Raw genomic sequence first — 140,092 nt, 5'->3', positions numbered from 1 at the left:
AAAAATTCCAATAGTTCTAGAGTGATGGAGAATTTGAACAGATTGAAACCGATCTAGATCAAAATGGGGCTTCCGCTCTCACGAAATAATTAAAACTATTTAGTTAGATTTGTCAATGCATTGCTCTAAGTGTTAAAATTCTGTTAATGCATAAAAACTTTTACACCTTCAAAGGAAAGGCAAGCCTTTCTAAGCTGTTTGTCGCCATATGTTTTTAGCTTATTAGCATATAAAGGTCTCACATTAATTATTGAATTTTAAATTTTAATTTGACACGGAGTTATTATATTTTAATTATTCGTGAGAGCGGTAGCCCCATTTTGATCTAGATCGGTTTCAATCTGTTCAAATTCTCCATCACTCTAGAACTATTGGAATTTTTTTGATCTAATTTTTAACTGGTACAACTTCAGATTGACTATTTCCTCTCAATTTATTAACTTGCCAGTACAGCATTTTACTATTATTCCGTCTGGCCTCATCTTTCAGATTTTCGGCAATTTCATTCATGGCCTCCACTTTACTTTTCCTTAATTCAGATTTATGCTTTCTCTGCTTTCTTTGCATTCTTCTTATTTTCATATAATCTATCACTCAAATAATCCTTGTACAGGCCCGTCCTCCTTTCTATCAGGCATACAGCATTTTCACTAATATTCCTAGTTGCGTTCCTAAGTTTCTTCTTTAAGACACTATCAGCGACTTCAAATGCTATTTTCCTAAAATTATTCCACAGATGTTTAACATGGTATCAATTCTTCTAGTCTTCAGCTTACAATAACCTAATCAATAAGGATAGCTGTCTTATCATCATATAAATATCATGTTAACTTATTGGCCATTGTATGACTAATTACTATATCACTTATAACAAGATTGGTATACCTAAAAAATTGCAGCAGTCTTAAATCATTATGCTTTCTTTTCCTGCACCAAATTTACCTGGGATAGCATACCATCTATCCCTATCCTCTCGAGCTGAGCGTTAGAATCTCTTAATGAGAACACCAGACTTCTAGCTGAGGCTATGTCTATTTGCTCCAGTAAATTCATGTAAACTAGAATTCCATCTATCTCTATTTCCAATGATCTGGTCACTAAAATCCCTTAATGAAAATATGATATTTTAAGAATGCGATTAAGCCGGCTCAGAGCCGCATAGCAAGAGGTACCTGGGACTTCCAGTTGAATGAAGGCTCTGTACAATCCTGGGCATATCTTGAGCACAACATGATTTTCTACTCTTAGCGATGCTCTTCTACCAACAAGTCAAAATCCTGCAAAGACAAGCTCAAGCCTATATTCTCAGAATTTTTATATATTAAGGCCTACATGTATTATGCAACTACGAGGTAACGGTACAAAACTTTGTTATTGCAATTTTTTTGTGATTTAGCCTATCTAGTTTTTAGCCTGTTGTAGTTGTTTTCCAAAAACGACAAAAACTTCGGAATCATCATGGAATTTAGCTTTAAAGCCTGTTTATAACCTAGTCTTAGGGGTTAGACACTTTGGGTTAAAGTCTTGTCAAGAATTCAGATCATTTAGGCTCAAAAACTAGAATTTAGCATATAACTTCAGCTCCAGCTGAATTTCTCTTGGAATTTAAATATTTTGAATTTCTACTAAAGCGTCATTTTAAATCCAATAAACTAGGAAGGAACTTTAATAATCATTGTTTTTTTTCAGATTTCCTGGATTGATTTTCTGTTTTTCTCGTCAACAGAATATTTCATCGCTGTATTTGGAAAAGAGCCCTTTGCTAAATACACCCATCAAAAGGCACTATTCAAGAAGATCAAAGAAATACCTCAAATAGCTACTTATCTCACTACCAGAAAGGAAACTATTTTATAAGAGCTTGATTATTTCTTTAAAATATGAATACAAACAATTTTGTTAACTAGATGATGTTAGCAGTTACCAGGTCAGTAGGAATACCATACATGAATGTATATATATATATATATATATATCTATATATATATATATATATATATATATATATATATATATATATATATATATATATATATATATATATATATCTATTTATATATATATATATATATATATATATATATATATATATATATATATATATATATATATATATATATATATATATATATATATATATATATATATATATATATGTATGCATAAATTAAAATTCAAAATTCAAAAATTAATGTGAGACGTTTATATACTAATAAGCTAAAAACATATGCCAGCAAACAGCTTAGAAAGGCTTGCCTTTCCTTTGAAGGTGTAAAAGTTTTTATGCATTAACAGAATTTTAACACTTAGAGCAATGCATTGACAAATCTAACTAAATAGTTTTGATTATTTGCTTTCACGGTTTAACATGGTTTTGCTAACAAAATTCGTTTACTGCCAAAAAAACTTAAAAGTTTTAAAATACACTAAAGGAAAAAATCTTAGAAAGTCTGGGTTTTCAGGTATGAAAAAACCAAAGATGGGCTCGGGAGGGGGAGAAATATGTTTGATTTGGTGTTCCCGGTACTTAAAGAGTGATATCTGACTTTTCCTTCTTGTTTTTCTTCTTTTTCCATAACATATTAATTTTGTTTTTATTTTTTCTAGTTCGAAGAACTAATAGATGCTAAAGTCTAAATTTACCATTTGTCACTTTAATCATAACTATATCAACAATAAATAATTTTCTTATTAGTAATATTTCCCTATATTAGAAGAAAATGTCCTTTTTTTATCATGGTGATTACTACGACTTGTAGTACATTTTCACTGCGATAAGTGAAAACACACCACTTTACAAGACATAAATTATGCTGGAGAGTTTTAAAATTATAAATATGTTCGGGATTTTTTTTTTTTACTATTTTGACACTGTTATTTGCACAATGAATGGCTTTTAGACTTCAAAGATTTGTTTAAAAAACTATTTTGACAGCAGAAGCTCCATTTTCAAACTATATAACAGTTTGTGGTAACGAACTTTAGTAAGGAGCGACCCGGCGCAATAGTAACCGAAATTCTAAAAAAAAGCAATATTAATACCAATAGGTACATCAAAAGAATTGCATTTTTATGCTGATTTGAAATACATATGTTTTATCAAGTTTAGTCTTACCCATCGAAAGTTACGAGCCAGAGAAAATTTGCCTTAATTTAGAAAATAGGAGAAAACACCCCCATAAAAACAAATCTCGTTGAATCTTAACGAAAATCAAATCATCAAATTCAGCGTATCAGAAAACCCTACTGTAGAAGTTTCAAGCTCCTATCCACAAAATGTGGAATTTTATAATTTTTGCCAGAAGACAGATCACGGATTCGTGTTTATTTTATTTTTTTCCCAGGGGTGATCGTATCGACCCGGTGGTCCTACAATATCGGGAGAGGGCTCATTATAACGGAAATTAAAAGTTATAGTGCCCTTCTTCAGTGACCAAAAATTGGAGCGCAACTAGGCCTCCTCCCCCACCCCCTTTTTTGCATCAAAATATTTTGATCAAAACTATGAAAAAGCCATTTAGCCAAAAAAAATTAATATGCAAATTTTGTTTTAATTATTTATGTGCGGTGAGCCAAAATCAAAACATACATTAATTCAAAAGCGTTCAGAAACTGAATATAAAAAAAACAAGTTTTTTAACTGCAAGTAAGGAGCAACACTAAAACTTAAAACGAAAAGAAATTATTCCGTATATGAAAGGGGTTCTCCTCTCCGCAACGCCTCTCTCTTTGCGTTAAAGGTCTTTATTGTTTTAAAAATTAGAGATGTGAGAAGAGTCAAACTTTAGCGTAAAGAGCGAGGTGTTGCGGAGCGGACAACCCCTTTCATATACCGAATAATTTTCGTTCGTTTTAAGCTTTAGTATTGCTCCTTATTTGCAGTATAAAATAACCTGCTTTTTTTATTTTTTCTACAAGAGAGAAGATAAAACAAGATTTATTCATAGTTACACTATAAGTATCCAGTAGCAATAATCCTTATGATGGCTGCTAGGTCTGTAACTGAGGGGGACTTGTAAGTCATTTAAGAACCAGAAAAAAAGAGGAATATAAAGAACATAAGATTTCTCACCAAAAAAAGCAAAAAAAATAAAATAAATTAAACAGAGACTCTAATCAATCCTACACAATAAGAGATTCGTCGTTACTGGTTTGAAATCTGACCTCGCGGAGTGAAAAAAAAGGAATATAAAGCACTTTGGAAAGAGGTAAGAACAGAGAAGCAAAATAAGATAAATTAAAATGGATTAAAGCAGTTAAGTTTACATGCCAAGTTCATGAATTTTATTATGTTGTTTTATTATGTTCATTACATAATAACTTTTGAAATGTAAAAGCCACTGTGTATTATTTGTAGCACTTTCGAATCAGTATCTCGATAATAGCTAATACTAAAAAAAGAAGCTAATACTGATACAATACCTTTTCCATTAACTAGTAAAAGTAATAATACTAGCACCAGTAATAATAAGGCTCCAGGTGCTGATAGTCTGATAAATGAGTTTCTTAAATATGGTGGCTCTGAGGTTAGAAATAAGCTACTGAAGATTATGAATATGATTTCTGAAAAAGGGGAAGTACCTAATGATTTTAGGAAAACCTTAATTAAACCCCTGTATAAGAAAGGTGACAAAGTGTAGGTAGTGTCTGTAGGTAGTAAATTACTTAGTAATGTGATACTTTTTTAGACTGGTAGATGCTGTAGACAAAGTTTTAAGGGAAGAACAGTGCGGTTTTAGAAAAGGTGGAGGATATGTGGACCAAGTTTTCACTCTTTGGTTAATAATTGAGTTGTCAAACACCTTTAGTCCTCAGTTTTATCAATTATGAGCAAGCTTTCAATTCTTTTGATAGAAGAGCGTTAGCAAAGGTCTTATCCTAATATGGTATACCAGAAAAATACACTAAAGTGATTTGCTCTATGTACGAGAATAGTACTGCTGCGGTTAAGGTAGGAAATGAGGTAAGCAACTGGCTTTGTATTAAATCAGGAGTTAAGCAGGGTTGTGTTCTATCCCCCTTTATATGGATCATTTTGATGGAATTTGTCTTAATGAGCACAGGAAAGGCAATTGGAGACCATGGAATCAAATGGGGAGGAAAAACGCTCCTGGACTTAGATTATGCTGATGATTTTAGCATATTAGATGAAATTATGAGCAAAATGAATGAGTTTTTAGAGGTTTTGCGAGTTCAGGGTGCTAGAATAGGTTTGAAAATTAATGTTAAGAAGACTAAGTCACTAAGGCTAGGAATAAGTGAAGATGAAAAGGTGACGTTGGGTAATGAAAAGATTGATCAGGTGGACAGCTTCACTTACCTTGGTCGTATTATTATTAAAGACGGTGGGAGCAGTGAATATGTTAAAAGCAGAACAGCTAAGGCTCAGGGTGTTTTTTCACAGTTAAAAAAAGTTTGGAAGAATAGGAAGATAAGTCTGCAAACCAAGATTAGAGTATTGGAAGCTATAGCGATGACAGTGGTCAAATATAGCTCTGAAGCATGGGCGCTTCGAAAAGCGGGCAAAAGCTTACTAGATGTTTTCCAGAGAAATTTCCTACGGACTGTGGGTACTTCAAAAAATAGGTTGTACGAAAAATGCGGTTCAATCCCGCTCTCTAGGGCTATAATGAAAGGAAGGTTGAGATGGCTAGGTCACGTTCTGCGGATGAAAGATAACAGATTGCCAAAAATTGACCTTTTTGGCCAACCGTCCGGGGCTATTGGGAAAGCAGGTCTTCCTCGTCTGGGTTGGGAGGATGTCATAAAAAAGGATTTAAAGGAAATGGGAACTTCCTGGGAGGTTGTAAAGAGGGAGGTCTTGAATGGATTAGGCTGGAGGAGGAACGTGCGCAGCTGTATTGGCCTCAGGCGGCTTGGTGCTGCAATGAGTTCTCAGTAGTAGTAGTAGTAGTAGTAGTAATAGTATTAGTAGTAGTAGTAGTAGTAGTAATAGTAGTAGTAGTAGTAGTAGTAGTAGTAGTAGTAGTACAAGAAAAACGACCTTCTGATATGAAAACTATTTTCAACCAACTTCTGGATTTCCAAAGCGCAATCAAAATAAAAAGAGTATAAAAACCGCGAGGTGTCCCTCATCCCTCATGACGGGAATCACCTCTGCTCAGCCAACTCGTAAGCCCAATGCAAATTTTCTTTCCAAACTTTCGAAACAAGATAAGTATTAGAATAAAAAAAACAGAACTTAAAAAACAGTTAAAAATCAATCATAGAATCAGGAACTCAGCTCAGAGACAACATGAAGGTAAATAACAATTATAATTAAAGTTTTTGATTAGACAATGTAAAGCAAAGCTTGTTTAGAAAACTTGAACAGCAAAGGGTGTTCTTTCTTTTGAATTTTAACTAAAAAAAACAGTATTACTTACTGTTTTTAAAGCTTTTAAAGCTTTTAAAGTTTTTTATTTATTTTTTTTTATTTTACATAATTACTATAAAAAATATTCAAAAATAAAATTACAACCAGCTGCAAGAAAGCCCTGGAGGGATTGTGATGGCAGCCGATTAAACAAAATTAGTAAACAATAAATCAACTTAACTTAAACAACAACTTAAATTCATTTCAACTATAATTAATAATATACTTGAAAATTTTTTAATTGTTTTAAAATTAATTAAAATTAATTTTTTTTTTTTTTTTTCAATTTTTTAAGCTTTTAATTGTTTTAAAAAGCAGAATTGTGGCAAAGAGTCAAACTTTAGCGTAAAGAGCGAGGGATTGCAGAGGGGACAACCCATTTCATATACGGAGTAATTTCTGTTCGTTTTAAGTTTTAATGTCGCTCCTTACTTTCAGTTAAAAAATGTTATGTAGTTTTATGTCAGTTATGTAATTTCTGAACGTTTTTGAATTAATACATGTTTGATTTTGGCTCTCCACACATAAATTATTAAAACGAACTTTGCATATTAATTTTTTTTTTGGCTAAATAGCTTTCTCTTAGTTTTGATCAGACGATTTTGAGAAATAAGGGAAGGGGAAAGAGGCCTAGTTGTCATGCAATTTTTCGGTTACATATAAAGGCAACTATAAATTTTAATTTTTAAAGAATTTTTTTATTTGTAAAAAATATAAGTAACTTAAGAATTAACTTACATAACAAACTTTTATATTCTTTAATTTTTATTATGTATAAGAGGGGGTTTGTACCCTCGTTAATACCTCTTTCTTTACACTAAATCGTAAGTTTTGTCCCAAATCTTTAAGAATGACCCCCGAATCAGAAAGGCCGTAGAATAAATAGTTGAAATTACTAAAAATACTATAGCATAAAGAGCGAGGTACTCCTCCTAAATACCTCGCTCTTTATGCTGAAGTATTTTTAGAATCCCTCATATGCGTAATAATCTCTGTTCGTTTTAAGTTTCAATGCTACTCTTTACTTTCAATTGAAAAAACTTTTCCATGTTTATTTTTTCATTATATTTTTATAGTAATTTTAGAAAATCCTGCGCCCTTTTCATTGAATTTCTGTTCCCCCATGACATATCTCTCCAAGGAAAGATCCTCCCACATAGCCCCCTCCCCTCAATCCCACCCCCAAAACCAAAAAAAATCCCCTGAAAACGACTGTACACTTCTCAATAACCATTATTATATGTAAACACTGGTCGAAGTTTGTAACTTGCAGCTCCTCCCCCAGGGACTGTGGGGGAGTAAGTCATTCCCAAAGACATAGTTATTATGGTTTTTGACTATGCGGAACAAAATGGCTATCGCAAAATTTTGATCTGTTGACTTTGGAGAAAAAATGAGCGTGGGAGGGGGCCTAGGTGCCCTCCAATTTCCCCAGGGGTCATCGTATCGACCAAGTGGTCCTAGAATGTCGCAAGATGGCTCATTCTAACGGAAATGAAAAGTTCTAGTGCCCTTTTTAAGTGACCAAAAAAATTGGAGGGCATCTAGGCCCCCTCCCACGCTCATTTTTTTCCCAAAGTCAACGGATCAAAATGTTGAGATAGCCATTATGTTCAGCATAGTCGAAAACCATAATAACTATGTCTTTGGGGATGATTTGCTCCCCCGCAATCCCTGGGGGAGGGGCTGCAAGTTACAAACTTTGACCAGTGTTTACATATAGTAATGGTTATTGGGAAGTGTATAGACGTTTTCAGGGGGATTTTATTTTGTTTGGGGGTGGGGCTGAGGAGAGGGGGCTATGTTGGAGGATCTTTCCTTGGAGGAATCTGTCATGGGGGAAGAAAAATTTAATGACAAGGGCGCAGGATTCTCTAGCATTACTATAAGAAAACAATGAAAAATTGAAAACGTTTTTTTTCAAATGAAAGGAAGAAGTAGCATTGAAACTTAAAACGAAGAGAGATTATTACGCATATGAGGGGTTCTAAAAATACTTTAGCATAAAGAGCGAGGTATTTAGGAGGAGATAAATACCTTGCTCTTTAAGCTAAAGTATTTTTAGTAATTTCAACTATTTAGTCTACGGCCTTTCTGATTCAGGGGTCATTCTTAAAGAATTGGGACAAAACTTACGATTTAGTGTAAAGAGCGAGGTATTAACGAGGGTACAAATCCCCTCGTATACATAATAAAAATATAAGGTTATGAAATTTTGTTACGTAAGTTAATTCTTAAGTTAGGTATATTTTTTACTAATAAAAACGTTCGTTAAAAATTAAAAGTTCTAGTTGCCTTTTTAAGTAACGGAAAAATTGGAGGGCAACTAGGCCTCCTTCTCCACCCCTTATTTCTCAAAATCGTCTGATCAAAACTAATAGAAAGCCATTTAGCCAAAAAAAGAATTAATATATAAATTTCATTTTAATAATTTATGTGCGGAGAGCCAAAACCAAACATGCATTAATTCAAAAACGTTCAGAAATTAAATAAAAAAAACTAATTTTTTTAGCTGAAAGTAAGGAGCGACATTAAAACTTAAAACGAACAGAAATTACTCCGTATATGAAATGAGTTGTCCCCTCCGCAATCCCTCGCTCTTTACGCTAAAGTTTGACTCTTTGCCACAATTCTACTTTTTAAAACAATTTAAAGCTTTAGCGTAAAGAGCGAGGGATTGCAGAGGGGACAACTCATTTCATATACGGAGTAATTTCTGTTCGTTTTAAGTTTTAATGTCGCTCCTTACTTTCAGCTAAAAAAATTAGTTTTTTTTTTATTTAATATATTTAAAATCAGCATGAAAATCTGATTCTTTTGATGTATATTTTAGCATCAAAATTCCGTTTTTTAGAGTTTCGCTTACTATTGAGCCGGGTCGCTCCTTACTACAGTTCGTTACCACGAACTGTTTGATCACTGTGGCATCATTTTCATCGTTGGGAGACGAGAGGGATGGGAAATTGGTTTCGTAAGACACCATTTTAGAAGACATAGTTTTTAACATCTGTTCACAGTTATTTACTTTCGCAGCTAATCTAGAAAATGCTACCGCTGGTATACAGGGGACTTCAGTAGGTACACGAATAACGTAGCAAGGAATATCCAAATCGTCATTATCACACTTACGTAGCAGATCGAGAATATTTCAACGGCACACTTAATTATCACTTCATCATCTATTCCGGATTCCTAATTAGACTATGAAATTTAGCACGGGCGAGTAAACCAGTTTCCTATCACCAACCGATCGCATGCTATCGCTGTCTGCATCAGACATACTCTAAATTTAATTATAGTACAAAAATAAGGTTAAATGACTTATCGTTTCGAGGGGTGAAAATCCGAGAAAATTGATTGTAGATTGTCTGAGAAAATCCAAAGTAAACCTTTCACACGATTTAAAAGGTAGATAAGGTTTGAGAGGTCCACAAAATAGGCTAGAAAGTCCTTTCGCCAGAAGAGGATATCCAATTTCTTCTATAAACCCATTTCGTCACAATCAAATCAGATAATAATATAATTTCAGGCATTGAGGTAATAATTTTGTAGCTGTTGAATAAATATATATATATATATAAAAATAAGTTGTATGTGTTATGTCTGTGGAGTGGCGTCATGTTTGTTTGTCGACTGACGTCATTATAAGGATTGAGCTGTATGCGTCATGAAGTTGTTTGTTGACTGACGTCATGTTTGTCAACTGATGAAATTACAGACCGGGACACCAGGACATAAATGACGACCGGGACACAGGGAATATAAATGACGACCGGGAGCCTCAAAGAGAAATTACAGACTGGGACACTGGGACACAAATCACGACCGGGACACAGCGAATATAAATGACGACCGGGACACAGGGACACAACTACAACGGGGAAGCCGGGGGCACAGGGAAGATATATAGATGACGACCGGGACACAGGGATTGTTCGAAGAGAAATTACAGACCAGGACACCGGGACACAAATGACGACCGGGACGCAGGGAATATAAATGACGACTGGGACACTCAAAGAGAAATTACAAACTGGGACACCAGGACACAAATGAAGACCGGGACACAGGGAATATAAATGACGACCGGGACACAGGGACACATCATTAGAATAATGAGGTATAGATCTGAATACGGATTGTTTTTCCCATGGACAATTATATGTTGCATGTTCAAGAGTCAGTAAACCTGACAATCTATTTATATGCACAGACAATGGAACAGCGAAGAATGTTGTATATTCGCAAATTTTACGTAGCTAAAAACATATATATATATATATATCTTTCTCTATTCACAGGTGGGACACAGGAACACAACTACAATGGCGCGTAACTAATATGGCGCGTAACGACTTACGCGCGCGGGGGGGGCTTGGGGGGCGCGAAGCGCCCCCACCAACTAGGTGTTGGGGTGGCGCGAAGCCCCACCCCAACAGCTAGTTCAATATACAATCCTTTATCCACTGGTTCAGATTCAGTCTAATTAATTCAGAAAATAATCCTTTTTTTTCACCACTGGGTAAAACTGAGATTAATCCTTTTCAAAGAGAAAATAAGTCTTAACAGATTGAAGACTAAGTTACGTAAAGTAAGTAAGTTACGTATATTTTTACTAATAAAAACGTTCGTTAAAAAATGAAAAGTTCTAGTTGCCTTTTTAATTACCCAAACATTGGAGGGCAACTAGGCCTCCTCCCCACCCCGTTTTTCTCGAAATCGTCCGATCAAAACTAAAAGAAAACCATTTAGCCAGAAAAAAAAATATGCAAATTTAATTTTAATTATTCATGTGCAGAGAGCCAAAATCAAACATGCATTAATTCAAAAACGTTCAGAAATTAAATTAAAAAAACAACTTTTTTTTAACTGAAAGTAAGGAGCGAAAAAATTACGCCGTGTATGAAAGGGGCTGTTCCCTCCTCAACGCCCCGCTTTTTACGCTAAAGTTGTTTACTGCTTTAAAAGTAGAATTGAAAGAAAGAGTCTAACTTTAGCGTAGAGTGGGGCGTTGAGGAGGGAACAGTCCCTTTCATACACGGAGTAATTTCTGTTCGTTTTAAGTTTTAATGTCGCTTTTTAAAATAAGGCAAATTTTCTCAGGCTCGTAACTTTTGATGGGTAAGACTAAACTTGATGACTAAAGACTAAAGTGAGACTAAACTTATATATTTAAAATCAGCATTAAAATGCGATTCTTTTGATGTAGCTATTGATATCAAAATTCCGTTTTTTAGAGTTTCGTTTACTAATGAGCCGGGTCACTCCTTGCTACAGTCCGTTACCACGAACTGCTTGATAGCCAAAGGTTTCTTCCAAATTAACAAAGCTTCACAAAAAAGAAAAATCATAATTTAGCAGCAATGTATATTGTCTTACACAATTCCAGAAAAATAGCTCTCTGCCTCGGGGTGATCGTAGGTTAGTGTCAAAGCAAAGTTTCGGAGAAACTGCCCCACCCCTGACTCCTCAGGGATTTACAATCTCCTGAAAGATATTAACTCGGAAAATTGTTTATTTTCGGTTTTATATCATTGATGCCTGAATTTAAAAAGTACGCTTGAGAAACACCGCGATGAGTAAGGTTCCAAAACAAAATCAAGACAGCTTCGAAGCATTGAGTCTTACCTAACAAATATTCAGTATTAAGGAAATAAACTCCTTTATACTGTGCATTGGTTCTTACATGGCTAAGAATAGTAAGCTGGAGACTAAATTTCAAAATAAAACTATACAACCTTTAAAGCGTCATTTCGGGTAATCTTAGACCATGTTTTCGTTCAACTTCTACAGGGAAATTTGACAACGCAATATTGTTAAGGATAACCATACGCAATTAAAAATTTCTAGGTGTGTTGGGAGCCAAATATGATATAGGAAAACTATCTAAGACATATCTTTAAAGTATCAAGACGACTTTTAAGAGTATTAAATAAAAAAAAAACAATTTTTTTTTTTAACTGCAAGTAAGGAGCGACATTAAAACTTAAAACGAACAGAAATTATTCTGTATATAAAAGAGGTTGTCCCCTCCTCGACGAATCGCTCTTTACGCTAAAGTTTGACTCTTCCTCACAAACCTACTTTTTAAAATAATAAAAAACTTTTATTGTTTTAAAAATTTGAACCCCCTTATATGCGTAATATCTTATGTTCGTTTTAAGTTTTAATGCTGCTCATTACTTGCAGTTGAAAAAAAAGTTATTTGTTTTCTCAATGTTTTTTTTAAATAATGCTAGAAAATCCTGCGTCCGCTTCATGGAAATTCTCTTCCCTCATGATAAATTCCTCCATGAAAAGATACATCTACGTAACCCTTACCCCTACCCCAACTCGAAAAAGCCCCCCTGAAAACGTCTGTACATTTCATAATAACCATTACTACATGTAAACAATGGTCAAAGTTTGTAACTTGCAACCCCTCCCCCGGGGACTGTGGGGAATTAAGTCGTCCCCAAGAAATAGTTATGGAGTTTTCGACTACGCTGAACAGAATGGCTATCTCAAAATTTTGATCCGGTGACTTTGGGAAAAAATGGGCAGTGGAGGGGGCCAAGGTACCCTCCAATTTTTTGGTCACTTAAAAAGGACCCCTAGAACTTTTAATTTCAGTTAAAATGAGCCCTCTCGCGAAATTCTAGGACCACTGGGTCGTTACGAGCACGCCTGGGAAAAAAATACAAATAAATAAACAAATAAACACGCATCCGTGATCTCTTCTGGTAAAAAACTCAAAATTCCAAATTTTTGTAGATAGGTACTTGAAACTTCTACAGTAGGATTCTCTGATACGCTGAACTTGATGGTGTGATTTTTGTTATGATTCTATGACTATTAGTGAATGTTTCCTCTTATTTTCTGAAATAAGGCAGATTTTCTGAGGCTCGTAATTTGTGATGTGTAAGACTAAAGTTGATGAAAATTATATATTTAAAATCAGAATTAAAATATGATTCTTTTGGTGTAACTGTTGATACCAAAATTCCATTTTTTAAAGTTTCGGTTACTATTGAGCCGGGTCGCTCCTTACTACAGTTCGTTACCACGAACTGTTTGATTATTGACATAAAAATAATACTAATAAATGAAAATAAGTAGAGAAAAGGCAACAGGAATAGGAATAATTAATGATAATTATCATTGAGTAACAACAGAGACCACGTGACATTGTTTCAACTTCTAAAAATTTTACTGTTATACACAGTTTCTCTCTTCTGAAGAGAGCTTTTTGTTATATGATTCATGGCTTTCTTTACTGTTCTCTGCGAAGAAAGGGAAATACGAATACGTGTGCAAAATAAGTTCAAGAAATGAGACTCGTTTGAAACAAACTACAAAAGTTTAACCATTATTAATAAAGATTTTGCGTATAACGTCGCTACTACATCTAAAGATCCAACTGACATTTTCACACATCTGAGATAATTATAAAAAACCGTTTGCTATGCTATCCTCAAACAGAAGATCATCAGAACAAAGGTCAGGATGGTGGAATCCTGAGGATAAGGAGGATCGAAGTGTGAGATCTGACCCCCCCCCTTTTGAATGCAGTTCAGCAAACAGTTTTTGGCAATAACTTCAAAAGTTTAAAAATGTCAAATGCGACTTTAAGATATAACGCCAACAGCATAACCAACAGACGTTTGGAAACAAATGGAAACCAAAAATAACTCGAAATTAAAACTAAAGAATGAATAGCAATATTAAGAGGAGTTCTTCCATTTCGACAGTCATATTATACATAGGGTTTCTCGATTAAATACATGCATAAAAAGAATTTTAAGGTTTTAACTTCCATTTTTAGTAATACAAAATTGATTTCAGTAATAAAAAAGAACACTAAGAAATTTCAGTCTTACAAAATTATTTAAAAAATCGGTTCTACAGGAAGATACAGCACTGCTTTTTTTATGGTTTTCCAGGAATAATGAGTGAAAATGCTGGTACATGAACCAAATAAATCCAACATATAAGAACTTATTTGTACCAAACCGCGACAATTAAAAAATCATATTCAAGTCATTCAGGTACAAGACCAACGTTTTTCAGCAATTGAGAAACAAAAATAAACAAAAACATAACAATACGTTACGATTAAAAATTACATGATAAAACATGATATTGAAGCTTCCAAACTGGTTTGCGCAAATTTCCACAGCAAGCCATTTCTACGGTTTTTATTTAGTCTTTTCTATTTTGCTGAAAGTGGGTATTGGTATGGATATCATTAAAGTATTTATCCATTGTAGTCTGACACTGTTAGGTAGAAGTAAGTCCACATTTCTCAGTTACTTGGCTCACGTTAAGAATGTTTATCAGAATGCACATCGTTTGAATAGGCCTACTTGTTAAGGGTCTGCTTCAATTTTGTTTTGATACATTTGCTTTTGTAACGTTGAGAATGTTTATTAAAAATGTATATCGTTTTAATAAGCCTACTTGTTGAGGACCTGGGATAACTCTGTTTTGTCATAAGCTATTCGCTTTCATAAATTTAACAGTTAAGTAGTCAAGAATATTAGGTTTCAAAATAAACACTTCTAAAATCAAGTGACTAAAATGTTCTAAGAATACAATGTTTTCTATGAATATATCGAATTTTCCCAGAATAAAGAATACGATATTTTCTATGAATATAAGGAATTTTCGATGAATAAAGAATACAATATTGTTTTTGAATAAAGAATACAATATTTTCTTTGAATAAATCGAATTCTATAAGAACAAAGGATACAATATTTTCTATGAATATATCGAATTTTCTAAAAATAAAGAATACGACATTTTCTATGAAAATATCGAATTTTCTATGAATGGAGAATACGATGTTTTCTTTGAATATATCAAATTTTCTAAGAATAAAGAATAGGATATTTTCTATGAATATATCGAACTTTCTAAGAATAAAGAATACGATATTTTCTATAAATATATCGAATTTTTTAAGAATAAAGAATACAATATTTTTTATAAATATATCTGATTTTCTAAGAATAAAGAATACAATATTTTCTATGAATATATCGAATTTTCTATGGATAAAGAATACGATATTTTTTAAGACTAAAACTGAATCCATGACTAGGTACTTGCAAAATCCCAAAAACTAAATTGTGTTTAATTGAAACATTAGCTTATTTCTGATGTCTAAGCAGCTTAGATGTTATTTTCCTCGTGATTATTTTCTTGATAGTGCTTTAATTTGTTTCTGTATCATTGCGTCTTTGTACCCCCCCCCCCCCCCCCAAAGTGCATTTAATGCTTGTACAGAAGATTGAAATAAATCGTTTTTATTATAATTTTGGTTTATGTCCAAATTTTCTGACTCACGGTGAATTTGTCACAACTGACTAACTTGTGGGACATTCGGAAATTTCTGTTGTCTAAGCAGCTTAGATGTTATTTTCCTCGTGATTATTTTCTTGATAGTGCTTTAATTTGTTTCTGTATCATTGCGTCTTTGTACACCCTCTCCCTCCCAAGTGCATTTAATGCTTGTACAGAAGATTGAAATAAATCGTTATTATTATAGTTTTGGTTTATGTCCAAATTTTCTGACTCACGGTGAATTTGTCACAATTGACTAACTTGTGGGAAATTCGGAAATTTCTGTTGTCTAAGCAGCTTAGATGCTATTTTCCTCGTGATTATTTTCTTGATAGTGCTTTAATTTGTTTCTGTATCATTGCGTCTTTGTACACCCTCCCCCCCCCCAAGTGCATTTAATGCTTGTACAGAAGATTGAAATAAATCGTTATTATTATAATTTTGGTTTATGTCAAAATTTTCTGACTCACGGTGAATTTGTCACAATTGACTAACTTGTGGGAAATTCGGAAATTTCTGTTGTCTAAGCAGCTTAGATGTTATTTTCCTCGTGATTATTTTCTTGATAGTGTTTTAATTTGTTTCTGTATCATTGCGTCTTTGTACACCCTCCCCCCCCCCAAGTGCATTTAATACTTGTACGGAAGATTGAAATAAATCGTTATTATTATAATTTTGGTTTATGTCCAAATTTTCCGACTCACGGTGAATTTGTCACAATTGACTAACTTGTGGGAAATTCGGAAATTTCTGTTGTCTAAGCAGCTTAGATGTTATTTTCCTCGTGATTATTTTCTTGATAGTGCTTTAATTTGTTTCTGTATCATTGCGTCTTTGTACACCCTCCCCCCCCCCCCCAAGTGCATATAATGCTTGTACAGAAGATCGAAATAAATCGTTATTATTATAATTTTGGTTTATGTCAAAATTTTATGACTCACGGTGAATTTGTCACAATTGATTAACTTGCGGGAAATTCGCTCAGGATCTAGACACAAGTAACGCCTCCTTTTCTCTATTTTTTAATAGGAATTCAACCGTAAAGAAGATAACCATTATTTGGCAGAGCTAGGTTTTAGAGCAGAATAGAAGTAGACCATGTTTCGCATGTTATAGGCTACATTAAAGATAAAAAAAGCAAAAATTATTTAATTTGCAAAACGCTTTGTTATTTTAATAACTGAGGAGTTTTACCCTATTTTTTAAGCTATTCCTTGACACCGTTTTTCTATTTTTGTTTTACAACTGAAGGAGATTGACTTGAAAAGAACATTTGATTTTTTGAGAATTTGCTACACAATTTGAAACCCAGCAGAAAGATGAAAACACAACTACGTGAAACCAAGATTAAGCAGAGCATATAAAAAAGCAAGAAACTTGAATGACATGACATGACGTTGACATCATTAAAAGGCAATTTCGAGGGGCCACGTCACCGTGAATATTCATTTTGTGTCCCAGAGGTGATCATGTCAAGATCTACAAAAGGAAAAATCTACAAATCGGAAAAGGCCTCATTTATGATACCATGCAAAGTTCTAAAAATACTAAATTGTTTCAATAAAAATTTTTCGTAAAAAAAACATTTTTCCGTCAAAAAAACTCATTTTTTACAATCATTAGAAAGCAATTTAGAGGGGCCACGACACAGCAAATCGCTTTGTAGAGAAGCGATGGTCGTAAAAACTATAAAAGGGAATCATTTGATTGGAAATTCCTGTGGAATTTTTTTTATGTTTTTTATTCGTTTTAAATTGAGCGTTAATAAACAAATATTACGAATACCCAGAACATATACGAAATCAATGAATGCAAGAAAGTATGCCAGTTATGATGAAGAAGTGATGAAAAGGGTTAAGGAAAACATAAAGAAAGAAGATATAACAACGAGAAAAGCTTCAGAGAAAAACAGGATTCCTTTAGGTACTCTTTCTCACCGAATGAACAAAAACCTCAAGAAAAAGGTGGGAAGACTGTATTGTATTCACAGGGATCAAGGAAAAAGCCACCGCCTCTCCTTTCGTTACATTAATACTACATTAAGATCGCTTCTCTACGAAGCAATTCCCGGTGTTGTGGCCCCTCTAAATTGCTTTCTAATGATGTCAAAAATGAGTTTTTTACGAAAACTTTTTATCAACACAATTTAGTATTTTTAGAACTTGGCATGATATCATAAATGAGGCCTTTTCCGATCTTCAGTAGATCTTGACACGATCACACCTCGAAAAAAAAAAAAAAAAAAATATGCGTGTCGACCTTGGACAGGGAAGATTTCGCAAAATATACCCTAGAAATGGGAAATGTATTTTCCCGAGAAATAACCTCAATAAATTCGAATTACCTGAGGATATAATTTCCAAAGGATATAAGTATTTGAAAATTATCTTGCAAATCAAACTTACAATGGAATAAGAGAATGCGACATTTTAAAACCGCTCAACAAAGAAGAAAGTAAAACTAATGCTAAATTTATCGGTCACCTCCCACGAGAATAAATTCCCTATAAAAGTTAGGATTCTGTGAAAGATAAATACATATTTAGATATTTCAGACAAAGAGGTAATTTCAATATTTCAGATGGTATTTGCAATGGCCTACGCCTGATTGTACTGAGTTACATTATAACATAATTAAAGCAAAAATATTTACTGGGGGAAAAGCAGGAAAAGAAGGTCAGACTAATTTACGATTTGAATGGAAGCAAGAAGGAATCACGTATATAAAGGCCTGACACGCACCAAGTATCAGGGAGCGAGCGAAGTTCGGTCTCCTGGTACTACAAACACACACACACACACACACACACACACATATATATATATATATATATATATATATATATATATATATATATATATATATATATACATATGAAATCTATGACAGAAAGCTATAAATTTGGATCGAGCTAAAAATGGACCAATAAATACACAAAATTGGAGATGTGTCTGCGCAACCTCATTACTCAGCTACCAAATTACCCAGCTTTATCAGAATTGAAACTTTATTTTCTTGAGGATTACAAAAGCTGCAAACATGAGATATGCGCAGAATAGCATAAGGAACCAGGAAGGCATATTACAGGTACAAATACGTAAAATACGAACACGTACGTAGAAAAAACAAAATATAAAAGAAAAACAAATATGTACGTAGAAACTTGTGCCAAATAATAATACATAAATTTGAGAAAATAACCAACTCGAAGACGAAGAAAAGATAAAAATTTATGCAAAGAATATTTTATCCCGAACCTTCTTTGTTGAACCAATTACAATTAGGTTCAAATAGAATAGTTTTAATTCACCAAACAGACAAATAAGAAATCGAGAGAAATGAAAAAAAAAATGTTAAATAAATAAGAAAAATCTTACTAGGAATGTAAACATTTTAAACTATTTTACTAAATAAGCGATATTAAGTATTACTGGACTCAGGGGAGGGGAAGGATCATTTATAATGAAACGTAACACCTCTATGACAGCTAGAAGAAAAGCCAAAAAAGGAAATGCATTCTCTTTCCATAAATATGTATATTTCAAACAATATACTTCGACTTAGCCCTATTAGTAATATCTAATATACAAAATCAAAGGAAAAAAATGTAAAACAATATTAAAATGCTATGCAATTAAAAACAAAAAAATGCTTACTAAAAGTAAAAAGACCAAATGAGTTTTTTAAATTACTTTTCAGAGAGTTTAGACCTCAAGCACAAGCGACATACATACAAAATTTCACCTAGACCGTCAAATTCACCAAATAAAACTTCAAATTATCTTCGTTAGGCAAGAAAGATTACTGTAATAAACGTTTCAACCATATGAAGTATTTAAGTATACTAAAGTATATAAATCAAATATATCGAGTATACATTTCGAGCTTACGAAAAATAAAGACAAATGTAAGAATTATAAGCATATAAAAATAAATCCCATACAATTAATTCTAAATTCAACCCATAAGAAAGGAGTGTCCAGGAAACCTTCGAAAGCTGGTCACGGAGATTTCAAAACATAAATTATAAAGTATATTTTTAAGAAATGAACAGACATGGGCTGACAAATAGATTAGATTAAAAATTGAGATAATGAAAAAGTTCAAAATGTACTTTTGTGATTTGTATATTTCCATTATTCTAGGGTTTGTTCTTACTATTTACAGTGACCAACTTTTTTTTATTTAATTGAATTTTTTTTATTTATTTAATTCTGTGGGATAAGACACACTTTCATAAGTCATCAGTTCCCCTTTCCACCTGTAAAATCTTTCATAAGCTCCCACAGATCTTTAAAAGATGGCGTTAGCAGAGGTTCAAGCATGGAATTCTAAGAGGTGACGCATCTACAAGGAAGTTCTGTAAGTAACCTTGAATTTCAATTTATAGTTGTTCACTATAGTGGAACCTTTTTTTTTTCTTAAAGTCTTTTTTTGCAAATAAAAATGCATTTAGAAAAATTTAATAGCACTGTTTTTTTTTTTTTTTGAAGAAATCCGCGGTCGAAGAACACAGAATTCTTATTGAAATTCAGGGCTACAATGTTCTATTGGTTACGACGTCCGGACTCTGGCTTCAACGCTTCAAAACTGATGATCTCACACTTGAGGATTTTAGAGAAAAAAGTTTGATGACAAAGAATTGAAGAAATCGCTTGATTTCGGCGCGTTAGATCCATGTGTTTATTTCGCTTTTTTATATAAAAAAAAGTGAGAAGTTATTTTAGTTGCTCTCATAGATTGTAAAATTAAGTGTTCCAGATTTATTTGATATTTTTGTTACCTTTAAAACTATAGATTACTATTCTTTGACATTGAAGATACATTCGTGAAAAAGCTGGGTAAAAAAAATATATAAAAGACACCATGTATTTAAAAAAAAAATATTACTTGTGGTAAATGTCTACAACCTATAACAGAAATAATGATAAAACTGGTAAAAATTTAACAAAAACTAAACTAACATAAACCAATGTGTATAATAATTTCAAGGGTATTGAAAAACATTCTTTTGCACCTCTGAAAATAGGATTTTTTTTCTTCTCTGTGAAAAGGTTAAAAAAAAAACGCTTATAATCCAATAAGTACTCAATTCCAAGGAGGAACGTATGCGTTGGTCAAACACTTTTTAAAGATAAAAGATGGAATCGGCTGTAAAATATTAATCTAGAACGATCTTCAAGGCTGATTTTTCTAAGCCAAAAATTATCTGAAATTACAAATTATCTCTTACAAGTTTGAAAAACAGCCAATTCAACCATAACTGAACAACACACTTCATAAATTAGTAGTATATAAAAGAACAAAAATGGCTAAGAGTAGACAACACAAAATCGTTACCATACAAAGAATACCAGAAAACGGCAAAACAAAAACAAAAAGAGGACAAGAACAGGAAAATACGGAAAAAAAACAAGCCGAATAACAGCTTTGTACATTCTTTGGTCCCTTTATATTATGTTTTTTTTATTATTATCTTTTTATTATATACTTTTTATCTTTCGTTATTCTTTTTAAATAAAAAAGAATTTTTTTTAAATATCTTTTTTTAAATAAAAAATAGAACAAGAACAGTGCAAAAACAGGAACAAAAAACGACACGTTCGAATAACACCTTTGAACATTTTTTTGTACCTTTACATTATCTTAAAATAAAAATATTTTTATTTATATTTTATTTATATATTATCTTTAAATAAAAATATTTTTGAATAATAAAAATAGATTTACAAACAAGAAGAAACATAGTTTACTTATCCCCCACTAAACATAGTTGAAAGCCCTAAGTTTCTTGTTGAAGGGAGGTTCCAGGTCATTATCTACAGCAATCATAGTAGTACATGTTCCTTTCTGTCTGTCTTAGAGTCCATATTTTTGCCAGTTACTGTAAATAATAGAAAGAACTCTCAACTGAAATAAACAAGCAGAAATATAAAATGCAAACGAATATGAAATGAAGTGTAAAATGTGAACTAGGTGAAATAAAAGTAAACCTAGGTAAAAATTGAACTTTAAAATCGGAATTTTGACCCTCTACATCAGGTACCTTATATATATTTTTGTAAAGATCATTCTAAAAGGGATCAACCAGACCAAGACACATATGGTATCGAATTTTCACAAAACTTGGCAGATTTATTTCTTCCATGAAAAGAAGCAGGTTTATTTAGAATATACCATTTTGGTAAGTCGCCTTAGAGAATCCCGACCCCCTCTAAGCTTAAAATTACCAACCTTTCTCTCCTTGAAACAAAAATTTATTGCTGGATCCATGCCTATATAAAATAACATACTTATCAATCCTAATAAAGATTAAATAAAAAAACAAGTTTTTTCAACTGAAAGCAATGAGTAGCATAAAAAATTAAAACGAACAGAAATTATTACGTATATGAGGAGGGTCTACCCCTCCTCGGGGTCCCACTTTTTACGCTAAACTGCGACTTTTAATTCCAATTATTTAAAAATGACTCCTGAATCACAAAGACGTTTCTTTAAAATAAAAACCTCTCTTAAAAGTTCGAAATAAAAACTTAAGCGTAAAGAGCATGGTAATGAAGAGAGGCTGATCCCTCTTATATGTAATGCTTCCTGTTCGTTTTAAGTTTTAATGCCACTCCTTACTTTCAGTAAAAAAGAAGTTTTTTTTAATTTGATTTCAGATCTTTTTTTAGATAAAGCTGGGAAAGCCAGTTCCCCCTCCGTGGAAAATTCCCTTCCGCAGGAAAAAAAATTTCTCAATAGAAAGATCGTCCCATGTACCCTCCAACCCTCCACCAGAAAAATGTTCCCTCAAAAACGTCTGTATACTTCCTAATAACCAATGCTATATGTAAACAATGGGCAAAGCTCATACCTTGCAGGCTTTCCTCCAGGCACTGAGGAGAGACAAATCATACCCAAAGACATATTTATAACATTCTTCGACTATGCTGAAAAAATGGCTATCTAAAAATTTCGATCTGGTGATTTTGGGGAAAAATAAGCGTGGGAGGGGGGCTAGCCGTCCTCCAATATTTTTGGTTACTAAAAAGGGCATTAGAACTTTTCATTTCCGGTCAAATGAGCCTCCCACGATCTTCTACGACCACTGGTTCAACACGATCACCCCCCGAAAACAACAAATAAACAAGCATCCGTGATCTTTCTTGTTACAAATTAAATAAAAAAAAACAAGTTTTTTTTAACTGAAAGTAAGGAGCGACATTAAAACTTAAAACGACCAGAAATTACTTTGTATATGAAAGAGGCTCCTTCCTCATCAACGCCCCGCTCTTTACGCTAAAGTTTGACTCTTTCTCTCAGTTCATCTTTTTAAAACAGTAAAAAACTTTAGCGTAAAGAGCGGGGCGTTGATGAGGAAGCAGCCTCTTTCATATACAAAGTAATTTCTGGTCGTTTTAAGTCTTAATGTCGCTCCTTACTTTCAGTTAAAAAAAACTTGTTTTGTTTATTTAATTTCTGGAGGTTTTTGAATCAATGCATGTTTTGATTTTGGCTCTCCGCAGAGGAATAATTAAAACATTTTTTTTTTTGGCTAAATGGCTTTCTCATAATTTTGATCGAATGATTTTGAGAAAAAAATGCGGGGGAGAAAGCCTAGTTGCCCTCCAATTTTTTAGTTAATTAAAAAGGCAACTAGAATTTTTAATTTTTTACGAATATTTTTATTAGTAAAAGATTTACGTAACTTATAAATTAGCTTACGTAAAGAACTTTTGTATTCTCATATTTTTATTACATATATGAGGGGGTTCGCCTCCTTGTCAGATCCTCGCTCTTTACACTAAAGCTTAAATTTTGTCTCAATTCATTAAGAATGACCCCAGAATCACAAAAGCCGTAGAATAAATAGTTGAAATTACTAAAAATACTTTAGCGTAAAGAGCGAGGTATTAGGAGGAGGTGAGCCCCTCAAATGGGTAACAATTTCTGTTTGTTTTAAGTTTTAATGCTGCTCCTTACTTCCAGCTGAAACAACTTTTTCATATTTATTTTTTTCATTGTTTTTTTTTAAATAATGCTAGTAAATACTGCGCTCCCTTCGTGGAGATTTTCTTCCCCCATGACAAACTATTGATGGAAAGTTCCCCCAGCATATCCCCCTCTTCTCAACCCCTCCCCAACCAAAAAAATCCTCCTGAAAACGCCTGTACACTTCCCAATAACCATTACTATATGTAAGCACTGGTCAAAGTTTGTAACTTGTTGCCCCTCCCATGGGGACTGTGGGGGAGTAAGTCGTCCTCAAAGACATAGTTATAACATTCTTCGACTATGCTGAAAAAATGGCTATCTAAAAATTTCGATCTGGTGATTTTGGGGAAAAATAAGCGTGGGAGGGGGGCTAGCCGTCCTCCAATATTTTTGGTTACTAAAAAGGGCATTAGAACTTTTCATTTCCGGTCAAATGAGCCTCCCACGATCTTCTACGACCACTGGTTCAACACGACCCCCCCCCCCCCCCCGAAAACAACAAATAAACAAGCATCCGTGATCTTTCTTGTTACAAATTAAATAAAAAAAAACAAGTTTTTTTTAACTGAAAGTAAGGAGCGACATTAAAACTTAAAACGACCAGAAATTACTTTGTATATGAAAGAGGCTCCTTCCTCATCAACGCCCCGCTCTTTACGCTAAAGTTTGACTCTTTCTCTCAGTTCATCTTTTTAAAACAGTAAAAAACTTTAGCGTAAAGAGCGGGGCGTTGATGAGGAAGCAGCCCCTTTCATATACAAAGTAATTTCTGGTCGTTTTAAGTCTTAATGTCGCTCCTTACTTTCAGTTAAAAAAACTTGTTTTGTTTATTTAATTTCTGGACGTTTTTGAATCAATGCATGTTTTGATTTTGGCTCTCCGCAGAGGAATAATTAAAACATTTTTTTTTTTGGCTAAATGGCTTTCTCATAATTTTGATCGAATGATTTTGAGAAAAAAAAGCGGGGGAGAAAGCCTAGTTGCCCTCCAATTTTTTGGTTAATTAAAAAGGCAGCTAGAATTTTTAATTTTTTACGAATATTTTTATTAGTAAAAGATTTACGTAACTTATAAATTAGCTTACGTAAAGAACTTTTGTATTCTCATATTTTTATTACATATATGAGGGGGTTCGCCTCCTTGTCAGATCCTCGCTCTTTACACTAAAGCTTAAATTTTGTCTCAATTCATTAAGAATGACCCCAGAATCACAAAAGCCGTAGAATAAATAGTTGAAATTACTAAAAAATACTTTAGCGTAAAGAGCGAGGTATTAGGAGGAGGTGAGCCCCTCAAATGGGTAACAATTTCTGTTTGTTTTAAGTTTTAATGCTGCTCCTTACTTCCAGCTGAAACAACTTTTTCATATTTATTTTTTTCATTGTTTTTTTTAAATAATGCTAGTAAATACTGCGCTCCCTTCGAGGAGATTTTCTTCCCCCATGACAAACTATTGATGGAAAGTTCCCCCAGCATATCCCCCTCTTCTCAACCCCTCCCCAACCAAAAAAATCCTCCTGAAAACGCCTGTACACTTCCCAATAACCATTACTATATGTAAGCACTGGTCAAAGTTTGTAACTTGTTGCCCCTCCCACGGGGACTGTGGGGGAGTAAGTCGTCCTCAAAGACATAGTTATAACATTCTTCGACTATGCTGAAAAAATGGCTATCTAAAAATTTCGATCTGGTGATTTTGGGGAAAAATAAGCGTGGGAGGGGGGCTAGCCGTCCTCCAATATTTTTGGTTACTAAAAAGGGCATTAGAACTTTTCATTCCCGGTCAAATGAGCCTCCCACGATCTTCTACGACCACTGGTTCAACGATGGGGGAGTAAGTCGTCCTCAAAGACATAGTTATAAGGTTTTTCGACTATGCTGAATAAAATGGCTATCTCAGAATTTTGATCCGTTGACTTTGGTAAAATAATTAGCGTGGGATGGGGCCTAGGTGCCCTCCAATTTTTTTGGTCACTTAAAAAGGGCACTAGAACTTTTCATTTCCGTTAGAATGAGCACTCTTGCAACATTCTAGGACAACTGGGTCGATACGATCACCCCTGGGAAAAAAAAAATAATAAAAAAAAAAATAAACACGCATCCGTGATCTGCCTTCTGGCAAAAAATACAAAATTCCACATTTTTGTAGATAGGAGCTTGAAACCTCTACAGGAGGGTTCTCTGATACGCTGAATCTGATGGTGTGATTTTCGTCAAGATTCTATGACTTCTAGGGGGCGTTTCCCCCTATTTTCTAAAATAACGCAACTTTTCTCAGGCTCGTAACTTTTGATGGGTAAGACTAAACTTGATGAAACTTATATATTGAAAATCAGCATTAAAATGCGATTCTTTTGATGTAGGTATTGGTATCAAAATTCCATTTTTTAGAGTTTTGGTTACTATTGAGCCGGGTCTTTCCTACACTAAGTTTCTGTGGTATGCTGAATCTGATGGTGCGATTTTCATTAATATTGCTCGATCTTCTGGGGGTGTTCCCCCCTTTTTCAAAAAATTGGTCAAATTTTCTCAGGCTCGTAACTTTTGATGGGTAACATTAAACTTGATAAATTTATTTTGAATTTAAATAAGTTGAACAAGCATCAACATTTGATTTTTTTTGCATCTATTGATATCCAGACTCTGTTTCTTAGAGTTTCCGTTACTATTGAACCACATCGCTTCTTATTCACAGTTCGTTATCACGATCTGTGAATGAAACCACTAGCAGATTTGTTTGAATAAATTTTGTCACGGTCACCTGCAATCGCAGAACATCTACAACATAAAATTTACACTGAACTGCACATAACAAGAAGGAATTTAATTTTTATAGAAAGAAATGTTCTTTGTTCACATTATATAAATAAATTGTGTCTTTGATTAAAATAATAAATTGTAAAGGCTAGATAGCCAGTGATAACTGTCAGAGATAGGAGATTAATATCTATCTACTCTCTTTAAACAAGCAGCTTGATATTTATTTAATTACATGTTTACAATTTTTTTCTTGGCACATAGGCACATTTTTTTTTGGCACATTGGAATTGTCTGGTCTGAAAAACGATAAAAGGTAACAAGTTTTAGTAAATTCGTTTAGAACCTTAATTTGGGGAGGGGAGATTATACGAGTGGCGTCATATTTATAGTCACGAGCATTTTTTTCCCAGAGCAGTCGGTTCCTTTTTAGTATCTATCATGCATGCTAACTTACACAAGATGGCAATCGACTCCGAAGAGCCGAAGAAAAGGGCATTGAGCAAGAAACAGCATAAATCGCAATAGATAGTAAACGCAAATATTGCACAAAGAAATCTGCAGTTAGAAGAAAAAGTAAAATTTCAATAGAATGAAGGAATATACTAGATTCGAGTGTGCAAGCCTTTGAAGGATAAACAGGAAGGAGAAATTGGTTATTAGTATCTATAAAAAGTGCAAAATTAGACAAGATGAAGAAGGATTTTGAGAAGCTAAAGATAAAGAAGTTTTTTTGGTATCTATGATGTAACACAAAATAACCTTTGAATTTTGAATGAATCCGGACAACTAAAGCAAAAGCCATGAAAAATGTCTGAGGTAATGATCAACGAAAATGAAGCACACCGAGATCTCTCGCTAGAAGACATGTGACAACAAGCTTCAAAACGAATCCAGATTAAACAATGTAAAAGAAATTGAGGTAAGCAGAAAAGAGACTAGGATAATCAAATCGAATCGTGAACGAAATCTGCGGTTACGAGAGAAGCAACAAGGAGAATCACAACGAGTCCCAGATGAAAACAAATCTCACAAAATGGGCGATTCTTCGATGAATTAACCGGAAGGAGAAGCTAAATTTACATCAAAATTTCTCATGTAAATTGAAATTGTTGATTCATGACTTAGAACTAAACAAAAACCGGATTATTTTAGCAATGCGTAATTAGATATCCTTTATCCAATATATACAATTTTGCCACGTGTTGAGTAACGGGGCCCTGGCGAAGTCTATGCTCCCGGTGCTCATAATTAATCCGTGTGGTAAAAATGACTGATAAATTATCCCTTTAAACCAAAAGAAACATTGATCTAAAAAGAACAAAAAAAGGTGAAGTAAAAAAACTTACCAAAAGCATGATAGAGGAAGAAATAGAGATTAAATTGAAAATATGATATTAACCCTAATATAACTAAATTTGGTAATTGTTTGCTACTTTCACTATCGTTTCCTACGTTTAGTTAATCATTTTGACTTATGAGTGGCTCATTAAATGTAATAAATGCAGTATAGTTTATAGAAGAAAATCGCAACTGTTCAGCCAAGACTGCACTCTGCATAACAAACTCGAATTATAGCCTCAAATCCATGCTTTGTCAATGAGCCAATATTTCATTCTTAACCAAACACGAACTTGTGAGCTAAATCTGATTTAAAAGTTTGTACTAACAGTTTATTTTTGGGAGTGATATACTACTACTACTACTACTACTACTACTAACTCACTGAAGCAGCAAGCCGCCTGAGGCCAACATAGCTACGCACGCTCCTCCTCCAACCGAATCTATTTGAAGCCTCCCTCTTTACACCCTCCCAGGAAGTTCCCATTTCCTTTAAACCTTTATTTATGACATCCTCCCAACCTAGACAAGGACGACCTGCTTTCCGTGTAGCCCCAGACGGTTGGCCAAAAAGGACAATCTTCGGTAATCTGTCATCCTTCATCCGTAGAACGTGGCCTAACCATCTCAACCCTTCTTTCATTATAGCCCTAGAAAGCGGGATTGAACCACATTTTTCGTACAACCTACTGTTTGAAATACGGTCAGTCAGCCGGGTACCCAGAACAATCCGTAGGCAATTTCTCTGGAAAAGATCTAGTAAATTTTCATCTGCTTTTCGGAGCGCCCATGCTTCAGAGCCATATTTGACCACTGTCATCACTGTAGCTTCCAATATTCTAATCCTGGTTTGCAGACTTATCTTTCTATTCTTCCAAACTTCTTTTAACTGTGAAAAAAAAAACCCTGAGCCTTAGCTATTCTACTTTTAACATCTTCACTGCTCCCACCGTCTTTACTAATAATACTACCAAGGTAATATGAAGCTCCCAACCTGATCAATCTTTTCGTAGCCTAATGTCACGATAATACTAATTGGACTGGTTTGACTGGATTTTATTCAATCTAGGTCGCATTGCAAAGTGAAATAGCTAACCGGTTTTGGCTCGCCCGGAGATTTACTGTTTACCTGTGCTTGATTACATGCTGCATTAAATCAATAAGGAAGTGGCTTTATTGCAATCATTATGGCAGTATCACAAAAGAACTTTGATGAAGCAGTGAAGATTTTAACGGAAAAACTTGATGCTGTAATCCGTTCTCAAAAAGACATCAACAAGTCCATTCAGTCCCTTACGGGGGAAATAGCTACGCTAAAAAAGGATGCCTCCGATCGAGATATAAAAATTGGGCAACTGGAAAAGGAGTTGGAGGATCAAAAATTAAGTTGTGATCAACTGGAGAATCAGGTACTGGAAAGTGATATCAAGGACCGCAAATTGAACTTATTAATTCATGGCATGCCTACTGAGCGGCCGTCTCAAACAGTTGAAGAAAATGTGAATTTTTTTTTATCTGTTACAATGGAGATAAGCGACCCCATTCAGATTACGAAGTGCAACCGCATGCTCGGTGGTTCCAATGCTTCGTCTCGTCTGTCAGGCCACGTTAACGTTACTAATCGAAGGCCTCGTCCGGCACCTGTATTTATCTCGGTTGTAAACGAACAGAACATTCAGAGGATTCTCAACTCAGTTCGTAAATTAAAGGGGAGCGGCATTCGTGTGTGCACCGATCTTCCCCCCACGCTAAACGCTACTCGAAATGAACTTCTTGCGAAAGCAAAGGACTTCCGTGAACCAGATTCCACAAAGTTTACGCGTGTTAAACAGAAGGGCTCGAAGCTTTGGCTTGAATCCAAATCCACGGCCTCGTCACCCTGGGAAAGAGTGATGGGCTAGTTTTTGCTGTCCCTTTGTGATTATTATTAGTATTGTGATAGAAATTTTGATTGATTTTCTTGCCACTTCTGTCACAGTGTTGTGTACATGTTGGATTCTACAACCTCGTTTTTTTGCGTATTATCTTTTTTTAAGTTTTCTAGTGTTAGTAGGTCTAGTGAAAAAAATCAGGTTTCGAGGTCTTGTTTGTTCTCTACCACTTTTTTACCCGATTTCCCTGATTAGTGGTGCGATGCCATTTCCATTTTTCCGTCGTGCCTGCCTGGGACATAAGGTAAACATGGAATTTATATATAACACATGAGTGGTGGGGAGTCTGGGGGAAGATTGGGGAGCCGCCTCGGTGATCAGCTTGATCTAAAAAATATTTATTATGATTTTCCCCCTTTTGCTAAAGGTGTTTATGATGATCATTTAGCTAGCCTTCCTGCTACTGATTTTTTATTTGAAGGGGATTTAGGAACACCTGTAATTGATGGGAACTTAAGATCAGCACTTTTTAACTGCAGAGGTTTGGCTAGTAGCAACGAGTTTGTTTCACAGTTACTTTGTAACCACAGGGTAAGTATCTTAGGCCTATGTGAAACGTTTTTAAGTAATGAAAATGCAGAATTCATGAATTGTGATGGATTTAAATTTATATCTAATAATAGGGAAAACAGACAGGGTGGCGGAGTTGGACTTTTTGTTCGGGATAATATTCCATTTGTTGTGAAGAAGCAACTATCTAAGCATGACCAAGAGATGACTTTTGAGAGCCTTTGCATTGAGTGTGTGATTGATGATAGGAAAGTTCTTGTTTGTGTTGTTTATCGATCACCATCGGCTTCGTTACAAGAGTTTTTGTGAATTTATGAATGCTTCATTGAAGATGTGACTAATTTGAATTCTGAGCAAGTTCTGGTAATGGGTGATTTTAATATTAATTTATTGTTAGCTCAGACAAATAGACCGGGAATTTCTAATCATTTGCATGAAAAATCGCTTGAGTTTCTGTGCATGAACCTATCAAAATCACTTTTACCATCATGCAGGTCTGCGACCCGGGTTACGGAAGATACGGCTACTCTCATTGATAATATTTTTTCTACTATCCCCGTTACTGTTCCGCATATTATATTTACAGATGTTTCTGACCATTGTGTGGTAGTTGCCGATGTTGGAATTAATCACAGACAAAAATTTTCAAAATTTAAACAAACTCGAAAAATTGATAAAGAGGGAATGGATAAATTGAGGAACCTTTTGTATTTAAATGAATGGACTGCAATTCTAGAATGTGAACGCCCTGAGATTTCTACGGCTCTGTTTTTAAAATATTTCCGTGAGTGCTTGTATGAAGTATGTCCATTGAGGCGCATTAAAATAAAAAAAATATACACTCCCTAAAAAACCATGGATCTCACGCGGGCTTCTACACTCTATTTCAATAAAAAATAAGCTATTTAAAATATCTATGTCATTCCCATCTACTAAAAATAAAGAAGAGTTTAAAAAGTATAAAAATGTCCTGACACAGTTAATTCGGAAAGCAAAAGCTAGATATTTTGAAAATCATTTGTAGAAGCTCGTGGGGGATCAAAAACACACTTGGAGACTTATTAACTCTCTGTTGGGAAGGTCTCAGAAATCTTCATTTCCGAATGAAATGTTACGTGATGATGGTACTTTTTCTTCCAATAAGCAGGAAATATTGAACTTGCTCAATGCTCATTTTGTAAGCATCGGTGAAAAAACAGCTAATGCATCTCATGTTTCTCCAAATAATAATAATAATGATTTATTTAAAGATCACATGCCCCCTCCCTCTGATAAAAGCATGTTCCTTTCCCCGGTCACTGCAACTGAACTAAAATACATCATATCTAAAATGAAGAACGGTTCATCTGAAGCCCTTGATGGATCTTCGACTAATTTGGTCAAAGAAATATTCCCAGTTATATCGCCGGTGTTATGCCACATTATTAATCTTATATTTGTAACTGGTGTCTATCCTTCAACATTTAAATCAGCAAGAATTGTGGCACTACATAAAGGTGATCAGCGGGTATAGTTGGGACTTCTTTAAGAATGGGACTTCTTCTTCTTTAAGAATGCTTAAAATCAACGTTGCATAAGTAAAGTGGCCGATTATAAAGCCCATATTTGCCGAGATGTCAACTACGGTTGATTTTTCTCCAAAAAATGTAAAATAAATAATTTTATTTATTCCCGAGGCTTCCTGCTAATTATCGTCCTATATCGATACTCTCTGCTGTTTCGAAGGTTGTAGAGCAGGCACTATATAACAGAATTTATTCTTTTTTTTGAGAAATTTGATTACATTTCTAAACTTCAGTTTAGATTTAGAAAAGAGTATTGCACTGATCATCCTATGGCTATTATTAAACAAAAAAAAACAACAAGTTTTTTAAAATGAAAGTAAGAAGCGACATTAAAACTTAAAACGAACAGAAATTACTCCGTATATGAAAGGGGCTTTTCGTCCTAAATGCCTCGCTCTTTACGCTAAAGTTTGACTCTTTCTCTTAACTAGACTTCTAAAAAATTTAAAAAACTTTAGCGTAAAGAGCGAGGCGTTGAGGACGAAAAGCCCCTTTCATATACGGAGTAATTTCTGTTCGTTTTAAGTTTTAATGTCACTCCTTACTTTCATTTTAAAAACTTGTTTTTTTTTGTTTAATTTCTGGATGTTTTTAAATTAATGCATTTTTTGATCTTGGCTCTCCGCGCATAAATAATTAAAACGAAATTTGCATATTAATACTTTTGGGCTAAATGGGCTTTTCATAGTTGTAATTGGAAGATTTTGAGAAAAAAGGAGCGAGAGAGGAGGCCTAGTTGCCCTCCAATTTTTTGATTACATAAAAAGGCAACTATAACTTTTAATTTTTTACTAACGTTTTCATAAGTAAAAAATATACGTAACTTACGAATTAACGTACGTAGCAAACTTCTATATTCGTATGTTTTATTGCGTATATAAGGGGGATCACCCCTCGTCGATACCTTACTCTTTACACTAAAGCTTAAATTTTGTCCCAATTCCTTAAGAATGACCCCTGAATCACAAAGGCCGTAGAATAAATAGTTGAAATTACTATAAATAATTTAGCGTAAAGAGCGAGGTATTACGAGGAGGTAAACCCCTCATATGCGTAGTAATTTCTGTTCGTTTTAAGTATTAATGCTGCTCCTCACTTTCAGTAGAGAAAACTTTTCATATTTATTTTTTCATTGTTTTTTTAAATAATGCTAGAAAATCCTGCGCCCCCTCCATTGAAAGTCTCTTCCCCCATGAGAAGGTCCTCCATGGAAAGATCCTCCCACGTAACCCCCCCTCAAATCTCCCCTAAACCAAAAAAAATCCCCCTGAAAACGTCTGTACACTTCCCAGTAACCATTACTATATGTAAACACAGGTCAAAGCTTGTAACTTGCAGCCCCTCCCACGGGGACTGCGGGGGAGTACGTCGTCCCCAAACACATAGTTATTAGGTTTTAAGACTATGGTGAATAAAATGGCTATCTCAGAATTTTGATCCGGTGACTTTGGGTAAAAAAAGAGCGTGGGAGGGGGACTAGGTGCCCTCCAATTTTTTTGGTCACTTAAAAATGGCACTAGAACTTTTAATTTCCGTTAGAATGAGCCCTTTCGCGACATTCTAGGACCACTCAGTCGATACGATCACCCCTGGAAAAAAACAACAAAAAAAACAATTAAACACGCATCCGTGATTTGTCTTCTGGCAAAAAATGCGAAATTCCACATTTTTGTCGATAAGGGTTTGAAACTTCTACAACAAGGTTCTCTGATACGCTGAATCTGATGGTGTGATTTTTGTTGAGATCGTATGACTTTTAGGGGGTATTTCCCCCTATTTTCTAAAATGAGGCAAATTTTCTCAGGCTCGTAACTTTTCACGGGTACGACTAATCTTGATGAAATTTATATATTTAAATCAGCATTAAAATGCGATTCTTTTGATGTAACTATTGGCATCAAAACTCCATTTTTTAAAGTTTTGGTTACTATTGAGCCGGGTCGCTCCTTACTACAGTTCGTTACCACGAACTGTTTGATTGTCCAACATATTAGTGGTTGTCTTGACCGTGGCGAAACGCCTGCAACTATAATTTAGACACACAGAAAGCTTTTGATTCTATTTCTCATCAAATTCTTTTGTATAAGCTTTCGAATGCTGGTATTCGTGGTAATTGCCTTAGGTTACTTGAATCGTATCTTCATGGGAGGCAGCAGATACTTATATACAATGATGCTAGATCTGATCAAACAGTTCGTGGTAACGAACTGTAGTAAGGAGCGACCCGGCCCAATAGTAACCAAAACTTAAAAAAATGGAATTTTGATACCAATAGCTACATCAAAAGAATCGCATCTTAATACTGATTTTAAATATATAAGTTTCACTAAGTTTAGTCTTAAAACACATCATAAAATCACATTATCATATTCAGCGTATCAGAGAACCCTACTGTAGAAGTTTCAAGCTCCTATCAACAAAAATGTGGAATTTTTTATTTTTTGCCAGAAGGCAGACCACGGATGCGTGTTTATTTGTTGTTTTTTTTCCAGGGGTGATCGTATCGACCCAGTTGTCCTAGAATGTTGCGAGAGGGATCATTCTAATAAAAATGAAAAGTTGTAGTGCCCTTTTTAAGTGACACAAAAATTGGAGGGCACCTAGGCCCCCCCCCACACTAATTATTTTCCCAAAGTCAACGGATCAAAATTCTGAGATAGCCATTTTATTCAGCGTAGTCGAAAAACCTTATAACTATGTCTTTGGGGACGACTTACTCCCCCACAGTCCCCGGGGGAGGGGCAACAAGTTACAAACTTTGACCAGTGCTTACATATAGTAATGTTTGTTGGGAAGTGTGCAGGCGTCTTCAGGAGGTTTTTTTTTTGGTTGTGGGGAGGGGTTGAGAAGAGGGGGATATGCTGGGGGAACTTTCAATCGAGAATTTGTCATGGGGGAAGAAAATTTCCATGAAGAGAGCGCAGGATTTACTAGCATTATTTAAAAAAACAATAAAAAAATAAATATGAAAAAGTTTTTTCAGCTGGAAGTAAGGAACAGCATTAAAACTTAAAACAAACAGAAATTATTACCCATACGAGCGGCTCACCTCCTCCTAATACCTCGCTCTTTACGCTGAAGTATTTTTAGTAATTTCAACTATTTATTCTACGGCTTTTGTGATTCAGGGGTCAATCTTCATGAATTGGGGCAAAATTTAAGCTTTAGTGTAAAGAGCGAGGTACTGACGAGGGGGCAAACCCCTCATATATGTAATAGAAACATGAGAATACAAAAGTTCTTTACGTAAGCTAATTTATAAGTTACATAAATCTTTTTCTAATAAAAAGATTCGTAAAAAATTAAAAGTTCTTGTTGCCTTTTTAATTAACCAAAAAATCGGACGGCAACTGGGCTTCCTCCCCCGTTTTTTTTTCTAAAAATCATTCGATCAAAATTATGAGAAAGCCATTTAGCCAAAAAAAAATATGCAATTCGTTTTAATTATTCCTCTGCGGAGAGCCAACTTCAAAACATACATTGATTCAAAAGCGTTCAGAAATTAAATAAAAAAACAGTTTTTATAACTGAAAGTAAGGAGCGACATTAAAACTTAAAACGAACAGAAATTACTTCGTATATGAAAGGGGCTGCTTCCTCATCAACGCCCCGCTCTTTACGCTAAAATTTTTTACTGTTTTAAAAAGAAAAATTGAAAGAAAGAGTCAAACTTTAGCGTAAAGAGCGGGGCGTTGATGAGGAAGCAGCCCCTTTCATATACGAAGTAATTTCTGTTCGTTTTTAGTTTTAACGTCGCTCCTTACTTTCAGTTAAAAAAAACTTGTTTTTTTATTTAATTCTTTACCGCATTCAGATAAGGTTGGTGTTCCCCAGGGATCCGTATTAGGACCTCTGCTTTTCCTAGTTTACATTAATGATTTGTGCTCAGCTACTGGAGTTTCTGCTATAGACACTCACTTTGTTGACGATACTACAGCAACCGTTTCTTGTAAATTTCGTGAAGAGCTAGTGGTCAATTTAACATCCACATATGATAGATTGCCTACTTGGCTCTCTGATAATAGACTACTTCTGAACAGAAAGACGAAGTTCATTGTTTACAGCAGAACGGGTCACAAGTTTCAAGATATAGAATCAGTTTCCCTTTCTGCGAATGAACCTGAGTCTGTTATTGAAAGGGTTGTATCGATAAGATATTTAGGAGTTGTGTTTGATGAGAATTTGTTATGGAAAGAGCAAATTAATCAGGTTAGAGCAAAGTCTGCCCGTGGAGTTGGTATAATGTGCAGACTGAAAAACCTTCTTCCATATTGCGCTCTTAAATCCCTTTACTTTTCCCTTGTGCAATCCCATTTTGATTGTGCATCCATTATTTTTTTGAACACTTTTAAAAGTAATGTTACCCCTTTAGAGATTATACAAAATAAAGCAGTTCATATCCTTAAGCCTTTTCTGCCATCGCCATCAAACTTCCCCTTAAAATCCACAACAGAGACCCTTTTTTCACTTCATAATATTCTTCCTGTTCGGCAAAGTATCCAATTTTTAAGTGTTATGTTTAAGATTAAGCTTGAACGAGAAAAGCTCCCCAGATATTTTGCATCGATGGGTCTTATTTCTTTTCCTTCATCTTCACAAGTTGAAACCCGTGGTAAATATAATCTGCGGACTCCTGAGGTAGTTACAAAGAGGTCGCGTTTTTGCCTGAGGTATTTGATTCCTCTACATTGGGAAAGATTGAAAAATGAGATTGATTTTAATGTAAGCATAGATGCTATTAGACGGAAGTTGAAAAGAGTGTTGATTGAAAGTTATAAATCTAAATAATATGAAAAAATGTTTTTTTTAAGGAGGTTTATTATTTTTTTAAGCATTGGGGTTCGACCATGAGGCCTCCAGATGTCTTATGACTCAATTGGTTTTAAGTTGTAAATTTAATTGTCTCAAAATGGTGCGCGGAGAATGGAAATGGTATTGTACGGCACGGGATTTGTCTTTTATTTATTTTTGCCAAGATTAGTTAAGAGAACTATTTATTTGTTGCTTAAAGGTAGCTCAATTGCATTCCAGCTATACTCTCAGCCTTGAGTTACCTAATATTTTGTATATATTGGTTATATAAAAAGAACCTTGAACGTTGAACCTGTTCATCTTCACTTATTCCTAGCCTTAGTGACTTAGTCTTCTTAACATTAATTTCCAAGCCTATTTTAGCACCCTGAACTCGCAAAACCTCTAAAACTTTATTCATTTTGCTCAAACTTTCATCTAATATGCTTAAATCATCAGCATAATCTAAGTCCAGGAGCGTTTTCCTCCCCATTTGATTCCGTAGTCTCCAATTGCCTTTCCTGTGCTCCTTAAGACGAAGTCCATCAAAATGATCTATTAAAAGGGGGATAGAACACAACCCTACTTAACTCCTGATTTAATACAAAACCAGTTGCTAACCTCATTTCCTACCTTAACCGCAGCGGTATTATTCTCGTACTTAGCACAAATCACTTTAATGTATTTTTCTGGTATACCATATAACGATAAGACCTTTGTTAACGCTCTTCTATCAACAGAATCGAAAGCTTGCTCATAATCGATAAAACTGAGGACCAAAGGTGTTTGACAACGAAGGGACTTCTCATTTATTAACCTAAGAGAAAACTTGGTCGACACATCCTCTACCTTTTCTAAAACCGCATTGTTCTTTCCTTAAAACTTTGTCTACAGCATCTCTCAGTCTAAAAAGTAACATATTACTCAGTAATTTGCTACCTACTGAGACCAGACTAATGCCTCGATAATTACGACACTCACTTTTGTCACCTTTCTTATATAGTGGTTTATTTAAGGTTTTCCTAAAATCACTGGGTACTTCCCCTTTTTCAAAAATCATGTTCATAATCTTCAGTAGCTTATTCCTAACCTCAGAGCCACCATATTTAAGAAACTCATTAATCATACTATCAGCATCTGGAGCCTTATTATTTTATAATCCTTTTAGTACTGTCGCCAATTCTTCCTCACTAAACAAAACTTCCTTCACATCCAAGGAATCACAAACTTTTTCATTTTCATCTATATATTTTCTGCAACTGTATCTGGGTTTAGCACATTTTCAAAATGTTCCACCCATCTTTCTTTAACTTTTTCCTTATCACTTATTGTGGCCCCATTTCTATCTTTAACTGGGACTAGTCCGGATTGGCTACTCCTTTTCAATTTATTAACATACCAGTATAATATTTTACTATTATGCCGTCTAGCCGCATCTTCCAGATCCTCAGCAATTTTCTCCATGGCCTCCACTTCACATCTCCTTAGTTCATATTTTAATGCTTTCTCCACTTTCCTTACATTCCTTTTGTTTTCATACGACGTATCACTCAAATAATTCTTATACAAACCCCTTCTACTCTCTATTAGCCCTAAAGCTTTTTCACTAATATTCCTAGTTGCAGTCTTAGCACTCTTCCCTAAGACAGCATCAGCAAGTTCACAAATTGTTCTTCTGAAATTATTCCATCCACCTTCCACATTGTCAAATTTTAAACTCTCAAGTTTAGTATTCAGCTGTTCCAGGAAATTTTTTCTCAAATTTTCATCCTGGAGTCTACCAACATCACAACTTTCCGGGAGGTAGTTACCCTTCCGAAATTTCAGCTTTAAATTAACCTTAGACACTACTAGATGGTGATCTTTACTTTTAACATCAATAACAGCACTCCTATACACCCTAGTATCTTGTATTGATCCTGCTAGTCTTCTGTTTACAATAACATAATCAATAAGGCTTGGTGTCTTACCATCACATGAATACCATGTCAACTTATGGGCCATTTTGTGACCAAACAGCGTATTGGTTATAACTAGGTTGTTATACCTACAAAATTGCAAAAGCCTATAGCCATTACTGTTTTCTTTTCCTACACCAAATTTACCTAGGCTAGGATACCATCTATCCATATTTCTACCAACCTGAGCATTAAAGTCTCCTAGCAAGAACACCATATTTCTACCTGGTACCCTGTCTATTTGCTCCTGTAACTGTACAGTAAAACCCAATTATTCACCTTTTTTATTGGGGCTGGGGTGACAGGGGCAGAGGCCCACATTCAAATACTTTATAGAAGGGGAGACCGGCTATAACTCAGACATTCAACTTTTTAGTGTCTTAATGATCCGTAAAAAATCTGAAAACACAACTGAAGAACTGTCATCTAGTAGCCCACATGTGAGTGAAGTTCGATCAAGATGACTGAAAGCTTTCTTCAGTAAGTTTGAAAAAGTAAGTTTCTTTGCTTATTTTGTAATTCTTTAGAGAATTTTCAGTACTTGGCCATTCATGAACGCCCGAAGGTAGCGAATCCATACAGGTTTCAGGTATAGTGTATTTATCAAGGTTTAAATGCTGCTAAGAGTTTGTAGGTTTACAAGGGCCATCTTCGAGAAAAGCAAAGAATCCGAAAATGTTGCAACCAAGGAGCACTGGGACATCTGGCACAGTCTCATTATGTCCCAGTTATGACAGGGTATATAGGTACGCCCCTAAAGGTCTCGTGTTGAAAAAAAAAATATGTCCGATATACTACCTAAAATTTTACGTGTTGATCAACTTATTTTTCCATTTTGATTTTATGCAGATTTACATAATTGAATAGACGTCCCAGTTTACCCCATCATTATAATGATGGAGGGTACCACAATGACTGTCTCTAAGATTTTGCCAGTTTAGAAAAAAGTAACAGCGCTAAAAATCGCTAAAATTACTCGAGAAACTAGAATGTTTAGGGTATCGGCTATCTTTTAAACGTTTAGATAGCTTCATCGGGGCACGAGGAATACCAAAAAGAAGATTAGTGATGGGCGGTCTCCCCTACTGAATCCCAAGCAACTAATCTAAAATATATATATATACATATGCATAAACACATATATAATAGAAAAGAACAGTAGAAATAAACTTACTTTGCGTTCAGATTCGGGTACTTCTGAAGAATACGAAGAACTTGCTCAGGCGGATTCAGGTTGAATTTTTGCGCTCGATTCCAACGGTCCCGACGGCTGATACCAGAGCACGGTCCAAATCTGTGGTTAAAATCAAATTCTAAAAGCACACGTTTCGCATCTTCTTCTGTTCTGAGTTTTGTAAAGGATGGAGCGGTGAAAGAAGGCGAGACAAATTCACCTGGAATACATACATCTTACAACAAGGTGTTTACGACAAGAATTTATTGTGAAGTATCATATGTACTCAGAAATACAAACTGGGGGGAGGCAAGGAGGCTATTTCCCCGACCTTTATATTTTGAAAAATACTTTATATGCAGTTTTTTTAAACTATAAAATTGCCCTCCATTCTAAATTTTGAAAAACAGCTTTTTTGCATCTTTACTAAAAATAAAGTTAAAATATTCCTATCCCTTCTCTATCTTTTCTTTAACTGGCACTACTGCATATATAATAAATGCCTAAAGAAGACGTTTTACAAAAGACTAGATTAACAACTTATAGTCATAAGCCAAGTTCGGACCAAAACAGTCAATTTGTAAGACAAAACTACAAACCGCCGAAGTACTCTATTGGTACTTCAGCTGGTGTGTTACATTGCGAGTAAATACCAAAGCTGTTGAATTAAAGAAAACGTAAGGTAAATGTCTTTAGTCCAACAATAGACCTCACCATAAATTCTCGATTTGGGCGTCGTGTCCAAGAAGAATCACAAATGTTTGTGAAATTGAGCAGGAAATATTTGGAAAATTGACGTTGGAGTTTTGAACTTCCTCTAGGCTAGAAATTCAATTTTCAACTTTCCCAATTTTTTTCACGGATACGTTTTTTCTTTTCTTTTTTTCTGTAAGGGTGGATTGTACCAAACTAATGGTCTCACGATATCCGGATAGCGGTCACTCGAGCAAAAACGTAAATTTCTAGTTATCTCTTTAGATAACTAGTTTTCCAACACGCTTTCACCCAAAATACATGTTTCAAAGAAAAGTTAAGAGCCACATCTAAACTTTAAAACAAGCAGAGATTAAGGTCTATAGTAAGAAAAACTTAGAACGAATAAATACTGCTATGAAAAAAACCAATAATTCCGAACACGAACAGAAATAAAAAAAAAACAATCAAATTGTACTGAAAATCACAAACACTGAATAGATGAAACCCGAATCAAACTTAAATTTGGACTAACATTGAAGCCAGACTTAAAACAAACAGAAACCATAGCAAATAGGAGTGGTGCTGTGACCCCATTAAACACTCTGAAGGCCAGAGCGTCATTTGCGCTTTACTGGGAATGACTAAAGTTTTGACTAAAGTTTGACTGTCTGTCCCAATCTTTTAATAATAAATCGTGAAACACAAGGACCGTTTAATTAGAATAGGAACCTTTTTTAAAAGTCCTAAAGACTTTAGCGTGTAGAGGGTATTGAGGAAGGGGCAGCCCATTTATATACGAAATAAGTTCTGTTCGTTTTGAGTTTTAATGTTGTTCTTTACTTTCAGTTGATTAAAAATTGCTTTTTCTTTATTTAATGTCAAAAAGAATCAAGATTATGCCATTCTATTTATATTTATGACAACCTTTTTAGCCATTTTTAATAACAGGTGTACTATAATAATAGATATATCTATTATACGATCCATGTTTGGATCGATTGTCGCTTGTCTTCTAATCGCAGACAATTTTAGCCTTTTCTTGGTGTCATGACGTCACCACAGGTCACAGATTCGATACAGCCACCCTAAGAAAAATTAGAGTTCTTTCTTAAAGAAGAAAGTCCGAAAAACTCCCTATTTATGTAACAAATACCTGCATCTTGAAGGAGTTTTTAAAAAATGTGTCGGGATCGGAATTCGAAGAAAGAAAACATATGGGTTGAAAATATCCACAATCTTCGGGGTTCCATAGGGCTGAGGGAAGTCTGGTCTCTATTACATTGCAGCCTTGAGTGAAGACACACATTAACCAACTATACCCCTCGACATGCTCTGCCGATTTCAACTTAATTCCCATAACCTTTCTTGATATATTGCAGATAAAAAAATTTGACAACCTTGATGCACATAATGGATTTTGATTTAGTTAAATTTTTCGATAAATATGCCCTGACAGTTTAAACATAATATCCTTAGCCGTTTCTGAAATATTACATTTCTGAGTTTTCTGGGAAGTTGCACCGATACCCTTTTAACAATCAGGATACGCATAGTTTATTTTCGTTTAGTTTTATATCCCCTGGATTTTCCCTGAAAGTTTCGACTTAGTAGCCTAATCCATTCCCGATATATTGTATCTAATTCCTTTTGACATCCTGGATACTGACAACCTGGATATAAACTCTTTTGATTTAGTTAAATAGGAGTGGTAGCAGTAGCAGTCGCAGGTAGTCACAGTCGCAGTTCCAAGTACTTATAATTGCTTCAGCCACAGCTGTAGTTCTAATTTGTTGCAGTAACTATCACAAGTAGTTACAGTCGCTAGTAATCATAGTCACAGATCTAAGCATTACCAATCAAAGTCGTAAGTAGTTGCACTTGCAGTTGTAAGTAGCTGCAGAAGTAAGTAATTGTTGCAGTCAAAGCCACAATTAGCCAAAATGGTAATTACAAGTGGTCAGAGTCGTAGTCACAGGCAATAGGATCCGAAATAGTAAGCTTCAGTTACAAGTAGTTACAAACGCAAGCAGTCACACATAAATAGTTACAGCAGCAGTAGCACTAGTAGTAGCAGCATAAATAGCAGTTGTAGGCGCTCTAAAAGATTCAATTTAAAACCCTTAGCCGTTTCTAATGTATTGCTGATGTGCTGTTTTGAAAACCCATGTGCATACAATACGTTTTGATTTTGTTCAACGTATACCCTAGCATCCCCTGACAGTTTCATTTGAATGCCCTTAGCCATTCAAGACACATTGTAGATACGTCCATTTAGCATCCATATCTGATGGAACATTCCCTATAAGCTTCAGCTCAATGCATTGACCTGTTTAAGATATTGCAAATGCTCCCTTATGATGAACTCGGATGGACATAGTGTCTTTTCATTCCGTTCAACATTCTCTGAAAGTTCCAACATAGCACCCCAGCTGTTACTGTGATGTTAAAATACACCCTTTTGATACTATGGATGGATGGTTTGATTTGGACGGATTTGATACTATGGATGGATGGTATGGATGGTCTCTTTTGATTTAGTTTTGCACCCCCTTAACAATCCCTGAAACTAAACGCAATAAACACTTCCGTTTGTAAGAAACTGTATCTATGCTATTTTGACAACCTGGATCCACTTAAACCCTTCTGACATAGTTTAGTAGCAGTAGCAGCAGTAGTAGTTGTAGCCCTGAAAAATTCAACTTAAAACCATCAGTCGCTCTTGAAATATTGCTGATACATCCTATTGACAACAAGCGTGTACACAGAGTCTTTTGATTTAGTTTTACATCAACATAAACTTTCAATGGAAATATCTATTTAAACCTTATTCCAGTCCTAAGATGGCAAGCCTATCCCATTTTGACAATCTGGATGCACTTCAACTATTTTGATTTAGATCAATAATAGCAGTGGTAGTAGTCGAAATAGCAACAAAAGTATTAATAAGTTTAGTAGCCACGAACGTTTTAGCTCGATATGCTAAAGCATTTCTGAGATATTTTCTGATATACCCCATTGATAACATTTATATACACAGGGTGTTTAAATTAAGTTTAATATCAGCCAAACACTGCCTTAAAAAATTTACCTTAATGCTCAAAGCCATTCCTCAGATATTTCTGGAACACCCTTTGGACAACCTTTCATGCACCTAGTGTTTTGATTTAGTTCAACACCACTTACATTATTCCCTGAAAGTTTGACCCAATATCCTTAGCATTGATAATAGTAGTAATTGTAATAGCAGAAGTAATATCGGGAGCATTGGGAGTAGTAATAGCGATAGTAGTGGTAGCATTGCTAGTAGAAACTATAATAGTATATTGACATTGTACCATTTTTGTTAGTTCTTCCTGCTAAAAGAGTTTTAAATAAATACTTTATGCCTTTTCTGGGATATCCATGTCTTTTTGATAGGCTGCATCCACATAGTAAGTTTTGATTTAGTCCCACATCCCCCTTAACAATCCCTGAAAGGTATGGCCTAAATGCTGTTAGCCTTAGTAATAGTGGTATTTATAGTAGCAGTAGAATTATTACTAGTGCTAACAACAATAGAAGTGGAAGCGCACACATAGTAATTTTTATTAGCTCAAGATCCCCCTCATCATACCCTTGAAGTTTCTGTTAAATACCCTCCTGAAATATTGCTGATATGCCCATTTGACAGTCTGCAATTTAATCCCGGTATTGGCGACTGCGGATGGGACATGACGTTATTAGTGCTGTAAATAACACTGCTTCTGCGCCACTCAAGTTTAGCTTTGTTTGTACAAATTTTAGACTTCGTCCTTCAGTTTAAGAGCAAATATTAAAATAAATCGTTATTCCTAGCCTTAATTAGTACACTAATCATGGTCTTTTGTTGCAATTAAATAAAAAAACAAAACAAGTTTTTTAAACTGAAAGTAAGGAGCGACATTAAAACTTAAAACGAACAGAAATTACCCCGTATGTGAAAGGGGCTGTTCCCTCTTCAACGCCCTTACTCTTTGCGCTAAAGTTTGACTCTTTCTCTCAACTTTACTTTTTAAAACAGTAAAAACTTTAGCGTAAAGAGCAGGGCGTTGAAGAGGGTACAGTCCCTTTCATATACGGGGTAATTTCTGTTCGTTTTAAGTTTTAATGTCGCTTATTGCTTTCAGTTAAAAAACTTTTTTTTTATTTCTGAACTTTTTTTAGTTAGTCCATGTTTTGATTTCAGCTCTCCGCAGATGAATAATTAAAGCGAAATTAGCATATTTATTTATTTGGCTAAATGGCTTTCCCATAGTTTTGATCGAATGATTTTGAGAAAAAAGAAGGGGGAGGAGGCCCAGTTGCCCTCAAATTATTTTGGTACTTAAAAAGACAACTAGAACTTTTAGTTTTTACGAACATTTTCATTAAAAAAGATATACGTAACTTAAGAATTAGCTTCCTTAACAAACTTCTTTATTCGTATGTTTTTATTACGTATATGAGAGGGTTCGTCCACTCGTCAATACCTCGCTCTTTGCGCTAAAGCTTAAATTTTGTCCCCTGAATCACAAACGCTGTAGAATAAATAGTTGAAATTACTACAAATACTTTAGCGTAAAGAGTGAGGTATTAGAGGAGGTAAACCCCTTATATGCGTAATATTTTCTATTCGTTTTAAGTTTTAATGCTACTCCTTACTCTCAGTTGAAAAACTTTTTCATATTTATTTTTTCATTGTTTTTTTAAATAATGCTAGAAAATGCTGCGCCCCTTTATGGAAATCTTCTTCCCCCATGACAAGTTCCTCCATGGAAAGTTTCCCCCACATAACCCCCTCTTCTCAACCCCCCTTCCAACAAAAAAATCCCCCTGAAAACGTCTGTACACTTCCCAATAACCATTACTATATGCAAACACTGGAAAAAATTTGTAACTTGCAGCCCTTCCCATGGGAACTGTGGGGGAGTAAGTCGTCCCCAAAGACATAGTTATTATGGTTTTCGACTATGTTGGATAAAATGACTATCTCATAATTTTTATCCGACGACTTTGGGAAAAAATGAGCGAGGGAGGGGGCCTAGGTGCCCTCCAATTTTTTTGGTCACTAAAAAAAGGTACTAGAACTTTTCATTTCTGTTCGAATGAGCCCTCTCGCAAAATTCTAGGACCACTGGGTCGATACAATCACCCCTGGAAAAAAAAAAAAAACATGCATCCATGATTTGTCTTCTGGCAAAAAATACAAGATTCCACATTTTTGTAAATAGGAGCTTGGAACTTATACAGTAAGGTTGTCTGATACGCTGAATGTGATGGTGTGATTGTCGTTAATATTCTACAACTTTTAGGGGGTGCTTCCCTCTATTTTCTAAAATAGGGCAAATTTTCTCAGGCTCGTAACTTTTGATGGGTAAGACTAAACTTGATGTAACTTATATATTTAAAATCAGCATTAAAATGAAATTCTTTTAATGTAACTATTGGTATCAAAATTCCGTTTTTTAGAGTTTTGGTTACTATTGAGCCGGGTCGCTCCTTACTACAGTTCATTACCACGAACTGTTTGAAAAGAAGATTATTATGAGAATTTATTCGTCTCACTTGATTGCAACGCCATCTATATTTTTTTTCCAATAGTTACGTCATCTACATTTATGAATCATTGGCATACTGGATACTAAGAAAACAACAAGAAGACTCTGCGGGCCTGGTTCTTAGAACTAAGAGTAGACGGCAAGGATGCAGAGTAAGACAACGAAACAAACGCTTGAACACTGCAGTATCTCAGAAGACTGATCTTGCATAAATGCATTAACAGACCAAGGACTCTAACTCAAGTTAACTGCAAACACAATGAGCGCTCATAAGCTAAATTTTAGGAGGGGAGCTTACCTAATCTAATCGGCACTTTCAATGCTGTAGAGTAAAAATTTCTCAAAATTTCTGAAATTTATTCAGCCAAATGAGGAGGTACAGGCGTCCCCTCCTACCCTCTTCCCTTATTGGCGCCGATGACTACATTTTAAAATCTCTTCGACTCTACAACCGTTGTATAGCACCCCAGTGCTTCCTTTAGATCATGCAAGCCCACCGACACTTAAATTAGAGTGCTTTTCAGCGAAAACGAAACTACCGGACATTTTCCTCTGCAACACCCTCTCACTGAACAACAAAATGGACGAACTTGAAGAAACTGGTCGTATTTGAGGCTATAAAAGTATTTTCAACACAAGGCGAGATCATGTTCTATAGCGCCGTGGTGGAGGTGTCGGTTTGTATATCTGACAAAGCATTCCCTACAAGTTATTAAGTGAGTCTACTGATTCCTGTCACGAAGTGGTTTGGGCCAAAATTCTTGTGACGAAAACTCTCCTGCCCCATCCTATTATCCCGACAGGGCAAAGAAAAGGAGAGATTTATTCAATATCTACATACTTTTACAGACAATGTTTGTCAATAGTATATAGCTCAAGTTTTTATTGTTTCCGGTGACTTCAATGAAACCAATAAGCAGTGCATGGCGAATTTGCTTAACCTGAAACAAGTAGTGAGTTTCCGACCCACCAAAGCGGGAGGAAACTGGAGCTAATTTTCACAAAACTTTCCAACCATTACCTACCACCACGTTCACTAGGCTCATGCAAAACTATGACCCATTTGTATCTCTGGGAGGCCAAAGCCAACTTTCCAGAAGCAAAGAAAACTAAAGTAACGATCCCACCTTTGAAAAGGGATAGTATTTGTTCCTTCGGACGCTAGATCGCCTTTGACTTCGACAAGACCTCCTCAATGACAGACACAAGCCTCAAAGTCGAGGCTCTGAACTCAGTTCTTCTTCAAAAACATCACAAGCATTTCCCTACAAAAAGAAAACTTCAAACGAGACGACGGCCAGTAGAATTGAAAGACTAAAACAACATGGATATTTCGCCTGTATCCAATTGTATCCAATTTGTAGAGTTTTATCTCTCTTGGTTGTTTATTGTCATGTCTGGCCAGTTCGGCTTAAGAACTTTCAAGCATTTCCCGTCTAAAACCATTTTAGTGGCGGTGATAAGTCTGTGATAGTGATTAACCAACAAATTTAAGCACTAATTAAGACCCGATGTCAACTTCATTCGAGTGGAGAAGTTGCATCAGCAAAGAAGTTGCAAAATCATATTGTGAAAATAAAAAGAGCCGCCAAGAACGTTTATTTTCGTGATAAAGTGACACTACAGCTGACTCCTAACCCCCATAAGTGGAAAACTCATCAATCGAAACCTGAAGCTACAGAAAAACTATGGGTCTTGAGTCAACTAAAGCAAGTTCGTTTTTCGGAGCGATATGTTCTATTTACCTGTCATTCACTGAAGATGATATTGAGAATCTCTCGTCCAGCATTCCAGATAAAAAAATTATAGAAATATCCAAATACACAGTTTTCGAACAGATTGAAAAGCTAAGAATCAACTATGCTTCGTATCTAGGTGAGTTGCCCGTCAAGATACTCATCGATTATGCAATATTTCTAGCTGCGAGGTGACGTCCATTATCAAGCAATACTTCAGAGAATAAAAGTTCCCAACAGCCTAGAAGAAACCTTACAGGCGATCTATTCCTAGGGTAAAATACCCCAAATCCTGTGATAAGCTCCAACCCACATCAATAACCACCAATTTACCCACAGTGACAGAGTCATTCATACACCGTGAACTTTTGTCACAAATAAACACTTGACTCGACCCTTACCAGTACGGGTACCTTGAAGGTAGCAGTACGACTCACTACTTAGTGCAGCTCTACCATCTAATTACTGAATGGCTACCATAGTTGATCTGCAAGCTACCATAGTTGATCTGCTTCTGGCCAACTATCGTAAGGCATTAGAAATAATACACCACATCACACCTGGAACGAATGGGCACTAGAGAGGTCATTCTACCACCATGTGCATAGCATCAACTACCTCAACGAAAGAACTGAAACACTGCAAAAAGAGCCTTAAGAATCCTTCAAGAAACAAAGTAGGCCTATGTCACTTACGAACCAACCCTCGCAGCTATACGACTCCCAGCGCTTAAAAAACGCAGGTATTATCTGATGGATAAGTTTGGCCACTCCGTACGTTTGGCCACTGCTCCCCTCGCCGTTGCAGTCGGCCGAAAAGAATGCCACAAGAACAAGTTTGAATCAAAGTTTCAAGAATTCATTCGTTCCTTTTTTTTACTATTGTGGTAAATCATACAAATTCTTAATATTTTGTAAAAGGTAGCGTAAATGCGTGACAGCATTAGCTATAACTGCGGTAGCCATTTTTATTAAATGATTCCTGATTAATTCAAAAACCCCTTCAACATTTCCAGAAAATGATATACTCAGCTTTAGTAGTAAATGTACTAGTAGTAGCAGTGAAAATAGTAGCAGTATGCATATAGGATCTTTGTGTTGGTTCAACACATCCCTCAGCACACACTGAAAGTTTCAACTTAATAATCTAACCCGTTCCTGGGATAGAATAGATACACTATTTTCATAACCTGCATCAATATGATGTTTTGACTTAGGTCAACATACTCCTCTACATTCTCCGAGAGTTTCACCTGAATACCTTTTAATAGTAGCAATAGTAATGGTACTAGTAGTAGAAGTTGTAGCTGAAGTTCAGGTGGTAGTAGCAGTAGTAGTACTAGTTGCGTTAGCACTGGTAGTATGCACATATTGCTTTTGAGTTAGCTCAACATCCCCTTAACAGCCTTGAAAGTTTCAACTTAATACCATAAGCTGTTCCTGGGATATTGCTGAGATGTTCTTTTCGAAATTCCAATTAACTGGTTATTAAAATAGCATCGCATTATCTAAAACTAATTCAGATGATAGTTACCATTCCTGAATCAGCTAGAAAATGCAAATTTATCTCAAATACTTGTTTTATTAATTTCGGTAACTATGAGAAGTTTAGCAGGTTACAGCTTCTGCTGCAACTATGATTTCATTTGTCACACTCAGAAAAAGGCTTCGGCTTTTTCTTAGCCAAGACAACCACGTTGTAAAAAAAAAGAACGTTATCAATAATGGTTATGTAAATGCACTTTTTGACAAAGAAATTATCTTATTTAAGTGCTATCATTTTAAGAAAAACCAGTTTTTAAAGTAATATCAGCTAATTCAAAAGATACATTAAACTATCTCTTATCAACAAGAGCTAAGAGCTCATATGGAACTTGTGACGACGTCGTAAGAGCCAAGAGCTCATATGGCATGAGCTCTAGCAAAATTCTATGAATTAATAGATTGGTTTTGAAAGAAAATCAGAAGCTTAACGCCGGTCGGGATTTAAAATAAGAGCTCTTAGACACGAAGTCCTTCTAAATATCAAAATTCATTAAGATCTGATACCCACTCGTAAGTAAGAAATACCTCTTTTTTCTAATTTTTCCTCTCCCTTCAGACCCCCAGATGACCGAATCGGGGATAACGATTATATTAAGCCAATGTGTGCAGGTCCCTGGCACGCCTACCAATTTTCATCATCCTAGCACGTCCAGAAACACTGAACTCGCCAAAGCACTGGACTCCCCCCTAACTCCCCCAAAGAGAGCAGATCCAGTCGGGTTACGTCAGTCACGTATCTACGACATTTGCTTATTCTACCCACCAGGTTTCATCCCGATCTCTCCACACTTAGCGTTTTCCAAGATTTCTAGTTTTCTCCTCCAACGCCCCCAAATGTCACCAGACCTAGTCAGGATTCAAAATAAGAGCTCTGAGACATGAATTCCTTCTAAATATCAAATTTCATTAAATTTTTCCGAATTAACCCTCCCCCCAACTTCCCCAAAGAGAGTGGATCTGTTCCAGTTATGTCAATCAAGTATCTAGGACTTATGCTTATCTTTCCCACCAAGTTTCATCCCGATCCCTCCACTCTAGGCGTTCCAGGATTTTAAGTTTCCCCCTTCAACTCCACCCAATGTCACCGGATTCAGTCGAAATTGAAAATAAGAGCTCTAAGACACGATATCATTGTAATATCAAATTTTATTAAGATCCGATCACCCGTTCGTAAGTTAAGAATACCTTGTTTTTCTGATTTTTCAGAAATAACCGTCCCCCACTCCCCTCCCCAGATGGTCGAATCGGAGAAACGACTATTTCTAATTTAATCTGGTGTGGTCCCTGATACGCCCACTAAATTTCATCGTCCTAGCTTATTTGGAAGTTCCTAAACTAGCAAAACCGGGACCGATAGACAGACAGAAGACCAGCAGACAGACAGACCGACAGAATTTTTCGATCGCTATATGTCACTTGGTAAATACCAAGTACCATAAAAAATGCTTGTGTTACATCATTTGGTATATTACAATGCGGTATTTGTCAAAAAATTACATTTTTTGTGGTTGGTTTTAATCACAAAAAGCAATTGGATATACAATTAGCTTTCAAATGAGTCCTTAAGCATCTTTCTATAATAGCTCAGTTATAGTTAGTACAGCACTGCTTCTTATACTGCAACTGTGCTGATGTTCTGCTTCCCACGCGAAAAGTGATTTTGTTGTTGTTCAAGATGCGGGACTGTAATCCTCCTAAAACTGTTTGCGGCTATGGTGATTTAAATGGTGCAATAATAACCTTGGTCCGATACCATTTTCAAGAGGCTTCAGAATTTCCCAAAATTTTTTATTTTGAAAATTCTCGTATTTTTAGGAATTCCTATTTCCAAAATTCCCGATTTTTTTTTGAATTCTCATAAATTAGTTTTGTAATAATATTTACATGTAAGATTAATCAAAATAATAAGAATCATTCCTAAATCCGCTTCAACTGGCTGTTCTTTCTCCCTCGACGCATTTTTTTAACGTTATTTGAAATTTTCAGTGACATTGGCTAAGGTTCGAACTTTATTGGGTTGTGGCAGATGCCACAACCATGATATAAGGAAGTGAAAAGATTTAACAGCGTTGAGTCAAATCCCTTTAATATTACGACCAGTTTCAGTATTCGTCTTTGTAAAATCAAACTGCTGTAAGACAGCGGCTATCTTACCTTACTCGCAGCACTATTACTCTCGTAAATAGCACTAATTACTTTAATGTATTTGTCTGGTATACCGTATAAGGATAAGACCTTTCCTAAAGCTCTTCTATCAACAGAATCGAACGCTTGTTCATAATCTATTACTGCTGTGGACCAAAGGTGTTTGACAACTAAGGCACTTCTCAATTATTAAATCAAGAGTGAAAATTTGGTCGACACATTCCCTACCTTTCTAAACCGCACTGTTCTTCTCTCAAAAGTATCATATTACTAAGTAATTTTCTACCAAGAGAGACCAGACTAATGCCTCGACAATTACGACACTCACTCTTACCACCTTTCTTGTACAGTGGTTGAATTAAGGTTTTCCTAAAATCATTAGGTAATTCCCCTTTTTCAAAAATCATATTCATAATCTTCAGTAGCTTATTTCTAACCTCAGAGCCACCACATTTAAGAGACTCATTTACCACACTATCAGCACCTGGAGCCTTATTATTTTTTGATCCTTTTAGTACTGTCACTAATTCTTCTTCACAAAACAAATCTTCATTCACATCAGCAACTTCACAAATTGTTTTTCTAAAATTAGTCCATCCATCTAATACATTGTCAAATTTTGAAATCTAAAGTTTAGCATTCAACCATTCCTGGAAAGTTTCTTTCAAATTTTCATCCTGGAGTCTACCAACATAATAACTTCCCACGAGTTATTTATTCTTCCTAGTTTTCGACTTTAAATTAACCCTAGACACTACTAGATGGTGATCTTTACTTTTAAAATAAATAACAGTACTCCTATATACACTAGTATCTTGTAGTGATCCTTCTAATCTTCGGTTAGGAGTTTTACTGCTGATGATGAACACTGTATATGTGTTCGAAATATCCAGTTAAATAATTTTATATTAATTCACTGTCAATAAAAGGTTTCATCCCTATTTTGAAGTGTTTTACTTTTGCCTACAAATATTATGCTTGCACGGGGAGGCAACCCATAGCAGATAAATTAGCTAGGAAGAATTATCCATTATTCACAATTCCAAGCGTATGGTGTTTCGTTTACTAGGCTATAATTTCCTCGAGGAGCACCACTCCTCAAGTGGAAAAATTGGACCGCAAGATCTCCAGTCTTGCAGGTACTCCGAAAGGGGCGAGACAGGCCTTTGCAGAGACCATTGTCCATAAATCTGGATCTCCCACCCTGTCACAGTTTTCCTCCTATTGAGGATCCTCCCACGATAATGTTCTGCGTCACCATGCAGTTTAATCCATTATTGGGGGAAGGTTTGTAACTTATAGAACGTGTGGACAGGACGGTGGGCCCTGTTGAGTATACATTTGAGGGGGCTCTTCCTTCCACACCTTTATTTATAGCCCGTGCGAGGACGGCCCAGTTTCTATTATGGACTCCCAGGGACAAGGCCCCCCCTTGGTCCGTTCTCCTATGCAGGTACGCTGCATTTATGTAGGGTGGTCCCTATCTGTTGAGATCAACCAAAACCTAATATGATTAACTAATAATTAACTAACTAATACAACTAATTAATAGTTGCAGTAAATTGCAACTTCACTCTTAATTTAGACTGTAAAGTAAAGGAAAAAGATAACACATACAAGCTATCTTGCCCTTTGCCAAAACCTAGCATATAAACTAATCATTAATTTCAAGTTGACCAATCTGCAGATTGGTTCAACTTGAACAAATGTTCCAGAATTAGGGGGCATAGTCGGAAACTATATCAGAAGAGAGCTGCCACTAGACTACGCAATAGCTTCTTCACTAACAAAATAGTGAGTTTGTGGAATTCGCTCACCAAGGAAGTGGTCAGTACCCCCAGTACTGCTGCCTTTAAAAGAGCCGTTTATGGAAAGTGGTCATAGAGGCCATGGCGAACTAAGTGGGATGCTGTTGAGACGTCCAACCATCGTCATAACTAACCAGCGATTCTACAGGATTTAGTCCTTATTTCACTGGACAATGCGATTTAAGGTAATTTAAGGTAATTAACTAACTAGTGCAACTAATTAATAGTTGTAATAAATTACAACTTTTCTTTTAATTTAGACTCTAAAACAAATCTTACAGAAAGGCAATGCAAGTAGCAGCAATGAAAAAAATAAACAACAGCTAAGAGCTCATAAGGCTCTTGTGACGGGGTCGAAAGAGCCAAGAGCCAAGAGCATGTATGGCATGAGCTTCAGCAAAATTCTAAGAATCAATAAATTAATTTAAAAGGAAAATCAGAGGCTTAATGCCAGTCGGGATTTAAAATAAGAGCTCTGAGACACGAAGTCCTTCAAATATCAAAATTCATTAAGATCCGATCACCCACGATTAAGTCAAAAATACCTCATTTTTTCTAATTTTCCTCTCACATTCAGCCCCCCCTCAGATGTTCAAATAGGGTAAAAATAATTTATCAAGTCAATTTGTTCAGGTCCCTGACACACCAACCGATTTCCGTCGTCCTAGTGCATCCAGAAGCATCAAACTCGCCACAGCACTGGACCCCCCTAACTCCCCCAGAGAAAGTGGATCCAGTCCGTTTACGTCAAGCACGTATCTAAGACATTTGCTTATCGTATCCACCAAGTTTCATCCTGATCTCGTCACTCTAAGGGTTTTCCAAGATTTCCGGTTTCCCCCTCCAAATCCCCCCATTGTCACCAGACCTGGTCGGGATTTAAAATAAGAGCTCTGAGACATGAGTTCTTTCTAAATATCAAATTTATAAATACCAAACGAACGGTAACCCGTTTTTAAGTTAAAAATACCTTATTTTTCTAATTTTTCCGAATTAACACCCCCTCCAACTCCCCCAAAGAAAGCATATTTAGTCCGGTTATGTCAATCACGTATCTAGGACCTGAGCATATTCTTCCCACCAACATTCCTACTGGTCTCTCCACTCTAAACGTTTTCCAAGATTTCCCGTCCCCCCAACTCCTCCGAATGACACTTGATCCAGTTGGGATTTAAAAGGAAGAGATCTGAATTACGAGGTCCTTCTAAATATGAAATTTCCTTAAGATCTGATCACTCCTTCGTAAGTTAAAAATACATCATTTTTTCTGATTTTTCTGAATTAACCCTCCCCCCCTAACTCCCCCAAAGAGAAAAAATTCCTTCCAGTTATGTCAATCACGTATCTAGGACATGGCTTGTTTTCCCCACCAAGTTTCATCCCAATCCCTCCACTCTAAGCGTTTTCCAAGATTTTAGGTTCCCCCCTCCAACTCCCCCAATGTCACCGGCTCCGGTCAGGATTTAAAATAAGAGCTCTATAAGAGTTATAAATGTGCTTTGCAAAATATTAGGAAAATAAGCCAAATAATGCCAATAGTAAAAGTATATTGAGAGAATAAAGTTATGAAAACTTAGAAGAAAAGCCTGAAAGCCCTCGAAAATGCTGTCAAATCAAAATAAAAAGAATTAGAATCACCATGGTCGGAAACCGTGTGTAGGAGATTACATTTAACCATATTTAACGGCAAGAAATGTCACTTTTTCGTAAGGGAAACACTGGTGTGCCTCCTTTCTTTTCCTGTTTTTTTAGGGCTGATCGTACCAAAGTGGGTGCCTTGGAATTCAAGAAAAGGACTCACCGAGAAAAAAATTTCCGTATCTACGATTTTTCACGGTTGCAGCAACAGCTGCAGCCTAGTAAAGAACAAACCTCAGGAATTGTTAGTGAAAATTTAAAACATGCTCTGAAATAGCTTGGGGAATACGAGAGAATCCATATTTGAAACTGGAATAAGAAATTTAATTGCTATTTTGGCTAATCTTAATAATAAAAGTTTATCGCTGAAACAAATTTACGGGGATTTTGATAAATAATATCTTAATGATAATAAAAGGGGATAATGATATCCCCTAAAAATGGTGTCGAATCGAAATAAAAGTCGCACCATTGGAATTACCAATGTCAAAAACTCACTTAGGAAAACTAAAGTCCACAAAAAGATCCTCACCAAGATGGGAAATCTTTGACAATAAGGAAAACCCCTTTTTCACAACCCCCCTTTGACAAACCCCTGAAAAATGTTTAGTAAATCTGCCTCGGCTCTTCGTAGGGAACCACACTTGACTACTGCCATTACCATGGCTTTTGATATTCTAATCTTATTTTGCAGCGCTTTATTCCATATTCTTCCAAACTTTTTCCACCTTTTTAACTGAAAAACCACCCTCCAGTAAGAGAATCAAAATAATGACTTTACTGTGATTACTAAAATCATTTTTACTGTATCTTGACAGCCTCAAAAAAAAAATATAATAATCCCACGTAAGAGCCAATAGGATAAAAACCTGAAATAAATTTTTGTCTTCTTTATTAAAAATTTATGTTGTGTAATATAATAGAAAGCCAGGTACGATTTATATTAGAGAGTCAGGAAATTCAGCATTGGCAAGGGCTGGTTCTTGATTCTACAACCCTACAACATTATAATCAGGCAAAACCTAGTTTTGGGGAGGAAGTTTATTTTAAACTTAATTTACCGGCTATGATTCTACGTCGTTGGATTCAGCTCAGGGCAAATTGTCTTCCAATCCAGAACAGGCAAAAAACATTCGACAAAAATAAAATAATAGTTGGTCCTGATAGGCGGTATCTTTGTCCTCTTTGTAAAGATGATGATGAAGACTTGGATCATTTTCTCCGGAAATGCCCGGTGCTCTTGGATTTACGGGAAATTTATTTGCATGGGATTAATTTGATGCTTCCGGGTATTCTACAAAATAGTAACCCAACCACAATATTTCGAGTGGGAGTATATATAGAAAAATCTTTAATAAGAAGAAAAAGTTTTATATGATTAATTTCTTTTGTAGTTAGATTAGGTACTTTTTGCGTTGAATTCTGTTTTTTTTTTGTGCGTGTTCGTACTGTTGTTAATTTCCTTGCTTGTCTGTTATTTATTTATATTTTGTGTGTATATGGCCCACGGGTTTTTGAAATACACTTATCTATCTATCTATAATAGGTTTTGATTTACCAGAGCTAATAAAAAAGATAAATAATAAGCTCAATTGACCAAACTTAAGAGCTCTAATCAGCTTGCAAATGAGCTTGCAAACCTTGAATCATATACAAAACAACATAAGCACTGTAAATACTTCTTATACTTAAATCCGTCTTGATTTCCTCTTTAAGTCAAACAGTTCGTGGTAACGAACTGTAGTAAGGAGCGACCCGGCTCAATAGTAAACAAAACTCTAAGAAACGGAATTTTGATGCTAAAAGATACATCAAACGAATCGAATTTTCACGCTGATTCTAAATATATAAGTCTCAATTAATTTAGTCTTTGTCATCAAAAGTTACGAGCCTCATAAAATTTGTCTTATTTTGGAAAATAGGGAAAAACATCCCCTAAAAGTCATAGAATCTTAACGAAAATCACACCATCGCATTCGGCGTATCAGAAAACCCTACAGCAAAAATTTCAAGCTCCTATCTAAAAAAATGTAGAGTTTCGTATTTTTTGCCAGAAGACAAATCACGGGTGCGTGTTTATTTGTTTGTTTTTTTTTTTGTTTTTTTTTCCCCAGGGGTCATCGTACGGGCTCATTCTTACGGAAATGAAAAGTTCTAGTGCCCTTTTTAAGTGATCAAAAAACTGGAGGGCACCTAGGCCCCCTCCCACGCTCATTTTTCCCAAAAGTCAACGGATTAAAACTTTAAGATAGCCATTTTGTTCCGCATAGTCGAAAACCATAATAACTATGCCTTTGGGAATGACTTACTCCCCCAAAATCCCTGAGAGAGGGGCTGCAAGTTACAAACTTTGACCAGTGTTTACATATAGTAATGGTTATTGGGAAGTGTACAGACGTTTTCAGAGGGATTTTTTTGGTTTGGAGGGCGGGGTTGATGGGAGGGGGCTATGTGGGAGGATCTTTCCTTGGAGGAATATGTCATGGGGGAAGAAAAATTCAATGAAAAGGGCGCAGGATTTTCTAGCATTACTATAAAAAAAAGAATGAAAAAATAAACATTAAAACGTTTTTTTCAATTGAAAGTAAGGAATAGCATTGAAATTTAAAAAGAACAGAGATTTTTACGTATATGAGGGGTTCTAAAAATACTTTAGCATAAAGAGCGAGGTATTTAGGAGGAGATAAATACCTCGCTCTTTATGCTAAAGTATTTTTAGTAATTTCAACTATTTATTCTACGGCCTTTTTGATTCAGGGGTCATTCTTAAAGAATTGGGACAAAACTTACGATTTAGAGTAAAGAGCGAGGTATTAACGAGAGTACAAACCCCCTCGTACACATAACAAAAATATAAGAATATAAAAGTTTGTTACGAAAGCTAATTCTTAAGTTACGCATATTTTTTACTAATAAAAACGTTCGTTAAAAATTAAAAGTTCTAGTAGCCTTTTTAAGTAACCGAAAAATTGGAGGGCAGCTAGGCCTCCTTCCCCACCCCTTATTTCTCAAAATCGTCTGATCAAAATTAAGAGAAAGCCATTTAGCCAAAAAAAAATTAATATACAAATTTCATTTCAATAATTTATGTGCGGAGAGCCAAAATCAAACATGCATTAATTCAAAAACGTTCAGAAATTAAATAAAAAAAACTATTTTTTTTTAACTGAAAGTAAGGAGTGACATTAAAACTTAAAACGAACAGAAATTACTCCGTATATGAAATGGGTTGTCCCCTCCGCAATCCCTCGCTCTTTACGCTAAAGTTTGACTCTTTCTAGAGCCACAATTCTACTTTTTAAAACAATTAAAAGCTTTAGCGTAAAGAGCGAGGCGTTGAGGAGGGGACAACCCATTTCATATACGGAGTAATTTCTGTTCGTTTTAAGTTTTAATGTCGCTCCTTACTTTCAGTTAAAAAAAAACCTAGTTTTTTATTTATTTAATCACTTAAAACATCGGCAGTGTCCACCCTGACATTGCAATTAATAGACATGTATGCATGACCATTCAACCTGCCTTCTCCTGTCTTATTTTGGGTATATGTTTCAAATTGTTTTAGCATGAAAAATGAACGCTCAGTAGAAGCCGTGATAAGAGGAGGAATAGAATCAAGAGTGACTCCACAGATGCAAAAATGCAGTTGTCGGTACCAATGTTTTTGAAAAAAAATGATAAAGAGATTGTCAAAAGTTTCATTTTGTGAATAATATACTTTTCAATATATATTAAATATAGCTTTTTTCTTAAATATCACCGAGTCACGTCGAGTCAGATACTAGCAACGAAGCTTATACAGCTTTCATCCTGATAATACATAATCACAATAAGCATGAACTAAGACTTGCCAGAGACTTGATCCTCTTTGACAATAAGGAAAACCCCTTTTTCACATGGAAAGAATGTCTTCTTTTTGTCATTAGTGATTTCCCACGTAAGTGGCACAAGAGATCGTACCATAGTAAAGTAGCGCGTTTTCACCTTTTTATGCTACTCATCATCAATCTCTGTCCAAAGAGAGTTAAAAATAGCAGAGGGCATAAATTATAAGATACACAATCCATTTCGCACGGCCTAAAACCAAAGCAAGAGGTTTTGAGCCCTGCCCTCAAAATTCAATAGTCGATAGCCCCACTCAGGGTGTCAAGAGGGCGTATCAGCAATATCACACGAATGATATAGGGCAGCATTTTACAGCTTTTTCATGACACGACCCCTCCACCTAGTATCAAACAAAAAAATTGCGACCCCCAGACTCTTTTTTTGTCATGTTAAAAATATGTAATCCGTACACAAATTTTAGGCGCTTGCATTGTTAGGATTCAGATATAAATATATAGTTAAGGATATAAAACATATAATCTTAAATCGAACCAGAGGTCAGTTAATAACTAACAAACGAATACAAACATGTTTGTGTCGTTACCACTGAGACTACCTGCGCCATCTGTTGGTAACGCTCAGAACTAGTACCCAATAGTTTCGTGACGTCTCGTTACGCTTCAAGATTATTCTCGCTAGAATGTAATGGAATGGCCTATAAATAGGGCGGCCGACGGCGGCCACGGAGAAAAGACTCAGAAGCGAAATTACGGTGTTATATAAAGACTGTGTGTGAGGTTTGAAAGTGTGCAAGTTGCCTTGGAATCAGAGTAATAGTGATTTGTGAGCGTGAAAACGCGCAATCGTGCTGTCTGCTGTTAAGTTTGAAGAGCACGAATCACATGTTTTACATATTTATGTGTGTTGTTTGTTATATTTGAAAATTTGAAAATATCACCAGAACCATCAAGGTCTAGCGAACGCAGCAGAATAAAAAAAAAAATCTTTATGACGACAGTTATTTAAAATTCAGGTTTACTGGGATTGAGAACAAACCCAGGGTGTAATTTGCTTTCAAATGTTGTCAAGAGAAACCATGAAGCCATTAAAGTTGGTACACCCCCTAAACCCATAATTTTTTAAAGAAAAAAATAAACCCGTAGAATCTTTGAGTGAAAATTAAAAACTCTTGAACATCAAAAACTGCTATAGAACAATGATCCAGTCTAAATGAGAAAGCTTTGCTCGCTAGTTACGGAGTAGCTGTTCGTGTGGTTAAAGCAGGAAAACCTCAAAGTATTACCAAACATTTGGTTTTACCACTGGCTTTAAATATAGCACAAGTTATGTTTGGCAAGCAAGAGGTCAAAAAGCTCAAAAGTATACCTCTCTCTGACAATACCATTCAACACAGGATATGCAATATGGCGACTGATGTTCGTAACCAAATGATAGACCAAATAAAGAAAATTTATTTTATGTCCTTGCAATCTGATGAACCCACGGGTATTACGGGTTGTGGGCAGTTTGTAGTTTCTGTGCGTTATAAATCCAACGAAAAAATCCACTTTCCAAATTTTCCTGAATCTATTGGGTTCCTATTGATTAATATGGGGGAGGGGTCATTCTCCTGTGTACGGGTATCTGTAATATTATCTTTAAATTGTCGTAAAAACCTGACACATAAGTTATTAGAATTTTTCAATTTCGCTTGAGGGGGTATGTCTCAGAGGACTTACCTCTACTAGCTTCTATGATTGAAACCTATTCATTTAAGGTTACTAGACAACGTGACTAAAAAATGAAATTTGAAGGGACCAGTTTCTTCAAGCGGGGAATGCCTCCAAGCTTCCCTGAAGCTTTAATAAGGCTTGCTAAATTAGTTAATTATGAACAAGTTATAACTATAACTTATAACTTAGGTTTCCAAAGCCTTATTTCCTTATTTTCCTTATAACTTTATTTCCTTTCCAAAGCCTTGAACCGTAATCAGAGAAATGATAGCCTGTGGAGAGGGGGAGGGAGAATATAGATTAAAGGCACCGATGATTCGACAATGCAATTTTGGAGCCACTGTCGAAATTTTCCTTCAAAACAGGATAACTCTGCTAAGTCTTGACTCGAAACACCATCTCTTGAAGCCACCTTATATTTTGACAATGTGAAACGTGGACACTATATCCAATACATCCAGATAAGAAACGAATATTCAATTCATCAGTTTCCTGTTTTCGACACAAAATGAACTCCTGACAATTTTTTAGCTATGTAATGTTCAAACTGCCAGTACTTGGTTATTTTTTTGCAAAAAATAGTTGGGATCAGCACCAATGGATCAAGATACATATGATCTTCTCTAAAATGTAGCCACATTGACTTTCCCTTGGTAATATTAACCTAAAATGGCAGCTAATATTATATTGATGAAACTGTGTTCCAAGTGTCGAAAATTCTTGTCTGATGTAGTTACCAGATCGACTAAAACTAGTCCTTTGGCCAAATTCAAATGCAGATCTTAGCTTCTATTATGAGATTCATTTCATTTGAGAATATCTTGTAGTAACCCTGTCAAAATTTTCGACAGACAGCAACAGGCCTTGACAAAATATAGGTGACTCTGTCGAAACTTCACTAAAGATGTAAAATAGATGATAAACAATTGGTGTTGACATTCAAGGGCCCTCTGACGAAAACATAGTTGTCAAATTTACTGGTACTTTCTCTACAACGAGAGATTTTAATGATTTGTATTTGTAATAATATTTTACATGAAAAAGTAATTAATTTTTGTTTTAATTTTTTTTTTAATTTTAAATTTTAAGTTTTACTGATTTGATGCTAGATTTTTCCATCATCTGACCTCATGAGGCCAAAAGAGAGATTACTTTTGCCTCATGCTATGCAATTTGAAGTAGACCCTCTCTTAGAAAATTTTATATATGTTTTCTTTTAAATAGATTCCAAGCTATAAAATGCAAATACTACCTCTGAACCCCTCCGGTCATTAGGGATGGGCCCATGATTAGGGAGGGGCCCTCCCTAATTATCGTAGAATTCCTCAAGGAACCTTGTTAGGACCACTCTTATATGTAAGGCAAACCTCAGAAGAATCTGAAATTAATTGGCACTCATAGATACAATTAGTTCAGAAATCCAGGAGTATGGATCAGAGGATTTTCCCATTTGGGGAAAAAAGACTATATGCCGCAATTTTGCAATTTTGCTAGAGGAGGTATGTCTCAGAGGACCTACCTCTGCTAGATTCTATGATTTAAACCTATTGATTTAAGGTTACTAGACAACATGACTAAAAAAATGAAATTTGAAGGGGCCAATTTCTTCAAGTGGGGAATGCCTCTAGGTTTCCCTCAAGCTTTCATAAGGCTTTCTAAATTTGTTAATTCTGAATAGGTTATATCTACGATCTCAACAGTTTATACCCATAACTATCATTGATTAGTTATCGAAAATTCAAAGGGATCTCTTTGCCATTTGCATAACTTCCACATTTAATACTACTTGATAGTGAAAATTTCTAATTACCTGGCATTTTTATGCGCTCAGGATCTTTACCAGATGATCCAACATAAAGTCCATTTTCCCTGCTTCTTCCGTCACCGCCATGTGTCAGTACTTTGTTTTTTTCTCCAAGTGGCTTACTTTTTGACACATTAGTCAATTTAGCCACTTTCTTCGGCTCAGGTTGCTTAGCAACTGGATAGAAATTAGCAACATTTTTTTGTCTTCGCGTCTTCGATTTCGGCATTATAATCCTGGAAAAAAAAGTTATACAAATCCTAATAAAAAGTCTCAAATACACCGCACATATAGATACTACTTTTATAGAAGACAATCAGAGGATTTTGTCCTAAAGGGTATATTTTTTAGACTGCTATTTAAGATGTGCCACTCTTGTGGTGAATCCCAAGGTGGGGGGAGGTTAAACATAAGGATAAAGTGAGTAGCTTTGACCCAGGGAATCCAAAATATGATTTTTTTTTTTTTTTAATGAAATGAACTGAGTTTATTCGTTGTCTAAGCTGTTATTCAGCTATAGTTCTGGATTTGCTAATTGCACTTTTTACTCGGTTCTAAAATCAAATATGAAAATTAAGGAAGTCTTGAGTTCTGCTTTTCTGTCAATGAGATTTCGACTTATTTCTCAAACTATTCACATAGTCATCAGTTGATGATATTAGTATATTAAAAATAATTAAAACTTTATCTTTGGTTACACCATAAGCAGACAAAACAAAGACACTAAGTTATTGCTACAACCTATTGAAATAATATACGCGTATACAACAGCTTACGCTTGATGTAATGGTAATGTTTCCTAAAACTGGGAAAACATACTTACGAAAATGGAAAAAAAAGTTCAACTCAACCAGAAATTTCCTCTCTTTTTATGTGGTTTAAAATTTTTTGTTTAGAGAAAAATTTAGGCTATGGCAAAATGTTGGTATTTAAACACCTAGCATTAAAATATCCACTTTAAATTTGTATTTCTATAGATGACTTTCATAATCATGGGGAACGTAGAAGCATCGATCTAGTAAAGAGCAATTTGTCCATAGAGACAAAAACAGCAACAGAGGTCAGGCTCTTGCCACTTGGTGTCGTTTCTTCCATTCTTCCATTGCAAAATTTCTATAGACAACCATTCACGCCAGTTCACTTCTCATTGAGTATCTTAACCCTTGAATTTCAGAAACTTATGCCTCTCTTGTTACTTCAAATTCTGGTTTAAATATTATCTACTCTCTAGCCTTTAAAACAGAGTAGCCTACCATCAAATCTTATTTATCCTTCAAAAATCAGACCAATCAAAAATCCGTTTTGATATTTTTCTTTTTGCAAACCATTTAGTGGGTCTACTGAATATAAAGCTGAACTGGCCCACACTGACAAAACAAAGAAAAACCTCAAGAAGAACAAAAAAGAGACGGGTTTACTGCCTTCTACTGGTCTTACCAGCAGTATCTGCACTATCAACAAGACTTATGGTAAAAACAGGAAATGATTCGAACAAATACCATTTAATTGAATAGTTGTTACAAACCTATTGCTCCAGGTAAACAAAAACACCATCTTGAAATCATAATCTTTCTAGACCTATAATTGACCTCTAGATTGTATTTCAGAAAATGGATTAGACTAGAGCAAAATTCAGCCCCAACACTGACCCTTTTGGTCCTTGAAACCTTACTGGAAATGTTGCTGATCTCACACCACTCAATGCTACTTTGAGAAATCTCCCTGTGAAACAGTTTTCAAACCTCTCAAAATACACTGTCTATTGAAAAGAAAGGTTAGTTAAATTTGATTCAGGAATAATAGTTATTCTTTAGATATTAACAGTAAAAGCTAATTACAAAAAAAATCCTGAAACTTTGTAAATATGCTTCAAACCCCTTAAAACTGGTGGTGGATTGAAATCACCATGGTCAGAATCGTTAACTAGAGGTTCAAAATTTCTCAAACTTAAAAAAAAATTATTTCATCACGGCGTTGAGAGTAGTCTTGTAAGGCTTGAAACCACTATCTGAATATAGCATAGAGAAACCATGTAGGTACTGTCCTGGCACCAAAGTGTAGTATGGTGCATCAAACATCAGCGCTCTAGATTTTGGTTTTACTCCTGAATAACAATAATTTTTTTTTGTATAATGCAAATTTTGTAGAGACCTATATAAACAACATTTGTCACTGTATTTCTTTACATTTTTTTCCCGGTAAACCATTGTTTTTGTAACCAAAATAAAAAAATACCTTTCAGCAAAACTATTTTTATTTCATAGATTCATTTTAGAACATTTTCTTTACAGCAGATATTTTCCTGTTCGTAATTTTTTTCTCCTATTCCTAAGAAAACTGTGAGTATTCCTAGACTAGAGACTATAGTGTCTGAAAATTTCAGCTCGATTAGAGAAAAAGCAATTACTTCTTGAAAGAGAGACCTGAAAATTTTCAAGTCCAGCAAAATACTCTGATTGGTTCGAAATTTTTAACCTTATAGTACGGAAATAATATCCCCCCCCCCAAAAAAAAAGTTTCAGATATACAAAACAAAAATCAGCAATGTATAAAAACTTCTAGCTGTATAGTATAGTCGTTTTTTCAATATCTTCCTCCTCAACTGTTTAGTTTTAGGTATTTGTAGGCTACCTGGCTGTATCATATAGAAACTTCAACTGTGTGGCCATTCTTGTTCATTTTCTTTCCTTTTTGACCAATTTCCTTTCCTTTTTTCTTTCCTTTTGACCAATTTCCTTTTTTTTCCAACTTCCGAGAGGTACACACCAAAAACAATGACTTTGGGGATTTGGATTTTTTGTAGCAACAAAATTTGTAAAAATAATTTACAGAGCTAGCATTATTATAAATGGAAAGACCAAATAGTATATTTATATTTCAGCTGGCAATTTTTTTTATTATTTGAAAAGTTTCATAGTATTTGTAACTTGAAATCAATCAAAAATAGATCAAGAGATTATTTCTAAGGATTTTTATTTTTCTTTTAATTTAATGAGCAGCCACCACCAATTTTCCTTTTCCCCTACCTTCTAGGATGTACAGGGCAAAAAAAAGACTTTGGGGGCTTGGATTTTTTGTTGCAACAAACAAGATTTTTAAAAGAGTTTGCAGAGGTAGCATCAATGTAATTGGAAAAACTGAATAGTCTATTTATCTGTCAGTTAGCAAATTTATCAACGGTTTGAAAAGTCTAATAATACTGTTTATTTTATCTTAAAAAGTGGCTGAATAATACCGAAAAAACTATCAGGAATGGATCCTGAGCCTAGTTCTAAATTTTTTTTTGATTTTTCTTTAAATTTGTGAGCATAGAGATTTATTTTTTCCTCTTTTTTTGTTATCATTATGACGAAAAATAACTGTGCAAAAGAAAGGTTCTTTTGAGCAAAGCATTAATGACACTTTAGTCTTTTGGGAGCTTAATTGGGGAATATTGATCTGTTGAAACTTTCACAGATTTTCAGGAGTTGATATTTGAGCTAATGCCAGAAAATTAAATTAATTTGTTCAATTATTCCTGTAATATATAGAAGAAACTTTGTCTCGAAAGCCATTTTCTAAATAAGGGACAGATACTAAACATACAAGGTGCAGAAGTTGTTACCTTTTTTGCAGTTTTTATAAACGATACCTATTTTACTATAAAGAGTATTTTTGAGAAAGTTTTTCTAAAAATTACAAAGTAATTAGAGCAGGTTATATTGTAAATAATTCATTTTTTTCTGCCCCTTCTCAAAGCTAAGAGTGATAACATAACCCTTGGGATTCATATCAAACAGTTCGTGGTAACGAACTGTAGTAAGGAGCGACCCGGCTCACTAGTAAACGAAACTCTAAAAAACAGAATTTTGATGCTAAAAGATACATCAAAAGAATCGGATTTTTATGCTTATTTTAAATATATAAGTTTCATCAAATTTAGTCTGTGTCATCAAAAGTTACGAGCCTGAGAAAATTTGCCTTATTTTGGAAAATAGGGGAAAACACCCCCTAAAAGTCATAGAATCAGAGAATCAGAGAACCCTATAAAAAAATTTTCAAGTTCCTATCTACAAAAATGTGGAATTTCGTATTTTTTGCCAGAAAACAGATCACGGGTGCGTGTTTATATGTTTCTTTGTTTGTTTGTTTTTCCAGGGGTCATCCTATCGAACAAGTGGTCCTAGAATGTCGCAAGAGGGCTCATTCTAACGGAGATGAAAAGTTCTAGTGCCCTTTTTAAGCGACCAAAAACATTGGAGGGCACCTAGGCCCCTTCCCACGCTTACTTTTTCCCAAAGTCAACGGATCCAAATTTTGAGATAGTTATTTTGTTCCACATAGTCGAAAACCATAAAACTATGTCTTTGGGGATGACTTACTCCCCCAGAATCTCTGGGGGAGGGGCTGTAAGTTACAAACTTTGACTATTGTCAAACAGTTCGTGGTAACGAACTGTAGTAAGGAGCGACCCGGCTCAATAGTAAACGAAACCCTAAAAAACGGAATTTTGATGCTAAAAGATACATCAAAAGAATCGGATTTCCATGCTGATTTTAAATATATAAGTTTCATCAAATTTAATCACTGTCTTCAAAAGTTACGAGCCTGAGAAAATTTGCCTTATTTCGGAAAATAGGGGGAAGCATCCCCAAAAATCATAGAATCTTAACGAAAATCACACCATCGCATTTGGCGTATCAGACAACCCTATAGCAAAAATTTCAAGCTCCTATCTAAAAGAATGTGGAATTTCGTCTTTTTTGCCGGAAGACAAATCACGGGTGCGTGTTTATTTGTTTGTTTTTTTTTTCTTTCTTTTCCCCAGGGGTCATCGTATCGACCAAGTGGTCCTACAGTGTCGCAAGAGGGATCATTCTTACGGAAATGAAAGGTTCTAGTGCCCTTTTTAAGTGATCAAAAAATTGGAGGGCACCTAGACCCTCTCCCACGCTAATTTTTTTCCAAAAGTCAACGGATTAAAATTTTGAGATAGCCATTTTGTTCCGCATAGTCGAAAACCATAATAACTATGTCTTTGAGAATGACTTACTCCCCCTCAAACTCTGGGGGAGGGGCTGCAAGTTACAAACTTTGACCAGTGTTGACATATAGTAATGATTATTGGGAAGTGTACAGACGTTTTCAGGGGAATTTTTTTTGGTTTGGGGGGTGGGGTTGATGGGAGGGGGCTATGTGGGAAGATCTTTCCTTGGAGGAATGTGTCATGGGGGAAGAAAAATTCAATGAAAAGGGCGCAGGATTTTCTAGCATTACTTTAAAAATACAATAAAAAATAAACATGAAAACTTTTTTCAATTGAAAGTAAGGAATAGCATTGAAATTTAAAACGAACAGAGATTATTACGCATATGAGGGGTTCTAAAAATACTTTAGCATAAAGAGCGAGGTATTTAGGAGGAGATAAATACCTCGCTCTTTATGCTAAAGTATTTTTAGTAATTTCAACTATTTATTCTACGGCCTTTTTGATTCAGGGGTCATTCTTAAAGAATTGGGACAAAACTTACGATTTAGTGTAAAGAGCGAGGTATTAACGAGGGTACCAGCCCCCTCGTACACATAATAAAAATATAAGAATATAAAAGTTTGTTACGTAAGTTAATTCTTAAGTTAATTAAAAGTTCTAGTAGTCTTTTTAAGTAACCGAAAAATTGGAGGGCAGCTAGGCCTCCTTCCCCACCCCTTATATCTCAAAATCGTCTGATCAAAACTAAGAGAAAGCCATTTAGCCAAAAAAATAAATATACAAATTTCATTTCAATAATTTATGTGCGGAGAGCCAAAATCAAACATGCATTAATTCAAAACGTTCGGAAATTAAATAAAAAAAAACTAGTTTTTTTAACTGAAAGTAAGGAGTGACATTAAAACTTAAAACGAACAGAAATTACTCCGTATATGAAATGGGATGTCCCCTCCGCAATCCCTCGCTCTTTACGCTAAAGTTTGACTCTTTGCCACAATTCTACTTTTTAAAACAATTAAAAGCTTTATCGTAAAGAGCGAGGGATTGCAGAGGGGACATCCCATTTCATATACGGAGTAATTTCTGTTCGTTTTAAGTTTCAATGTCGCTCCTTACTTTCAGTTAAAAAAAAACTAGTCTTTTTTATTTAATCTATATGACAGAGTTCAATATGTTTTGTCGGAGAATTTCACACAGGTAGAATGTAAAACCTGTACTCAAGGCCCAATTTAAAAAAAAAATTATGGTGACATTTTTTGCAACATCACTCAAGTAAGACAAAAGATTTTCCTTCGTGACGCTTAGCTGAATTCAAATAAAAGTAGAAACTAATTTTTTCAGTTATTTTGTTATTTAAAGTTAACACCAATTTTGAAAGAAGTGAACACCAAAGATTAAACTCACCGAAACTATTGCTTTGTACCATATGCAACATGTATCTATATAACTACTGTAGAATAAACCGACTTATGAGACTTCCTACGATTTGTTGAAATTTAAAAACAAACACTTTACTGAAAACATAAAACAATATATGATCTTTGTAAAGCAGAAACACGAGGTGCTTTAGGAGTCTTTTCTAGAAAATGAATAAAATATTTTGAGATATGTTATATGAGTTAAGTTTGCTTAACTTGGAAGACCAAGATTACCATGTAGCAACATATGAAGGGAGGGTGTCTGAGCAGTGAGTAAATTACAGTCAAAGCTCAGAAATGTTTATCATAGCTTCAAAAATCACCATACTGTAGGAAGAAATAAAAGAATTTTTGTCGTTTATATTAGGGTTATAATGATTTTTGACTTGGAATAATAATTAACAGCATTTCTTCATTTAAAGTTTACATTACTATTTATTGAGAATATGGCCAATGAGCCTTAAAAGAATGAGTGTCATTCTTTTGCTGCCTGAACAAATCATTAGTTCTAAAGATATCAGTTAAAAATAATCTTCTTATTTGTAATATTTCTCTTTCCTATTACTTGGATTTGTTTTGATGAAGTTTTTTCTTTTTTTAGGTAGGCTATACTGATTGATTTTAATCTTGTTCTTGTTCTATGCATCTTTATATGTGTTAAAATAATTTTCAACTGCATCAATGGAGTCTCACTTTGACTAGTTTAAGTTTTTTAGATTTTCTTAATTAAATGAAGTCTCTCCCTCTTTTTTCATTATTAGTATATATTTTAAATAGTATGTGTTTAGTTACTTAATGTTTAAATTCTTTACGATCCCCTCCTTTACACGCCATAGAGCCTTTGTAGAGATTGGTAATTTTAATTAAAAAGGTAAAGAATACGGCATTAGACTTTACAGTCCCTACCGGCGATACTGATCTCTGTTTATTGACCCTTGAGCCAGGAAGTGTAATGGGGGGTTGGGGGCCAAACATCCTGTGCTTTCGCACCCCCTTCCTGTTTACCTTCCCCAGATTTCTCCACTTACCCATTTTGAGCTGGGTCGACTCTGGCTGAGCTTACAGAGTCACGCCACTGACCTCCATCCCAAATTAAATAAATGGGTGCATTAGGATTCGAACCCTCCCCCTCTCAGACAAAGGATCCTGAATCCAGCACACCAATCCACTCTTCCAGGACTATTCTTTCAGTACTGAATGAGTATTATATTCGTTTGTGTAAAATATATCTATGTATCTACCTCCCTTTTTTGAGTTTTTAGGTGAGCTTAAACTGTGCGGTAAATAATATTGATATTATGGTTGGTGAAAAATTATTAAGATCTTTATGAATTTGCTGTGTTTTTTCTATAGGCTAAAGGACTTTGCTGCTCCTAAAAAAAATCGGCATGGGTTTTGTTTCTTCTGCGAGGCGCTAGTTTTCCAATATTTTATAAATACGGGGAATGTCATGAGTTGGTTTACATGATTGAGGGCAATACCCCGTGCTTGGATAATGCCTAATCTCAGAAAAATATTCTGATGAAAATATATTTGAAATAAGTGTGTACAGTATATTCTTAAACTGGGAGATAATGTACATAGTTTTAGATTGTTGGTTCTCCTAAATAAAATTAAAGTTACGATAATTTTATTTGATAAATACATACAGAACATTTCTGCAGCAGCTACTAAGAAAACCAAGAACAGCTTCTTAGCAGCGGGTGGGAGTCTTTTCTATTTTACACATTCTAGAACCGCACTTTTATGTTCTTACTACTACTATTACTAATAACTCACTGCAGCACCAAGCCGCTTGAGGCCAACGCAGCTACGCACGCTCCTCCTCCAACCTAATCTATTTAAAGCCTCCCTTTTTACACCCTCCCAGGAAGTTCCCATTTCCTTTAAATCTTTATTTAAGACATCCTCCCAACCCAGACAAGGACGACCTGCATTCCGTGTAGCCCCAGACGGTTGGCCAAAAAGGACAATCTTCGGTAATTTGTCATCCTTCATCCGTAGAACGTGGCCTAGCCATCTCAACCTTTCTTTCATTATAGCCCCAGAAAGCGAGATTGAACCACACTTTTCGTATAACCTACTGTTTGAAATACGGTCAGTCAGCCGGGTACCCAGAACAATCCGTAGGCAATTTCTCTGGAAAACATCTAGTAAATTTTCATCTGCTTTTCAGAGTGCCCATGCTTCAGAGCCATATTTGACCACTGTAATCACTGTAGCTTCCAATATTCTAATCTTGGTTTGTAGACTTATCTTTCTATTCTTCCAAACTTTTTTTAACAGTGAAAAAACACCCTGAGCCTTAGCTATTCTACTTTTAACATTTTCACTGCTCCCACCATCTTTACTAATAATACTACCAAGGTAACTGATCCCAACCTAATCAATCTTTTCGTTACCTAATGTCACCTGTTCATCTTCACTTATTCCTAGCCTTAGTGACTTAGTCTTCTTAACATTAATTTTCAAGCCTATTTTAGCACCCTGAACTCATAAAACCTCTAAAAATTCATTCATTTTGCTCACACTTTCATCTAATATGCTTAAATCATCAGCATAATCTAAGTCCAGGAGCGTTCTTCCTCCCCATTTGATTTCATGGTCTCCAATTGCCTTTCCTGTGCTCCTTAAGACGAAGTCCATCAAAATGATCCATATAAAGGGGGATAGAACACAACCCTGCTTAACTCCTGATTTAATACAAAACCACTTGCTAACCTCACTTCCTACCTTAACCGCAGCAACATTATTCTCGTACATAGCGCAAATCACTTTAATGTATTTTTCTGGTATACCATATAACGATAAGACCTTTGTTAATGCTCTTCTATCAACAGAATCGAAAACTTGCTCATAATCGATAAAACTGAGGACCAAAGGTGTTTGACAACAAAGGGACTTCTCAATTATTAACCTAAGAGTGAAAACATGGTCGACACATCCTCTACCTTTTCTAAAACCGCATTGTTCTTCCCTTAAAACTTTGTCTACAGCATGTCTCAGTCTAAAAAGTATCATATTACTCAGTAATTTGCTACCTACAGAGACCAGACTAATGCCTCGATAATTACGACACTCACTCTTGTCACCTTTCTTATACAGTGGTTTAATTAAGGTTTTCCTAAAATCATTGGGTACTTCCCCTTTTTCAAAAATCATGTTCATAATCTTCAGTAGCTTATTCCTAACCTCAGAGCCACCATATTTAAGATTTTTATTTATCACACTATCAGTACCTGGAGCCTTATTATTTTTTAATCCTTTTAGTACTGTCACTAATTCTTCCTCACTAAACAAATCTTCCTTCACAGCCAACTGGGTACTCATCTGAATGACTGTATTTCAAACAGTAGATTGTACAAAAAAAAAGCGGCTTTATCCCGCATTCTAGGGCTATAATGAGAGAACGGTTGAGATGGCTTAGGCACGTTCTGCAGATGAAATATGAAAGATTGTCGAAGATTGTCCTTTTTGGTCAACTATTAAGGGCTAAACGGGAAGCAGGACGACCGCAGTTGGGGTGGGAGGATGTGGTAAAGAAAGATTTAAGGGAAATGAGAACTTCCTGGGAGGGTGTAAAGAGGAGGACTTTGAACAGATTGAAATGGAGGAGGAGCGTGCGTCGCTGTGTTGGCCTCACGCGGCTCGGTGTTATGATGAGTTGTTAGTAGTGGTAGTAGTATTCTACTTATATAAACATACAAATAATTAAAAATCTTTTGTAGGAAAAATCTTTTTGCTACAGTCTTGAAGGATGATAAATGACTTGAATTTTGCATTACAACTGCAATTATATCCCATGCACAGGGACAAAATTTCCTGTTACAAAAGAAGCTTGAGTTGTATTTGTATATGGATGTACCAGATTCGATGTTTGTCGTGTATTATGGCTATGGAGACCACAATTAATAGAAAAGAAATCAAAAAAAGAAAGTACATTATTAAGATACTTCTATGTGAAAATACTAAATTGATAATCTTAACTTTTGAAACATCAAGAAGTTGATTGAAAATGTAACACTCGAACAAATAATGAATATTCTAGGTGACATAATTTTAACAGCTTTAATTCAGTCTGGATTTTTTTTTTTTATCATGACAGAAAATTTACTTGCCAATATAGAGCAACCAATCAAAGAATATTCTTCAAAACTAAGTTTTTAATTCAACAAAGCATGCCCAGAGATCTTGACAATTTTTAAGCCATAACATCAGAGTGTTTTTTTCCAAGATTGATTTTCATTGATCATAAAACCCAAAAACTATATTACCTTTACTCTTTTCATCTGATTCTCATTTACTATTAGTTTTAAGTTAGTTTCACTGCCTGATATCTGAGAAGATAAAATGTAAATAATTTTAATATAATTTAATGTCAAAAGATTGAAACATGCCACCTCAACAAACGCAGCAAATGCCTTTGTCATTTTACAAAAAAGTAGATTAACTGAGGGGCTCCAACAAGTAAAAGAGTGTCATCTACAAAAAACATTACGCTGGCCTCTGTTAAATAATACTTAATTCAATCAATAAAGATTAGAAATAAGAGAGAGACTAGTACAGGCCTTTGGGATACTCTGCAGGCTATCCCATTAACTACAAAAGTTAGACACTTTCCTAAAATCTAGGAATAAAGCGGCTGGAATCAAACCAACTTCGAATGCCTCATTTATCAAGTAAACAAGTTTAATTGTAGCCTTTTTGGTATATATTTTTTTCCTAAGACTAATTGAGTGTTCATAAGAATTTTATTATGTTCAATGTAATCATTTAGTCTAGATCCAATAACCTTTTCTTATATTTTGAAGAAAAAGGGAGAATAAAATGGGTATTTTGTTTGAAAGACCATCTCTCTTACCTCCTTTAACCAATGGTATTATCCTAGTGACTTTCAAAACTTCCAGGAAATACCCTTTTCCCTTTGACTTATAAATCAAATGACATGGAGTTAGTGTAATAACTGACCAAACTGATTTGTCAATCTTAAGAGAAATCCCATCTACACCAACTGAATTTGAATGCATTCTGCTGATAACTTTTTCAACTTCATTTACACTGCAGGGATTAAAACAGATTGTACTATCTGACAGAACTTCAGACAGACCTATTTTGGGAGCCGTTTTATTACTTTTCTGGGTATCTTTACTTTGTTTTGTACCCTCTTTGACTTATAAATCAAAGGACATGGAGTTAGTGTAATAACTGACCAAACTGATTTGTCAATCTTAAGAGAAATCCCATCTACACCAACTGAATTTGAATGCATTCTGCTGATAACTTTTTCAACTTCATTTACACTGCAGGGATTAAAACAGATTGTACTATCTGACAGAACTTCAGACAGACCTATTTTGGGAGCCGTTTTATTACTTTTCTGGGTATCTTTACTTTGTTTTGTACCCTCTTTGACTTATAAATCAAAGGACATGGAGTTAGTGTAATAACTGACCAAACTGATTTGTCAATCTTAAGAGAAATCCCATCTACACCAACTGAATTTGAATGCATTCTGCTGATAACTTTTTCAACTTCATTTACACTGCAGGGATTAAAACAGATTGTACTATCTAATAGAACTTCAGACAGAACTATTTTGGGAACCGTTTTATTACTTTTCTGAGTATCTTTACTTTGTTTTGTACCCTCGCTAGAAAAATATTCACATATATAAATCATAACATGTTTGGGGGTAATCAAATTCCCCTTTTGAGTTTGTTGTTTATTAATCACATCATACTTTACCCTTTTAACCCAGAAGTGAATTCGCAGTTTTCCATGTTTTTTTTTCATTTTACATTTAAATACATTGTAAGACCAAATTGGCAATACATGACAGGTGAAACCAAGAGAGGAAAGGATATAATAAATGGAAAACAAGATCAAATAGGTGAGAAAACAAGGATTTTTTCAGCCAGTGACAAAATATAAGGACAAAGAACAAGCAAATGTTTTGACAAGCACCTCCACCAAGTTGTCCTCAGTACTAATAAAAAAAGAAACAACATACAAAAAAAACAAACTGGTTAGGTTTGTTTCAAAAGGTTAGATTTTGTTTTCTTGTTTTTTTTTTTTTTTTGTTTTTTTTTGTTTTTTATGAGCACTGAGGATGACTTGGCAGAGGTCCTTGTCAAAATATTTGCCTGTTCTTTGTCTTCATATTTTGTCACTCGCTGACAAAATCCTTGTTCTCTCACTTATTTGATTTTATTTTTCATTTATCTTATCCTTTCCTTTCTTGGTTTCATATGTTTCATTCATACTTCATAAATTAATTTTGTAAACCCATTTTTTTTACATTTCACTTCAATCTATCCAAAATATTTTTATAAACATTAAATCACTAAAAATTAATAAATGTTTATTTAAAATACACCTAAGTATGTTTCATAAGTCACAACTTTCCAGTTTACACAATTTGGAATAGCCTGAGGGTAATCCATGGTTTCCAAGGGAATTTTGTCTCAGCCCATTTAAGTCTTCTAAGAGAATGTCTCATTTTACACCTTTGCAAGTATTCTAACAAAAATACCATACACAAATGACATGTTACCCTCTTCAAATGCTAGAGAAAAATTTACATCACCCATTTCTATCTCAAACTTTTTAAAATTACCTTCTCTTAGACCACTGCAGGATTTTTTATTGAGATGATCATTCTTATTTATCAATTCACAGGAATTATTTAGTTTATTAATGAGAAAAAGATCATCGAATCTGTGCTTAAGTGAAGTATCAGCATATAAACATTCAAGTAGCTTTCTATCCAAAGATATGTTGTCAATTAGCATTGCAGGCTTAACAGTCACTTGTGTATGAATAGTTACCAGTAGGCATAAGAACAAAGAAATCATTAGTTTAAGAAAATCTAGATGACTTGGACCTTTAAAGAGGTCAATATTGAAATCTTCCACTAGCACTAAATATTTAGGTTCCTTATTAAAATTTTCCATTAATGTCTCTATCTCCATAACAAATACACCCTCATTATATGATGGTGTTTTATATACTAAACCAACAATTATATTCCTTACCACAATTACCATAAATTTCAATAAAAACAGTCTGTTCTCTGCACTCAAACCAGAGGAAGAGATCCTCATTTACCCAATATAAAACTCCTTCTTTTATCAACAATAACAAACCTCCTTGCTCTATAGCCTGCCATTCTTTTCTTTCACTAGGATATCCTGGAAATTGGAAATCCCAAACTGAATAACTGTTCCTATTTGACAACAACACCTCAAAAAATCCTATTATGAACAGTCTTTCTTGTAAATCACTGAAAATGTTATATAGAATAGGATATGCTGTTCTAATGCCCTCGCAATCCCAAAATGAAAAAAAAAATATCATCTTTAACTTATCATTTCTTCAACAATTGTTTATCAACGTAGTTGCTTGCTTTCACAGCTTGCATATTATTTGCTTCACTTAAATTATCTTTAGCTATGGAGGTATATAATAAATGGTCAGCAGGCAGCCCACTACTTTCCATATCTAATTGAATGCTTTGGTTTTAAGTACTCAAATGTAAATACTTCTTATAATGTCAATTTCTTCTTATATGCAAACAAGCACATTGCATAATCAGAGGAACAAAAGGTGACAAGAAATGGGAGCATATAAATATTCACTAAGGTAGCTTGAGTACATAAGCACTTGGCAGACTTGATATTAGTAGCAATCATACTAATCCCCAACTTAATACAAAAACCACTAGGACACTATTAGTCAGTGTTTCTCCACCTGTCTGAGCAAGTCTGTGGGTTAAAAGAACTTTTGACTTATATTGTTGCTGTGGCATTGTAAAATCTCAGCAATGTAATTTTAGGATGAAACCCCTTAGTCATCCCTTCAATACTAGCAAATTTAAAGCTGTATTCAAATTTGATTGTGTCATAGATCTCAGTGACTATAGTACAATTACAGAAGAGAGAATAATGAGGACTTTTTTTCCCAGGACAGTGAATAAGCAAAACATATTTGAATATTTCGGCCCTATATCTAAGGGTCGTCTTCAGCAAATAAAATAATAAACAATAAAACACTTACAATAAAAGTTCTTGGTTAAAAATTATTTTTTTTAAAATAGTCTAGGCATCATTACTTCTTAACGAAAAGTTCAGCCAAGAATGTATGATAAAAGCCAACATTTTGCAAGCTAAAAAGGTTCATTCATTTGAATAATTGGATTTATTAGAAATTGAGATCATTTCTTATTGCAATGTTTGCCTTCTCTATAGCTAATCTTGTAGTTCTTTTGGGATTGGGCTTGTTTTTATTGGTTCCTATTCTTGTTTTATTTTGAATGAGATTATTTTCTATAATTATTGTGTATTTGTATTATGGAAAGGCAGTGTAGTCTTTGTCATTATTCAAGTGACTATAGTGTTAGTTACTTGTTTATTGATCAGATTTTTGTCCTCTGGAGATTTCTCAATCACCTGCTATTGACTACCCTGACAAACATTTTCTTTCAGTTGCCAATTTTGCTCTATGCATTAACAAGGGTAGATATAAAGATGTATTGCTTGCCAAAGCAGCACCAGGGATTTCCATTATTTCTTTATAAACATCAAAAAATGTGGCAAGTTGAGTGAACGCACTTTGAACTCCTTTAGTTGTTTTTTTTTTTTTTAAGCATTGGTAAAATTTTCTTCAAAAAGGAGATTCTAGGAAAATTTTATTTTTAATACTTTAGCTCAAACAAAAGCTATTGTTACATTCCAGGATAGGCTAGTACCCTCAGTAGTTGGATAGAACCTAATCTTTTACATATATTTTTTATAAACATGAACAATAAGTTCCTCATCTTGAATATGATGCATAGTCAGGACTGAGCTAGTTAGGATTGACACATTATAATGAGGAAAAACTTTATTTTTAAGCTTTATAATTAAACAAAATTTATCCTTACAGCCCTGCCTAGCATATTTAAATACAATTATTCTGTTTTATGACACTTGCCTCAGATTGAAGTTGTTCATGACAGAATATGTCTAAGATTTGGAATAAATAAAAATAAAAATAAACAAGTTTTTTTCAACTGAAAGTAAGGAGCAGCATTAAAACTTAAACAAATAGAAACTATTTTGTTAAGGCCTCATTCAAGTGCTGGTCTATAGTAATCACTAATTTAGGAAAACAGTCTTCCTTTTCTCCTTCTGTCTCTTTTTGTTTTGTTTTTTTGTTGTTTTTTATGTGTTTGTGCTGTTGCATTGGTGATTTCTGTTTTCATGATATATGAAAGGAGTTATTCTTCCACAACACCTTGCTGTTTAAGTTTTTAATACTTTTAAAAAAGACTTCTTATTATTCAAATTAAATGAACATATTGCTTCAGAAGTTATTCTTAAAGAATTTGGATAAAATTCAAACTTTAGCACAAAGAGCAAGGTGTTGAAGAGTATGCAACCCCCTTCATATACATGATAATATCTGTTCAATATAAGTTTTAATGTTACACCACCTTACTTTCAGTTGAAAAAAATTGTTTGTTTCTATTTTATTTAATTTCTGATCTTTTTTTAAATATTTGTAGGAAATTTGGCCCCATCTCCATGGAGAAAAACCCTCCCCATGGATATATTCTCAAGACAACTCAATCCCAGTGAAAATTTACCCAGAACAATTACCATCAACAACTCCATGCATAAAAGCAAGACAGAAAAGAGAAAGCAAGAAATATAAGAATAATTTTGTATAGGAATTCTTGCAAATTCCCCCAGTGTATAACTTCCTTTTGAAAAGTCCCCTGCTCCCCCATGGAAACTTCCTCCAGCAGAAAATTTGTCTTCCCATCCTAAAATGTATCCATGCTTCCCAATAACAAATACAATGTGCAATTTGCATAACTTAAAGACCTTTCCCCCAGGGCTCTGGGGGAGGGAGGATCATGTTATATCCAAGGCATAATTATTGGGCCTTTCAACTATAATGAACAAAATGGCTATCTCAAAAATTTTAATTGGCCAATTTTGGGGAAAAGGTTGCCAAGGTTTCCTCCAATATTTTTGGTTACTTAAAAAGGGCACTAGAACTTTTAGTATCCGTTTGAATCAGCCCTCTCGTGATATTCTAGGATCACAGGGTCAATACAATCACATCTGCAAAAAAATAAAAATAAATAAACATGTATCCATGATCTTTCTTCTGGCAAAAAATACAAAATTCCAACATTTTTGCAGATAGAAGCTTAAAAGCTCTATAATAGAGTTTTTTGAGAAGTTGAATCTGATGATGTGATTTTCATTGTGATATTGTGACTCTTAAGGGGTGTTTTCCCCTGTTTTTGAAAATAAGACAATTTTTTTCAGACTCATAACCACTGATGGATAAGACTGAACTTAATAAAAGTTACATATTTGCAATAAGCATGAAAATGTCATTCTTTTGATATAACTATGGTATCAAAAATCTAGCTTTTACAGATTGGTTACAATTGGGCTGGTTTGCTCCTTACTTACAGTTCATTACCAAAAACTGTTTGGTATTTTGTTCTAACATTAAGATCCTATTTCCAAGATTAGGCAGCATTTCTAATTTCAGGTTATGAATGTGAAACCTTGCAAAAAAAAGATTTTCTGCTTAAATGAAGTATGACAAAACTATTTTCAGCTTCACAACTTTCTGAAATCCTAATTTACAAGGTTTCAAAGATCTCCAAATACATTTCCTAAATTTAGAAAAAAAAACTATTTTATATGACATAAAATTCTCCTCAAATAACAGGAATTACAGTTTCAGAACTAAAATAAGGATATAAGAAACCAAGATGTAAGCCTAGGAAAGCTTCTTCACATAAAAGAACATGTTAAGAAAACAATTCTTACTTCATAATAAGCAGAATAATCATAATCCACACATTTTACTTAGGAAGAACCTTTATTTTTCCTTCTTTCCTTGTTACAGAGTGTTTTTATAACAAATTTCTGAAAAATACACACAGATTCCATTTCCTCTGTTTTCAATAGATTCTATATCTATTTACTTAAGAATTTTTTGAAAATAGAGATAATACTGATCAAATCCATGCTTATCTTACAGAAATATGTTTAAAAACACTCTGTGACAATGAAAGAAGTGAAGACAGAGGCTCTCTCTATGCAAAATGTATTCAAAATGGTGAATACATTTACTTTCATTTATGAAAGTAAATATATGCATTTAAATATGCAAGTAAATATGCATTTATGCATATTATGAATTAAGAATTGTTGGTAAAATTCTAATTGATTGACTTCTTGCTATCTCAGAAATGGGTCAGGTTAGAAAAATGAAACTTTCAGGGATGGGTCTAGAGGAAAAAATGTCCTGGGAAGGTATTTTGAAGTACCTATCTCTACTCCTTCTCCCTCTAGAGGGCCCTGACCTTTGATGACCCTCAAAAATATGTGGGTTATAAAAGTGAAACCTTGCAAAATAGATCTTCTGCTTGAATGAAGTACAACAAAATTGTTTTCAGCTTCACTACTTTGCTCAATCTCAACTTACAAGGTTTTAAAGATATGCAAATACATTTCCTAAATTTTGAAGAAAAAAAAAACACTGATATGGCTGAAATTCTACTCAAATAAAAGGAATTGCATTTTTAAACTAAAGGCAGAGAAAAAGCAACTGGTAACTGAAAATTAAGGTAAAATGTTGTTTTGTCAAAATTTCAATAGGTATAGACTGGTCATGTAGGCAAATTTCAGGGCTCTCTAGAGGGAGAAGGAGTTGAGGTGGGTACTTTAAAATACCTTCCTGTGATATAATTTAGTCTGGAGACCCAACCCTGAAAGTTTCATTTTCCTAACCTAACTCCTTTCTGAGATAGCAAGAAGTCACTCAACTAGAGTTTTACTGCATTGTTTTCTTAACATAGGCCTATTTCCTTATGTGAAGGGCTCTCCTAGGCTTACACTGAATCTGAGAGCTGAAAATTAAGGTAAAATGGGTAAAGTTCTAGTTAATTGACTTCTTGCTATCTCAGAAAGGCTTTAGGTTAGGAAAATAAAACTTTCAGGGATGAATCTAAAGACTAAATTATGTCCTGGGAAGGTATTTTGAAGCAACTACCTCCACTCCTTCTCTCTCTAGAGGGCCCTGACCTTTGATTGCCTTTGAAAATATGTTTGTTATAAAAGTGAAACTTTGCAAAATATATTTTCTGCTTGATTTAAGTACAACAAAATTGTTTTCAGCTTCATAACTTTGCTCAATTACATTTTAACAGGTTTTAAAGATATGCAAATACATTTCTTAAATTTTGAGAAAAAAAAACATTGATACAGCTCAAAATTCTACCCAAATAACAGGAATTGCATTTTCAGAACTAAAGGCAGAGAAAAAGCAACTAGTAGGCTAACTGAAAATTAAGGTAAAATATTGTTTTGTCAAAATTTCAATAGGTATAGACTTGTCATGTAGGCAAATTTCAGGGCCCTCTAGAGGGAGAAGGAGTGGAGGTGGGTACTTTAAAATATCTTCCTGGGACATACTTTAGCCTATAGACCCATCCCTGAAAGTTTCATTTTCCTAACCTAAACCCTTTCCGAGATAGCAAGAAGTCAATTAACTAGAATTTTACCGTAAAATGTTGTTTTATCGAAATCGCCTAGCCTATCTGTCAAGTAGGCAAATTTCTAAGACTTGGGAATCAGAGGAGGGTTTACATGGAACCTTGGCAATACTTTTCATGTTTTTGTATGTAGCCTATTGCCCAAAAACAAACATGTTTCTGGCCCTGGATTCATTACTGAAAGTTTCATTTTCTCAACCTAATGCCTTTCCATGATTGCAAAAATTAGTTGAACTAAAATTTTCCCATTTGTTAGCATTGTACAGGATTAAGATATTTGAGCTAAATGTATATATATTAACAAGGTTTTTGCAAAAGCGAACGTAACAAGTTCCACTTTCTAGATGGTAAGATAAAGAGATTTTACATTGATTTCAAAATCTGATGTCTGACGATAGGGTATATTACCCTAGCCTATTTTTATGGATATATGTCGTACATGCTGAAACAACAATAATTTCAACTGATTTAAGGTTCAACTTTAATCTTTATTCCTATGAAAACTCAGATTTTTAATGATTTAAAAAAAGAAAACCTCTAATTAAAATTCTCCTGAGATTCTAAACTCATGTGTTATGAATTTGAATACAAACGCTTACTCTGGGTTCGTTTACTTGTCCGATTCCACTATAACTTATCCAGGTTTAACCCCTCAACGAAATTTGCAAGTTTTTCTTGGCTAAATTGCTTTCTTATAGTTTTGATCAAAGGATTTTGAGAAACAGAGGAACGGTGGAGGCAGGCTAGTTGCCCTACGATTTTTTGGTTACTTAAAGAGGCAGCTAGAACTTTTAATTTTTTACGAATGTTTTTATTAGTAAAAGATAAACGTAACTTATAAATTAGCTTACGTAACGAACTTTTGTGATCTCATGTTTTTATTACATATATAAGGGGTTTACCCCCTCGTCAGTACCTCGCTCTTTACACTAAAGATTAAATTTTGTCCCAATTCATTAAGTATGATCCCTGAATCACAAAAGCCATAGAATAAATAGTTGAAATCACTAAACATACTTTAACATAAATAGCAAGGTATTAGGAGGAGGTGAGCCCCTCATTTGCGTAATAATTTCTGTTCATTTTAAGTTTTAATGCTGCTCCTTACTTCCAGTTGAAAAAACTTTTCATATTTATTTTGTCATTGTTTTTTTAATAATACTAGAAAATCCTGTGCTCATGGAAATTTTCTTCCCCCATGACAAATTCCTTGATGGAAAGTTCCCCTAACATATTCCCGTCTTGTCAACCCCTCCCCCAACCAAAAAATCCTCCTGAAAACGTCTGTACACTTCCCAATAAGCATTACTATATGTAAGCACTGGTCAAAGTTTGTAACTTGTATCCCCTCCCATGGGAACTGTGGGGGAATAAGTCATCCCCAAAGACATAGTTATAAGGTTTTTCGACTACGTTGAATAAAATGGCTATCTCATAATTTTGATCCGTTGAGCTTGGGAAAACAATTAGCGTGGGAGGGGGCCTAGATGCCCTCCAATTTTTTTCGTCACTTAAATAGGGCACTAAAACTTTTTATTTCCGTTAGAATGAGCCCTCTCGCAAGATTCTAGGACCACTGGGTCGATACGATCACCCCTGGGGGAAAAAACAAAAAAAAAGCCGGTAAAGTTCTAGTTAATTGACTTTTTGCAGGGCTTAGGTTAGGAAAATGAAACTTTCAGGGAAGGGTCTAAAGGCTAAAGAATGTCCCGGGAAGGTATTCCAAAGCACCCACCTCCACTCCTTCTCCCTCTAGAGGACCCTGAAATTCACCTACATGACAGGTCTATACCTATTGAAATTTTGACAAAACAACATTTTAGCTTAGTTTTCAGTCACCAGTTGCCTTTTCTCTGCCTTTAGTTCTGAAAATGAAATTTTCTGAGATAGCAAGAAGTCAATTAACTAGAATTTTACCAAAAAAACAAACAAATAAACACGCACCCGTGATCTGCCTTCTGGTAAAAAATACAAAATTACACATTTTTGTAGATAGGAGCTTGAAACTTCTACAATAAGGTTCTCTGATACGCTGAATTTGATGGTGTGATTTTCGTTAAGATTCTACGACTTTTAGGGCGCGTTTCCCCCTATTTTATTTTCTAAAATAAGGCAAATTTTCTCAAGCTCGTACCTTTTGATGGGTAAGACTAAACTTGATGAAACTTATATATTTAAAATTAGCATTAAAATGCGATTCTTTTGATGTAGCTATTGGTATCAAAATTCCATTTTTTAGAGTTTTGGTTACTATTGAGCCGGGTCGCTCCTTACTACAGTTCGTTACCACGAACTGTTTGATATTACCGATTATTATTAGTTGTTTTTTAGCTAGTTAAATTTTGTTCATAGTTTGTGGTAATAAACTGAGGAACCCCTTCCACTAACCCCTCCCCCTATCGCAGGTGGTTGGTCTTCAATCACTTTCGACTTCTATAAAAAGGACTAGAGCTCTAAACTTCCGATGTAATGAGTACCCTCCGATGTTTCTGCGATCAAGAGGTGGAGCCGGGGGGTTAGAAATTAGTAGTTTCCCTCTTGTACACAATAAGATCTGCTCATTTTACCGCCTATTATTACTCATTGCTTTCATGATAACAGTATTGCCCCGAAATCAAGAGGATTAGATATTAATTTTGCATTTGATCCGTTTTGTTTTTTTTTTAATTTTTTTTAGTGTGACTCAAACGCCTATCTCAGAATGTCTTCGGAGAAAACGGGACAAGGGAAGGAGGCTAGTTGTGTGCTAGTTGATCTCTAAATTTTGGATTTCAAATAAGGTTTTCTTAAATTTGATAATTGTTAAGTGATAAATCTTCTGAAAATATATAAATTCTAGAATAAATAGAACAAATTTCAAGTGAAAAAAAAAAAATCTGTTGTGATTAAAAAAAAAAAATTACATCCTCGTTTAAGGCTTTAGTAAATTTAAGTTCTGTAGTTCAAGCTTTCAAACCTACCAGTTTTCAATGCTAGTACAATTCCGTGGCGTTTTGCAAAATCGACCCAAGTCTACTTTTTTACGAAAATGAGTAAAACACGTGGTTTGAAAGAACGTGAAGAGATCTATTGACTGATCTATTTAAAATGGGCTTGTCTTTAATTCTGACAGACTTACAAGTTGTTCCAAAAGGGTGGAAAACAAGGAGCAGGTAGATTATCTTCCAAGTAAGAAGCAATTTAGCATCTTGATCATTTCCAGCGAATTCAGATTGAAAAGTTAAATAGGAAACAGTATTTAAAGTTTCGAGTTTCTTAAATTCGGATTCGTGAGAGATTTTTTGTTATTTCGCCTTTTTCTTTTCTTTTTCCTCTCCTTTAAACTTAGGAAAAGTGTACTTATGCCCTTTTTTAAACGCCATGGAATTGCTGTACACACGCTCATGGACTTATTCAATAATTTCAGTATATGACACATAAGTAATTGTATCAGCAAAGAGAGTAAATTCTGTTCAAATATGTTTTTTGTTAATAGATAACAATTTGACTTCTGGAACATAAAGGACGAAGATAAGGTTTGTTTAGAAAGGTTTTCTTGAACTAATATTGAACCACCTAATAGATCTTTTTATTATGAGAATGATGTATAATGTTTCTTAGAAAATTTAGCTCCGATATTTCCTGCGTTTTTATGACTTGTCAATACTAACATTAATCTAGGAATTTAATCTGAGTAGTTGAGTATTTGTAAAATTTAATAACAAAATTGCTGACAGAACGCAAGTTTTCATGGCGTGCAAAGAAGTAAACGGAATCTATATGTGTAATTTTTTTGGAGGAATCAAATAAAAAGTACCCACAACCCCTAAAAAGGAATTGAGAGGTTTTTGGACTAATTTTCTTAGGGGGTGAGGGGCTCTTCGTCTTTAAGGCAGGTTTTTCATGACTGACATTTTATTTTAACGATAAATTTAATGAAGGGAATATGATTTATTGGGCATTTCCAGGACTACTGGTTATTAGCATACCGTGGAAGTCGTGAAATTTTCAGAATTTGTCATCATTTTGTAATATTTATAAAGAATAAAACATTTTTTTCAAACTTTGTCTTCTTCTTTGGAACTTGTGTTTCTAATCTAGTTTCTCCCGTTACCTCGCAGAAAAATCTTTGTGGGTCCCTCTGCTCCCAATAAGTCTAAATCCATTGTATTTTTATAGAATAATCCATTTTTGTTTTAGGTCCAAATTTGCTAATGGGTTAAAATGCGTCAAAACATCCCTTATTAGTGCCCCTTGGTATGGTTAGCAACATCAGTCGTGTTTTTCTTTATTGTTAGCTATTGCGTCACAGTGCCGTCTTAGTTTTTCTGTCTTTATTCAGTCCTGTCCCGTGATGAAGGAAGATAATTAATAAAATGAACTAATAAATTAGTTATTGTACCTGTCCTGCGTGCATTGATAAGCCTTGCAAGGTCAGATTGCTACTAATGTCAGAAATAGTATATTTTTGGTTTCTATTTAAGAGCGGTCTTGGAGGAGTAGTCTTCCCTCTCAGGCTGGAAACATTTCATAAAACCCTAAATTTGTTTGAAACATTCTGAACTTGCTTTAGTTCTAGCATCAGTGCGCTTTGATGAACCAGGAAATCAGTTACATATGTTTTCTGACATTCTATCGGTGAATATACATCAGCCAGGTCAGACAAGAATACTACTATTAAACAGTTCTTAGTAACGAACTGTAAGAAGGGAAGTATCCGGCTCTATAGTAATGGAAACTCTAAAAGGTGGAACTTTGATGCCAATAAATATATCAAAAGAATTGGCTTATTATGCTGATTTCAAATATATAAATTTTATTAAGTTTAATGTTACCCATCAAAGGTTACGAAATCAAACAGTTCGTGGTAACGAACTGTAGTAAGGAGCGACCCGGCTCAATAGTAACCAAAACTCTAAAAAATGGAATTTTGATACCAATAGCTACATCAAAAGAATCGCATTTTAATGCTGGTTTTAAATATATAAGTTTTATCAAGTTTAGTCTTACCCATCAAAAGTTACGAGCCTGAGAAAATTTGCGTTATTTTAGAAAATAGGGGAAAACGCCCCCTAAAAGTCATAGAATCTTAACGAAAATCACACCATCAGATTCAGCGTATCAGATAACAGCGTATCGAGCTCCTATCTACAAAAATGTGGAATTTTGCATTTTTTGCCAGAAGGCAGATCACGGATGCGTGTTTATTTGTTTTTTTTTTTTTTTTTTTTGTTTTTTTGTTTTTTTTTTTCCCCAGGGGTGATCTTATCGACCCAGTTGTCCTAGAATGTTGCAAGAGGGCTCATTCTAACGGAAATGAAAAGTTCTAGTGCCCTTTTTAAGTGACCAAAAAAATTGGAGGGCACCTAGGCCCCTTCCCACGCTAATTATTTTCCCAAAGTCAACGGATCAAAATTCTGAGATAGCCATTTTATTCAGCGTAGTCGAAAAACCTTATAACTATGTCTTTGGGGACGACTTACTCCCCCACAGTCCCCGTGGGAGGGGCAATAAGTTACAAACTTTGACCTGTGCTTACATATAGTAATGGTTATTGGGAAGTATACAGGCGTTTTCAGGAGGATTTTTTTGGTTTGGGGGAGGGGTTGAGAAGAGGGGGATATGCTGGGGGAACTTTCCTTCGAGAATTTGTAATGGGAGAAGAAAATTTCCATGAAGGGAGAGCAGGATTTACTAGCATTATTAAAAAAAAAAACAATTAAAAAATAAAAGTGAAAAAGCTTTTTCAGCTGGAAGTAAGGAACAGCAATAAAACTAAAAACAAACAGAAATTATTACCCATATGAGGGGCTCACCTCCTTCTAATACCTCCCTCTTTACGCTAAAGTATTTTCGGTAATTTCAACTACTTATTCTACGGCTTTTGAGATTCAGGGGGTCATTCTTAATGAATTGGGATAAAATTTAAGCTTTAGTGTAAAGAGCGAGGTACTGACGATGGGGCGAATCCCCTCATGTATGTAATAAAAACATGAGAATACAAAAGTTCTTTACGTAAGCTAATTTATAAGTTACGTAAATCTTTTACCAATAAAAAGATTCGTAAAAAATTAAAAGTTCTAGTTGCCTTTTTAATTAACCAAAAAATCGGGGGGCAACTAGGCTTCGTCCCCCGCTCTTTTTTTCTCAAAATCATTCGATCAAAATTATGAGAAAGCTATTGAGCCAAAAAAAAAATATGCAAATTTCGTTTTGATCATTCCTCTGCGGAGAGCCAAAATCAAAACATGCATTGATTCAAAAACGTTCAGAAATTAAATACAAAAAAACAAGTTTTTTCAACTGAAAGTAAGGAGTGACATCAAAACTTAAAACGCACAGAAAGTACTTCGTATATGAAAGAGGCTGCTTCCTCATCAACGCCCCGCTCTTTACGCTAAAGTTTGACTCTTTCTCTCAATTATTCTTTCTAAAACAGTAAAAAACTTTAGCGTAAAGAGCGAGGCGTTGATGAGGAAGCAGCCTCTTTCATATACGAAGTAATTTCTGTGCGTTTTAAGTTTTGATGTCACTCCTTACTTTCAGTTGAAAAAACTTGTTTTTTTGTATTTAATTTTCATCAAGGGCTACAAAATTTTGTCCATTGTTTACGTATATTATTTGTTGTTGAGAAGGGCACACGGATTTTTCGGGGGGGGGGGAATGTGAATTTTCTTATGGTAGATTTTCCACGGGGATAATTTTCCATGGGGAACGAAGTTTCCAGGGAATGAATTTATCAGGGGAAATTTCACGCTGGGTGAATTTGACTTAATTCCTATGCGAAATTCTTCTTATGTCTTGCTTTCTCTTTACTGACTCAATTTTATGCGTGGAGAAGTTAAGAGTAATTGTCCGGTGCAGTTTCCATCAGGATTAACTTATTTGGAGAATAATTCCGTGAGGAGGAGTGATTTTTCAGTGGAGGTGTAGTGGAGGTATATATCTTGAAATTATTTAAACAACAAACAGATATTAAATAAAAAAAAATCAGCTTAAAGTAAGGAGCAACGTTAAAACTTAAAACGCATAGAAATTGTTAGGTATATGAGGGGGATTGCCCCTTCGCAATACATGCTCTTCACGCTAAAGTTCGAATTCCGTCCCAATACTTTATGAACGACTCCTGAAATACTATGTTCTTTTTAATTAGAACAATAAGAAGATTTTGTTACAAGTACCTTTAAACTTTAGTGTAAAGAGTAAGGTATCAAGGAGTATCACCCCCCCTATATACTAAATATTTTCTGTTCATTTTAAGTTTTAATATCGCTCCTTACTTTCAGTTGAAAAAGCTTGTTTATTTTATTTATTATCTAACAGTCCATACTAAAAAACTGCAAGTTAGGAACTAGTCGGTTTAATAGTAACTGAAGCTCTAAAGACGGAACTTTGATATATCCAAAGAATTGGCATTTTATGCTGATTCCAAACATATAGGATTCATTAAGTTTAGTTTTGTCCATCTGAAGCTACAAGCCTTAGAAAATTTGCCTGATTTCTGAAAAAGAGGAGAAACACCTCCAAAGGGTCAAGTAATTTTTACGAAAATCGCATGATCAGATTAAGTATACACTTAATCTGATCTATTATTAATTATTGGATTTCAAGCTTTACTCCTGGATTCCAAGCTTCCTTGTCCAAAAATGTGTAATTTTATATTTTTGCCGGAAGAAAGATTATGGGTGTGTGTTTACTTATTTTTTTAATTTTTTTCCTCCAGGGGGGATTGTATTGAATCAATGGTCCTGGAATACCAGAAGATGGCTTATGTGAACGGAAATTAAAATTTATGAACATATTACGTGACCAAAAAGATTGGAGCATAAATATCCCCCCTCCAACGCCCGTTTTTCCCTCAAAACGTCTAATAAAATTTTGAGATGCCATTTTATCAGGCATAGTGGAAACATCCCCTAAATATATTTTTGGAGTTAACATAAACCCTCGAAGACCCTAAGAAAGGGGCCGTTAGTTATGAAATTTGTTAATTAAGCATGTGCAGTGTTTATTATTGGAAAATTTACCAACTTTTCTAGAGCGGCAGTGGTGGCTTCAGGCCTGGACAGGGTAGGATGCATTCCCCCCTGAGTTTCTCTGACATTTAATTCTACTTTCCTATTCTGTATTTTAGATTTCTGTGGTACACCTTGCCCCAAGATTACGGAACTTAAAACTGGTACTAGGGGGTATTTTCTGCGTGCGAGCTTTCCAGGGGAAATTTTACACAGGGAGAACCCGCTATAACTTCCATACGACTTTTTTTTGTTGGTCTTACTGTCTCTTTGCCAAGTAAATTTCATATGTGCAAATGTTACGGGGGGAAATTTTCAGCGGGGTTAAAATATTCTAGTTCATCTTTCGTGATGGCAAACTTTCCGCGGGGGAAATCTTCCATAGCAAATTTTCCGTGGGAGGAACTTTTCACTGAGAAGGATGAATTTCAAGAAAAATTTACACAGAGGGGATGTATTTGGTTGAAACGAAAAGCGATCAGAAATTCAAGTCTTATTCAAATGAAATTATGCTAAGAAGAATTTTCCAGGTGGGATTTTCTGCAAGAGATTTTCTGAGGTAATGTTCAGTGAAGATGGAATGTTCCTGGGGTAATTTTCTAGGTGGAGAGGGGGGGGGGGTGTATTTTAATTGACAGAAATTTTCTATTCTGTATTTTAGATTTCTGTGGTACACCTTGCCCCAAGATTACGGAACTTAAAACTGGTACTAGGGGGTATTTTCTGCGTGCGAGCTTTCCAGGGGAAATTTTACACAGGGAGAACCCGCTATAACTTCCATACGACTTTTTTTTGTTGGTCTTACTGTCTCTTTGCCAAGTAAATTTCATATGTGCAAATGTTACGGGGGGAAATTTTCAGCGGGGTTAAAATATTCTAGTTCATCTTTCGTGATGGCAAACTTTCCGCGGGGGAAATCTTCCATAGTAAACTTTCCGTGGGAGGAACTTTCCACTGAGAAGGATGAATTTCAAGAAAAATTTACACAGAGGGCATGTTTTTGGTATGAAATGAAAAGCGACCAGAAATTCAAGTTTTATTCAAATGAAATTATGCTAAGGAGAATTTTCCAGGTGGAATTTTCTGCAAGAGATTTTCTGAGGTAATGTTCAGTGAGGATGGAATGTTCCCGGGGTAATTTTCCAGGTGCAGAGGGGGGGGGGGGTGTATTTTAATTGACATAAATTTTCAACTGATGAAGTTTTTGGAGTAAAAAGAAATGTTTTATCAGTTCTCGGTATTATCTGCAAAACAATTCAAAATTAATTTATGTTTTTTTGTCGATCAATTTTTTTCGGCAGAAGGTAAGGAGCCAAGTTAAAACTTAAAACAAAGAAATATCGTTCCGTATATGAGGGGGTGGCCGATTTGCAGACTATAATTTGTATACTCAATAAGATATAATCCGCGGAGTTTTATTGTAAGACAACCAAACAACAACAAAAATATTTAAAACTAGATTTCATAGACTCGAATATAATCAATCAGCATTTCATTTTGTTCAGTCTCAGCATTCCATGTTGGAAGCCACAAATCCCTTGCTTCCCAAAAGGACCTCATAGATGTAGGCTCTCCAGCGTACCATGGCTTGTCATAAGCTCCGTTCACGCAGCTATCTGGGAAGAAGTTTCCTCCAGTTGCAACGTTCAAAACAAAATGGAACTGTAAAAGAGTGATATTTAAATGGAGTGAATAACGACAAAATTAAGGGCTAAAGCAGAGAGGGCTAAAGTTTCCTTCAGTTGCAACATTTAAAACGAAATGGAACTGTAAAAGAGTGATATTTATATGAAGTGAATAATGACAAGATTAAGGGCTAAAGCAGATAGGGCTAACGTTTCCTCCAGTTGCAACGTTTAAAACAAAATGGAACTGTAAAAGAGGGATATTTAAATGGAGTGAATAATGACAAGATTAAGGGTTAAAGCAGAGAGGGCTAAAGTTTCCTCCAGTTGCAACGTTTAAAACAAGATGGAACTGTAAAAGAGTGATATTTAAACGAACTGACAATGATTCTATTAACATAATTTTAACACCTTGAGCTATAGTAGAAGATGAAAAAACTCGATTAATTTTTTGCGTGGGAAGCAGTACAGTAGCCTCTAAGTGGTGCCTTCAGTTAATAATCACCTTCGAAGAAATACAAACTAGAAAATTAACGAATGTTTTTCATACTGTTTTTGATGAAGGCAATTTATCAAAAAATTTTGATGAAAGCAATTTATAAAGTCAATGTTTTGGGACGTATAACCCGATAATAGCAAAAAAAACAGCATTCTTTTACAAGTACAAGAGTACCGCTAATCTCATGAGGTGAGCGGTTCATTCAATGGAACAAAGTTTTCTTTTTAAAGTTCAGGAAAGGGCAGTCCCTAGAAATATTCTAGCATACCTGCTAGGTTAATTCTGAAAAATTAGAAAAAGTGAGGTATTTTTAACTTACTTACGGGTTATATGATCTCAATGAAATTTGATATTTATAATTATATCGTGTCTCAGAGCTCTTATTTTAAGTTCCGACCGTATCTGGTGACATGGGGTGGGGGAGTTGGGAGGGGGAAACCTAAAACTTGGAAAGCACTTAGAGTGGAGGGATCGGGATAAAACTTGGTGGGAAAAATAAGCACAAGTCCTAGATACATGATTGACGTAATCGGAACAGATCCGCTCACTTTGAGGTAGTTGGAGAGGGGGGGGGGGTAAATCTGAAAAATTAGAAAAAATGAAGTATTTTAACTTACGAACGGGTGATCGGATCTCAATGAAATTTGATATTTAGAAGGATAACGTGTCTCAAAACTCTTTTTTTAAGTTTCGACCGGATCTGGTGACATTGGGGGGAGTTTGAGGTGGGGAAACCTAAAATCATGGAAAACGCTTAGATTGGGGGGATCGGGATGAAACTTGGTGGGGAAAATTAGCAGAAGTCTTAGATACATGATTTACGTAATTGGAACGGATCCACTCTTTTTTTTTTGGGGGAGGAGTTAATTCTGAAAAATTAGAAAAAATGACGTATCTTTAACTTACGAAGGAGTGACCAGATCTTCATGAAACTTCATATTTAGAAGGACATCGTGACTCAGATCTCTTATTTTAACTATCAACCGGATCCAGTGTAATTGGGGGGGGGCAGTTGAGGGGAACCGGAAATCTTGGAAAATACTTAAAGCGGTGAGATCAGGACGAAACTGGATGGGAAGAATAAAAACCTGTCTAAGACACGTGACTGACATAATCTGACTGGATATGCTCTCTTTGGTGGAGTTAGGGGCGGGGGGTAATTTTGAAAATTGAGGTATTTGTAACTTACGAAAGGGTGACCAGATCTTAATGAAATTTGATATTTAGAAGGGTCTTACGCTTTAAAGCTCTAATTTTAAATTCCGACCAGATCCTGTGACATTTGGGGGAGTTGGAGGGGAAAACCGGAATTCTTGGAAAATGTGAAAATTGGGGTATTTTATTTTACGAAGAGGTGATTGGATCTTAACGAAATTTGATATTTAGAAGGAATTCATGTCTCAGAGCTCTTATTTCAAATCCCGACCAGATCTTTTGAAATTAGGGGGAGTTGGAGGGGGAAATCTTGGAAAACACTTGGAGTGGAGATTTTAACCTTTCATTATTAATTTGATATTTTCTCTGTTATATAACTTTCCCAATGACAATTTTGCAATTAGCACAAGTAAGACGGTATCCAAGGATGGGTTTGATCGTCCCCCCGATTTTTTTTTCAAAAGCGTAAAATAGTATCAAAAATGCATACAAGCATATTTTTGAGAAATAATTATACTCCCTTCTCCCCTCACCAAAAAACATTGCCTTTCTCACGAATCAAAATCCTGGAAACACCCTTCAGCAAAAGTAAAGTAAGTTGGATTCTTGTTTATTGGGATTAGTATCAATTAGTTTGTTATTATTTATTTATTCAGTATAATTGTTTAGATAACTTCGAAGACCACACTGCCTTCCCATGAAGAAAATATAACAGTTCAAAATAGGGATGAAACCTTTTAATAGACAGTGAAACAAATATAAAATTTTAACTGAATATTTCGGACACAAAAAGAGTGTCCATCATCAGCAGTATGGACACTGATGATGATGGACACTGTATATGTGTCCGAAATATTCAGTTAAAATTTTATATTTGTTTCAATGTCTATTAAAAGGTTTCATACCTATTTTGAACTTTTATATTTTATAAGGGTCTAATCAAGGGTTTTAATATCTAATATCTGTCGAAATATACCGGCTTGTCAAACGGTGCCATTTTTGTGCCTGATGCCCATATATTTTGGCCGTTGAGTTCTCCCAATTCCCAAAAACCACCTTCTGGGGGATACACTGAGGCCCATTCTTGATTGTCAATGTAAAACCGAAAACCATCAGCAGTCCATTCAAAAGAATAAATATGATAATCATCATGCCATGTCCCAGATTCGATATGCCTGCAAGAAAGAAAATTGAATATTATTAGTCCAGGCAAAAAATAGATTACTAATAATCTAAAGAAAGAAAACGATCAAAAGTGGGGTTTTTAAGACCAAATGCAAATACTAAAGAAAACCTAGAAAGCGAATATTTCGATAGAACAACCGCCTCTCTTCTTCAGCGCAAACAAAATAATAAGATGAAGGAAAACAAAAAAAAATACACCTCACTTTATTGTTTGTTAGGTATTTGATTTTAATTCTTTTAATTTTTGGTCTTTTATTGAAATTTGTTTAACTTTTAAGGCGTTTGTTTTCATTGGTTTTGTTGTACTTTCCGCACTTGTTTTTTGGTTTTTGGTTTTTTCCTTGATCACAGTATTTTGTTCGTGCTGAAGAAGAGAAGCGGTTGTTCTCTCGAAATATTCGCTTTCTAGGTTTTCTTTAGTATTTTCATTTGGCCTTTAAAGACCCCACTTTTGATCGTTTTCTTTCTTTTTGTTATGTAAGGACATTATGGTTGAAGGAATTATTACTAATATTTTATATCAGAGACGTGCTCAAGGGGTTGGGGGCACAGGGCCCGTGTTTTAGCTGTGATTGTGACTCAATTTACTATTCGTGCGAAGAAGTTAATTTTTTAGTAAAGTTTTAACCAAAGAGTATAGGAAACCTATACATAAGTTATCTTTGATTTTAACCATAAGATTTTTCTGTTTATATGAATTATTAATAAAAGCTAGGTAGCCCATAATAACGGCAAGGAATAAAAGGCCTGCATTTATATTTTTCTCTTGCTACCTATCTTCAAGGTGGGCGACAGAAATTCGCTTGTAAGTTCCAGTTTTGAGAATCAAGTTATTTATCGCCGAAGGGTTGTATCAAGAGGGAGGATTTAGGTTTAATTGCATATTTCAACGAGGGAGGGGCAATTTTCTATCGATGGTAATGGAGACACAGCAGTAAATAAACTTTGCTCACCGTTAGAAAATTATCTGTTGTGGAAAGAGTTCGACATATTCTGAGGCTTCAGCAATGAAAAGAGTTATTTTATAACAACTAATCAATTAATATCCAATAATGGCTTGTCAACAAAAAGTTATCAAATTTCTGTAGCTATGAATCCCTGAAACTCATTTCCTTGATGTTTAACTGCTTATCCTTTATTTCAGAAGTTTACGGGAGGCTAATGAGCGTAACATTTGCAAGTAAAACACCAAAGGAATAAACTTTGTACGTAGGGAGGGTGAATTGCATCCGATAAAAAAAAAATTAATCTTGAGATCCTCCTTTTCCTGTTGTGAGACAATTAATAAGCTTTTCTGAAATCAAACAGTTGCGCATGCGTATTGCAAACGACGCGCCTTTTTTGCTTTGCACTAGCACCAAAAGAAAACTCAAATCCTTACAAACAACTGTGATTTTCTTATTGGAGAAAAATTATGTTATTCAGATGTCTTTGATTTAATTGTTAAAAATTTTTTGAGGTGCTAAAATCACCCTGGAGTGGTGATTGAGATAGAAAAAAGGTGTCAAATCAGTCGTCTCGTTAAACGTGAAAAATCCTATTAAATATATATATATATATATATATATCTGTATATATATATATATATATATATATATATATATATATATATATATATATATATATATATATATATATATATATATATATATATATATATATATATATATATACCCTCAGTTACAGATGCAAAGTACAATAGCATTAAACTAATATACAGGGATGGTCATCAAAATGGAGCTAAAAATAACAAATATAATAACTTCCAAAATGTGTGCTGTGAAGATCCAAATATCGCCCCAGCTTAATTACATGCTGTTAATTTTCAGAAGTTAAACATTAAATCTATATTTATATCGCAGGTTAATATGGTTTGAATTAGGTTTGAAATAATTACTATCTGAGATTTTGGTTTGAATTAACTTTGAAATAATTACTATTTGAAATTTTGGTTTGAATTACTGACTTTAACAATTTTATACAAGATAACCCACCATTAGGTACAGCAGCTATTTCAACTAGACTGTCAGAAGAAGAAAAAAAATAAACAAAAAAGCATATTCTGTTGGTGCGATGATTGGATAGTTTTTTTGCCCTCTCTTGAAAAAGCTGTCTCTTAAAACTTTTAAAGAGATGATAGACTTAATATAATTTTGGAAACATTCATATTCACAGAGAGGAAAATTCCCCAATCCACTATAGTCGATTTTCTATCCATAAGCACGTTTAAAATATTCTGATAAAGTTTTTTTTTCTCCTCAAGTGTAACTTTTACCCGTAAAGGAATAATGGGTATTTTAAGAAAATCCCAGTGTCCGACTCAAACTCTAACTTGGTAGTCTGACGCCTTATCATCTACATTAACCTTGCTTGATAGTTGGTTTTATACCTTTGTTATTTTTCGTATACAAATGGGTTTACCATGGAAATGTGTAAAGTGTAGATGCTTGAAAATCAAATATTTAAAATCCTTTCGACCTTTAAGACACATAACTCTTAATTTTCAAAAATTACCTCATTCTCATGAAAATAAACCCACTTATGATAAAGGACCATTGTTGGATAGTCTAGAAACAAAAAAGTAACCATGCATAAAACATGATGATCTTTGACACAAACATAAAGTTATGGTTGGCAAGTAAAGAATCTTACTGGTCTGAGGGTTATACTATTTTTCTGACTACTTCTAGTGACAATAAAAAATTTAGTGATAATTTGCTTATACCCAACACGTATAAAACCTAGAATTCTAACTTTCAAAAGTAAGTAGCTTCACCGGTGGTAAAGATTGAACTTTTTCCTACATTGTTCAGCAAAGTTTAAAAAATACATGCTTTTTGACATGGAAAATAGGCTCAGTTCCAAGCAAAAGTAAGTCTACGAATCTTTGTGGTAAAGAGCTGTGGGGGGGGGGCAATAGTGATGAATAGGAAGAAGAAGATAGTTAACACTGAAGAAAATTACTTTTCCCAAGCAGTTCGCCAGTATTGGTTCTGATCCCAAGCTGGACCCCAGTGGAGCGTCGAACCCATCATTTGAATTCCTATATCTTTATCTCCACATTTAAAATCAGTGTTACCACGTACTTCAATTAAATCAATTTCTCCTGACATTGGCCATCCTCCGTACACTTCGTCTGTTGGGAGTAACCAAATGGCTGAAAAGGGTAATTCGATTTCATTAGTTTAGTCATATCTAAATTTAATTATACACTATTTTGTCAACACTTAACCCAGTTTTGACACACATACACTCAGAGTTTTGACATTACAATTTAACCACAATTTTTGATGTTTCTATAATAAAACTTGAATATTTTGTATTTCCTCGAATTTTATCCTTTCCCTTAAAAAGGTGAATTGAATATTGGAACATACTTCGCAGCTTTGATTTTTCAATCATCTTAGGGAGGAAAATGTTTAGAACTTTTTCTGTAATTTTTTTTTCGTTTTGAGCAAGGAAAAATGCATTTATAAATTATTGAATGATATTCATCAATGCAACTTGTGACAGGTATGCTTTATTTTTCAAACCAAAACTGCCTTAATATTTTTGGTAGTCTATTTTTGGTATAGAAGTTATCTAACGGGACTGATGCGGGATTCATATCTTTTGTGGTTGATGATTCTCCCACAATATAATACATGACTAGAAATTCAAGAAATCTCCTAAGTTGAAAAAGGGAAATTTGCTTTGAAACCCAATAATATTTTCTATTGTCTATATGTTCTTTTCTTTTTTTAGAGAGATTCGACGATTTCGTACATTGTCGATGTTCTCCCTAATGATCTTTTTCCGAGGTGCAAGGTCCATAATGTCATTATAACCAATATTAATATTATGTGTCAATATTGATGGTTTGACCAGGGAGTTTCATTTATTTGTAGATTCGTGCATAGTCCGAGAAGGGGCAACCCTTTGCCAAGAAGAGGCAGACGGAAAATTAGGGATTTTTGGTATAGGGACTTTAGGGAAGTTCTAGAATCTTTTCAAAGCCTGTCTCCGAATAGTATTGTATGCTCCGAGAATTGTATGAAACATTAAAAAACTTATAGATTTTAAAGCACATTTGGAGTATCACGTTTATTTATTTACTAAATAAAAAAAACAAGTTTTTTAACTAAAAGTAAGGAGCGACATTTAAACTTAAAACGAACAGAAATTACTCCGTATATGAAAAGGGCTGTTCCTCCTTAACGCGTCGCTCTTTATGCTAAAGTTTGACTCCTTCTCTTAACTCTACTTTTTAAAATAGTAAAAAATTTATCGTAAATTTCGGGGCGTTGAGGAGGAAAAGCTCTTTTCATATACGGAGTAATTTCTGTTCGTTTTAAGTTTTAATGTCGCTTCTTACTTTTAGTTAAAAAAGTTGTTTTTTTAATTAAATTTCTGGGCGTTTTTTAATTAATGCATGTTTTGATCTTGGCCCTCCGCATATAAATAATTAAAACGAAATTTTCATATTAATTTTTTTTGGCTAAATGGCTTTTTCATAGTTTTAATCGGAAGATTTTGAGAAAAAAGGAGCGAGGGAGTTGGCCTAGTTGCCCTCCACTTTTTTGATTGCTTAAAAAGGCAACTAAAATTTTTAATTTCTGACGAAAGTTTTCATTAGTAAAAATATGCGTAACTTACAAATTGACTTACTTAACGAACTTCCATATTCGTATGCTTTTATTGCGTTTATGAGGGGGCTCATCCCCTCTTCAGTACCTCGCTCTTTACACTAAAGCTTAAATTTTGTCCTAATTCCTTAAGAACCTCCCCTGAATCACAAAGGCTGTAGAATAAATAGTTGAAATTACTAAAAATACTTCGGCGTAAATAGCAAGGTATTTTGGAGGAGATGAACCCCTGATATGTGTAATAATCTCTGTTCGTTTTAAGTTTTATTGCTGCTCATTATTTTCAGTTGAAAAAACTTTTCATATTTATTTTTTCATTTTCAAAAAAAATAATGGTAGAAAATCCTGCGCCCCTTTCATTGAAATTCTCTTCCCCCATGACAAATTCATCCATGGAAAGTTCCTCTCACGTAACCCCCATCAACTCCCCCCCCAAACCAAAAAATCCCCCTGAAAACGTCTGTATACTTCCCAATAGCCATTACTATATGTAAACATAGGTCAAAGTTTGAACTTGCAGCCTCTCCCACGAGGAATCTGGGGGAGTAAGTCGTCTCCAAAGACATAGTTATTAGATTTTTCGACTATGGTGAATAAAATGGCAGTCTCAGAATTTTGATCAGGTGACTTTGGGGAAAAATGAGCGTGGGGGGCCTAGGTGCCACTTAAAAAGGGCACTAGAACTTTTAATTTCCATTAGAATAAGCCTTCTAGCGACATTTCGGACCACTGAGTCGATTCGATCACCCCTGGAAAAGAAAAACTAAAAAAACAAAAAAACAAAAAAGCAAATAAACACATCTGTGATTTGTCTTCTGGCAAAAAATGCGAAATTCGACATTTTTGTAGATAGGACCTTGAAATTTCTATATTGGGATTCTCTGATACGATGAATCTGATGGTATGATTTTCGTTAAGATTGTATGACTTTTAAGGGCTGTTTCCCCCTATTTACTAAAATGAGGAAAATTTCCTCAGGCTTGTAGTTTTTGATGGGTAAGGCTAATCTTTATGAAACTTAAATATTTAAAATCACCATTAAAATTCGATTCTTTTGATGTAGCTATTGGTATTAAAATTCTATTTTTTAGAGTTTCGATTGCTATTGAGCCGGGTCGCTCCTTACTACAGTTCGTTGACAAAAACTGTTTGATAAAAAACTTTAACGTAAAGAGCAGGGCGTTGAGAAGGGAACAGCCTCTTTCATACACGGAGTAATTTCTGTTACTCCCATAAAACTTAGGATATTTGCGCAAATATAGAAATTTGTCAAGTAAGATGTACCGCGCAAAATTATTCGTGGATAATTCTCTTTATTCCTATCCGAGCATATCCCAAAAAATAAAATAATGGCAGATAGCTTATTGCAGTCTACTTTCGAGATTATAAATGACAGTTACAAGTTAAAATTAAATGACGATGAATCGAAATTTTTGGCGGCAGGTATTATTATTCCACAGAATGTGGACTATTTGGGTTTCACTGTCCGGTTGTTACTGACTATTTGAAGGAGTCTAGAGTACGGATGGATCTACTAAACTCTTTACGCAGCTCCCCCCAAATATCTCCTCTGCTAGGTGTAAATACTATTCCTGAGGGTCCTGAAACAGGAAATAGCTATAGGAAAGGCACTGAAAGCGACAGTGTAAACACAGAGTTGTGTGTATGCGTTTTACGACCTTCAATTTCAGACAAATTAAGCAAAGTTTAAGCATTAGTATCGCTCCAAAAATGGAGTCTTGTATTAGTTTCAGGGTTTAGTATTTTTTTAGTTCATTCAAATAAAAACATGCATGCAGGTTTCACTCCTTAGTCAATTTTAACTTAATGTATTGCCTTTGTAATATTGAAATTATCTCAGAAAGAAATCATTCTCATCATTCATGGTTTTTATGATATCCCCTTTAGGAAGGTTTGAAAGTTTTACATTTCTTGAAATCTGTCAACTAGAATAAAATATTTTGGTAACAAAAGTGATCTTTATAATCATGAAAAATTATTGGGAAAAATAATCCTTCTCTTCGCAGAAATACAACCCCAGGAGTAGCTTTTATGGTATATAGGGTAGATGCAGTAGGCCTTTGTCCAATTGCTTTTCCCAGTATAATAATAGTGGCAATTGATTCATTTAGTCGTCACATATGGGTTAGAATTAGCCATTTTTTTTATCAGCTTTATTAAATAGAAAGCGTTTAAATGTATTTTTTTCAGTTAAATTGGAAAACGTTCAGGTCTGCAGTCACAAGAAGTTAGAGCCACAGGCAGTCACAGTTGCAACCACAAGTAGTTGCAAGCGCAAGCAGTCGCAGTCACAAGTAGTTGCAGTCAGAGTGACAAGTAGTTGCAGTCGCAGTCGCGAGTAGTCGCTGCCACAGTCACAAGTTGTCGCAATTGCTAGCATTTGAAGTCACAAGTAGTCACAATCACAAGTAGTCGAGTTGCAGCAAGTAGTTCTAGTCACAGTCGTAACTAATTGCAAGGGTTGTTGTAAGTAGCCACAGGCTTAAGTATTCACAATTGCAATGTCCCTAAATATCCCCTGAAATTTCACCTTGTTATCCTGAGCCTTAGCAGCAGTTCCAGTACAGGTAATACCTGTAGCAGGAGTAGTAGCAGAAGTAGTACTAGTAACAGTAGTAGTAATAGAAGCAGTAGTTAGTAGTTGTAGTACTGGTAGCAATATTAGTAGCGCGCACATATTGCCTTTTGGTCAATTGATCATGCTCTTCATCGCTCCCTGGAATTTGAAATTCATTACCCTAAGCCGTCCCTTAGATATGACTTTTTGACAACCTGCAATTATGTAGTTCGTTTTGATTCAATCCATCACTCCTCTCAACATTCTCTGAAAGCTATACCTTAATTCCCTTAGCCTTTTCGGACAACAAGGGTTAAACATGCCTCCTTTCCTTAATTACAAATACTACATATAAACAATAGGCGAATTGCATAACTTACATCTTTTGCTCGGTGGCCTGTGGGAGGGGGAGGGGTAATCTCCAAAGGCATAGTTATTGGACCTCTCAACTATACTGAACAAAATGGTCACTCAAATTCTTTTTGGATGTCCTTGGGAGAATGACGGATGGGGGGATGCTTGCCCTCCAATCGCTTTAGAATCTTAATTTGGGCACTAGAAACTTTAACATCAAGTTCAATGAGCCCCAATTGAAGATTCTAAGATCTACAGTCCGTAGGAAGCACCTTGGGGAAAAGAAAAAAAAGGGAAAAAAGTAATGGTAATAACACATAGTGCCCCCTTGAATTTACATTAAAGAGCCTAATAAATCCATTTCAAAACAATTAAAAATTACTACAAAGAGGAGCAGGGTTAGTGTATTTTGGGTGTTATTAAGACCAGAACATAATTCGCACTTTGGTAAAAACCGTATACATTATAAAAAATTTTCTCTTCTATAACGTTATTAAATCCAGATTTTTTGAGACTTCCAGAAATTAATTTCAGTATATAATGATATGTCAGTTAACATTTATTTTTCTTTTTAGTAATTTTACTTAATGTTTTTTTCTTTTCTGTTTTTGTTGATTATGTGGTAAAGTGATATTGACCATATTATTTGCTCGCCTGGTATTATCTCTTCTTCTGCTTCTGTTCATGTTAACGATTAAGATACTGACCAAATGCAAATTTCAGCGACATTTACAATGGATATTGATGCATCGGAAACCAATTGCTCGCGAGAAAAATCGAAGTGGTTTGAAAAAAGTAATTAGAGCAAAGCCAATATACCGCACTACATCTCTACCTTGACAACCCTTCTTTCTACCATACGCGTTCCATATCATCTTCTTCAGCGCCAGGTACCTACAAATGGTAAAGCCGATATTGACTGTTATTATAACCAACTTGTGATGTGTATGAAAAGGGCAGAAGAAGCTGCCGTACCTCGACAACGTATTCGTAAAAGAACACAAAAACCTATCTGGTCAATGGACCCTTGTTTAGAGTCGATAAAAAATAAAGCAAAATTATGGCTCCAGATATGGAATGAATGTGGTCGGCCAAGTTCTGGGTGAGTCGCTGATATCAAACGTAAAACTAAAACCAATTATAAACGTTATCTGAGGTCGGCACGTTACCGCGGTATGGATTTCCCTGTAAGTAGGGAGGATTGGCGAAAAGTGATCAATTCTGACAAGATAAATGATGAAACTATGACAAGTAATTGCCTTCCAACTTCAGCTTGGTATAAACATTATTCTTCGATTTTTTCAGTGATTAATTATTCAGTGCATTCTGTGTATACTCGCCTTCTTACCCCCCTCTTTAGTACAACGTTTTCGCAACGCCATATAGTGCCCATATCTTTTTCTTCCGTAATTAATGCTGTTAAAAGTTTAAAATCTAATTTAATAGATAAGGATGGTATTTCTAAGATGCATATGCCGATTGAATGCACCCCCCTTATTTCTCACTTTCAGCTTCTTTTTCAAATGTGTCTATGTACTTCATACGTACCTGAGAGTTTTCTGTGTGGCACTGTTTCGTCAATTTTAAAAAGGGGAAAGTCACCGATTGATTGTTCTTGCTATCGACCTATTACTGTATCTTGTAATATAGTAAGGTTTTTGAGTATATCCTTCTACCATTTTTGACTAAAAATATTATTGAGGATGAGAACCAATTTGGTTTTCGGAGTGGGGTGGGTTGTCAGCATGCGCATAAGATTCTGTCTTCTCTATTGGCTGATAATTCTTCCAAGGGAAATGGTCTTTATATTTGTGCTTCGGATCTTTCGAAAGCGTTTGATAGTGTGGTCCATAGTCAGCTCATTTTTTCCTTGTATAATTCTGGGGTCAATCTCTCTATTATAATGCTTCTTAGGTTTTGGTATTCAAATTCGTTTCTTCAATTAGGATCTGCACCAGACACTATTATAAGAATGCAAAGAGGTGTTAGGCAGGGTGGTGTTCTGTCCCCTACGCTTTTTAAGATTTGTATTTCTAGTGTGCTGGCTAAGATTTCAGGTACATACCTTTCTGGTCTTGCGGATGTTTCTTATCTTGGGTATGCTGACGACTTGCATCTGATTAGCCGTTCCAAAAAGGGTCTTTCCAAAATGATCTCTATAGTTTCTGATGCTTTCTTTGATATTGGCCTTTCAATTAATATAGATAAATGTGAGTTTCTTCCCTATAACTGTACTACTGCTACTCCCCTTCACTGTAATAACTTCACTATCCCTCTTGTTTATTGTATTCGTTGGCTTGGTATCTCTATTACTAACAATCTTTCGAGCTTACGTCAGCGTACTGTTTGTGATATAAGTAAAAAGATTCAGATTGGTTATGTAAAAATTGTTGCAAATAGAGGGAAGTATAATAGACGTGCGCTGGCTAAACTTTATTCTACTTTCTGTGATCATTCTGTCCTTTATGCTTCAGGTCTTTTCATCCTTCTTAATAATGGTAATTTAAAAAGAATTCGGATAAATTATTTCAAATTTTGCAAATTTCTTCTGTATCTTCCACCTTGGACAAAAAACCGGACTCTTGTTAAAAATTCTCAGTTCCTGACATAACTTTAAAGTTGGAGATTCTTCACAGTCAACTCTCCAGTACAGCTTCTGCGCGCCTATCCCCTCACCACCGTCTTATCCGTTTTTTTCGTTGACTTTGTGTGTGTATTTGTTTTTTCTCTTTGTGTTTTTTTAATTTCATTTTTTGTGTGTATCTAATGTTCATTTTTTTTCATAGTTCGTTATTTTGTGTGTTTGTTTAATTTTTTGTATTAACGTAAAAAATTTCTATTGTCGTTACTTTTCATTTTTTTATGTTTTGCTTTTTTTGTGTGCATTTAATTGTTTGTACTCCACATTTTAATACTTTTATAGTGTTGTTGTGGGTAAGAAATAAATTATTATTATTATTATTATAAGAAACAAAAGCACACAGCTCGAAATAAAAATTGTTTTCAATTAATTGCAAAATGGTACCGAGCTCTGGTCAAAAAACTTTTTATCGGAATAGACTCGAAATTGAAACCGTAAGCTATTGAACCAAGAGGAATATAATTTAAAAAATTGGGGCAAGTATCCCTCAAAATTGGGGCGCCAAAAAGGGTTAGTTTTTTTCTGCTTTAAACTTGTACCATTAAGTCCGTGAGTCGTATGGAATCCAATACCCCTTAGAAAAATGAAAAAAAATTCAATCTGCACCACCTGAAAGGGCCAAGTCGTTTTTAAGTAGTGTTCAGACGCCTCACCTTGCCCGAAATTAAGATCAAAAACGGTCCAACACAGGCCGAACAATTTGTATGCTAGAAGAAAGTTACTAGACTTCCCTGAAATATGCAAAAGACCTGATATTCCTTATCCATTTCATGCTTACTTCAGTAAATCTATGGGCCAGGGATAACCAAACACAAAATAAAATTAGATCATGGTTTTTCCAAAGTAGGTTTCAAACAGGGTTAATATGTATATATTAGGATTAATGAAGCATGTGTCGGCCCTACAGTGTGTTAAACCAGGCTACAGCTGTTTTTTAACTCTGGTTCCAGTATTACCAAACTGAGATCAAACTCAATGCGCTACCACAGAACAAGCACAAAACACAAATCATGAAGTCCATCAATAAATAAAAATACACAAGAAAAGAAGAAAGAGCGAACAGAAACAAAATACCGGTTTCGCACAAAAAGAACCAGAAACATTTTGTTCTCCTCAACATCTGATACTTCCACTAATAAGCTCCTGGATAAGCAAACCTCCATGCCCAAATACAATTGAAATTGGAGGCACGCTTACCCTTCGAAACGGGACGAGAAAATGTAATTTTCTTATTGACTTGACGCTTATATGCCTAAGTCCAAGAGTCAAAGTGAGCCAATTTCAATCGTTTTGACAGAAAATAGGATCTAAAGTGGATCAATAAACTCTTTTTCTTAACTGTTGGGACTTAAAACCGGAGGTTCCTAGTCCTAATGGCGGATGTACATTGCCATTCCGTAATATAAGCTACTTGACGTAAGAATTTAAAATGGTTTGTTAGCTAAATATAATCCACACAGTGGAATCTAACATAAATTCTTACCGACCTTAGGTCGGTAAGAATGTGAAACAAAGCACAATGTGAACAAAGCAAGAAACCACTGTCAATTCGGCATAGTGGTCAAAAAAATTCAGTGACCGAAGTTCATCCCCTGTTAAAAAAAAATGAATTTCAGGTCCTACCTGACAGTTTAACCTTGTAATTAAGGTTAATTAAAACCTTTTCATTGGTTTTTACCGTTATTTAATTGAATTTGTCAGATTTAATTTAATTTTGAATTAATCCACCTTAAATTGATTTTATTTCATTTGTATTAATTCATTTTAGATTAATTTATTTAAAATCATTCATATATAATTGTGTAATTTGTCTGTTTTATTTTTTTAAAATAATTTGATTTACTACTTTAATAAATGATGATTAATTTTAAAATGAATTATTAATTAATTTGCATCAATTTAAATTAATTTAAATTAAATGATTTAATTGGTTTTAAATTTAATCTAATTTTATATTTAAGTTAATCAAATTTAACATCATACCTGGCCAAATCCAATCGCCCATAGGCATTTTAGCTCTTACGTCCACTCTTCCATATGTGAAGCTAAACGAAATGCTTGACCTGAGGCGAGCCGACTGTATAGGATTGATAATTTCATCACCAGAGTAACTAGAAGAAAAGAAATCAGATAGAATCGAGACCATAGAGTAACTAAAAATACACATAGTATTTTGAAATAGTTTTTCAGTCTGTCTTCATTTTGGCCAATCTATCTTTCGGCTGTATGAGGAACTAAGCTAATAAACAGTTCCCGGTAATCAAAAAGTTCGTGGTAACGAACTGTATTAAGGAGCGACCCGGCTCGATAGTAACCAAAACTCTAAAAAATGGAATTTTTATACCAATAGCTACATCAAAAGAATTGTATTTTAATGCTGATTTTAAATATGTAAGTTTCATCGAGTTTAGTCTTACATTGGTTAGTCTTATGACATTGGTCAAGTGAGTTCTGGAAAATATATGCTCCGGAAGATAAAGAAGGATTTGTTAAATATTTTATGATGAATTGTCAACAAATTCTTTTGGGTACCAACCTGATTAACTGTCTTTGACACAGCAAGCTTTTCGACAAAATATGGTTCTATCCTGCTTTATAAAGCTATAGTGGCCAAGATGGCTAAAGCAGTTTTTCTGCAGATGAAGGATAGGTGACAAAGAAAAAAAGGCCAAAGAAAAAACAGGTGATTAAAAGGTGGTAAAAAGGGCAGCTTTGAACTCGTGGTGATGAAAGAGGGGTGTGTGCTGCTGTTTTGGCCACATGCGGTTTGGTGGTGCAGTAAGCTATTAGAAATACTGGCAACTGTGGAAAGGATGACCTAACATGGAAGTGCAGAGAGATTCAGGACCGGACTCTAAAGTGCGAGGATTTATTTTCCTTGGACTTGGTTTGGCACCGAAGTCTGTATTGCCTGATACCAGTTCATCCCTTGCAATCAAGAATGCGTCTACTAAGTGCATTTAGAATGCTTTCCCATCTCAAATATTTTAAGAGGTGTTTTTATTTCTTTTTGTGTAGTTTGAATAACACAGAGTTAAAAACTAAGTCAAACCAAGAAAATTTAGAATGAATTGGACACCTTATTTCAAATAAACAAGCATATTATTTTCTTTAACCTTTATCTTGCCCGCTAGGTCGTTAACATGTTCTCCAAAAATATTAAAAAAGACATAGAAACAATAAAAAAATAAACACTACGGGGTATTCAACAACATATATTCTACCAACATTTTGGAGAATAGGTAGAATATTCCAGAATTTCTTCTTTTCATCATTTGTTTTATTTTTGTCTTACTTCCCTTTTGGCTGCTTGATTTACATATGAGGTGAAATTTTTGAGTGGTTAATTGGTTTTGAAGAGAATTTTCTGCACGGTTGAGTGCTACAGAGGGGGAGGGGTACAGAAGAATTATTCTTGACGTGGGGACTATGGAAGTAATCAACCGGACAAATCTGTTTTCAAGTGGTTCAAGAGAACGTTGACACACCGCAGAATAAATGTGAACATCCAAGTATGAAGTTTACAGATACCAATAATTGTCTAATAGATAAAGCCATAGCCAAAGACTCTGAGGACCTCCGGGTCTCCGGTCCCTTCTCCCTCAAAAATGGGGCAACCATGAAACAACTATGTTATTTATTGTTTATATCCGGTGTATATTTTAATAAATTGACCTGGCCTTGGTCTATGTTGGCCTTAGGTGGAAACCTGCTGTGATAAGTTTTTTTTTATACTTTGGGACTGTGACGGTTCATTGCAGCAATTTCTATGACTAACTTACATATATACTGTGCTACATATTTATGCTCTAATGAAAACACAGATGTAAGGTTTCTGCCGTTCAACGGTGATGTGTTCGTCCCAAATTTCATTTTTTTTTGGGGGGGGAGGGTATTTTTATTGGCATTATGTCTGGAATTTTACAATGTACAGACATACTCAGTTTTATTCTTTTTTTTTTTCAATGTACAATACTTTAAAATTCCTCTTAGCTAATCTATAAAAGGATAAGAAAAGAGACAATATTCTTACATGATACATCCATTGTCGATATTAATGTTACAACCTTCTTGATTGAGATCTAGGACACCATTATAAAGAAATTCTTCACTGAATCGATCAGCTGTTAAAGTTGGTTTTATATGGAGAATTCCATCTCGAACAAAGCTAAAAAAAAGAACATAACTTACAAATAAGAAAAAGTTCAAAATCAAACAATTAGCGGTGAAAACCTCTAACAGTTATTTAAACAGTTAACGGTGAAAAACTGTAAAAATAAGAAATTTTACTAACAATTGATAAATTAAAGGAATTGGCTTTTTATGCTAATTCCTAATATGTAAAGTTCTTTAAAACTAATGTTACCCATCAAAAGTTAAGAGCCTGAGAAAATTTGCCTGATTTTCAAAAAAGAGGGAGGGGGAATCAACCCAAAAAATCCAGTGATCTTAATGAAAACTATTTCATAAGATTCAGCATACCAGAGAACCTTACTATAGAGATTTCAAGCTCCAATCCAAAAATATGTAATTTTGTGTTTTTTTACCATAAGAAAGATCATGGATGTATGTTAATTTGTTTTTTGCTTTGTTTTTTTCCCCAGTGGTAACGTCATTGTACCAATGGTCCCAGAAGATCAGAAGAGATTCATTCGAACGGAGATCAAAAGTTATTGTAATCTTTTTAAGAGACCAAACAGATTAGAGGACAACTGGCTATAGCCAGTTGTCTTCCAAATTTTGAGATAGCCAGTTTAATCAGCATAGTCGAAAGGTCCAATTACTATGCCTCTGGGCATGACATGATCCCCATAGCCACTGTGGAAAGGACTGTAAGTCTTGTAATTTTTCAATTATACACAGTCTTTAGTGTTTTTATTTTGTATGACCTCGCCCTCAACATTTTCTAAAAGTTTTGCCTTAACAGCCTTACCCTTTCTGGAGACTCAGGGTCAAATATGCCCCCTTTTTCAAACAACCAACCTTATATATAAACAATGAGAAGCTTATGTGACTTACACCACTCACCCAAGGGATGGGGGGGGGCAATTGTCATCCCAGGAGGCATAGATATTTGACTTTTTGACTATTTTGAACATGATAGCTATTCTAAAATTTTGATCCGACATCTTTGGTGGGATGGCAGCTAAAAAAGGAAGGGAAAGGAGACTGGCTGCCCACCAGTCACTATTCAACATTCCCCTCAACATGCCCTGAGAGTTTAAATTTAATACTGACGGTCGTTCTTAATGTATTTGAAATATGGCTTTTTGATAGACTGGATGCACATAGTGTGTTTTGATTTATCTTGACACGCCCCTAAACATTTCTTGAAGTTTTAGCTTAATGCACTAAGCCTTTTCGAGCAATTCCAGCATCAAATTTTCCCCTTTTCTTAAGGATAAATCCTGGTTGTAAAAAAGGACAAATTGCATAATTTACAATCCTTATCCCTGGGCTGTGAGGGAGGTATGGCATCATCGGAGGCATTGTTAATAGACCTTTTGAACAAAATTACTTTTCTTTCAAAATTTCGATCAGTGATGAGGGGGATGGCCAATTAAAATGGCAAGGAGGGGATGGTTGTTCTTTGATAAATCTTCAACATCCCCCTGAACATACCCTGAAAGTTTCAACTTGTATCTTCAGCTGTTTTTAGATACTGCTCATAAGCCATTATGAAAACCAGTATGCATATAGTGCGTTCCAATTGTGTTTGACATCCCTTTCAACAGCTGTGAGAGACTAAGAAATTCCCATAGGTATATTTATTTAACCTTTACGGTGCTTCCAACAAGATGGCTATTTCAAAATTTCGATAGGAGTTTTGCAGAAAGGACAGTTAAAAGGGCATGGGAAGGGGAATGGCATTCCTCCTACCACTTTTCAATATCCCCTTCAACATGTCCTTAAAATTTTGATTTAATACCCTCATCTTTTTTTAAGATATTGCAAATCTGCCTTTTTGATAAACTGGATGGACATCATGTCTGTTGACCCAGTTTAACATTTCACCTAATATTCTCCTAATTTTCACCTTATTACTGCTAGTCATTTTTACCCAAACATAAACATTTCCCCTTTTCATAAGGACAAATTAGACATGTAAACAATATTAAAATATCGTAATTTACAATCATCACCTTCGTGCTGTTGATGGCACGGCTATTTGACATTTTGACTAGTTTGAATAAAGTGGCTTTTTAAAAATTTCAATCAGAGTTGACGAAAGAAGGCACCTAAAATGGACAAGGAGGGGTGGCTGGCTGCTCTTCAAATCACTTTTTGACTTCTCCTTAACATGCCTTAAAGTTTTCATCCTATACTCTCACCGTTCAATTGATATTGCTGATATTCATTTTGAGAACCAGCAAGCACATAGTAAGTTTTGATAAAAATTTGGTATCCCTCTCAAAATTTCCATAAGGTTTCAACTTAATACCCTAAACCTTTTTTGAGACCAAAAATCAAACAAGCCCTCTCTTGTCAATAAAAAAAAACACTTACATTCTTAACAATGGCAGGTTGCATAGTTAATAGCCGTTGCTCCGTGGGCTCTTGGGTTTGGGGGATCTTTACCCTGAAGACATAGTTATCCAGCTATAGGACTGTTTTCAATAAAATAGTCGTCTAAAAATTTTGATCGGATGACTTGGTAGAGGGAGAGGCATGGGAAAAGAGCCTGTTACCCTTCGACCGCTTTTGACTTTTAAAAAGGTCACTAGAATTTTCGATTTCTTGTCGATTTCCCTCTGAAGGTTATAAAACAACCATTCCATATAAAGTGCTACTGGGTATGAAATAATCTGGGTATGCCATCCGGCTCAATAGTAAACGAAACTTAAAAAAATAGGATTTTGACACTAATAGATACATCAAAAGAATCGGATTCTTATGCTGATTTAAAATATATAAGTTTAATGAGACTTAGTCTTAGGCCTACTTATCAAAAGTTGAGCTTGAGAAAATTTGCCTTATTTTGGAAAATAGGATGAAGCATCCCTTAAAAGTCATAGAATCTTAACGAAAAATACACCATCGCATTCAGCGTGTCAGAGAACCCTACTGTAGAATTTTCAAGCTACTAACTACGAAAATATGGAATTTCGTATTTTTTGCCAGAAGTCCGATTACGGGTGCGTGTTTATTTGTTTTTTTTTCTTTTCCCCAGGGTGATCGTATCGACCCGGTGGCCCTACAATGTTGCAAGAGGGCTAATTATAACGGAAATGAAAAGTTCTAGTGCCCTTTTTAAGAGACCAAAAATACTGGACGGCATTTAGACCCCCTCCCACGCTCATTTTTTCCCAAAGTCAAGGGTCAAAATTCTGAGATAACCATTTTGTTCAGCATAATCGAAAAACCTAATAACTATGTCTTTGGGGACGACTTACTCCCTCACAGTCCACAGGGGAGGGGCTACAAGTTACAAGCTTTGACCAGTCTTTACATTCGTTAAATAGTAATGGTTATAGGGAAGTGTACAGACGTTTTCAGGGAATTTTTTCTTGGATAGGGAGGGAGTTGAGGGGAGGGGGTTACATGGGAGGATCTTTCCATGGAGGAATTTGTCATGGGAGGAGAGAATTTCCATGAAGGGGGCGCAGGATTTTCTAATATTATTTAAAACAAAAAACAATGAAAAGATAGAAATGAAAAGTTTTTTCAACTGAAAGTAATGAGCAGCATTAAAACAAAACAAACGGAAATTATTACGCATATGAGGGGTTCTTCTCCTTCTAAATACCTGCTCTTTACGCTAAAGTATTTCTTGTAATTTCAACTATTTCTTCTATGGCCTTTGTGATTCAGGGGTCATTCTTAAATAATTGGACAAAATTTAAACTTTAGTGTAAAGAGCAAGGTAATAAAGAGGGGGCAAACCCCCTCATATACGTAATAAGAATAGCCGCAAGCTATTCTTCATATTTAATTCGCAAGCTATTCTTGCTCTTCGTCGTAATGGTATCAACTTTTTCATTTGCTCTTCCTATGTCATTGGCATGGAAATTCTCCTGTTAATTCGCGTCCTTGTATTCACCTTACCTATCGTATTCCAGTAAATAAAGAGATCAAACAGGGTTCGGCTATTCCGGCTTTATTTAATAATCCTATCCGAACAACCACTAAACATATTCCCTCTTTCCAGATTGATCAGTTCACCGATATTAGCCATATGTTTTTGGGAAGGCAACGGGAGACCATGGAACCAAATTGGAAGGAAAGCTCTTCCGGACTTTGATTATACTGATGACTTAAGCATCCTTAATGAAAGTGTGAGCAAAATGAATGAACTTTTGGAGGTTTTGCAAGTTCGGTGCTAAAATAGGTTTGAAAATTAATGTTAAGAATACTAGGTTACTAAGGCTAGGAATAAGTGAAGATGTAAAGATGAAATTTGGTAACGAAAATATTGATCAGTTGGGCAGCATCACTTTCCTTGGTAGTATTATTAGTGAAGACGTTGGGAGCAGTGAAGATGTTGAAAGAAGAACAGCCAAGGCTCTGGTTTTTTTTTTACTATTAAAAAAAGTTTGGAAGAATAGGAAGATAAGTCTGCAAACCAAGATTAGAATATTGGAAGGTACAGTGATGACTGTGGTCAAATATGGTTGTGAGGCATGGGTGCTCTGAAAAGCAGATGAAACGTTTTCCAGATAAATTGCCTACGGATTGTTTTGGGTATCCGGCAGACTAATCGTATTTCAAACAGTAGCCTGTGTGAAAAGTGTGGTTCAATCCTGATTTCTAGGACTATATTGAAAGAAAGGTTAAGATGGTTAGGGCACATTCTGCGGATGAATAATGAAAGATTGTCGAAGAGTGTCTTTTTCCACCAACCGTCTAGGGCTAAACGGAAATCAGGTCGTCTTTGTCTGGGGTGGTAGGATGTCACAAAGAAAGATTTCAAGGACGTGGGAATATCTTGGAAGGGTGCAAAGAGGGAGGTTTTAAATAGATTGGGATGGAGGAGGAGAGTGCATAGCTCTGTTGGCCTTAGATGGCTTGGTGCTGTAGTTAGTTGTTAGTATTACTAGTAGTAGTAGTTTGGTCTTTGGTCCCCTGAATAATCAGAAATAGAACAAACCCAAATAAACAACTGAAGTTTGCAGATTCGGAGAAAGTTGTCAAGATGCAACATGGTTGTATCCCTGAAGATTCTTTTCGAAAAGGTCCCATAATTTTCTTATCAATAACCTTTTTCAAATTTAACCCTCCTCCTTCCATCTTCGGGAACTAAATTTATCAGTATGCATCGGTGAACTTGAGAGAATATGGAGGCGCTTAAACGCTCCAAGGAGGAGGTTGGAAATTGCCTGCTTAACCCCCTTACGGGTGCATATGTCTATGAAAAAGCATAAATCAGCTATTTTACAAAACGGTACGTTTTTTAAACTGGCTCTGGTTTTCTGACGTTAAGGTCTTCGTCTCCGTCCTAGCCCACTGGTTAGTATGCTAGACTTGAAATCTTGAGGACAAGAGTTGTTTAGATTGGAGGTCAATGTTGTGACTTTATAATCTCAGTCAGAGTTGACCAGCTCTAAATGGGTACCTAGAGTAATCTTGTAGAGGGGGGGGGGTGTGGAATACAGAAAGCGTCGAATGATTTGCACCCAACCACAGATTGTACTCCCAGCTGAAAGCGGAAAATCAGGAGATCGATACCTTTGCTGCGCAGACCATTGGTCAGCATGCAAAAAAGTTAAGTTTCCATCAAAGTGGCTGTGAGTAATCATCCCTCAAACAACATTTTTCTTCCTTTTTTTAATTGTACTGTAGGTATCTTAAGAGTTATTGTTTTGCACCAAGCACCAATGGCTATTAATAAAACTAAAATTTGTCTGACTTTACCTATTTTCAGGCCTGTCACTATAGTACTGGAATTCCCAGTTGCCACCACGCCAACCAGTGATTAGGTGTTCCCATACGTTTGTGTCAAGTGTGTCAAATTCTTCCTGCCATATAAGATTCTGGCATAGCCCAAGAGAGACTGCACAGGATAGCAAAAGGAGTGTTTTTTCCATGGTGGTCGGAAAACAACTGTTTCAAGAAGCTCATTTTTTGAAACTTCTTTCTAATTAGATAAGGATTGCATTCGTATGTGAGTAACCACAAAGATATTGTCTATTTTTAGATATTCATATATTTTGTATATAGCGTAAAGAATATTCAAATTTACTTTATTTATCTCGCACAGAGCCAATAGATCCTATAAATCTATTTTCAAGGTTCATGGTTCATTTTGATAAGATTTCAAGAAGTAAATAAGATCTTGAGAAAGCTTCCTTTCTCGAGAAAATTCAGATAATTTATCCTATAAACAGATCCTGTAAATCCATTAAATCTTGTAAATGAACTTTTAAAGTTTATGGTTCACTTTGATAAGATTTAAACAAGTAAATAATTCTCGGGACAATCAGCTAAAATTTTCATAAATAAACAACTGAAGAGGTAATTTATTTCATGTCATTTTAAAAGAATTTTATTTAGTTATATCAAACAGTTCGTGGTAACGAACTGTAGTAAGGAGCGACCCGGCTCAATAGTAACCAAAACTCTAAAAAATTGAATTTTGATATCAATAGCTAAATGAAAAGAATCGCATTTTGATGCTGATTTTAAATAAATAAGTTTCATCAAGTTTAGTCTTACCCATCAAAAATTACGAGCCTGAGAAAATTTGCCTTATTTAAGAAAATAGGAGGAAACACCTACTAAAAGTCGTAGAATTCTTCTAAAAGTCATAGAAGTCGTAGAAAAATCGAACAAAAATGACACCATCAGATTCAGCGTATCAGAGAACCCTACTGTAGAAGTTTCAAGCTCCTATCTACAAAAACGTGGAATTTTGTATTTTTTGCCAGAAGACAAATCACGGGTGCGTGTTTATTTGTTTGTTTGTTTTTTTTCCCAGGGGTCATCGTATCGACCAAGTGGTCTTAGAATGTCGCAAGAGGGCTCATTCTAACGGAAATAAAAAGTTCTTATGCCCTTTTTAAGTGACCAAAAAAATTGGAGGGCATCTAGGCCCCCTCCCACGCTCTTTTTTTCCCAAAGTCAACGGATCAAAATTTTAAGATGGCCTTTATTTTCAGCATAGTCGAAAACCATAATAACTATGTCTTTGGGGATGACTTACTCCCCCAAAATCCCTGGAGGAGGGGCTGCAAGTTACAAACTTTGACCAGTGTTTACATATAGTAATGGTTATTGGGAAGTGTACTGACGTTTTCAGGGGGATTTTATTTTGTTTGGGGGTAGGGCTGAGGGGAGGGGGCTATGTTGGAGGATCTTTCCTTGGAAGAATCTGTCATGGGGGAAGAAAAATTCAATGAAAAGGGCGCAGGATTTTCTACATTACTATAAGAAAACAATGAAAAATAAACATGAAAACGTTTTTTCAAATGAAAGGAAGGAGTAGCATTGAAACTTAAAACGAACAGAGATTATTACACATATGAGGGGCTCTAAAAAAACTTTAGCATAAAGAGCGAGGTATTTAGGAGGAGACATATACCTCGCTCTTTATGCTAAAGTATTTTTAGTAATTTCAACTAATTATTCTACGGCCTTTCTGATTCAGGGGTCATTCTTAAACAATTGGGACAAAACTTACGATTTAGTGTAAAGAGCGAGGTATTAACGAGGGTACAAATCCCCTCGTATATATATAATAAAAATATAAGATTATGAAAGTTTGTTACGTAAGTTAATTCTTAAGTTACGTATATTTTTTACTAATAAAAACGTTCGTTAAAAATTAAAAGTTCTAGTTGCCTTTTTAAGTAACCGAAAAATTGGAGGGCAACTAGGCCTCCTTCTCCACCCCTTATTTCTCAAAATCGTCTGATCAAAACTAAGAGAAAGCCATTTAGCCAAAAAAAGAATTAATATACAAATTTTATTTTAATAATTTTTGTGCGGAGAGCTAAAACCAAACATGCATTAATTCAAAAACGTTCAGAAATTAAATAAAAAAAACAAAATTTTTTTAGCTGAAAGTAAGGAGCGACATTAAAACTTAAAACGAACAGAAATTACTGGGTATATGAAATGGGTTGTCCCCTCCGCAATCCCTCGCTCTTTACGCTAAAGTTTGACTCTTTGCCACAATTCTACTTTTTAAAACAATTAAAAGCTTTAGCGTAAAGAGCGAGGGATTGCGGAGGGGACACCCCATTTCATATACCGAGTAATTTCTGTTCATTTTAAGTTTTAATGTCGCTCCTTACTTTCAGCTAAAAAAATTAGTTTTTTTATTTAAAACAATTAAAACAATTAAAATGGATATTGTCATTGTGTATATTTCTGATACATATAGTTAGGAAACTAAGCAGTTGAGAGGTGGTCAAAAAACACTTATTTTTTACAATTTGAAAAAAAAGAAAAAAAACTCAAAAAAAGCCAATACCATAAAATGAATCATCATGATTGCAGCAAAAGCTGTAACGTAGTAAATAGCGAGCGAAGGCCCATGGTAAATTATTATTACTGCTACACTGTAAAGAAAAAAGAATTATTTCCGATAAATGATTTGCTGGACTCAAAACAAGCTTTAAAAAAATTCAATTTTTACGTTGAAATCGGGATTTGCTATTTGAATTCCACAAATTATTGAGTGTACGATATTCATCAACAAATGTTCGTAATGTACGATATTCAACAAATATTCATAAACATAGTTTGGACTTCAGCAGATTGAATTTGAATTTGAGATTGAACTTTTTTGAATATCATATTAAATTTGCCTGTGGAACTAACATTCGAAGTAAGATGTTCAGTACAATAGCAATTCAATATTGGAATTGTAACAGAAAAGGTGGATGCTAATTGATTTTTTTTTTTAGTTTGAAAAGATAATTAGTTTAATTTAGTTGTCTACAAAATGAACACACAGAAATTTGTGCACAAAAGTTATCTTCTAAGCTTTAGATGCGCTTTTTTATAATACATTTTTATGCTTTTCTGTCGGTAGAAAGTTTCTTAAGATGCAACTCTAGTTTTACTATTACTAATGATTAAAATATGGTGTCTTCTGAATTCAATTTTTTCTCATTAATAAGTAAAATCCTTCAGCGAGAACAACCTTTATTTTTGCGATGAACTCCATTTTTATAATGAAACCCAAAAGCGTTTAAAAAAAAATCCCTCGATATGCCATAGATTTGTAGCTAAAGCTGAATAGCCAAGTAAGCAAATATATCAGAGGAAAGAAACCCCCCCCCCTGTAAAGGCATTCAATTCCTTTACATGCATTTAAAGGAACCAAGAGCTTCTAAAAAAAGATTGTTTCCCAAAAAGTACATGTTTCAACTGGAAAATATTACACTTTAATTGCATTAATTTGCTACAAAATTAATTTAAATAAAGAAGCATCTCAAAAGTTGGTAAAGATGTAGATTAGGGGCCATTCAGAAGAAAATACGTTAATAAAATGATTCTTGCTTCATAGTATGCAGAATAATTATAGCTAACACGCTTCACATGCAGCCATGCTATACTTGACTCCAGCCCCCCTAATGTGTGATTACATAGCCTAAATGTCATATGTCCAATGCCTTTCGCCAACCGTCACTCTTATTTTCCAGTCCTTGTTTCGTCGCGGGTGATTCAATTTACCCGGTTGAAACAAGAGACATGCATTGGGAGAATACATAGGAAGTCTCATTTCGGCTATATATTTGCGTGTTAGAGGGAGGGGGTAAAGCATAACGGTTATTCACGTAGAATTTCTTAGCGAGGCTTATTCTGCATATTACGAAGTAAGAACTTTTTTCTTTACATGTGTCCTTTCCATTAGCCCCTAATCTAGACCTTTACCAAAAATTATTGTATGACCATATGCTATGCTGAAAAAATAAAAGTAACATACTAATCGATTAAAGCTGATTAAAAAACAGATGACCATGGGAAAAATAAGGAAATCTGATTAATTGATTACTTCTTGCATTTTAAAACGTAAGAATTTAATTTGTGTTTTAATTTGTTTCGGTTAGTTGTGTTTTTTTTAAAGTCTAGAGCAGGGCTTCTTTAACTTTTGTAATTCCCAACCCCATTTATGATTGGGAGTTTCTTAGCGACCCCATTAAATATAAAAGAAAAATAAATTAATATTTTTTATGATATATTTATTAGGTAACAATATACATATGCATATGAAAATATATAAATTTAGAATTCGTTTTGAAACATATAAAAATCTAAAATTGAAATTATAGAAATGTTTTTAGTATAGTTTCAAAAACAAAAGTGGATTCTGGCCTTCTTAATCAAACAGTTCGTGGTAACGAACTAAGGAGCGACCAGGCTCAATAGTAAACGAAACTCTAAAACACGGAATTTTGATACCAATAGTTAGATCAAAAGAATGGCATTTTAATGCTAATTTCAAATATATAAGTTTCATCAAGATTAGTTTTACCCATCAAAAGTTACGAGCCTGAGAATATTTGCCTCATTTTAGAAAATAGGGAAAACACCCCATAAAAATCATACGATCTTAACGAAAATCACACCATCAGATTCAGCGTATCAGTGAACCTTATTGTAGAAGTTTCAAGCTCCTATCTACAAAAATGTGGAATTTAACATTTTTTGCCTGAAGACAAATCACAGATGCGTGTTTATTTGTTTTTTTCCCCCGGGGGTGATCGTATCGACTCAGTGGTCCTAGAATGTCGCGAAAGGGCTCATTCTAACGAAAATTAAAAGTTCTAGTGCTCTTTTTAAGTGACCAAAAAATTGGAGGGCACCTAGGCCCCCTCCCACGCTCTTTTTTCTCCAAAGTCACCGGATCAAAATTCTGAGATAGCCATTCTATTCACCATAGTCGAAAAACCCAATAACTATGTCTTTGGGGACGACTTACTCCCCCGCAACCCCCGTGGGAGGGGCTGCAAGTTACAAACTTTGACCTGTGTTTACATATAGTAATGGTTACTGGGAAGTGTACAAACGTTTTCAGGGGAATTTTTTTCATTTGGGGGGATATTTGAGGGGGAGGGTTACCGGGGAGGATCTTTCCTTGGAGGAACTTCTCATGGGGAAGAGACTTTCAATGGAGTGGGGCGCAGGATTTTCTAGCATTATTTAAAAAAACAATGAAAAATAAATTTGAAAAGTTTTTTCTACTGAAAGTGAAAAGCAGCATTAAAACTTAAAACGAACAGAAATTATTACGTATATCAGGGGTTTACCTCTTCGTAATACCTCGCTCTTTACGCTAAAGTATTTTTAGTAATTTCAACTATTTATTCTACGGCCTTTGTGATTCAGAGGTCATTCTTAAGGAATTGGGACAAAATTTAAGTTTTAATGTAAAGAGCGAGGTACTGACATACGCAATATACGCAATAAAAACATACAAATATAGAAGTTGCTGCGTAATTTAATTCGGAAGTTACGTATATTTTTTACTTATGAAAACGTTCGTAAAAAATTATATGTTATAGTTGCCTTTTTAAGTAATCAAAAAATTGGAGGGCAACTAGGCCTCCTCCCTCGCTCCTTTTTCCTCAAAATCTTCCGATTAAAACTATGAAAAAGCCATTTAGCCCCAAAAAATTAATATGCAAATTTCGTTTTAATTATTTATGTGCGGAGAGCCAAGATCAAACCATGCATTAATTCAAAAACGTCCAGAAATTCAACAAAAAAAACAATTTTTCTAAATGAAAGTAAGGAGCGACATTAAAAACTTAAAACGAACAGAAATTACTCCGTATTTGAAAGGGGCTTTTCCTCCTCAACACCCCACTCTTTACGGTAAAGTTTTTTACTGTTTTAAAATGTAGAGTTAAGAAAAAGAGTCAAACTTTAGCGTAAAGAGCGGGACGTTGAGGAGGAAAAGCCCCTTTCAAATACGGAATAATTTCTGTTCGTTTAAGTTTTAATGTCGCTCCTTACTTTCATTTAAAAAAACTTTTTTTTTATTCTCTCGAATATATCCAAGTAGTTGCGTGGTAAATATTAAATTAAAGTTTACGTAAAAAATTTAGTGAGATGGATCTGCCTATTTTTTATTGGATAAGAAATCAAATCTTTGTGTAATGTTTGAAGCTGCTGGACGTAAGACCTCTTCAACATTTTTTATTGCTGAATGATATTGGGATTTAATGTGTGTTGAAGCTGAGAAATTAACTTCACATAAATATGTGGTGTTGAATGGCAGAAGTACATTTAACGCCATATCAGCGATTGTGGGAAATTCAGTTCTAGCTCAGATCCAGAATTCAGTCAAGGGCTTTTTTGGAATTGTAGTTTTAAGTTTGAGTCACACGAAAGCTCGGCAAATTCCTCTTGAGCTTTAAGTGGCAGATGATCAATCTCACTTAAGTCAATCCAAAACGGCTTTTGAATTCAAACTATTTTTTTCAAATCAATTCTTTAATATAAAATATGTCCGGAACTGTATTTCTAGCGCTTTTAAGTGATCTACTACAATAGTTTTTGGAATAAAAGTTTTACGATGAATTTTCTCAATTACAAAATTGTTGACACCGGAAAACATTTCGAACAAATTTTTTTAGACCCTAATTTTCCAAATGCTGATCTTTGTAATAAAACTTTCAATTTTTTCGTTTGAAGTGAATATATCGCAATTTTTTCCTTGAAGAGACAAGTTAAGATCGTTTAACTTCGCAAAACTATCTGACAAATAACACAGCTTGGATAGCCAAAAGTCATTTTGAAAAAACACCCAGCAAATTCACATTTTCGTTCAGTTAAAAATATTTTGATCTCGTCTTTCAATAACAATAATCTTTTTAAACTTTTACCTCAAAACAACCATTTTACTTCTGCATGTCATTAAATAAAAAAAACTAGTTTTTTTAACTAAAAGTAAGGAGCGACATTAAAACTTAAAACGAACAGAAATTACTCCGTATATGAAATGGGTTGTCCCCTCCGCAGTCCCTCGCTCTTTACGCTAAAGTTTGACTCTTTGCCACAATTCTACTTTTTAAAACAATTAAAAACTTTAGCGTAAAGAGCGTGGGACTGCGGAGGGGACAACCCATTTAATATACGGAGTAATTTCTGTTCGTTTTAAGTTTTAATGTCGCTCCTTACTTTCAGTTAAAAAAACTAGTTTTTTTTTATTTAATTTCTGAACGTTTTCGAATTAATGCATGTTTGATTTTGGCTCTCCGCACATAAATTATTGAAATGAAATTAGTATATTAATTTTTTTTGGGTAAATGGCTTTCTCTTAGTTTTGATAAGACGATTTTGAGAAATAAGGGGTGGGGAAGGAGGCCTAGCTGCCCTCAAATTTTTCGGTTACTTAAAAAGGCTACTAGAACTTTTAATATTCAACGAACGTTTTTATCAGTAAAAAATATACGTAACTTAAGAATTAACTTACGTAACAAACTTTTATATTCTTATATTTTTATTATGTGTACGAGGGGGTTTGTTCCCTCGTTAATACCTCGCTCTTTACACTAAATCGTAAGTTTTGTCCCAATTCTTTAAGAATGACCCCTGAATCAAAAAGGCCGTAGAATAAATAGTTGAAATCACTAAAAATATTTTAGCATAAAGAGCGAGGTATTTACCTCCTCCTAAATACCTCGCTCTTTATGCTAAAGTATTTTTAGAACCCCTCATATGCGTAATAATCTCTGTTTGTTTTAAATTTCAATGCTATTCCTTACTTTCATTTGAAAAAATGTTTTCATGTTTATTTTTTCATTGTTTTTTTATAGTAATGCTAGAAAATCCTGCGCCCTTTTCATTGAATTTTTCTTCCCCCATGACATATTCCTCAAAGGAAAGATCCTCCCACAAAGCCCTCTCCCATCAACCCCACACACCAAACCAAAAAATCCCCATGAAAACGTCTGTACACTTCCCAATAACCATTACTATATGTAAACACTGGTCGAAGTTTGTAACTTGCAGCCCCTCCCTCAGGGATTGTGGGGGAGTAAGTCATTCCCAAAGACATAGTTATTATGGTTTTCGACTATGCTAAACAAAATGGCTATCTTAAAATTTTAATCTGTTGACTTTTGGAAAAAAAATGAGCATGGGAGGGGGCCTATTTGCCCTCCAATTTTTTTGGTCACTTAAAAAGGACACTAGAACTTTTCATTTCCGTTAGAATGAGCCCTCTCGCGACATTCTAGGACCACTTGGTCGATAAGATGACCCCTGGGGAAAAAAACAACAAATAAACACGCACCCGTGATTTGTCTTCTGGCAAGAAATACAAAATTCCACATTTTTTAGATAGGAGCTTGAAATTTTTGCTATAGAGTTCTCTGATATACCGAATGCGATAGTGTGATTTTCGTTAAGATTCTATGACTTTTAGGGGATGTTTCCCCCTTTTTTCCAAAATAGGAATAATTTTCTCATGCTCGTAACTTTTGATGACAAAGACTAAATTAATTGAAACTTATAAATTTAGAATCAGCGTAAAAATTCGATTCTTTTGATGTATCTTTTAGCAACAAAATTCCGTTTTTTAGAATTTCGTTTACTATTGAGCCGGGTCGCCCCTTACTACAGTTCCTTACCACGAACTGTTTGAAAAGAAAATAATTCGGTATTTTGGGGCTTCTGACATTATTACTCCTTTGGGGAAGTTAGGCTCAAAATTGAAAAAGGATTATATTTTTTCTCTGGGCCCCTTCCACCTCTTAGTTCGTTTATTTTCCCGTTAGTTTTCACCTGTTTTCGCTTTATAGTTGTGTTATCTCTCAGCAGTTCTTTCGTTAGTTGAGTTATGGTTGTGGTATATATGTTTTATCGCTCGTATAGTTGTGTTATTTTCAAATTATACTCCATAATAGAGAGGCTCCGAACACCCAGCATTGTATGTTAAGCTCTTAATTTGACGTTTTTTTCTAACGTGACCACATTCGTCCTGCGCCCTTTTCATTGAATTTTTTCCCCCATGGCATATTTCTCCAAGGAAAGATCCTCCCAAATAGCCCCCTGCCTCAATCCTACCCCCAAAACCAAAAAAAATCCCCTGAAAACGTCTGAAAACTTCCCAATAACCATTATTATATGTAAACACTGGTTGAAGTTTGTAACTTGCAACCCCTCCCCCAGGGACTGTGGGGGAGTAGGTCATCCCCAAAAACATAGTTATTATGATTTTTGACTATGCTAAACAAAATGGCTATCTCAAAATCTTGATCCGTTGACTTTGGGAAAAAAAAGAGCGTGGGAGGGGGCCTAGATGCCCTCCAATTTTTTTGGTCACTTAAAAAGGGCACTAGAACTTTTCATTTCCGTTAGAATGAGCCCTCTTGCGACATTCTAGGACCACTTGGTCGATACGATGACCCCTGTGAAAAAAAAACAAAAAAAAAAAAAACAAACAAATAAACACGCACCCGTGATTTGTCTTCTGGCAAAAAATGCAAAATTCCACATTTTTGTAGATAGGAGCTTGAAACTTCTACAGTAGGGTTCTCTGATACGCTGAATCTGATGGTGTCATTTTCGTTAAGATCCTATGACTTTTAGGGGGTGTTTCCCTCTATTTTCCTAAATAAGGCAAATTTTCTCAGGCTCATAACTTTTGATGGCTAAGACTAAACTTGATGAAACTTATATATTTAAAATCAGCATTAAAATGCGATTCTTCAATTTTTGTGAATTCAATTTTTTAGAGTTTTGGTTCCTATTGAGCCGGATCGCTCCTTACTACAGTTCGTTACCACGAACTGTTTGATAACAAAGTTGTGTAGTTGGAATTCGTATCCTTACAGAGATTTGAAAATAAGCGACTGTTAAGGGCATGGTTCTTAATCAAATTTATGACTTTAACAGTATCCTGAAGCACATCGTTCAATTCTGGTGTTATTAATCAATTAGGAAGCTCCCAGAGGATCTTTATATGCCGGTCTGTAAGGTCCCGCCGGTCGCGAAAGGATTAAACTGACTAATTCGAAATAACATGCACTTCGTTCACAATCATACAATGGCTAAATGAAAATAACACCAAATGTTTATATAGTTTCTTGAAAATAACACTTAGAAATTTTGTTGATAATATTTATCAGGATTATTTCGGTTTTAAGAGATTGACAAAAATAAATTGACATTTTTTATAAATTTCTATAACATCTTCTGATTCATAGTAAATTTATAGAAGATATTATAATGATCGGAATATAAATGCTGGTATAAACAGTCTTTCCGAACTAGGAGATTTTATGATACATTTATCTACGATGATTGATATTTTCTTTATAACAATAATTTTACAAGTTAAAAAACATTTTTTGTTAAATTGTATTTTTATCACTCGCGACCCCATAATTTTGCTACGCGACCCCAAACGGGGTCACGACCCATAGTTTAAGAAGCCCTGGTCTAGAGCTATATGAGACCATTAGAAAGGGGGGGGGGTGTCTGGGGCCAAATTTTCAAAACGTAAATAAATATAAAAATCAGCAATATAGTTACCAGTCTAAAAATATGCCTCTTTTTGCTTAGGATGTTTCCCCCCTGAACAGCTTTTATTCTTGACCATGAGCATAGTAAGCTCTTAGAATAGTTTTCAAAAACAATATTTTGTTATAGCTAACAATATTTTGTGTAGGTCTCAAAGGTTCTATGCATTTCTAAGATTTTCTTTCTTTTATTCATTTGATGTTAATTTCGCACTAAATAGAGCGCAATAATTAGTTTTATTCGATAAATTAACGCAATGATTGAAATATTCTCAGTTGAACGCGGGATTACTATTAAGTTTAAATTGAATATGTTTTGAATCCTCTTCCTTCTAAAGAAATTAATTGATAACATGATTCCAAAATAGTTTGATGAAACAGTCAAAAACTCGAATAAATATGACTGCAATGATGAAAAAAACCACTCACACTGGCGAAACAACCGCAAATAACATAGATTTATAATGATTTAAACATAATGTTTGGAACGAAAAGGGACGGTTTGGAGTTGTAAACGGGTATGGATGTGGATGATGAACTAAATCAAAAGACATTACATGCATCCAGGTTGTCCAAGAGCTCTTAGATGAAACTCTTAATGAAAGTTGTGGAGGATGTTGAAGCAGGTCAAAAGATACTTTTTGAATTTAGTTTGTCCAAATGGTGTAAGTGAAACATCTCAAGAACATCTGAATTATTAAGTTGAAATTGTCAGGGAATGTTGAGGGAGGAAATTTCACTTTTTTCATTTCCAGTTTGTAGAAATTAACAAAGCTGAATCATGGCTCTGATATATATTTTTCTTTTACGAAGTTTTCATTCAAACATATTTTTGGAACATTCTCCCTGCAGGCTTCTTACGAGCATTTTGTCTAATAAAATGCATTTCAACCAAAAACATGGTTCAGCAACCGTCCTAAACATCGATTCCAAATTTAGCAATAAGTAGGCGATAGGTAAGTTTAACACAACGCCCAGACTATATTTTGAAATCTAAAAAATTAGATTAAGATTCAACAAATTAATGGCTAATGATAGAACATAAAAAAGTAAAAACACTCGTAAGCCTTCTAGAAGCTTTTGCGTCATTTACCCTTTACTGAAGCCAAATGTATTTAAAACAGTTTTTACATAATGTTTGTTGTCATTTGGTAAAATGGGATTCAGAGGTCAAACTCAACTTTGGCTAATTCAAGGACCAGAGTATTCAAGAAGTGTCGTTAATCCAATATAATATAGTAGCAGTATCCCTTTCATGGTCTTAAGCTCAGCCCTATCCACCGGGATCTCCATCTGGACACGTTTTTTAAACTTCTTTGAGACGCGGGTGCATGCTATGTAATAGGAGATGTTTTCCAAGAGATGCAAGTGCATGTTGCGTTATAGTGAATGTTTTTTCCGAGACGCAGGGGTCTGTTACGCCATAGGAAATCTTTACTTTTGCTTGTCATGTAATAGGTTTTGGGATGTTACATAATAGGACTTGTTGGAGACCGTTAGTCAGGTGAAGAAGCCCTGGTTGCAACTGAGGAGGGAAGGCACGTATGTGCTACGTAATAACGGTACACACATGAGATGTAACGCAATCTTGCGTGCATTGCTAAATTTATTGGGGTGATGTAATCTTACGCGACTTAATATATATTGGGAATGACACAATCTCACGTTACATTGTGGACTTCAGGGGAGCCGATGGGAAATCCCCACATGTAGCTGAGGAGGGCACGCACGTGGGTGTTACTTAATGACGGAACACACGTGGGTGTTACATAGTGACAGCACACACGTTGGATTCTACTTAATGGTGGTGCAAACGTGAGATGTTACGTAAGGGCAGTGAAGGAGTAGTGTATTACGTAGTGACAATGTATACACGGAATGTTATATAATAATTTAGGAGATTTTTGCTTCGGGATTTTATTTTCTTTCAAAGTAATTTTTTATCTTCGGGATCTTATTTTCTTTCAAGGTCTTTTTCTCAGGGAACACTCATTAATTAAATAGTTTTGTCCATACTGGGATTTGAAAGAGACTCCCCTTCAATTGAATGGAGCCCTAGACACCTCGAACAGCAAACTATTCCTAGAAATTTGATTCAGCTAAAATATTTTACACGATAATCTATTGCACGCAAGGAGAATCCCCTGTTCGGGTATAGTGAATGATTGAATTAATCATGTGTTCCCATGAGGCTGCAATAACTGACACGTAAAGAGGAAAATCGATTACTAGAAATTGCTTAAATTTGCTATGTACCTGTATGTTAAGTAATGCTCTAGAGGGTGGCATCAGATAATATTGCGGGTTGTTGATAGTGTTTATTCTTAGCAATAGAGCCTTCAACTCAATTGGAAACTAAAAGTGCTATCGGATATGAAATAAAAGAGAGAGTATCATTATGGCTAGAATACGGTACACCTTCATACATAATGAAAAATATTTCCTTTTCTCTTTACTATACAGAATTTTTTACTTCTATTAACATTTTTGAAAGAGCATAAGAACATTTTTGAAATAGCATATCAAATCACAAAAGCTTATTTTGTATTAGTGATATATATTGAAGTTTTATACTAAACAAGAAACCTAAAGGACACAGACTTTAGTACATGCATATTTTATCAATACAATTTTATAACATTGCATAATTATAACACAAAAAAGGTAAAATTAAACAAAAAAAAAACCTGAAAAAAGCGTACAAGGGATAAAATATAAACAAAAAGAACCATTGATTAAACAAATGTGGAAGTCCTAGCATCGAAATCCGGAAAGGAGGGAGTTGATATTAGAGGCAAATTTAAGCTCTATTCAGAGCTATATCTTATGGGCGTTTTAATGAAAATTCTGCGTTTCTTTGAACCAAGACTATGCATGTTCACGCCACCGTGCCGAAATTTGGCTGGCCCACCTCTCTCTCAACCAATTCCAGAGGGGGTAGGGTTGATATTAAAGATTAATATAGGCCCTATTAAGAGCTATTTCTGAGAAGCTTATAATGAAAATGCTGCGTTTCTTCGTATCAAGACTATGCAAATTAACTATCTACAAATTATTTATGTATGCGACAATATGTAGTTTGGCCCTACCACTTCATGAAACTGATTTTTCTACTCGTGGAACTGAATTGCTCATGGAACTTGTTGTGTTCTGATAATTGCTCGTGGAACTGGTTGCGTGCAGATTTTTCTTTGTCAAATTTGTTTGCATGGTGATTTTCTCTCCGTGAAACATGTACCTTGATTTTTTCGGCTCGTGAAACTGATTTTGTTCTCGCAGCTTTTTGTGTGTTGATTGTTGTTCGTGAAATCTTTTGCATGCAAATTTTTGTGCTTGAAACACGTTGCATATTGATTTTTCTCTTCGTGAAAATGATTTCGTTCGTAAGACTGGTCGTGTACTAATTTTTGTCCATGGAACCTGTTGCGTTCCGATATTTCTCCGTGAAACTTGTTGCATGTTGATTTTTCTCTTTCTGAAACTTGTACAGTGATTTTTCTCCTCGGGGAACTTATTTTGTCCATGTTGCTGATTTTGTTTTCTTCGTGAAATAAATACATTGATTTTTTGCAACGATTTTTAAGAAAACAAATCAGCACACAGCAAGTTCCACGAACAAATCAGCACACAGCCATTTCCGTGAACAAAATCATTTTTACGGTGTGAGAAAAATCCATGTACATGTTTCATGAAGAAAAAATCAGCATGGAAGAAGATCTATGAGCAAATTCAATACGCAACAAGTTATATGAACAAGATCAGTTTCACTTGGACAAAAATCCAAGTAAAAATTTCACAAAGAGCAAAATCATCATCCAACAAGTTTCACGAACAAAAATCAATGCGCAACCAGTTCCATGAACAAAATAAGTTTCACGAGCATAAGAAATCAGTTTAAGAATTTCACAAAGAGAAAAATCAAAATGTACCAAATTTCACGAATAAAAATCAGCACGCACCAGGTTCCATGAACAAAACCAGCATGCAACAAGGACCACTAACGAAATCTGTTTCACAAGGAACAAAATCAATATATAATTTTTACTAAGAGGAAAATCAATATGCAGCATGTTTCATTAACAAAATTTGTTGTCCATCAGGCTCCAACATGCAACAAGTTCCATGAATTATAATGTGCACAAACAAAAATAAATGCACATCAACCTCCATGCCCAAAATCAGTTCCACAAGGAGAAAAATCAGTTTACAAGTTTTACAAAGAGTAAAATCAGCAAGTAACAAGTTTTATAAGAAAAATTAGCACGGAGCAGGTTCCATGAAGAAAAATCAGCTTGCTACTAGTACCAAGAACAAAATTTAGTTTCACGAAGAGAAAAATCAATCCAAAAGTTTCACAAAGAGGAAAAATCAACATCCAATAAATTTTATGAACAAAAGTCAGCATGCAACAGACTCCAAGAACTAAAATCAACATGCAACAAGTTCAATGAACAAAATTATTGTCACGAACGAAAAAAAAATCAATGTACAAGTTTCCCAAAGAGAAAAATGAGCCTGCAAAAAATTTTATTAAGAAAAATCAGCACGCAACAGTTTCCATGAACAAAAACCAGCACACAAAAAGTTCCATAAACAAAATCAGTCTCATGAGGAAAAAATCAATCCTCAAGTTTCACGAAGAGCAATATCAACGTGTCAGAGGTTTCATGAACAAAATAACCACGAGGCAAATTTGACGAAAAAAATCAAATGAGAATAACAAAAGAGAAAAAGTTTTGTGAATACAAATCAGCGTGCAACAGGTTCCACGAATAAAAATTAATGCGCAAAAACTTCCATGCACAAAATCAGTTCCAAGAGGGGAAAAATCAGTGTGCATTTTCACGAAGAGTGAAATCAACAAGTAACAGGTTTCATGAAAACATTTACCAAGCAGCATGTTCCATGAAGAAAAATAAGCTCGCAACTAGTTGCAGGAACAAAATTAGTTTCACAAGGAGAAAAATCGACGTAAAAGTTTCACGAAGAGAAAAATAAACATGCAAAATGTTTCATTTACAAAATCAGCATGCAACAGGCTCCACGATAAAAATCAAAACACAACATGTTCTCTGAAGAAAATTATTTTCATGAACGGAAAAAATCAATACATAAGTTTCACGAAGAGAAAAATCAACATGCAACAGGTTCCATGAACAAAAACCAGCACGCAAAAATTTCCTTGAACAAAATCAGTTTGACGAGGAGAAAAATCATTGTGGGGGATTCACGAAGAAAAAAATCAACGTTAAACAAGTTTCATGAACAAACATCAGGACGAGAATAATCAATGTACAAGTTTCAGGAATAAAAATATTATCATGCGCGAAGTTTTGAGAACTCAAATCAGAACGCAAGAAGTTCGATGAACTAGATTAACACGCAACAAACTCCATGAACAAATGCAATTCAACAATGAAAAAATAACATGCAAAATGTTTCATTAACAAAATCAGCAGGCAACAGGCTCCACGAACAAAAATCAAAACATCACATGTTCTCTGAAGAAAATTATTTTCATGAACGGAGAAAATCAATGCATAAGTTTCACGAAGAGAAAAATCAACATGCAACAAGTTTTACGAAGAAAAATAAGCACGCAACAGGTTCCATGAACAAAAACCAGCACGCAAAAATTCCCTTGAACAAAATCAGTTTGACGAGAAAAAAAAATCATTGTAGGGGATTCACGAAGAAAAAAATCAACGTTAAATAAGTTTCATGAAGAAACATCAGGACGAGAATAATCAATGTATAAGTTTCAGGAATAAAAATATCAGAACGCAAGAAGTTCGATGAACTAAATGAACACGCAACAAACTCCATGAACAAATGCAATTTTACAATGAAAAAAATAAATATGCAAGTTTTACGAAGACAATAAACAACCTGCAACACTTTTCACGAACACAAATCAGCATGCAATAGGATCCATCAACAAAAATCTACAGGCAAGAAATTTGTTTGAATTTCTTGGGTCTGGTTATGATTTCCAAGCTTTGGTCTTGCTTTCAGAGGTCGCCCTCAAGTTCTACAGATTTGTCATGATTTCTATAAGTTTACCTGGAATTTTACGGGTGGCTTCCTGAAAACTGTTGCATGCTGATTAATGTTTGTAAAACATTTTGCATGTAGATCTTTCTTTTCGTGAAGCCAATTTTGTTCATGGAACTTATTGCGTACTAATTTTTGTTCATGGAAACTGTCGCGTTCCGATTTTTTTCGTGAAAGTTGTTGCATGTTGATTTTGCTCTACGAAAAACTAGTACATTAATTTTTCTCCTTGTGAAACTGATTTTGTCTATGGACTTGTTGCGCCTTGATTTTTGTTCGTGGGACCTGTTGTTTTTTTTCTTAGTGAAACCTGTACATTGATTTTTAGCAACAAGTTTCACTAACACGAATCAGCACACAACAATTTCCTTGAGCAAAATCAGTTTCAAGATGAGAAAAATCAATGTACAAGTTTCACATTGAGAAACATCAACACTCATCAAATTTCACGAGAAAAAACACCATGTAGCGGGTTTTATGACAAAAAATCAGTACGCAGTAGGTGTCATTAACATAAATTAGCAGGCAAAAATTTCCTTGAACAAAATCAGTTTCACGAGGGGAAAGAAATCAATCTAAGAGTTTCACGAAGGGAAAAATCAATATGCATTAAATTTTACGAACAAAAATTACCACGCCGCAGATTTTACGAACAAAAAATGAGCATGAGACGGGTTCCATGAACAAAATTCGTTTAAAGATGATTAAAATCAATCTAAAAGTTTCAAGAAGAGAAAAATCAACGCGAAGCAAGTTTCACCAACAAAAATCAGCACGCGATTAGTTCCATGAACGAAAATCAGCAGGCAACAAGGTGGATGAACAAAATTATTTTCACGACGAAAATTAATGAACGAGTTTCCCGAAGAGAAAAACCAACATGCAACGAGTCTCACGAAAAAAATAAGAACGTAACAATTTCAATGAGAAAAATCAGCATGCAAAATTTTCCTGAAACCAGTTTCACGAGGAGAAAAAATAATTGCCTAGGTTCCAAGAAGAGAAAAATCAGGATTAAATAAGTTTTATGACCAAAAACGAGCACGAGAACTCAGCTCTCTTCCGCCGTTTCTGTGTGACTGAGTGTCTGTTTGAAGGTCTCTATCTTTGTGTTTTTTGTGTGTTCTTTTTCCAGTTTGGTCTTTATTTTTATGAAATCGCTTGGATTTCTAGGGTGTAGTTGTGATTTCCATGTTTCGGTGCTGAATTCAGAGGTTGCCCGCAAATTTTACAGAACGGTCATAATTTCTTTGAGTTTATCTAGATTTTTACGGCTTTCTATCGATGTTTATGGTTCAGTCTGAGTTTCTATATGTCGTGGGAATAAGGAAAAGCTTTATTCGAGAAAATATTTTAAATTCTGTGTCCTTTTTTACAATAAAGGGGATTTTTTACGAAATCACTGGAAAATAAGGAGAAGGGGGAGTGAGTAGAACTCAAGAGACTTCGTAGCAAATACTTTTAGTAAAATGTCTTAGGAATGATAATAGGTATCATAGGAGTGTCATAGGGCGATTGCTTGGACTAAATTGTTCTATAGATTAAAGTTAAGGTGGGAAGTGTTAAATGAATTTGTTGGATGTGGGAGGACTGAAATCTAACACTCAGTCAAAATAAGTGAGGGGTCTTTATTAGGACCTCTCAAAATACCTCTTAATATAGCTTAATTTTACCCCTAATAACAAGCCTACCCCCTGTGGAATTGATTGCTAGAGTAGACTAGTCACTTACTGTCATGTTGGCGTGAATATGCATTACCTTGAGTCAATGAAGTGTGGTTTTTCTTAATAGCTTTCAAAAATAGCTGTTATTGTTCATTAGATCTATCTCTAATAATACACCCCGTTCTGGAATTATTCTCTATGACTCCCATCGTTTTTCAACTCATAAAATCTTTTTACTCATATTTTACCCTATGTCAAGTCTTCTCAGGTTTTTTTTCGTCGTTGAGTTTCAACTTCTTTTCCTATGTTTTAATAAAGCTCTGTAATTTTGTTTTTATTAATAAAATTTGTATGTACAAAAAGTCCCCTTGGAATCGCTTGCTAGGGAGTTGGGCCAGCCACATATTGTCACGCTGATGTGAATTTGTATAGTCTTGATTCAAAGAAAATGGGAAATTTAATCAAGACTTCTCATAAATACCTCTTAATAGGGCTTAAATTTACCTCTAATATCAACCACTTCCCCTTGGAATTGGTTGCTAGGAGATGGGTCAGCCAAATATTGTCACGATGGTGTGAACATGCATGGTGCTGATTAAAAGAAACGCGGCGTTATTATTAAGATTTCACATATATTGCTCTTAAAAGGGCTTCTATTTACCTCTAATATCAACCCCCTCTCTTCTGAAATCGGCTGCTAGGACTCCTACCTATGTTTAACTCATGGCTCCTTTTGTTTACATTTTATCCCTTGTAAGATTTTGTCAGATTCTGGTTTTCCGTTGTTGAGTTTTACCTGCTTTTTTTGTGTTTTAATAATGCTTTATAAACTTTTTTATTAAAATCATTCGTATGTACAAAAGTCTGTGTCCTTAAGAATTTTTGTTTGAGGATGAACCTTCATTGATATAATTTAAGCATCTTTTAGCCCTTGCACATTGGCATACTCATTCAGGAATTCCCTTAATATAAGTACAAAATCCTGTGTATTCAAAAGAAAGGAAAATATTGATCATGTATGAAGGTGTACCGTATTTTAGCCATAATGATACTCTCACTTGTATTTCATCTCTGATAGCACTTTCACGTTCAAATAGAATAGAAAACTCTGTTACTAAGAAAATGCACTGCAGCATTTTGCAGCATTAAGCCACCTGCAGTATTATCTGATTACACTCTCTAAAGTATTACTTAAGATGCAGGTGCATACCAAATTTTAGAAATTTTAAGTAATTGATTTTTCTCTCTGCGTGACAGTTATTCCAGCCATATGGGAAAACGAAATTCATTTAATCATTCTAGTATATGCGCACAGGGTGTTTTCCTTGCGTAAAAAAAGGTTATCATGTAAAATTTATTAGCCGAATCAAAATGTTAGGAATAGACTGCTGTTCCAGATGTCTAGGGTTCCATTCCATTAATGGGGGCAATCCCTATCGAATCCCAAAGAAAACCAAAATTTTTGGTTAATAAATATTCCCTGAGAAAAACGCCTTGAAATAAAATGAGATCCTGAATTAAAAAAAAAAAAACGTCCCTAAGTGTGCGCTGCCATTATGTAATATCTCACATGCACGCCACCATTACATAGCATCCACATTTTGCACCATCTCTGCGTAACATCCAAAGTATGCGCTCTAATTATGTAACACCCACGTGTCAACCCTCATTACGTAATATCCACGAGTGTCCCCTCTTCAGTTACAAGTTAGGATTTCCTCATGGGTCCCAGAAGTCTAGCATGTCACATGAGATTACGTCATTCTCAGTAAAGTCAAGTTAGATTACATCACCCCCAATGAATCTAGCAAGGTATGCAATATAGCGGCACATCCCACCCCCGCACCGTTGATGCGCAACACCCACGTATATGCCCTTCTCAGTTGCACCCTGGACTTCTGGGCCTGACTAATTATCTCTAACAAGTCCTGTTATATAACATCCCAAAAACCTATTACATAACAAGCAAAAGTAAACAATCTTTATGGCGTAATAGACTCCTGTGTCTCGAAGAAAACATTTCCTATTACGTAACTTACTCTTTCATCCCTTAGAAAAACACCCTTTTGCCTAACATACACCAGTGGGTTGAAGAAGAAGCGTCTTGGAAAAGTGTCCGGATCGGGATTCGAAGGGATAATGGCCGCGGTTAAAACTATGGAAGGGATACTATTTACAATGTTGAAATATAGAAAATTCTGCTAAATCAGCTACTGAGATTTCCAAGCGTTAATATTATTGTATATTAAACCCACAGTCTATTTTTGTTAATTTTTCTGGTCATCTTGACAATTATATTTCATTTCCATTTCCGTCGATGCCATGAGTAATTAAGCCACATTTTTGAGAAATCCGACTTTTAGTAAAACGCAAATGATACAATAGTCTTTAAATGTTTACGGGGGGAAGGTGGTTGGTAGTAACTTAACTTCTGTTTTAGTGATTTCTGTTCGTTTTAAATTTGACTTGAATGTTGAATTCAACAAGATTCGATCTGCAAGTCAAAGGTATTTAGGGAAAACGGGATTCGTGGCCTAATTATTGCAACTTTTCGATCCTGAAGTTCTAAAAAGGGGGAGGGGAATTTTTTTACTTTGTGCCTCATTCTGATTTCATCTTCATTTTGTTACGCTGTTTTTTTCTGATCTGAAGAAATACCATACTCAGGCCTTTTCTGTCGACCTGCGACTATTCCGTGGAACTGCGGTTTTCCACCATGAATAAAATGCAGCTGCCAGTAGGTGTCATATAATTTGTGAGAAATTTGATGTCAATTTAAACATCATTTAAAAATAAATGAGTAACTATTTGGTATTTATTGATTTTTCAAAACTAGGAAGAGAAGCCGAATAACGAGACCAAGAAATTAGATTTTCGGCATAATAAATTGAACAAAGCTATTGATGAAGATCCAATGAAAGAACTGGATATCCAACAAACAAGATGGAAGTCCAGCAAGGATCTGAAAATCCAAAATGCCGTTTTGTCTACAATTTGAAAATTCAATAGTGTGAGAGAATATTCAACTAGTTTGTTGTTCAACAAGTTGAAAATTCAATAATTATCAGGGCATTCCAATAAAATCTTTAATATACTATTTCTGCGGTTTCATCTTTTGAAACTCCAATTCTGTTGTTGATAAACATTACTAACTATTGTGTTGAATCTCAAACAATTTTTTTTTATAGCGTACTACTACTAACATTTTACCACAGCATTAAGCCTCCCTGGAAGTTCTCATTCTCTTAAATCTTTTTATGGTATCCTCCCACCCCAACGGTAGACGCCCTGCTTTCCGTATAGTCTTAGTCAGTTGGTTTAAAAAGGACAATCTTCAGCAATCTGTCATCCTTTCTCCTTTCAATCGGTCAGAACGTTTGCATGCCATCTCAATCTTAGTCTCATTATAGTCCTAGAAAGCGGGACTGAACCACACTTCTCATGCAGCCTACTGTTCAAAATACGGTCAGGGTACCCAAAAAATCCACACGCAATTTCTCTTAGAAAACATCTAGAAAATTTTCATCAGCTTTTTGGCACACTCATGCCTCAGAACCAATTTGAATACTGTCATCGCTATAGTTTCCAATATTTTAATCTTGGTTAGCAGACTTATCTTCCTGTTCTCCCAAACTTTTTTCAAATGTGAAATATAAACTTTGAAAAAACTTTAAAAAATATACTTTGAAAAAACAGCCATTTGTAGCTAATTTAATAACGTCAATTATTATTTAGGTTAATCTTAAAATTAAAATTTTGTTGCAAAAAGAAATTTTTTGGAAGTTTCAAAAAGAGCCTGAAACCAATCAAAAATGATTTTAGATAGAAAAGAAAAGTGGAGAATTAGAATTACCATGCTTGAACCCTATACAGAACAAGGACAAGCCCCAACCTTAAATAACAAAGAAAACCCGCTCTTTAGTATTGTCTCTAATCTTCTGTCTTGTTTCTTCGTCACCAGTGGTGAAACCTAATAGGTAGCAGGTGATGGGTCATTTTATTCCAACTGTTATATCCACGTGCTATTTATAAATTTGGCTTGATAGCGTCATGGCAAAGTGTCAGTAAAGATAGAAAAATGAAGAAAAGGAGACACGTTAGTACTTCTTATGCAAGGGGCTTTTCCTCCTCAACGCCCCGCTCTTTAAGCTAAAGTTTCTTACTGTTTTAAAAATAGAGTTAAGAGAAAGAGTCAAACTTTAGCGTAAAGAGCGGGGTATATTGAGGAGGAAAAGCCCCTTTTATATACGGAGTAATTTCTGTGCGTTTTAAGTTCTAATGTTGCTCCTTACTTTCATTTAAAAAAACTTGTTTTTTTTATTTAATCTGAGTAAAGAACGATGTTGCCACAATGTATTATTTACTTATTTTGTGGTTTGTTTTAGACAAGGGCGCTTCTTATAGAAGAAGTTGTCGTAGAAACTTATAAAAATGCTCATTAGATTGAATACTGAAAGAGTTAGTGTCCTTTTTAATAGTCGAAAGTGATTGAGTGGCAACCAGACCCCCCCCCCCCCTTCCAGACCCCCGCAACCAGACCCAAACTACTACTGCTACTACAGTCACTAAAACTACTTTTTCCGTAGCGAGTACTACTAAGGCTGAGAATATTATATTTAACATCTGAGGAAACGTTAAGGGGAAAGTTGAACTAAATCAAAACATACTATGAGTATACAGATTGGGGACATGGGTGTATCAAAAATATTTCTGGAACAACTTACCGTATCAAGAAGAAACTTCTAAAGCATCATGAGTAGGATGCTCAATTCACCAAAAGGCACCATGCACCTAACACTATTGCTATTAATACCGCTTCTACTCCTGATACTACAAATAATAATACACTATTATTGCTACTACTGTTGCTATTACTACCACTATTACTATGATACTAGTATGATTGATTAAGAAAGGATTTGGGTATTAAGCAGGATATTTCAGAATACTTAAAGGCGAAGACCAATTGACAAAAACGTAATATATGGATACCATTACTACCACTATTATAACTGCTGCTTTTACTAGTGCTACTGCTACTGCTAATTAACATTATTATTAATTTGAAAGGATATTCAGGGCAGATTTGAAATAAATCAAACACACTATGTGCTTTTAGATTGGCAAAAGAGCGGATCTTAATGATGGATTTGTTACAAGCTCCCGAAATAAGCAAAAAACAGTTCAGAAACTGTTTCAGAAAACGCAGCTAATCCATGCTATCACATTTGGATCTTCCTCCAGAAACTATAAATTGAGTTTCTAATAAAAGAAACTACCCGCTTTCGACTGTTTCTACCAACTAGCCGTTTTTCAAAAGTACGGTTCGAAAATAACAGAGACTACGTCCAAACTACCCGCTTTTGGAAAAATGGTACGGAAAATTGAGAACTGAGAATACTACCTGTGCGCCATCTCTCTCTTTTCGGGCTTGGAAGATCAGTAAAAAATATGACGGACAGCAAGCGTATGGATTGCATTTCTAGAAAAATTGCCAGAAAAAGAAGACGATAAGTTAAAAGGAAAAGTAGTTATATAATGTTGTTTAGAACAAAAAACAGGAAAAATGTCTAAATGGGGCCCTAAAATTGTTTATTTTATGGTTAGATTAGAAAAGAACAGATTTGGTAAGGAGGGCTCAGAGGGGTATCAAGGAGGGAGGGGTATTTGAAACCTTTGCCCAATTTTTGTGCGATTCACTAAAAGGTAACAAAAATCGCAACGCTGCAAGCGCTTTTAGGTTAGTTCAACAACCCCGTCAGCAATCAATACCCTACTATCTAACATATTTGAAGGATATTAAATAAAGAAACAAGTTTTTCAAATGAAAGTAAGGAGCGACATTAAAACTTAAAACGAACAGAAATTACTCCGTATATGAAAGGGGCTTTTCCTCCTCAACGCCCCGCTCTTTAAGCTAAAGCTTTTTACTGTTTTAAAAATAGAGTTAAGAGAAAGAGTCAAACTTTAGCGTAAAGAGCGGGGTGTTGAGGAGGAAAAGCCCCTTTCATATACGGAGTAATTTCTGTGCGTTTTAAGTTCTAATGTTGCTCCTTACTTTCATTTAAAAAACGTGTTTTTTTATTTAATCTGAGTAAAGAACGATGTTGCCACAATGTATTATTTACTTATTTTGTGGTTTGTTTTAGACAAGGGCCCTTGAGAGTAGAAACTTATAAAAAGGCTCATTAGATTGAATACTGAAAGAGTTAGTGTCCTTTTTATTAGTCGAAAGTGATTGAGTGACAACCGGCCCCCCTTAACCCCCCTTCTCCCCCCCGGTACCCATATTTTTCAAAACACATCCAATCAAAATTTTTACAAAGCATATTTTTTTTTCAGCGTAGTGGAAAAGCTTAGAAATTATGTCCTTAAGACTGACAACCTCCCTTCAGCCGTCAGGGCAAGGGCTATAAGTTGTACTAGTTGCCCATTATTAACTCATAAGGTTTTTATGGAAGGAAAGGTTGTATAAAGTTCGGAGAGGGCAAATTAAATTGAAAATCATAAGTTCTAGCGTCTATTTATAGAGTCAAAAGTGACCGGAGAGCAAATAGCCTCTCATGTCCTCTTTTCCCCAAATACATCCAATAGAAATTGTGAGATAGCTAATTCATTCCAAATACTCCAAAGATAATAAAACAAGGATTTCGGGGTTAAGCAAACCCCCAGAGCGTGGGAACAAGGCTTGTAAGTTATGCCAGGCGTCATATAAGGTTCTTATGGAAGGGACAGCTGTGTGAACTTTAGAGGAGGCTCATCTGATTGGAATTTTAAAGTTCTAAACCTTTTTAAAGTCAAAAGTGACGCAGGGCAAAAAGCCCCCCTCCCACGCCTTCTTTTCCGCAAACGTAGCTGACCAAAATTGCGAGACGGCCATTTTGTTAAAAATAATAAAAGGTAACTACAACAAAGTCCCCAGGGTTGACACAACGCACGGGAGCCCAAAGCAAGGATTTTGAGCTAAGCCCCGGGGGCTTTTAAGGATTTTATAGAAGGGATAGTTGTATAAACTTCAGAGGAGGCTCATTTGGTGGAAAATTAGAAGTCCTAGTTACTCTTTAAGAGTCGAAAGTAACGATTTCAACTACCCCCCCCCCAACTACTCCTTTTTTCACCAAATGCATCTGATTAAAATTGTGAGATATCTATTTTGTTAGAACTAGTTCAAAGGACACATAACAATGTCTCCCCGGTTAACAGAACCCCCCAGAAATTGTGAGATAGCCATTTTATTCAAAATAGCCCAAGGAACATATAACAATGCCTCCACGGATGAAACAGACCCCCTCCCCGGAGCCCTGGGACAAGGGTTGTCAGTTATACCATGGAGGAATATAAGGTTTTTATGGAATGGGTGTTCATACAAACTTCGGATGGGGCTTATTTAGTTTGGAAGTTATAATTCCCTTTTTAAGATTCAAAAGTTATTTGATGGTATCAGCCCTCAAATCTATTTTTGAAAAAGTGACCCTTCACGCTCAAGATTTCCCAAAATAAACATCCAATCAAAATTTTGAGACATTTATTTTCTTCAACATTATTGAAAAGTACGGTAATTATGCCTTTGGGGAGCCCCCCAGAGCCCAGAGGGAAAGGGTTGTAAAGTATGCAGTTCGTCCATTGTTTTTACATACTACATACTATTGAGAAAGGTATGATATTTTGATTTTTACTTTCCCAAAATACGACGGGCATTCAGGTTATTCTTTCAGGGAATGTCAAGGAGAGTGTTGAACTAAATCAAGACACGTTATGTGTATATGGGTTGTCGAAAGGCCGTGATTCAGGAATGACTGAGTATTATAATTTAGAACTTTCAGTAAATTATAAGGGAGATAATCAATTGTGTAAAAAGGCAATATTTGCACGCTACTACAACCACTAATAATACAACTACCACTGCTACAAAACCACTACTGCTACTACTGTCACTAAAACTACTTTTTCCGTAGCGAGTACTACTAAGGCTGAGAATATTATATTTAACTTCTGAGGAAACGTTAAGGGGAAAGTTGAACTAAATCAAAACATACTATGAGTATACAGATTGCGGACATGGGTTTATCAACAATATTTCTGGAACAACTTACCGTATCAAGAAGAAATTTTTAAAGCATCATGAGTAGGATGCTCAATTCACCATGCATCTAACGCT

General features: G+C 34.9%; 3 protein-coding genes across 4 annotated transcripts in view; 1 reads left to right on the top strand and 2 right to left on the bottom strand.

Moving 5' to 3' along the window:
* Nucleotides 1-1,906, top strand: part of LOC136025428 (hematopoietic prostaglandin D synthase-like) — a gene marked incomplete in the record, with an annotated part of 28,731 nt that extends 26,825 nt beyond the window's left edge. The window contains 1 exon segment of the mRNA XM_065701457.1: nt 1,690-1,906. Coding sequence (XP_065557529.1) covers nt 1,690-1,857 — 168 coding nt within the window.
* Nucleotides 1,907-18,692: 16,786 nt separating this feature from the next.
* Nucleotides 18,693-81,736, bottom strand: LOC136025425 (uncharacterized). The gene is made up of 4 exons (XM_065701455.1): nt 81,676-81,736; nt 62,195-62,424; nt 39,708-39,927; nt 18,693-21,587 (listed from the first exon to the last, which is right to left on the bottom strand). Exons 2-4 carry the CDS (start codon nt 62,415-62,417, stop codon nt 21,563-21,565), a joined length of 468 nt encoding a protein of 155 aa, XP_065557527.1. The 5' UTR covers nt 62,418-62,424; nt 81,676-81,736; the 3' UTR covers nt 18,693-21,562.
* Nucleotides 81,737-90,533: 8,797 nt separating this feature from the next.
* LOC136025424 (beta-1,3-glucan-binding protein-like) lies at nt 90,534-113,851 on the bottom strand. Of its 2 annotated transcripts, none has more exons than XM_065701453.1 (6): nt 113,649-113,850; nt 107,830-107,964; nt 105,780-105,907; nt 96,563-96,755; nt 93,390-93,588; nt 90,534-90,796 (listed from the first exon to the last, which is right to left on the bottom strand). In XM_065701453.1, the coding sequence occupies exons 1-6, from the start codon at nt 113,819-113,821 to the stop codon at nt 90,590-90,592; spliced, it is 1,035 nt and encodes a 344-aa protein (XP_065557525.1). In that variant the 5' UTR covers nt 113,822-113,850; the 3' UTR covers nt 90,534-90,589. The 2 variants fall into 2 exon arrangements, with proteins under 2 accessions (XP_065557525.1, XP_065557526.1); XM_065701454.1 differs by lacking the exon at nt 90,534-90,796 and adding an exon at nt 90,929-91,006 and having other exon boundaries at nt 113,649-113,851.
* Nucleotides 113,852-140,092: the final 26,241 nt, after the last annotated feature.

Source organism: Artemia franciscana, chromosome 3 (assembly GCF_032884065.1).
Source record: "Artemia franciscana chromosome 3, ASM3288406v1, whole genome shotgun sequence".
Lineage (NCBI taxonomy): Eukaryota > Metazoa > Arthropoda > Branchiopoda > Anostraca > Artemiidae > Artemia > Artemia franciscana.
Note: the sequence above shows the minus strand (reverse complement) of the source record. Positions and strands in the feature narration are given on the sequence as shown.

Coding starts and splice junctions, on each gene's coding strand:
- LOC136025425 (XM_065701455.1), bottom strand. CDS start 62,417: ATGCCGAAATCGAAGACGCGAAGACAAAAAAATGTTGCTAATTTCTAT. Junction 39,928..62,194: donor TGAGCGCATAAAAATGCCAG/GTAATTAGAAAT, acceptor TATGTATTCCAG/GTGAATTTGTCTCGCCTTCT. Junction 21,588..39,707: donor TACCCGAATCTGAACGCAAA/GTAAGTTTATTT, acceptor TATTATTTACAG/TAACTGGCAAAAATATGGAC.
- LOC136025424 (XM_065701453.1), bottom strand. CDS start 113,821: ATGGAAAAAACACTCCTTTTGCTATCCTGTGCAGTCTCTCTTGGGCTA. Junction 105,908..107,829: donor ATCGACAATGGATGTATCAT/GTAAGAATATTG, acceptor CTTTTCTTCTAG/TTACTCTGGTGATGAAATTA. Junction 90,797..93,389: donor TGGCACCGTTTGACAAGCCG/GTATATTTCGAC, acceptor ACTCTTTTACAG/TTCCATTTTGTTTTGAACGT.